Source organism: Lonchura striata, chromosome 1 (assembly GCF_050655825.1).
Source record: "Lonchura striata isolate lonStrDom1 chromosome 1, ASM5065582v1, whole genome shotgun sequence".
In the NCBI taxonomy this organism is placed as follows: Eukaryota; Metazoa; Chordata; class Aves; order Passeriformes; family Estrildidae; genus Lonchura; species Lonchura striata.
Window position 1 is genome coordinate 78,933,661 of NC_140703.1, and position 129,646 is coordinate 79,063,306.

At 40.0% G+C, this 129,646-nt stretch overlaps 1 protein-coding gene across 15 annotated transcripts; it reads left to right on the plus strand.

Annotated features, from left to right (window-relative positions):
* Positions 1-7,672: 7,672 nt before the first annotated feature.
* On the plus strand, positions 7,673-113,772 carry MBNL2 (muscleblind like splicing regulator 2). Of its 15 annotated transcripts, XM_021530293.3 has the most exons (10): positions 7,673-7,829; positions 45,119-45,961; positions 80,100-80,264; positions 83,225-83,425; positions 84,557-84,820; positions 90,385-90,438; positions 91,125-91,278; positions 94,478-94,513; positions 95,899-95,993; positions 110,812-113,772. In XM_021530293.3, exons 2-10 carry the CDS (start codon positions 45,788-45,790, stop codon positions 110,824-110,826), a joined length of 1,158 nt encoding a protein of 385 aa, XP_021385968.1. In that variant the 5' UTR covers positions 7,673-7,829; positions 45,119-45,787; the 3' UTR covers positions 110,827-113,772. The 15 variants fall into 15 exon arrangements, with proteins under 15 accessions (XP_021385968.1, XP_021385966.1, XP_021385970.1 ...); XM_021530291.3 differs by lacking the exon at positions 95,899-95,993; XM_021530295.3 differs by lacking the exon at positions 94,478-94,513.
* The last annotated feature ends 15,874 nt before the right edge of the window (positions 113,773-129,646 follow it).

Below are 129,646 nucleotides of genomic sequence, written 5' to 3' on the forward strand. Positions count from 1 at the left end.
CTATGCTTGTCAATGTATTGCATGTAGAAGGAAATTAATTATTTAAACTCTATTCATTTGCAGAAGTACTGTATAGGTAAAAAAATCCGACATAACTCCTGTGATGTTGTGCCAGTAGCTCTAGGGATCTGTTATGTATTCATTGAGTATATCCCTATAAGAGTCATTTGCAAATTTTAAAAAATTGCTATAGTTTATAAGGCACTGGATATCTGGATTCATTCTCAGGTTCAAATGATAAACTATAAAAATATTAGCGTATTTTTCCTGGATAATTTTAAAATCAAAGTTCTTAAACAGCTATCATTCTTAAACATTTAATAGGAGAAATGCTGAAAAATGTATACTAAATTGCAGAATAAATCTCTATTCCAGAAAAAAAACCCTCCAAACCGACCAAAAAAAAAAAAAATAAACCCAAAAAACCCCAGAAAACAAACATATTCTTAAATTAATCTCTATTCAGCAAACCATTTAAACATACCAAGGCTCCACTGGAACTTCATGACATACTTAAGTGGTCTGAGAAACAGCGATAAACTTAAACAAATCCTTAAAGTTAAGTGCTTTGTTGAAACAGAATTCAGTGTTGCAACTCCCAGCCTGTAAATTATTAAATACATGTAGGTAAAACTGTGAAGTATGAACTTTAGCAACCTTTCTAATGGGTCTAAGAAAACTTTTCTGGCAAGGACTAACAATATTTAAAAATATGTGAGCAGTTATTTTAAAGAGTTAAATGGTTTGGTTACATTTAGGTACAAAAATTATATTTTAAAAAAGGCATGTGGTGAAATAGATACACAATGAAGTGTTATATAAAAATAAAAGAATATTAATTTAAAAATACAACTTCTTCAGCAGAGAACTTGCAGCACTAACTTCTGCCATTTTATACAATGTTATGTCCATAGGACTATGTCTGATTTCTTGATGCCCTGAATTTAACTGAATATGGCCTGGGTGTAAGTCCTATTTTAATGCACACTTGGTTGGATTATTGCTGTTGTCTCTACCGGCCTTAAAAAGCTATAGGGTAAAGAACACCTGAAATATGTTTTCCTATGTATGAGTTGTCAAAACATTTGGATCTTAGCAAATGACAATATGTTTTGTGTTGAAGCTTATGATCTACATATAAAGCGTCCAGGTGGAAAATAAATACAATTGGTTAATTCTAACCAGGGAATGTTTGCTCGATAGTTTGCATGGGAAAAACAAAAAAACAAAGCAAAACAAAACAACAACAACAAAATCACCAAAAAACCCCAAAGTTATAAACTTCAAGGAGAAGGATTCTTTTCTTTTTAAATCTTCTTAATCCAGTATCCTTCCTCCCAAAGGGAATGAGTCATTATAAGACCTTCTCTTGATAAAGTATTTTTAATTGTCACTCTAAAAATTATGTTGTTGTTTATGTATTTCTCATTAGAATCTGATTACACTCCATTTGCCTAAACAGGCAATAGTAGCAACCAATATTCATCTGTGAAACTCTAAAAGAGCTAATTACCCAAAGCTTAGACTAATTGTCAGCATAAAGGACAAGAGAACAGGGCTTTGAAGTAGAAAGCACTACAAGAAACTGCCAGTCGTTCAAAGATAGCCACTTGGATATGTAGATTGACAAGATTTCATTAGCATGTAAAGCTTTTACTGGGCAGAAAGCCACGCTGGTCAAAAAAATAAATGAGGAAATGAAAAAATAGAAAATCAATTTGTAAAGACTCAGGTGGGGAAACAAAGTAATTAATGACAAGGATTAAAAGTAGCAAGAAAATAAAATGTTACTTGCTGGAGTAGTAGCAGGAAACTGAATTAAATGCACTAAAAGGGCACTTTACATAAATATTCGGAGGAAAAGAAAGGAAGGATCTTACCTCAAGTACACATGAAATAAGATAGGTAAACAGTACAACAGATTTCTGGTATTTGGAACAAAGGGATTAGGTATCCATGTGAGAGAGAGGGAGAAAAAATTCACCTGCAGGAAAGCTAGCAGGCCAAGTGCTGCTGAAATCAAACTTCAAGAACCTGTCTTCAGCTGCTAAAAAGATATTTTCCTAGGTCATGGGTAATTCTAGAAGAATATTATCAAAGTTGCATCAGTTTTGAAAAGTTTTAAAGGACTTGTTGAATAACAAAGTGTTATTCTTAACCATAGCAAAGAGATTGCTAATTTTGGATCTTATTAGCAAAAATTAGAGGTCAAAATACAATTAAGATCTGTCAACACAGCATCCAAGAAAGTAGTTACTATAGTTCTTCTGCTAGGGAGTTTGTGTCTTTGTTTCCTCTTTTGTTTTGAAAACTGTGGTTCCAAGTGCTACAGACAACTATGTTCATATAACAGTCATTGATTCCTTCAAAGCTTCCCAGTCAATACAGCAATAACACTTTGATTTAAAAGAACTTCCATTATACAAAATTAACATTACACAGATTAAAAACTGACTTGCTGTTTGATCTCCAGATGTTATTGTTAATGAAAAGACATAAACAAAAGAAGCTATTGTAATGATTTTTTTTCCCCAGAAACTTGTTTTTGTACTTAATACTTTTATCAATGATCTAGACAACATAAAATATTATGGCAAAGTTTGCAGATGGTAGTAAATACTGCAGAGCACGTACTGCTTTTGCCAGTGAGTCTGAATCATCTCATTGAGAGCCACAATCCAACAAAAAATGTCAAATTAAAAAGGCCAAATACAATGAATTACAGACAGCATCTGGCAACATTAGCTGTATGTATAGAGTAGGAAACTTGGGATCAGAAAGCTCCACGATGTTATGTATATAGAAGTAAACTTCACAGGGCAAGATTCCAGCTCAGCACTGGCAGTCTGCTTTGGTCTGTAGTTTAATGACTACCTACCACAGAGTATCATTGCATGACACACCTTCAAACAATACTGACCATGTTCTAAGGCCAGGAAATAACTGTGCACACTAGGGAGACAAAATGTGGCCACCTTTAAGGGGCGTAGAAGGAAGTTTAGCCATGTTCCTGCAACACAAAGTGTCACTTGACCACAGAGTCAAGTTAGAAGAGTCAGGGTCAGAGAAGAGTCATGTGTAGGTAGTATGGAGATGTGCCTCTGCAGTCTGCATGAGGACATGAGCACTGTATTGCCCTGAGCATGTTCATTTCATTTACTGCTCTTCATTAAGACAATGAATGTATTAAAATCTTGTATGTCTGGGCTTCAGCTGGTTGGCTGTCACAATATGGAAAGACTTTCTGCTGGACAATAGCCCAATTGTACTTTGTGAGTAGAGGGTTACTCTGACATACTAGAAATTAGCTGAAATATTGGTGGGAAGCACTCCTTTTCTGTAATCATATGGAGAATCTTTTTTTTCAGATACTTGTCTTCTACAGCTTTTTCACACAGTGAATGAAGTGGCAAAGAATTCAATGAATCTATAAATGGAAATAATTTGCTCCCAAGTCAGGGGTAGTCTGTCTTCCTTTGAAGAACAGGGCAATGGTTTTCTCTTAGGATCATCTGGCAGTATGGCACCACTACAGATTAAAGAAGAAGCCAGCCCCTACCAGGCCTTTGGTCAACTTTAGCCTCTCCATTACTTTGAGCATAGCGTTCAAAGTTCTGTCTGCTGTGGGATAAGACAAATTCTGCTGTGATTGCTGAAGATGAGAACAATGTCATTGGGCTGGCTCTTTGTGGCTGTGCCTTGAGAAAATGTAATAGCACATGGCACGTAGTATATCTGTAATCTATTGCTTCAATATGGCCTTGAGTCCTGAAATAATGAAAGACTGCAAAACTTCCTAATAAATGTATCGTGAATGTATCTGAAGTGTTATTTCCCAAGAGCGTCCTGAACAGATGGGGCAGATGCTGCAATTGTCATAGGAACAAATTTAACATTGCATACATTAAAAGAAGACATTGCAAAACTTGTGCAGAAGCAGCAGCTTGCATATTTTGTTTCCTTGGATGATGGCATTGCACAAACTTTGGGTGAATTGTTTATGGTAATCTTCTTCTCCAGCATTTAATAATAAAATATTTGTATAATTAACTTGCATAAGTTCATGTTTTCTCCTTACTATAAAAAAAATATAGGGAAAATAATGAGTTATGGCCCTAGCTATTAGCTCTAATGGCCTCTGTATGTATATATATTGGTGCCCACACAGAGGAAAACTTGATATTCAGCTGAATTTTTCTATGTTTTAAAAAAAATGACATAGGCTTGAACTGGCTTGATGGCCTTTGAAACAGGAAATTAATCTTAACTTGTGGAGACAGGCATAATGTCAGTGAAACCATGCCAATTTTCCCTTCCTGCAGTACATGAATATATAGATAGAAAAAGAGGGTAATTTGTAAAGTTTCTCTTTACTAGTAACCTTGAAAATAAAGGGGAAACGAGAATTCATACCTGAATTTAGGATTTTGCCATGGTCTGAAACAGACTACTGGATTTTCCTGGTAGCCATTTTTATATAAAAGCAGATAAAAACACAGATTATGCTGGTATAGGCTCAAGTTATTTCACTCCATACACCCTTCCTGTGTAGGAAATTCCCAAACCGATTTTAGGCTAGAGACAAAGGCGCTGCACGGCACAGAGACTGCATATGCCAGGTTTCTAGTGACACATAAATCGAACGAATCCCTGAAATCCCAGTGTTTGAAATTCACGTGTGGAGACACATGAGGGCACCACTGGTCGGGGGATGGCTGCTGGTGGCAAGTGGACGTGTGCTGGCCCCTTCTGTGGGCTAGCTCGTAGGACTCCCCTGGATGCCATGGCTAGTGGGCAGCTTCGGGACAAGCCCCTGAGGTAACCCTGGTGCAGCAGGGAAGGCGAGAATGGAGCCTAGAAACACGGATCTTATGTTCTGTTAAAAGATTTGACAGCTAAACTGATAATTTTCAGCAAAATTCAGCATAATTTCTGAATATAATTTTAGAATTTTATAAAATACTTTTAGTTCTATTCAAACATCTTGTTTAAATGGTAAAAGCCCCTTTAGTCCTTGTGGTACATTTGTAGTAAAAATGAATAATACAAATAAGACCAAAACTCCCTGCAAATATTAAAGAGTTAATGGTATTTAACTTAGTATTGTCTTCTCATCAGTTTTCTAGGCTGCACCTTTCCAAGTAGGATAACACTGACTAAGCCTCATTAAGCTGATTGAGAAATAATCTTTTATAGAAAAATGCAAAATTAATGATCCATGCTGCAGGATCAATAAGCCACTTCAGAATGTACATTGATAAACTATTGCTACTAAAAAATATTCTAAATTTGGTATGCAAAATTAACAAGATGGAGATAAGTGCTGGCTAGGCACTTAGGAAGGCATGAAATTCACACAGGGAAGAGCTGGTGAAGAAAGGGTGCTCTTGGCACTGACCCACTACTCAATGAGTCAGCATGAAATTGCCATTGCAACAAAAACAAATCACATTGAGGGATTTATTGGCAAAAATTCTATATGTAAGTCACCATTAATTATTCTACTTTCTTCATTACTTCTGAGGCGTGGTTAGTCTACAGTGTCCTGTTGTGGATGATTCATTGAAATGACTGGAAGAGAGCAACAAGAATGATACGAATTTGAGAAAATGTGGCAATTCAAATAAAAAAGTAATGTCTGAAGGGCAAATAAAACTCATTATAGCTTTAGATGTATATGTGAAAGATTGTCAGAAATAGGATAATCGGTCATCCTCCACAGTCAAAAGAGGAAGACAAAATTTAATCAGGTTAATTTGCAGAAAGAGGGACTTGCTCAAAGCCAGTCGATTGGCACATGAAGTTTCCTGAAGAGAATACACACCTCATGGGTGGTATTTAAAAGCTGGGTAAAAACTCGTGTTTGATTTGGTCTGAAATATATTTAATTCTACTTCTGGGCATAGATGCTTAATAGAAGGCCTCAGGAGAGTCTGCATTTTATGGTATCAGCTGTGCTCTCATTGATGGAACTTCCTGTTGAGGCTTTTTGCATATTTAACAACTTCTTTAGTTCTGCTTTCTCTCATTTAATGAAGATTAAAAACAATGTGCCAGGGAAAAAAAAAAAAGCTACAATCTCATTTATTTTCTTTCACAAAATTGCCATTCACCAAGATCAAAATCATACAAAAGGAGGTAAGGAATAGAGATGTTACTGTTGCTGCTTCTGGTCACCTAGGGGCTACCAAAATCAGCACTGGATTATGCTGGAGCAGCAGCAGAGTTTTATATTTTATTTTCCGCCCTTTTCAAAGCCATTGTATCCTCCTACAAATTGGGGGAGGGTGCTTACTGCACCTGGTGGCATCCTCAGCTAGGCTCTAGCTTGGCTTTGTGTTTACTCCATTTATTCTATTTCCCTTTCGAAGTAGAACAATATTGCCATAATTTTTTTCATTGGGTATATTCAAACACATTTAACCATGGGGTCGCCTTGAACAGACTGGTTAGAACTGGTTTCCAATTAGCTTTAAAATAATAGTTTGTCACTCTGCTCATTAGTTAAATTAAAAAAAAAAAAAAGGTTTTTCTTTTTGTCGCTTTTTTCAGCCTCCTAACACCAAAAGGATGTGGCTAAGTTGAAAGGGTTACTTTTCTTCTCAAAATATAACACATTTTTTAGTAGCAGTTCAGTTACTGATCCTTGTGAAAGACCTCAGGGACAGTCTAAAGGAATTTAGTTGAAATTGAAGTGCGGCTGCTTTCTGATTTATTTCCTGCTCCACCACCCTCACACTGGGATGCTGCAGCGGTTAAGATCCATCGAGAATGGGGCAGCTGTGGCCTCACCCCTGGATGTTTCCTGGCTTTCTGGAGACCCTGCTGAGGCACCTGAGCTGCCTGGGAATGAATTGTGGGGCTTGCCAGACGAGCTGCAGCCCGCTGCCAGCAGGCAGAGCAGGGGTTCGCTGGGATCGTGGGGGCCGGGGGTCGCTGGGGATGCCCGGCCGGAGCGGGCAGCGCTCCGACAGCTCCGCTGCACCGCACCTTTAGCTTCACCTGGCACAGGAGCACAAGCACAGTTTGATGGGCTGGAGGCAAACCGGGAATCACCGCAGCTGCCCGTCTTTTTGGATAGGGAATATTCCATGTTTGTTAGGGGAAGGTGCCAGCCCTCATTCCAGGGACAGCGAGCTCTGGGAGAACGGGGGCAGAGGGGTACCGGGGGCCTGCGCTGGCTGTTGCGGGCGAGGGGAAGAGAGCCCATTTTGCCTGTGAACAACACTTCACAGGAACAGAAACTGCTCACGAATTCGGGTCAAAATGCGGGAAGAATAACCCCTGGGAGCCAAGCCACGCGTTTGTTTCCTGCAGAAAATCGTCCACGGTAACCGGTGACACGCCGTAGCTCCAGCAGTCAAAAGGAAGCCGAACAACACGACGCAAACCCAGGGTTTTGGCGGCTCTGCAGCACAGCCCGCCCGCCGCTGCTCCCGTTGTTTTGCGGAGGAAACGCTCCGGGCCGTCCCGGGCTCCAGGCGAAGCACCGCGGGCCGGCCCGCACCCCGCCGGAGCCCCGGCCCGCACCCCGCCGGAGCCCCGGCCCGTACCCCGCCGGAGCCCCGGCCCCCACGCCGCCGCCGCCGCCGCCCCCTCCCCGGCCCCGGCGGCGGCCGGACGGCGCGGGCCGCGGCGGGCGGGCCCGGCCCCGGGGCGGTGCGAGCGGCGCTCGGCCCCGGCAGGGAGGGGCCGGACCGCCCCTACGCGAGGAGCCGCCGCCGTCGCGGTCGCGGCGGGAGAGGTGACAAGCCGCCGCTGCGCGGAGCCGCCTCCGCCCGGCTGAGAAGCGGGTGTACCCCGCTCCGCGCTCCGCGCTCCGCTCCGAGGTAAGGCAGCCGCCCGCGCCGCCGCCGGCTCTCCCCGCCGCCGCCAGCCCGCCCCCGCTCCGGGCGGCTGCGGGGCCACGGCGCGGGGACAGCCCGCGTCCTCTCGCCGCGGGGCCGGGCCGCGCGGGGACGCGGCGGGACTTCGGCTTGCCCGGCGCCCCGGGGAGGAGTCGCGGCAGCGGTGCCGCCGGCCCCGGGAGAGCCTGGCGGCCGCGGCGGCCCGCGGCGCCTCCCTGCGCGGGGAGCCGCCGTCCCGCCGCACCGGGACCCGCGGTCCCGCCGCTGCCGCCGCCAAGGGCGCGGGAAGGCGCCCCGAGCCCGCGGCGGTTCGGGTGCCGCTGCCCCCGCCGCTCGCCTCCCCTCCGCTTCCCTGGGGAAGCCGCCGCGGCGTGGGACGGGGCGAGAGGCGGCGGGCGCTGCTGCCGGGCCGCCGCGTCTGGTTCAGCGGTGATTTATGGTTTTGTTAACTCAGCATTTGGCACGGCGTGCGAGCGGGGAGAGCGGCGAGCGGGAGTCATAACTTTGTGTTACTTCTGGAAGGGGAAGGGAAAGGGCCCCGTGGGGCCGTGGCCGCCCCAGCAGCTTCCTCCGAGTCCTCCCTCCCCGCTCCATGCCCGCCCGCTTCATCCCTGCGCCCGGGGCTCGCTGCAGCCAGCGGGGAATAGCGCTGGGTAGGTTCGCGGGGGGGACACGACACGGGACTATCACCCGTGAAGGTGAGTGTGACAGAGGGGGGAAAACTGTCAAAAATTTAATGTTTTTCTTACTCCTGGTTTTGTTGGGAAACCCTATATATTTATTCTTTGTAGTACATGTGTATTGGTCTCCATACGCACAGAATATGCACACGTATTTTTTTGAACTATGCGAATATTGCCTATAGGCTTCTGTTTCCAGATGTTTTGTTTTCTGTTTCTTTTGGGCATATTTACATTTCTGCTGGGAGGGAAACAGACAGCAGTAATGTGCCTGAATATGTATTTGAGCAGTAGCAAGGAATAACTTGTGTGCCTTTAATTCAGCTGCAGAAGATATCCATGTGGGATTAATATACTTAAGTGATCGTGTCACACTGACGTATCTTGTTCAGACTTGTAGATTTTTAAAGCAGTGTGGACTTGTAGGTAGTAGCGGAAGTATAATTAATTTTAAACATGTGACTTGGCCTAGTGCTTATGATTTTAATGTGGTATTCGTACCTTGGTAAATATGCATCGATTTAACCATCTGTCCTCTATTTTCCCTTCGTGTGTGCGCGTACCACAATGTGCGAGTGAAAAAGGTACCTGTGGTAAGCTTTAGGGCCAAATACATATTTCAATTCTTCTGGGAAATGCTCTAAAGTTACTCTCAAGGACTAGAGGAAAGCGTCTTTCATACAGTTTCTGAGTGTATTTAAAGTTAAAAAAAACTTGTTCCGGCATCAATTATGTCAGTTTGTAGCTTGTATTTGGCACTGATACTATTTGCATTTGTCGAGTACAGTTGATACTGCTGCTGGAAGGGATGTATTTTTTCCCACTGTGGACAAGGCTCTTTTGTGCAGTGTCAACCTCATGCTTTTAGAGGATGCATGAGCCCCTGGGTAGAGCCAGCCTTGCGTTTTTTCTCTCCAGTGATAAGGTGGTGGTGAGGTGCCAGGTCCAATGTGGCTCACTGGAGATCTGAGCAACAGAACTTCTGCCACAGGCTGGAGCTCCCAGTTGGGGCACTTGCCAGTCTTCAGCGCTTGCCACAGTTGCAGGCATATGCTATGGCTTGTCTGCATGTCAGTGAAAATTGGAATAGCAGTGGGCCACCCTGATGATTTGTACGGTGTGGGGGTCCATCTGTCCGTCTGTGCAAGGTAATCTGCAGGAGGGTGCCCGTTTTCCTGCAGCTGAAGAGATGGGCTGTTTTGTTGTGGTATCCCTGCCGTCACCACAGGAGTGGTACCTATCTGCATTGTGTAGGTGGGTGGATGATATAACGTGGGTCACTTCCACGTATCTTCTCCTCTGAAACTTAATTCCTCTATTATTTATGGCCCTCTCTCTGAAGAAATGGCTTGGGTTTAGTCAACAGCAACCCTGCCAAGATCTCTAATCTTTGGAATTGGTATGTTTGGGATTGTGATGCTGAAATCTTCATCTGAGCATCATTTTCTTAAATTTGGCTTTTATAGAATAACAGTTGTCATAAGACGATTAAAAATAAAGTCTACTTGCTGCTAACACTTGGTGGGTGAAATTTTCATCTCTTGTACTCCAGATGCTCTGCAGTTTCTCTTCTGGTTGCAGTCTCTAGAATTATACTGTGCAGTACTAAATACTTTTTCTCCTAACCTAGGGACTCTTCAACTGTGGTAATACAGACCATAGCAAAAGTAGTACAGGAATCCTGCCACCAGTGGCATGTGACTGCCGTTTGGGGAACCTTCTTAGTTTTGCTTTTCCTTGGGTTAAAAGCTTGGTTACAAGACACTGGAGAAAGTTCTGTTAACTTTTTGTCCTGATTTATGGCAGGGAAAAAGAAAAAGTGTATTAAATTGGTATTTCCATTGCTGCCTGATGGTGTTAGATTTTTTGCATCCTCTGGGTAGCTCTTGGAATCTCAGCAACACTATATGATTATTTCACTCCTTATGCTGCCAAGTAGAATTATATAGCCTAATTTATTTAGATTTGGCATGTTCTCACTGAAAGTCATGCCATGCTAGGTGAATGAACAGTTTTCTTGTTTATATTACATTTACTCCCCACTCCCCTTTTAATAGGCCCTCACAGATCTTACTATAGTTCTACTTGAACATTTCTGATTTTTTTTGGATCTGGCAATAAAAATAGAAGTAAAGAACTATGAATCACATTAAACTTGTTATCAAAGAAGGTATTTTCATGCTGTCAGTTACCAGGGCAGAAATCTCACTTTTCATGGCTCCAGCCAGTCCTACAATCACATTTACTGCTCTTCTATAATTTTTTTTTTCTGACAGTTTATTGTTAGCTCTCTGTGGCTGAAGTACTCAGGACAGATGTGAACACACTGCCTTCATCTTTGAAGAATTACAAAGTCACTTAATTGGCTTCCAGATCACACTGTATCTTTCTTCATAGCCTTCTATCATAATTCAGACACTTCCATTCTACTTATTATTCCTTTCCAGATGTCTTTTAACAGTCGAATCTTTGCTGGATCACTTTTCCCCTGATGAATTATTATTTATTTTCTCAGAGGCACCTAAGAAATAAAATGACTGATGGATTATTCTTTTCCCCTCCCATTACCTTTCTTCAATATTCTCCCACGTTCATTTGCAAGTAGAGCTACTTAGAAAGTGTTCATTAAAATGTCAGTGAAATGAAAGTCAAGGCAGAGTATTAATAAAAAATGCTTTTCAGTTTCAAGTCACTCATTTCTCATGAATAAACCTCCAAAAACAAAAACAATCTCCTTCTTTTCTACTGCTGATACTTTATTTCCCTGTGCATTTTGCTGTCTTGATCATTGTGGCTGGATTATTTGTGGTACCTGCATTTGGCACAACTGATTGGCTTTGGGCTTAGAGAAACACAGTATCAAAATACTCAACTAGCTTTGGAATAAAAATATATGGCTCAGTCAACTATAGGTATGAAGAAATAGTAGACCTCCTCAAAAATCTGAAAGTGCTGAAGAACTCAGCATTTTATCTTGCCTTGCAGCTGCATACCACCATGTTGTGCTCACGTTGGGTCACTGATGGCAGTGATGACTGTCAGGGGCTGTTCCTCTGCAGAGCCCAAGGTAGCCCTGCTGCTGCCCAGTACCGGGGCCTCAGGGAGCTGTAAGATAGTGGGTAGGTGTTTGAGCACTGTGAGGATGCAGCCTGGAAGATGAGAGGATGATGGTATCACGCTGTGTTCCTAGGGAAAGGCATAACACGTTCTGGAGTAATCGGATTTCCTAGATGGGAATGCTTCATGAGCGGCCCATGGGGTCGCAGATGACTCTTTGCCTAGATAGAGCTGAGACAGCCATGCTGTTATTGAGTAGTGTTTCAGTATGAAAGTATAATGTCAGTGTAAAGTCCAGAAATACTTCTGACCTATGACCAGCTGGGATCATGTATCTTAAAGCAACAAACCTAGGGTCTGTCTGTTGCTGCAAACCCTTGACCGGGCTTTCCTCTGATCTCCACTGAATTCCGGGTTTAGGTTTAACTTCAGCTATTCCTCCTTGCTTGGATGGTGCTGCAGTTGTTTGTGCTGAATGTTAAATAGGTCTGTTGTGTTTTCACATTGGCAGAATTTGAGACTGTTGCTGGCTAATTCACCTGGTGGTTTGACACTGATGTTAAAACGTAGTATATAGGAAATTGAGCTTTGTAGGTCTCTACAGGGGAAGGAAGAGGTGATGTGGAAGCACCTTTTTATTGCTGCCTTTTCTCCATTGCTGCTAGTTTATCCAGGAGGGATGCAAACTATATTTCTGTGGGCCCTTTTGAGGTATCCCCCCTAGTGAGAGACAAATATTTCATGCCTCATGGTATCAAAAAGGAGGTCTGTGAGGTTGAGTTTATATCATGCCATGCCTCCTGTGAAAAGAGGTAGCTTGAAGTATGGGAAGATCCATGTCCTTGCTGTAGTTTGATGTCCCTGGTCTGTACCATTAGGCTTACTGAAGTGAGCCAATAATCGGTCTTGTTGCTTATCTTTTCCAGGAATGGGAGATTTGGCACTAACCAGTGGTTGCTCAGGACAGTATGTCCACAATGAACTCATTTCCTCAGCAGTGGTAGGACTGTTACATTTTCAAGGAGGAAGAAGACTTCCAAGTATTTTGTTAATGATTTCAGACTGGAAGTAGCATGGTTGAATTCACAGGTCTCAGAGGAAAAAGAGACACCCTGTTTCAAGATTAGATGATGTGGTTGGCTTGAGCTGTGTAAACTGTGTTGGTGGATATGGGCGAGGCATGATTTTTTTTTCCTGAAAAGGCTTTCCAAGTGTGCACAAGGTTTTCATGAAGGGGAGTATTTCCCTGCTGTGCTGTTTGTCTGTGTGGATGTCATAGGCCTTGATTATGGAAAGCCTTAGCATAGGCTTTGATGCATTAGTTATTTCAGCATTTATTGGCCATTTCTTCATTTGAGATTTTCTATCCTTTGCCTGTGGTGAGATACTGATAGATAACATCAAAGAGTTTTTTGGGTATACTACTGGAGCAGTGTTTGTCAGGAGTTGACTGTGGCTTTGGTCATTGCTCATGTATGGGTCCCTGAGCCCTCAGATCCTTGCCCTGATGGTGTTGATGAGATCTGTGAGATTTTGGAGTTTCTCAGTCCTTATTCTGCTTAGGCTTTCTCTGGCTTCTGGGAAGCTGGCCATGCTTTCACTTCCTTGAATGAGGCAATGCTCTTTCCATAACTGCAGTAGTGTTGCTATATCCATAATGCTCAACTTCTCTGTCAAGTGTTAGGTCAAAAATATGATCAGCTTTGCAGGTTGGTCCAGGTGTGATCTGTAAAAGTGCCAAGAGGATTATGTGGAACTGGCTTTTCTTAAAAAACACAAGGTGCTAAGGATTGGGGATTTTATCATGGTCAACCTTGTGTCAAAATATCTGCTGAAAGTCTCGAGCTTTGTAATTCTGGGACGTTCTGCTACCTTCCATTGCAAGATATTAATGTTGACCTTCCTAAAGCTGTTTCTTGATGGTAATCTATGAGTGAATAAATTTTAGCTTTGGCTTTTAAGGTTAATGAAATCTAATAAAGATGCTTTAATATAAGCACCTTGGATTTCGTATTTGCAGAACAGGTGAACAAAGTGCTTCTTGGTGTCTGCTTGTCTTGGATGCTGTATTGTGAGGAGCGGGGAAAAAAGACATGGGATTTATATCTCATTTAGAGAGAGCTTTGGGTGATGCAATGTATATCATGTATTTCACTCTCAGGGTTGTGTATTGCCTGTTGGCAGTTAGAGGTAGGTCTTACATTACTCAAGTCATTCACTTAATTTCATAATGCTTTGTGCTTTTTGCTTCCTGTTCATAGTGGAGTGTATTTCTTCTGCTACTTGTAGCTACCAGAAAGTATCTGATTTCTCTGGTTCTTTCCCTCTAATTCCTTGGAAAACCTAGTCCAGTTTATACCATGGCAGATGAAGTGTGCCATGTCATTTGGATTGCTGGATCCCAAAAGAGAGGTGTGTGATTTGTCTTGGAGGGACAAGCTGTTGAAATCTGGGAATGCTTAGACCTGGATGTGCCTCCTATGGGAGCCGTGGTGAGTGTGGACAGGAAGGATGAGGGCAGGGTAATGTTAAGATTAAGGCACATTCCATCAGATGATGGTGTTGGTGGTTTCAGACAGTAATTTTTTATTTTAAAATAACCTGTCCTTGCTGTTGTGAGTCAGAGGAAGGGGGAAGAAAAATCTGTCCACTTCCTGAGCTGTAAAGGGGCCACTTGACTAATGGTGTGGCAATAACTGGAGGCCAGAGCTGGGTGGATCTCAATACTCCTCCCTCACAAAGCAGCAGAAGAGTTTGGTCATCTGAACTCTGGTGATGGCCCTGGGGCTGCCAGGAGGATTACTACAGCACTGTTCTTGCTTTCTGGAAAGCTTACACCATTCTTCTTCACAAATTTCAAAGGCGTCTGAAGTATTTTTTCTTACGTGGTACAAGTAGTTCCTAAACCTCTAGAGCTGGTCCCCACTGCTGCTGAGTCTCGATGGAGTCTGCTCCTGGAAACAAACTGGGATGGGGGAAAATGTCATTAGTGCAGAACTGTGTAGAAAGCATTTAGGATTGAGATAATGAATTTTCTAAACAGGAGGAATAATTGAAACTGCTGTAGTTCCACTTTACTTACTCCAGCAAGATTTTGTCAGCAGGTTCTTATTTTTTTGTTGATTTCCGATTTGATTTCTAATGGACTGAAAAAGGGACCAGAATGAATGGATATCCATAAAGGTTAGATTTTTTTGATTTGACCTCCCCCCCCCCTTTTTTTTTTTTTAAATAGCTGCTAATACTTTTGAAGTTACATTGTCTCAAAAAGAAATCTTTGGAGATGACCACAACTGGAAACACCTGGACACAATTTGGGGGTTTTTAAAGGGCCCATAAAGAACTCCTATAGAAAATTAGCACTGGTAACTTAATTTTTTATTGTTAGGTAGCTTGATTTTAGATACCTTTGTAAAATAGAAGTACATTAAATATGCAAAATATCTGAGAGTACTGAAATAGAAAGAACTGAAATTCTGTGGACATTTCTGTACAGGATGCAGAGTGTTTAACATATCCCTTCTGTCAGCAGTACAAAGAGAAATCAAAAGAAGCAAATGCAAAACATCTGAGTAGTAGTTACTTGTATATGCAGCCAGTAGTAGAGGGAAGAGAAAAGCAGAAGTCTTTCTAGTTCATCCAGCATTAATTAAGCACATGGTCGTAGCTTTTGTCAAGGCAGTACTTCTAGCTCAGATGAAGTTCCATTGCCATGTCTCATTCCAGTGAAAAGTTACTTTTATGAGTAGGGGTCTAGGTTGGGGGAGCTGGGCATATTTGCTTGGATGAAAAAGGTCCAGTAGCTGTTACAGCTATTGGAGCATGATTATGAAAATAGTAGGACCAAACTGTACTTAGTAGTGCCAGGTGACACCAAGGGAGAGTGACAACCAATTGTTTCTTTAGAGAGTCAGATTGGATGTTGGAAAAATCTTGTTACTAGGAGAGCAGTGCAGCACACCAGCAGGTCGTCCAGAGGAGCAAGTAGATGTCAGGAGTCATCAAGGCAAAGCCATGCCGACCCAGTCTGCTCTTGATGATAGTTTTCTTTTGAGGCAGAAGCTGGACTAGGTAAGAAAGCCCCTTCAGTTTCTTACAATCAAAGTTTCTAGGAGAATGCCCCCCCCACCTTTCTTCTCAAATGAAGAATTTTTTAGACAGCTTTGGACTGAGGCGACCAGCTACTGTGGGATGCTTGGTGGTAGATTCAGTGTACTATACTTAGATTAGTATTGTTCATCTAAGTATTTATGACCTGAGGACCAGCAAAATATTTTTGTCAACAGGTTTCTTTTGTTCTTACCTGTCCCTGAAGGAAGGGACAGACAGAACTCTTTGATGGTTAATACAATCCTGCCCAAACAGGCAAACCTCTCCTTCTGGGTCTGCTGAAGATAGCTTTGGGGGATGTGGTGGCATTACAGTTGTGAAAAGGGCAGGTGGTCTGCAGTGAAATTTAGCTTAAAATCTTAAGTTTATAAGACTACACACCCCACAGCAAAACACCTGTGCAATATTCATCTTACACTTTTTCCCTGCATTCCCCTTTCCTTAGTAGGACTACCTTTAAGTAAGCCAAAGGTAGCAGACGGGATATCTTCTAATCTTATTGTGGCTCTACTATTATGTCTTAATGGTTGTATTTTATCCTCATTAGAACTGATATGAGGGGGAACAGCCAAATGAATGGTTTTGTCAATTTATAACACTTTTTTTTTGAGAGAGAGAGAGTTGGAGAAAAATACAGAATAGGTGAAGTAGCTGCTAGAAAGCTGGATGCTATCCCTTTATAAACTTTTCCCTATGAAAAAAATTCCCATTCCATCTTTGGGTCTCTGGTGAATGAAGTCCTGTATACGTTTTGATTTTTGAGGCTTTTTTTTCTGTAATTTGCTTCACTTTTCTGGTGGTGGGATTAAATATTGACATGTGCTACTTGAAACATACTGTTTTCAGAGGTCATGCTGTTGGATGCCATTTTATCCCACACAGTGCTTCTGCTAGAGGACCTTGTTTCTTGCCTTGCATTACTCATACTTGCTTGCTTATTTTTTTCTATGTGAAAACAATTCTTGTTTCTCTTTGTGTTAACAACTACTTATTTTTTGGTTTCTGTTACATGACATTTGGGAAAACTGAACATTCATGTTCATGTATATAGTATTTTGTGGCAGAGCAATTAGGCAAAGATCCACATGTAATGTTTAAAAGCATTATACAACAAAGTGTTCCTGACACTTCACAGTAATCAGAAAACAAGCTGAAACAAAGCAACCTCTTTTGAGGTGCAAATGGAAATTTGGTGCAAAACTCATGACTGAATGCATCTAAGTCTCATGTTTAAAGAAAAGCTTGCCTAAGTGAACACAAACTCATAGACTTCACAAAACAGAGCTGCCTGTTAACCAAAAGACTAGTTGCAGTTGCTTGCCAACAGTTCACTTGGCATAGCTTTCTCCTACCTGTCATCCATACTTCACAGAAAGAAATAAAACCCTGCACTTACATACTCCAGGCCCTCTCTTCTTGCCAAAGTAATGCTTTTTTAATTATATGGAGTCCTCTGCTCTTACATGTGTGGGTTATTAATTGCTGTAAAAGGGTGAGGGATTGAAAGCTGCTCTTACTGATTTAAAACAAAACAAAACAAAAATTATCCAATTGGCTTTCATTTTCTGTGAAGTTTCCTGGATCCTATTTTCTCTGCTTACAGTGGAGATTGCTTGCTGGTTTTGCTGCATGCCCCTGAGCATCTATCCTACAGACTCAGTCTGTTAAGAGGCAGCTTGTAGGGAAATGGGAGGCAGCATCACCTCTTAAATTAGGTTGTTTTACACCTGTATTGCAGTAGTGTACAAAAACAATAGCATAATTTTAATGAATTAGAAAGGGCAAGTTGAATTATTTTTCTGCTAATTGAAGATGGGAAAATTCAAAATGTAGCTTAGTTTCAGTGGCATTTTTTTCTCTTTGGGTTTATAATGGATTAATAAAATAGAGCTTTTGATTGAAAGGATAATTAGAGAGTTCTCATTACATCACTCATTGAAAGATGTATTATTTGGAGCCATTGCTTGAATTTTATGCAGGATTTCAAATACATTTGAGGCTGATAACTGAATCTTAATAGATTTTAGAAATAATGGTCTTGCATGCAGAAAACTTACCTGGAATACATGTCTCCTATAGTTACGTGAAGTACTAATTTTAGTAATTTACGAGCTTTTTGGAGGACAACTCTTGCTTCTTTATCTTCCCAATATGTTGGAAATCCCCAAGATAAGTGGCAGAAGTTTAGTATATGCATCCTTCACTACATTCCTTGAAACACAAGAGGGTTTTCCTATGCCTATGTGACTTTGTGGCTGTGGTTAGTACTTTTTATGAAAAGGTGATTTATCAAATGGTTTCCTCCTGTTGTGGGTTTGAATAGGAACTACTCCAAATTTGAGGCCAGAACAATGGGTATGGAGGAAATTAGTCATGGAGGGGTCTGAGGAGGAAGGAGCAAGTTTTTATCACTGATGGAAGAACTTCCCAGTACATGGGGGTCTCACTAAAGATGATTTATGAATCAGTGGGTAGTGCTGGATTACGCTTTAGCATTGTTTCCAATTGAGTATTAAAAACCTAAATGTACAACACCCACTTTCTTCTTAATTTGACACATTTGGGAAGTTTTCTTCCTAACCACATAGATTTGCAATACATTTTTATGAAGGCTTAAGCATTTGGTATTTATTTCGGCTGAAGTCGAAGGCTCAGGAGGCTTCCATCAGGTAAGTCCCTGGCCGTGGCGTGTATTTTACAAACTAGGGGGACATGAAGTCAGATCGCAGAGAGAGATTTCCCCTGCATTTATGATATATGTTTCTGGCTTAAATAGTGCTTGTACTTTTACACTGTGATTCCTTGTGATTCATAAAACATATTCTTGATAGAGTTCAGCAGCTGATGATAAAGGGTTTTTGCTTTGTATATAACCATTTTACATTCTGCTGGATGATTTGGGAAGATCTGTTCTGATAGGAATATTTCTGAGGAAATGGTTGCATTTTTGGATGGGTACAAGTATCTAAATATATGGCATCTAAAATGGCACTAGACAATTTTATATCTGGGACATGTGTGTGGGACTGGCAAATATAAGACATACCAGTAACCCAGTGCTTCCAGCAATGGCTACTAAAGGCCAACAGAAATTCCCTAGGGCATCTAGAAGAAACTATATATCTGGGTTTGGATGATTAAAATTGCAATTTTAATGTTTTAATACTTCTGTAATTTGGTATTTCAGATGAAAATGGCTTTTTATTCAGCTGTCATGAAGAAAAACAGTATCACTTTCCTGAAAAAACTTTTGCATAAGTCAGTGTTCTAAGAGTAAGGCAATGTAGGTGGTTTGCCAATTTATTTTACTGAGCTTATTATTTTGCCAGTTTATAGTATCCGCCTTATAGAGTCAGCAACATAATAGTTCTTTTACCAACCTTCCCTCTCCCCATATATGTCCCCCTCCAAAACGAAAAAGAAAATCAAGAGGAGAATCCCAGTTCAACTCTTCTTAGGTTAATTTGGTGTCCATCAGTTGTTCAGAGGAGGAAAGCACGAGTGAGTGCAAAGATTCAGACAGAGGGAAAAAAAAAAAAAAAGCCTGGAACATGTTCAGCATAGCTTAGAGAACAAGCTTATGTAGCTTATATAGCAACATAGCTGGAACATGCTTATGGCAAGCTGAGGATTTACACCAAAGCTGTAACTGTACATTGTCAAAATACATGTGTCCTTTAGCTCTATGCTAATGTCTTCAGTTATTTGAACTGAATGTGAAAATCTAAAGTGCTGTCCAGTGTATGTAACTGAAATATCTAAATATTTATGTTCATAATAAGGCTTCTTCTGTAGTAAGATTTCATCTCCTACATGTTTAATGAAGGACATGATAAAAGAAGCCTAAGGATGACCATCTCAGGTAACCAATACAGAAACACAGATGCTTTTAGGATATGATGGAATCTCTTAAAATAGCTACTTTGGGATAGGATGAATCACAGCCCACAAATGCCTATTTCTCTTCAGTGACTATAAAGAGAGAGGGGGAGTAGAGTGACTCAGTGAAATGTGGTTGTTTATATTTGGTCAAATGTATTTCAAGCTAAGTGCATAAGGCTACAATCCTGAGGCAGCTCAGCTCTCCATGGCACCTGGTGTATGTGTCTCAAACATTCAGCTACAAAAGCCTGGTTGGAGTGAACTGCAGTTCTTTGGCTGATGCCTTCATCACCCTTCCCAACTGGAACCACCCTCTAAAGGAATTGTGCACGTGTACTTAGTTTTCATCCTGATGGGAAATTGGTGTCATCTTAAAATAAAGTCAGGATGCAGACTGGATGTGTGCCTGAACCCATGTGTTTGGATCTCACAATTTAGACATGGCTTAAACTCCTTGTGCAAGCAGCGGAAGGAGAGAGAGCATTTGGAAAGCCTCCAGGAGCCACCTTAATTTTGGTAAGATTGATTCCTGACATGTAACTTGAACATGTTCTTGCTTCTGTGGAGTGTTTCCATTTTATATTTCTCTCAGCATATATATGATATGAAAATAGAATAGTCTGTTTTCCTTTCTGTGCACAATCTCCAGTTTTACTGGGTTAGGGAGATGTTGGGATGTCTGGGAGGTAGGAAGTTAAAACAGTTGAAAAGCCAGACTTAAATGTTATTGTGATGAGCCTGTTTTTAAAACAAAGATTAGACCTGTCCTTTCAGAACCTGTTCCCAGTTAGTAACTTGGAATTTTTATATTGCTCTTTACATTTTTAGCTTAATAACGATTTCCACCATCCCTTTACCCCAGTATGGAGATTGAGGTATTTTACAAAAGCTGGCATCAGTGATATTATGCATGAGTGTCTAGTTTTAAAATCTTGGCAGCTGCTTTGACTTTTCTTTATGTTGTCATTCAGACCATAGCTACCAAAGCTGAATTTTGCTCATAGTAACAGTTGTGGGAAGTTACTAAGGGAAGAGTCTATTACTGACACAGGAAATAGTTTTGCAGTCCTTTTTGTCATTGCCAAACTTGCCAAAATGTCATTGTTGCCATAGGTCATCTAGGCACAGCTCAAAATCATCAATCTGCTGCAACTGAATATCACATAAATTGCTTGGTGACTTCGGTGCTAGTGTTACATATGTTCCACTCCTCTTGCAAAACTCCCTTTAAATTGAAAGTTTTGTTGTTTCTGGAATTAGACCTAATTGCTGTGATTCAAGAGTAAGGAAGAAAAAATAACTGTGTGGGTTTCTGCATTTTTCATTTCTCCTCCTCTTTATTTCTTCCAAAATAGTTCACTTTTCTCCAAAAGTTGTATCAAGACCATTCAGAAAATTGTGTGTAATAGTCACTGATAGAAGCATTTTTTCCCTTGATTCATTAATTACAGAAGCATATCAGGCAGAGCAGATGGCATTTTTTGAGTTGGAAATTTACCTTTGTTGTTCTTTGTTGAGTTTGACATGTGAATTTCTCAGTTTCTCTAAGATGATACTGTTTTGCAATTAAATATATAATATGGTTGTATAAATCAGACTGAAAATTGAAATTCTGGCCTTTTTCTTGTAACTGATGTGAAAAATGAATGGGTACATGGGCACATCTCCATTTGAGAACTATTCACTCCTCAATGTACAGAACAATTATTTAATTTTTTATTTTTTTTTTTTTTGCAGTCCATGAAGTCATGCCTTACAATGGTACTACTCAGGTGCTATTTTTGAAAAAGAGCATGTATTTTCTCTTGAGTTTTTTGGTGGGTCTTAGCTAAAGTATTCACAAATGGGATGTGATATATTTTCAGCACACCTCATTTGAGTTGAGGGTCTTCTGATCCTTTGTCATGGGAGAATCTATAATATAATAACCCACACGAGGGAGGATCTGGGTGAGTGTTTGGCTGCTAGTTTTGTGTTTGTGGTTCAGTAGTCCTAGGAGTGCTGTCTGGAAGCACCCCAGCCCTGTTTGCCTGCAGTTAAAGCTCTGCGGTGGCTGAAGACCAGCTTGTGCACTGTGAAGCAGTGGCACTTGGAATTGGGTCGTGCAGGCAGTGCTGAGCCCGCGCCTTTTCAGGGCTTCTGTTAGTGACTTGCCTTGGGTTTGTGGCGGGGAAGGGTTGAGGGAACTTGCAAGCTGGAGCGAGCTAATGGGCCGCAGAACCTCTGGGTGGGTGCTGCGGTATGAGCGCCCATGGGTGCGTGGAGAGGGCGGCCGGCTCCCGCTGACTGCTGCTGCCTGTGCTGATTACTGCCCTTGTCTGGCAGGGGCACCATGTTCCTCTGTCTGTAACCTGCTCGACTAGACCAGCCAGACTCTGGCTCTTGCATCTATTCCTCCCTTTCCCTCTCCTCACTGTCTCCCTCTTCTGCCCAGCCTCTCGGTGTGTTTTGGCCCACCTGACCTTTCTGGCAGTCCCCTCTGCAGTGCGCTCTGAAGGGCTTGTCTCATGCAGGTCCCTGGGTCATGAGAGCAGCAGGCAAGGTTGTCTTCCTGCTGTCAGCTCCAATGTCTGGTCTCTGGCAGATGGGAGCAGCAGTTACAGGGGAAATCCTGCTAATCTCCTGTAACTTGAGCCCATTACATGCTCAGTCGCACTGTGGGGCTGGTGCCTTTCCAGCCACGTATGGATGGATGGCTGAAGGAATCAGACGCTTACTGCTGAACACTTTCTGAGATATGCACTGTAGGCATCAGAAACAAAAATTAAAAAGATGCTGTGAGTCAGCTGAATATTAGCAGGCTTTAAAGCTTTGTCAAATAGGAAAATATTTTAATGTGCATAGCAAAACATATAAAAAACCTTGATATATTAAAAAACCACCCTTAAAAACAACATCAAAAAAACAAGGGATCAGCACTTTGCCAAATTTCAAGGCTGCCCAAACCATGGGCAGAGGAGGCAGAGTTCCCCAGTGAGTTACAAGGATGGCTGAGCAATATGTTTTTGTCTAGGTTATCTCAGAAATAGGCAAACTGTGTTTTGGCAGAAAGGTCTATAAATCCTACAGCAGATGTCCAGCATGGAAAATTTTTAACAAGGGCAGCTCAAGTTTGGCAGAGTCAAAAGAATGTGGAAAATCCTGATGAGATGTGCCAAGCCATCTTAATAATGGGTGGAGTTACCACCCTTGTCCTCAGGGTCTCTTGAACCCACCAGGATCAACAATTTGGGTTTTTTAAGGAGGGTTGTTATGGTGGTGTTCTTTTTTTTTTTTTTTTTTTTTTTATATAGGGCAGAATATAGAAGAATGGAGGGGGTGATTGAACAGAAAGTAAGGGCTGGCTGGCAGGAGCCTTCTTGGCAGGAACACTTTTCAGCCATGCCTGGAATGGGAGGGTTTTCACAAATTGTGTGGGACATGGTGGAGCCCAAAGGAGAGTTGCTGCTTGCTGGATAGAGGAATAATGGATTTTTGGGAAGCTGTGTTTATAATATGCAAAATAGTCCACAGGAAACAATGGGGCCTTGGGACAGAGCTGCCAGTGAATGAGAGCTTTGTTTTCCTCTTGTCTATTCATATTTCTAAACTTTTAATGGCATTTTAAACACATTTTACACATTTTTTGTGTAGTGGCTTGAATTGCCTAAACTGCTGCCTAAAGTACTGTTGCACTGCAATCTTTATCCCTTTTTGGATAAAAATTGGCTTTCAGCTTAAGCTCCTTTTTGTATTTTTCTTAATTGCAGCTCTTGTTTAACAATCCTTGGCTGCTTTGTTTTTATGTTTTAAAACTTTAGAAAATTTTATAGCAAAACTAGTTGACAGCAGACCTTGTGTACCAAGCATGTCATGCTGCCCACAGCTTGACTTGAAAATGGTATTGCAGTCCTTTGCCAGAACAGTGACACAAATGAACATCAGTTGCAAGCTAATTGCATGGAGTTTAGATGCTGCTGATGGGATTGGTCTGCCATGGATATGCATTAAAACACCATCATGTAGATTGTGTTTTCATTGAGAAGCATCCCATACCTGCAGTCCCTAACAACTGGTCTGAAATAATCAAAAAGATGTTATGGTTGTATTGCTGTTAAATGCAGACACTGCACATAAGATTATGCAGCATTAAAATGAGAATATTACTGCCTGAATTGGAGTGTGTTTTGGCTGCATGTTAAATTAAGACAGATGGTTTGATTCATTATGGTTCATGTCTCACCTTTACAAACAAAACAGCACCACTGCAGTTTTGCAGTTTCAGAAATGTTGTTTGTGCATGCATTTACGATTAGCAAAAGCTTTGAAAATCCTTGTGCAAGAAATGCTGAAGCTGCTGTTGCAGTAGAGGGAGAGGGAGTTGTTTGTATTTGCTGTGTATGTTATTTCATGGAGCTATCTCTTTGCCTCACCAGTAAAACTCCTTTCCTGTGCGAGGGAAATTCCTGGTTCATTGGTATGGATGCATTGTTTTTACACATTAGAAGTGCTGTGTTGCCGTGCCAATCATCCTGTTAGGATCAGTTTAAGAGCAGTAGGGCTGACGAAGCTGGGTGTGATTGGCTGCCATATGCTGGGAGGGCTCTGTGAGAAGGAAGGGCTGCAGTCTTTCAGCAGCGGAGTTTAGGCTGTGTCTGCTTCATCATCTGAGAAAAATCCCCAGAAAAGTCACAAGGCTTTCTGAGAAAAAAAAAAAAATCCAAAACATTACCGGCTGCTCATCGTTTCATGTGAGAATTAGTTACCATGATGCGATGGGGAAGATGTGGCTGTTTGTTTATATCAGATGTTCCTGTTCACGTTGGGAAGGTGTCGAATAGACAGGGCTAAACAAGGTAGGAGGATCGTTGTCTTTTATCGAATGTTTCAAGAGTTTGCTGCAGTATACTGCATACTGTATGTGTTGCTTGGGGGAGTCGGGGAAACACTGTTTCTCCCGTGATTGGATTCTATTTGGGTGGAATAGGTGGATTTTATGGTAACTTGTTTTCAAAGGGTATTGATTTCCAGTGTAAATAGCTCTCTTCAGAAATAGAACATGAGTATACACATATTAAAACAAGTAAAAAAAGAAATAGGTCAGTGTGCTTCAGAAGTGCTGCTACCTTAATTGGATTTTTAGCTGGGCTGTTGTCTGGAAGTGCAGCCTAGCTTTAAGAAGGAGAAGGAGTCAACCTGGAAATCTGTGAAGTTTATAGCAGCTATATTTGAAGATTTAGGTGAATTAGACTGGCTGATCTAAATAATTCCCTATCGGAAGTTTTAACTAAAGCCAAGACTGCCTGTTTTAGATTTGTAGAGGTATACAACAAGATTACAGTATTTTACCCTGTTATGAAAGTATGGGGGTTTTTTTGACTGTGCTGTGATTCCTTTGCTCTTCAATGAAAGCCAGGGGAATTTTTCATATTGTAGTTTGGCTTATTGTAGTTTCTTGTAGAAAATTGCCCTTTCCAGGTCTTTGTCTAGGCAGCAAAACAGAACCTGTACATGAAAGCAAGGTTAATAATATGTGCTGCAATTATCTGATCTTTATACATTTTTAATGAGAGAACACACAGCTAGCAGAATAATTTAATGAGCAGGCTGGCTTTTAGAGCAATGATTTCACTGTGCTAAGGCACATCAACTTTCTTCTAGAGGAGGAGCCTCAGTAAAAAATGGAGAAGATTTATGTTAAATGCTTTAGAGAGAGCAGAAATCTGTAAAATTCTGGAAGAACAGAGTAGTTTTTAGTTGTTATTATTATTTATTAGATAGGAAGCAAACTTTACCATCACGTTGCAGGAGGACTCTGAGAACATTTCCTCATCCTGTTATATGCTGAAGCCTTTTCAAGTTTCTCACACTGCCATATGCATTGATGGTGCTCAGTACCTTTCAGGATGTCACCCAGTTAGTGACCTAAATTAGCATGCTGACTTCAGTTGTGTTATAGCAGCATCATTTATATGTACAGTATATCATATAGTTGGGTTTTAATTTTTTTTTCCCCTAAGATTACCCAGTAGTGAGACAAGAAAATGTTGTGGGCTTATTTATTTTGTAATAGCTGTGTACATTGCATACTTGTGCTCAGCTAGAATGTTGATAGAAAAAATAAGTGTATGTACTGAGGAAGACTAAAGATCAATTTCTTAAAGAGAAATTGAGTAGAAGGACCTTTTGCTGCCTAAAAAGAACTTTCAGCTATGTAATTTTGGGGAGAAAGTTTCAAGATTTCCTTTATCCTAGGAATGAGTTACATGAGTTTTAACAGTGTTGTGACAAGTAGGCCCTTCTAGACCAACCGTCCATGGAACAACTGTGCATTGCCCCTCCCATTTTTTGGGAAGTACAGGACATGTACTCAGAACTCCTGATGTCACCTCCCAACTCCTCACTGCTGACTCTGCTCAGGGGTGGTTGACACAACTTCCCTGCTCCCTGGCCAAGTACTTGCTGGGGACCTGGGGCTAGCAAGTACTTGGGGCCCTGTGGCTGGGTTGTTTACACACACTCAGTTTATGAACCAGTTATTTTTGGATGCTAGTCTTCTAAGTCAAAGCAACCTTCTGTCTTCTGAGGATTTCAGGATCTTCTTACAAATGAAACACGTGTCAGGATGGAGAACATTATTATTACAAATCCATAGGGTATGGATATATATGTTTAACTCTCTATCTCTATTGATACTTAAATGTGTTGTTCGTATGCAAACTGTGTTAAGCTGATAATTAGAGGCAAGTAAAATAATCTTTTTCAAGCTATAAAATATGAGTCAAATATTTAGTTTTTGCAAATAAAACTGTTTTCGTGCACAGCTTTAAGAGAAAACTTTTCGGTCTCCTGTTTTGAGACAATCTCTTACTTTCAGATAATTTCAGTGTCTGGTTTCTCTACCTTGTAGATCACAATAGTTAGAGTTATCTTGTTATGCCTGACTACCAAAGTGAAAATTTGCAATCATCACTTAGTCAAGTAGTTTGTATCAAACTACTGACAGATAATCACATGACAAAAGGATTTAAAAAATTATTTCCTGATCAAGGTGTGTATACATACTACTGCTTTATATGGTTAGGTAAATGAACCTTCAGCTTAGAGATTAGAGGTGGTACTAAATATTCTGCTTTTACATTTATTTGGTATTAAAAATATTTCAGCTCAGATTCCAGCGTGTATTTAATTTAGTAGTGTCTTTTCTGCTTAATTGCTCTGTGTATTTCATCAGAGTTATTAGTGTGATAACCTTCCAATGTGTAGTCTGTCTGTTTTCAAGGAATAATTACTTTGTTTAGAATTACTCTATTTTCCTAAGATAAAATTTCCCAATGAGTTAGAGGTCCTGAAGTGTAGTGCTTGACAATAGAGCATTTATTAAGGCAAATCAATTTCTTAATTTGTAAGTGTGCATTTTACAGAAATGTGAGATAGTTATGTGCTACCATTTTTATTTTTTTTTTCTGAGCAAGAAAAATGGCTCTTAATATTGCATGGGATTTCCAGCACTCAGGTATCACATCAACTGTGAATGAATTTTCTTCTCTGTTCCTCAGAAATATGTCAGAAATAATCTGCACTGTGTTTACTCATAAAAGCTCTGTAAAAAGTTGAGTTTTTGTAATCCTGAGAGATGAGAAATAGTGTTCAATTGAAATTACTTATTAATTATTTTGCATACAGTTTTAACACATTGCTAATATTCAAATTTCACATGATAGCTATTAGTGAAACTGTGCTTCCTATTGTTACTAGAAATTTCTGACTTTGAGAATTGTTTTTTCTCTTCCAGGGAAGAAACACTTTTTTTAAAGTCAAATTATTTTTTCCCTTTTTTTATGAATGTGATTGTTGCAAAATTTTAGCGAAAGATAACTAAATCACTTTTAAAATTTTATTAGTATATATGGTCTTTTTAAAACCTTTGATTGTGAAGCTAATTTGATGTGTTTAGTACAATGTATTATGGTTAACTAATGTGCACCAGTGCTATGTAACTAGTCTGTAAACAGGCTGAAATTATAGCCTGAGGAAAATAAAACTCATTTTAAGAGTATGTCAGTGCTGAAAACTAGTTCAAATAATAGTCGTATTAACTGTTTGACTAATTAAACTAATCTCCTTATACATTATTAGCAAATGCAGTGACAGTTGTTGGTTATTGATATATACAGTCTTCTTTTTAAAAAGTCATCTTTTTAAAAAGTCTTCTTTTAAAACCAAACTTTTGGGCTCTTTTTGGAGTAGAGGGTGCATGAGAAGAAAGAAGTTATGTATCCCCTTTCTAGAACCTGCCAACTTCTTAATCGCCACAATTTTTTATTATTCTTTTGTAACCGGGCCGTTAAAACACCGAGCTCTCTCTCTGATAATGCTGGCGATGTCAAGTTCTTAGTGCAGTATTTCAGGCACGCTAAAAAAGGAAAAGTCTGGGGCTGTGAAGATGAAGAGCATACCTAACGGGGGATTATATGCAAAATCCTTATAACTAACACAAAGAAATACTAATTATGCAGGGGACTCTTTGTGCTACTGATGATTACTAAAGCTGTTGAGAACTGCCAGTGTGCAGTTTGCTGCTTCTGCAGAACACTTGTAGGATTCCTGGAGTCGTAAGTCTGGTGAAAGACCTGGTGGGCTTGTGATACTTTAAACTTTGCCAGCTAGAAGATCTCAGCTGTAAATAAATTGATAAGCACAGAGGTTTGCACTATTTTTATTATTTATTTTCTTTTTTTCCTTTTTTTTCTCCCTTCTTTTTCATGCCTAGATATATTTCCACAAGTACTTACACACATACATTATATATACACACTCATAAAAATATAATTTTTCATCTTCATTATTTTTGTACTGCAAAAACAATAACTGATAAAGACAGTGGGAGGGAATAAGTGATACAGTTATTGTATAAATAAGTCGATCAAGGAATAGGAAGAGATGATTCATATCAGAGTCTATTAATTTTTTCTATTTTAGCTCAATAATTTTTTTCATTAGTTTGAATGGATGATAAACATTTTGGGAAGCGTTTTGGGAAGATCTTGGTATCATACATTGCTGAACTCATAAATAGAGACAAGGTCAGTCTGGATGTTGATGAGCTTTAAAATCTTCTCTCCTGTAGGGAATACTGCACCTCTGACAGTAGGCAGAATTAGAGAGTACCAGTAAGGAAAAATGCAGGAAGGTTTACCTGTGGTTGTTTTATGGAAGAGAAAGCTAGGATTTGATTAGAAATGCCTTTTTCTTTTTATTTTTTTCATGGTAATTCTGAAGGTAGCTTTTCTGAAGGTATGGTTTTTTCTGTATGATTGCTTTCAAGTGGCCTGGCAAATAATTTTTTGATTTTTTAACCCTCTAGTGTTCACTCCTGTCTAGACCGAATACTTTTTAACTTGAGTTTCTGAGGAATTTTGTCTTGCTGTTTTGGGATTTTTTTTCCCCCTACTGCTTTGTTATATATACTTCAGGTATGTTAAATGGCTCAGTCCCCTAGCCCCTAGTTTTCTGAATCTGTCATGATTTATGTACTTTATAGGTGTCATAGGCAGTGTTTTGAACTTAGTCTAAAACTAACCTACAATTTCCAAGTGACAAGTTTTCCATTTTTTTCCATTGTTAGAAGGATGGTGTTTCAATGCTGGGTTTCAGCATGTCAGGTTTGTGCCTTCACTGTCTGCTTTAGCAGCTCTCTGCGGCACACTCCTGCTAATGTCAAGGTGGGTAAAGTGGCTGCCTTGTAGGACTGGCAAAGCCCTATTTTAGTCCATTTAAATATTTTTCAGGTATTTCCTTCTACTTTTCAGACTATCTGCAGTGCTGTTATCAGCAGCTTGTATGGATATTTGAAGCCTAGAGCTGCCTTGGTTTGTCCGCAGACCCCTCTGGCTGTGCCCCTGGCAGGACAGACAAGCTCACTGCTGGCAGGGGCATGCCTCTGCACCCAGTTAATGATTCAGGACTTCAGCACTGCCTCACTCTTGTTTATTTAAAAGGCTGTGATAACATGTGGGATTTCTCTGATGGCTGTGTTCACCTGTGGCACAGCCTCTCTCTGCCAAGAGGAGACCAATGCCAGCTTTCTCACCTTCATCTCCTCACCCTGTAGCCAAAAAGTGGTGTGTCCTGGGGCACCTCCTCCAGCTGCATGAGGCTTTTGCAGAGGAGGACGCCGGTGTGTGGGCTGCTGCTGCTGGGGATTGCAGTGCTGCAGTCCTTATTGGCATGCTGAACATGCTCTGGCAGCACGGCGCGCCGCTGTCCTGGAGTCTAGTGCTTGTCTTTAAAAACTTTTTTGCTTTGTGTGTATTTTTTTTTTTTTACGATTCCCTTGTGTATTTTAGTTCCCCGCTGCTAATGCTGGGAAACACTTTGGGGATGGATTACTTTATTGCCATAATTTTAAGGGAGTTGGGGTGGCGGCTAAAAACTCTAAGGTATTCTCTGTCACATTGGAGATGGCATGAAAGGTTTTGAAAGTGGCCCCACTGATGTGTTTATAAAGCCAGTGCACTTTCCACTTTTCCCCCCCTCCTTTTTTTAAATACCTCATTTAATGCTCAGGACTGTGCAGCAAGGCCACTTTCAAAGGCTTTAGTATCCACAGTAGCAGTTCTTTGAAGTGGAAACGCCAGCGGGGAGCAAGCCTTCAGCTTAATCCTTGGTGTAAAAGGTCCTAAGTGGTCAGAAGCCACAACATTGCTCTGGCGGGAGGAGCTGGAGAGTGCTACCTGCAACTGAATCTGTGTCCTGGACCTCATCCGTGGAGCTAGAACTGGTTGGACACTTCTGTAGGGCAGGAGTGATGCAGTCCCTCTCATCTCTCTGCTTTTTCACTCTGATTCTGTCCCAGCTTCTTTCCTTGGTTTCTTGAGGAGGAGGAATCAACTGAATGGCAAGAGAGTAAGGCCTGAGAGCAAATGTATTTGTGTCTGTCCAGTTAGGTTGGTGGCTTCATGGTGGCCCCGGGTGCTTGTCTCTGCTTTGACACAAGGAGGGTGAAGGAGATAGTGCTTTTTGGTCACCAGTGACTCATTTAAGTGCTCACAGCTAGGTGGGATGAGTCTGTCATCTCTGTCATCTGAAACAGGAGATTAAAATGATGAGTTTCTTGAGTGGGGCTTGAGGATCAGTATGTCCCTATGGATTTGTAGCCAGTCTTGGTTGCAGAACTAGGCTGCTTGTAAGGAGCTGCCTTCCAAAAATGAAGAAGGCAGAAGATGGCAGTGCCTTGACTGGTGTGTGGCATGAACTATCGGGGGTGAGAAGCTTTTTGAGGAGGGATTTCCTTCTCAAACATAGTAGCCTTTGTTGATTCTGATTATTTAAATAATCTGATTTTTAATTGAAAAGTTATTTTTAACTTGTTGGTATTTTTGACCTTCAACACATCATCTGCCATTTAACTTCACCCTTGTGCTGTTTGCTGTGTGCAAAACCAGCTGTCTTTTCCATGGCTTCCCCACTGGTAAATGACTGAACACTCCTTGCCTCCTAGTCAAAATCTGGTGATCCTCATCATCATATTCTTTCTGTTGTCAAAAGCCTCACTGTTGCCTCTTTGTACATGTAAGCCTTTCTGCAGTGCTGATGGTGCTGCTACTGTTCTCTCATGCTTTTATCATTCCAGAATTACATGCTCCATGTCTATACACACTAGTGTAATTATTTTTTGTTTTCCTTTGATAGTGGCAAATGTTCTACTTGTTTTATACTCCATCAGCTGCTGAATATTTTGCAGATGTTGTCATCAAATTGCTTCTAATGTCCACATGATCTTTCCTCTGTAGCAGTGTCTTGTTGGAACCTAGTGTTGTGTGTTTGCTATTCATTATTCATCTGATTTTCCCCTCATCTGCCTTATTGTGCCTATCTTTATGTTAAAATTGATGTCATTTTATCACCTAGTGAACTTATTATCATGAGATCCTTTTGTAACTCTTCAGAGTTAGTTTCAGGTATGACTTCGCAAAAATTTTATGTTAACTGAAAACTGTCTTACTGGTTATGGCTATTGTTGCAAAGTAGAGAAGGAAACCCTTGGCAAACCTAATTATGGAAATGACAGTATATTATTAGAAGTAAAATATGATACTTAATCTTGTGAGTTTGTTGTGAACTTCTACTCTGACTTTAGTCTTCGTACTGTCTGCAAATGCTTAGCACTTTCAGCTGCTCTTTTAAATTAAATTTCTTTAACATCCATAAGGCCTAAATCACCACAATAAATGGGTTCCACAGAAAGCATCAAGTTACAAGGATGAGATGATTAGTTTGCTTTCATTTTACTTATTTTGGAGCTTTTAGAATTTGTATTTCCTAGATCTTCCCTACCATTGTCAGAATTGTACTTCTTAATGAAAACTGACAGTTGCTCGTAAACATACTTGTAGGTGATAAGGTTTTAAGAAATGCACTCAATGTTTTCAGCTTTCCAGTGAAATGAGCAAGATAGCTGTGCTGCAGTAGCATTCTCTTCTTAAACTTGAAGATTCTTGTAATAGGAATCAATAGAAGGTGGGGATAGTTTGAGGTTTTTTGTTGTTGTTTATTTTCTTAAAGAGAAATGCAATTAAAACAGACTTAGTAGTAATATTCTGCTTTGGTGAAGATAACCACCTGCATCTCACCCATCTGGGTCTCCAGTCACCAAAACTTCAGCATACTTTTCACTTAGGAGAAATGTAAATGTGATGATGGTAGTCTTTGAAGTGCTTCACTGGATGGTAAAAAATACTTCCCTGAAACAGGACATTAAATTTCGTGGACAAGTTTCTACTTTTCTGATTTCAATTCTTTTTGTTTTTTGTTTTTTTTCCTTAATTTGTGTGGCTATTTTCACTCCAGTTTTGCTGTTAGGAAATTTAGGGTATATCATGCAGGTTTATTCTTTAATTGCTTTTCTAATGGAATTTGTTCATTTGGTAAAAAAATATGAGGCCTTAAATTGTGGATTTCCATTCAACTTTACAGAACCATAATAATTAAATTGACCACTCCCCCAATATGTAAATTTAGTGAACTTTTGTTGTAAGAAAGCATAGAGCTAGAATACCCCTGCATCTTTGTTGTCCCTCTCTTTTCTGTCTTTTTAGAGTATAATTTTGGTGGGGGTTGGGGTTTTTTTGGTGTTTTTTTTTTTTTTTTTTTTTTTTTAGTGGGGGTTAGTGGGTTTGGGGGAATTTGGTTTGGCTTGGTTTTTTTTTAACTTTTTTTTTGTTGTTTCTGGATTGTTTTTGCTTTTGGGTTTTTTGGGGGCTTTTGGTTGGTTGTTTTGGGCTTTTTTTTGTTGGGAGTTTTTTGTATTTTCAGGAATTTTTTTTGATTTTGTATAGTGGACAGTCCTGTTCAGTTGCTATGAAGTGGTACTATGCTTTCTATTCTTTCAGGTGATAGGCAGAAGGATAAATGTGGAGAAGAGTCATTCAAGTAGGTTCTCAGGATTTCTAGAACCTATGCATTGTTATAAAGTGGTTATCTCTGTGAAAGCCAAATATTGCTAGTGCAAACTTTGCGTCCCATAAAGTTGTAGAGGATTACTAGAGGGTATAACTTTGACCTAGAGTGAGGTTGTTCTTTTTTTTTTGTTTGTGGGTTTTTTGGGTTATTTTTGTTGTTGTTTTTGTTTTGTTTTTGTTTGGATTTTATTTTCTGGTCTGGTTTGATTTTATGTTTCATCCTGGAAATGATGTATGAAATGGAAGGAATTCTTACCAGGTGTCCAGGACCACAGTGTGTACAGGCTGAAGGTTAGAAGTTAAAAAATCTCTTATTTATAACCTAAGCAAATATTGCACTAAAATGAGGCACATTCAAAACACATTTAAGTAATTTTTGAAATCTGGTTTCTGAAATAGAAATGTATGTAAGCATAACAGCAGCAGTCCACTTCTTATGTTTATGTAAGTTTTTTAATCTCTGAGTGGTGTTGATGTTATTTATTTGAACAAATCAAATTTATTTTTTCTTTTTTGCTGTTTATTCACTTTGTAACACAGAAAGTTTGACATTGTCTTGCAAAAATAGTGTTGTATATCAAGTTAATATTTGTGCATGGTTAAAGGAAGCTCTTAAATTATGGTTTAACACAGAAGTTTTATGCAAGGCAATACATATTGTAGAGTGCAAAACAAAGTGTGTCTTTAAATAACCTTTTGCCACTAGGCTTGAACTACAACAAATGAACTAATCTTCTGAAAGGACTTACTTTAACCAGTTGAAATTTTCCACTGCAATGTGAGCAGAAAACTTTCTCTTGCCAAAAGCCAGTTGCTTGTGCTCAGTCGTTCAGAAGCATCTCCATGGCTTTGGAAGTGCTGGTGAATGCCAGGCTGTGCTTACCTGTTCTGCCATTGCCAGCAGGAGAGAGAAATCTCTGCAGGTAAGCAGAGATAGTAGAAAAAGGTCTGGAAGAGAGGGCTCTGTCAAATCATTTATAGGAAATCTGTTCAGTTTTCACTGCAAAACATTGCAATTCATTAGGTCAAAGCATGAAAGAGCGTGATTTTTCAATGTTTTAAAGACTTTGTTTTTCCTACTGCTCTTGTCACAATAAATAGCTGAGTTAAAATAGAGGCTTTAATTTGAATATTGAGAAAATTTTGGATTTAAGATGAGGATGTGCCTGGTTCTAAGACATAGACTAACACTGCCTAAACTGTCAGTATGGCTGCTTAAATCCATTCCCTTTTCATCTTTTAAACTAAGAGAAATGAAAACAAAGACTCTACATATTGAAGCTGCTTTTCAAAGATACTGGCTGGAGTTTTTTGTTGTGGTTTGTGATATTTTTCCCTTACAGAAACCTGAATGTACTTTATGTCCTCTTACTATTACAGACAAATGAACTATACACATGGTTGAAAAATGAGTATGAACTCGTCCAATGTCCTTACTCTAGGCTGTTAAAATTTCTGAGTTTATTTCTGTGTAGCTTTTCTGTGTTTAAGTTACTTTATCTCCTCTTAGTTATGAATTAAAAAAAAAAAATAAAAATTGCTCTCTAAAATGAAACTGAGTTGAAAAGTAACTTTCTTCAAGTGGCAACGGGTGGTGAGCTTTTTGGACTGAGGGAGACATGTTACACAAATCAAAACAACAGATCGATATGACCCATTTTTGTTGGGTCAGTGCTTCTTAATTGGTGCTCAAGCAAAAAGGAAGGTCAGTAGCAGTACTGCACACCCAAAATTCCTCATCCTGGAGCTCAGGGGAAAAAAAAATATTTACTTGGTAGGCAATGTCTGCAGATGTTTATTATGCACTCCTTCCAGTTGTAGCCCTATTATTTGCCTCAGGACTAAATAGAAGTATTCAAGGCTTCCAGGAATACTGACATTCACCAGAAGATGCAAGTCACATGAGAAAAGCTGTTCTTTTCTTTTCTGCCACCAGTTGCAAAAAACAGTTCTAGGGGAAAAGCATTCTCTTTCTGAACCTGTAATAGCTATTTGACAGCTGAAGCATGGTTCACTAAATGCAAATTTATTTTATTTCAGAAAGAATGAGCTTGCATTATATATTGTCAAATACAACACAGGTAGACTTTGAAGTTTTATATATTGGTCTTGTTTAGGGTTTTTTGTTGTTTGTTTTTTCTTGTGGACAAATGCATGAATTTTGAAAATGAAGTTGCTTACTGGCATCTTCACATGGAACATGATTAAATATTTTCTTTATTTACCTTGGAGGACCAAAGATAATCAGGCAGGAAGCCATCTCTGTTTACAACATAAAAAGGCAACATGCCTGCAGAAGAGACCAATAGAGACCAACCTGCTAAATACTACCTTTTTTTCTTCAAGGCCATGCTAAATCCCCCATTTCTGTTTTTTCTTAACTGGGAAAGGTCTTTGAAAAAATGACTTTTAATGGGAGATTTCAGCTGCTGTCTGAATGTTAGTATAAAAACACTATTTAAAAATATTTTTTAAATAATATTTGAAGATTTTTAATTTAAGTATCTACTATTCTATAGGTGACTTTAAAGTTAGGTTGCTCTTCTGTCTTTAACTGCTGTAATATATGAAGTATTCTGGCATAGGCACCTAATCAGGCTTTGCAGACTTTGTCCTGTGAGATGTTTAAGCAGTAAAGCACTGGAATATGTTCTGCTTCATGAGGATTTCTTTAGTTTTGGAAGTAAATAAAACTGGTGTTGTGTGTTATGTGCACTCTACTAATGGAGTGAAAGGGGAATTGAATCCTTGTGATAAAATGGACTCTGGTCAAGGCTTGCTTGGGCAACCCTCTTGACACTACTGAGGTTTTTCTTTTCCCTGCCACAAGCACTTTGCCATTGTGATAAGTTGCTTCTTCCAAAATATGTTTGAGATGCTTGTGAAATGCTTTGGGTCTGGTAGAATGCTAGAATGGCTTGCTTAGGCTCCTTTAGGCATGCTCTCAGGTTTTCTTCCTTCTCTATTGGGTTGCTAAGAAATATCCCTGCTTCTGGGAGTGTTCTGGCGTGCAGAGGAAGGGGTCTTTGCGTTTCTTCCTCTTGTGGTAGGTTTTAAAAGTTTTTCTTCAAGCTCCACTTTTCCTAGAGCTTTTAGTTTAACACATTCAGGAGTATGGGTGGAAAAACACAGACTCTCTTGAAGGGTTTTGTCATCAGTCATCTTAGTCTCCAGTTCCAAGTGTGGTTTTCAAATTTTCGTGAATCTCCAAAGTCCTGAAGTGTTTCTTTCCATACCCATGCTCCTGTTCTAAGATTCTATGCTTTAGTCAACAATTGTGAGAGCCAGACAGGCTTACTCTTGGTATCCCACTTTTCATGCACATTATAAAGGACATTTCTGGCAGAGCAGCATTTGAAAAAGGGATTGAGGAAATCCGTGGAAGAAAAATTCAGCAAGACCTATTAAATACAAAGACATCAGTTACAGGCTGTTGGGAGAAAATTCATGGAAATTAATCATGCCCTGCTTGCCCTGGTTCTGCACTCTTCTGAAAACATCTAGTGTAAGTGATAGTTGCAGGCTGAATTTTGGGCAAGATGGACTCTTTGGCTCATCTGCTAAGGTCATGCTTTTGTGTGTTGTTATCCTGTACTCGGGTAAAAGGTGGAGAAAATGGCACAGGAATGCAGGTATTTTTTCTCAGAACAGTGATGCAGCTTGAATTTAGTGTAGCAAATCTGTTCAGCAGAATAGGTTTAGCACTTAAGAGGCAGTTGTAGTTAATAGCATTATTAGGTAGTGTTCTTGCTGCCCTCACCTTAGGAGCTTGGTTTGGATGTGCCATGCAACTTCCCAGAGCTGGGTAATTTGCTGGAGTATATTATTAATAATGCTGTTGGCCATCTTAAAACGTGCAGCTTGTGAATTCAACATGGCATTAATTTACATACAGTCCTTGGTTTATGCAGACTTATCTTTGTCTTTCAATGCAAAGGGATGCTGTTTGTCACATAAATAAATACCTTAGCAAGAGTTCTGCCTTCTTGGCTTAGAGCAAAACTGGACTAGAGAAAATAGAAAATTTACAAGAGGCTGAGCTCTTTCAGATTGTGCTCCTGTGTAACAGCATGTTATCGGTCCTTTGGCAGGTGAGAACAGTCATTTGATCACACGTTCCCTCCATGCCAGTCTGTAAAAATTTCACAGTACATAAGCACACTTTTCTATAAATATTTTACAGTCCTAAAAAAACGTAAATGCAATGCATGTCTGCAGCTGGGTGTGAGTGGAAGCTCCTAATGCACTGGGGTACCCTATCCTGGGGAATTGGGTTTGATTAATAGTTATTACATGCTGCGCTCTGCCACAAGCAAAACATTTGTGTCCACAAGAGGCCAAGTGGTAACGTCATTGCTGCTGGGGATGATTAACTCTGCTTGCCGAGGCACAGAAACAGAAATTGCTTTTGCCCTCTTGTCAAGGTGGGAACAAAATTTTGTGTATGAAATTCATACACACAGGATAAAAATCAGATTCATTTGTACTTAGAAAGAGTTTAAGTTAATAACTGTGAGAAGGTACAAACCAAGAGAGGAGGAGCAGAATGAAACCAAAAGTAGTTTGCTAGAAGAAGAAAACTATTTTCTTCAATTGCATTTTAACTGAAGCATAATAAGCATTAGTTTTTCCAGCATGACTTTGAAGCACTTTGGTTTTAGAAAATACTCTTGTGGGCTGTAGTCATCCACTGACCTAAAGTTCAGCAGAAATATTTCACGGTCCATTAGCAACATAGTACAGTGGGTTGCTGAAAAGGTCCCAGGCCGTGTAGGTTGTTTCACAGTCTGTGGTGCACCTTCCTCCTCACCTACTTCCCCGGGGACAAAGGACATTAGTGTTATTATATGGTAAAGCCAGCTTCAAAGGGAAGCGGCAGGTTTTAACAAGAAGCTCATTGCCATGCTGTAAATAGTGGAGGACGTACTAAAAAGCCTGAACCCGGCACAGTAGTGATCTTGACAAGGAAAATACGGCTCATTTAGCAAAACTGATTTGAAGGTCATGCTCAGTTTAAATAAAGCAGACTGGTGTTTTCTAGTCTGTTCCTGGCCTGGACTTCAGTCAGCTTAACTAAAATAGTTAGGATTGTCTCTGTGTAAAGTGTTCATCTGAATTACAGTTCACAAGTATTCATCGCTGATTGTATAACAGGCAGAGAGATGTTGCAATAGTTGATCTCCAAGTCAAGCAAATAAAATAAATAATGTCTTTTTTCTACATCCTGACACTTCTGACTTGAGCTGCTTCATGTTGAGTTAATACAAGACCCAGGGTTAGAATTTTAGTATTTTTGGCTACCAGCTACCCGATCAAACAAGTGGGCTGCTTCCCTGATATGGCAGTTCTGTCTTTTTCCTCATTTGAGCAATACTGGTTTCTTCAGTGTCACATGGGAACACATCTCAAAGTGGAAAAAAAACCCTGAAAGTGATTAAAGAAACGTTTTAAAGTTTTGTTTGAAATTTATAGAAGAACTTATGCATGCTCTACTGTACTTGAATAGCTCTTCTTAAAATTGTTATGGTGACAGAAAGATTTCCCATTCATATTTGCCATCAAAGAGTGGATGATGTTTCATGGAAACCTGTCCTATTTTCTCTTGTTTCTTGAATTTAGGGATTACTGTTATTTGTCACTCCACAGTAGTTGGGAGGAGGGCCAAAAGCTTGATTCTGGTTTTAATGCTGTCTTTTTATGTAACTATGCAGACACTAAAACTGTACTATGCATTGTCCAGTCTTAGTAGATATCTAGTATAAGGCTACATATAAAAAATATGAATATTAGAAATTGGTTTAAATAGAAGAACACAAAGCTGGCATAGTACTCCCTGATGAATGATACCTCTATACTGATGCATCGCTTCTGGTCCTGTTTTCCTAGTTTGGAATGCTGATGAGATGAGAAAACCTATCCACCATGTTCTTTCTTTAAGATGTAGTTTATTCAAGTGTGATTAACAAGCATGCTGACTGTCATCTTATTTGCCTGTAAAATTATTTTTTATTTAATTCATGTTGGCAACTTTTGATGTAGGATCCTCTTTGTATTGGCTAGTGGGGAATAGGCTTAAATTAGCTTGTGGTGCCTGAGAGGCAGCCTTGCTTTCCAGGGACAGGGAGCATGTCCTGTGGGATACAGCACTGTAGCTAGAGGTGCTTGCAAAGAGGAGCCAGACCTGCTGCAGATGGGGTGCCCTGTGCTACCTGCTCTGCTCCCTGCTCCATCAGGAGTGGGAGCTGAGCAGGTGGCCATGTCTCTGTTGAGTTGGCACATGTGAGGCAGAGGGCATTATGCTGCTGTGTCAGTCTGCACCTGATGAGGCAGATCAGCATGGATTCATCTTGGGATTAAGCTGCAGTCTTGCTTTCCTCAGCAGGGAGTTTGGGGCAGCTTAAGGGAGAACTTCACAGGGGAGTCAAGGAAATGGCAAGTAGCTGGCATATAAAGCAAGAGTAGAGTGAGCTTATGGGGTTGTGGCTGTCCTTTAGTGGGCAGCTTATCTTCTGCTTGGAGGCCTTGAATGCTATTTAAAGCACAAACAATGAGGGAAAGAGGACATTTAAGAGTGTATATGAGGTTTAGTTGAAAAATGGAAGCAAAGTTCCACCATCTTTTGGACTAAAGCACCTGCCAGTGTCTTGTAAACATATGTATGTGTCTTGAATGATTTGAAAGTGGAGCCCACTATGCAGCTGCAAACAAGAGGTATGACTTAGTGGGATATGAATGCCTTTTCCTGGAATAAGGGTGAGGGTTTAGTAGTTGTCAGTCTTCAAATATCTGTATTTCCATTGTGAACGTTCAGGATATGTAACTTGATCTGGTTACAGAAGCATTCCTATGTGTTAAACTTATACAAGGAATCTTTCCACTGGTTTTGTCTGTAAACATAATGAAATCAAAGGAAGTTTCCTTTACAAATAGGTCAACTGCTGAAGAAGCAGCATCTTTTTGAAGGACCACAGTTCTTGTTAGTAGTCTGAAGATGCATCTGTGGAGTGGGGCACATTTGGGGCACATTGGTTAATCTGTGTTTTCAGATATCCTGAGGCATCTGGAGATGGTTGTGTTTTGTCCCACATCATCTGACCCAGGTAAAATCTCTGATTCAAAACTAGTAAGTCCGGGCTGAAAAAGTGGCTAAATTATTTTTTTCTTAGAGATCACTTTATTTCCAGAACAAGAAGGAGCATCCTGAGAATCTGAGTTAAAGTAGTATGTGGTCAAGACACTGCTGGTTCATGAACTTGTATTGTGGAATGTGAAGCTAGTGATGCTTATGGTTAACCCTGTCTAAGGGTAGAGAGCCTGTTTTTTGCTGCTTCCAGCTTCCATCCAGACCTTAAAATTTTGACATGAAGTTCTTTGGGCCTGGTGTCTCCTGCAGGATCATTGTTACTGTTTCTTTGTTAAAAAGTTTCTGAAATTTAAGGCTATGAACATGATTTTCTGGGAGAAAGCACCATGAGCTTTTGTTTATGTGTAAATGGGTAAAAGTTGTAGAAGCAATCTGTTTTGGGCCAAAGGCTTAAAATTGTGCAGTATTGTTTCCCTGAGGTTAGAGAGTTGATCTTGGTGTTCCTGAAAAAGATCTTACATTTGGCTAAGAAAACAGTTTGTCTCTGAAGAGTGGCAGTATATGTATGCTGGGTTTGAATAAGTTCTCAATACGTTGTGTTGGCACTGGAGTATCCAGAAGGTCAGTTGTGGTGGCTGTGGATAGGTACTGAAGGTGAGTTTTCTCCCACCTGAGTTCATGTATTTAAATGAATTGGGGCAGCAGTCTGTAAATCAACATTTCTCCCTGCTAGTGACCTAGAGAAGGCTCAACTTGCTTTCCTCTCACAGCATAGTGTGTTTTTGGGGAGTGTTTTCATTTTTTTGTTTGTTTGTTTCCTTGTTTGTAAAACAGAGCATTGTTTACAAATTATCAAACTTGTATAATAATACAAATTATCAAACTTGTACTTGGCTAAGTATATTTAATACATCTGTCTGGGGAAGAAAAGCTTATATATTTCAAACTGTGCAGTCCCCTTTAAGTCCCCTTTAACAACTGAGGGTTTTCTAACTTTTTAATTCTTGAGTTTCTGGTATATTTATTGAAGAAATATATGGAGCATATTGATAAATTTTGACAGTAGGAGCAACAAATTGAGCCCCAGTGTTGACATCCCTTACTGAAGATTTTAATGTAATGAATAAAACATAGTGTTTAAACCTCAAAAAGTGTAAAACTGTTTTAACACATTTTGAGTGGACTTAGTAGTTCCTCTAGATATCTGTGGTGAGACCATGTAGAAGACTGTGCTCCTTTACTGGATGTCATCACGTGCAGAGATGACTTTTGAAGATGAGGTCTTTGCTCATTCCTACATGTATCTACTGAAGCATGTTCAGGAAGTCTCAGCTTCACCATTAGACAGCTACTGCATAACCCATTGCCACATAATCTGGTTGATAAGTAAAACTACTGTACCAAAGCACCTCATATTTTACAGCTCCTATTTTCCGTCTGAAAGGTCCAACTGGTTCGTAATAGGGCAGGGCCTTGTATTCACTTGCCATTCCCAAAGATGAGGCTGTCTGCCCCATATTTCTTTGAGAACTTTTTCTGTGGGCTTCTAATGTCTGTGTGCTTTGTCTTGTTTAATAATGAAAAGAATTTTTTTTCTTAATCATGACAAAGGCCTTCTACTCGTATGCCTTGCTAGTTTTCTGCAAAAGGAAAGTGATTATCCTAAAAGGGATCCAAAGCTAAATAGCCTTTACAAATACATGTCCATGAATTTCATTTCACATAACCTACAAAAACCTGCATTTTTAAGTGTGCATTCTTTATCAATTCCATTGATTCAACTGTGTGAGAGACTGAAAATAAACAATAATAGTTGTAAAAAGGCAAAAAATTTGTTCTTATGTTGAGTACTTCATTCACCTTCAGAAAGTCAGTAAGAATATTTTGCAGCTCAGTTGTTTGTAAGTTTTAATAGTTTGTTTAGCTACAGTGTGGAGTGTTGTCTTGAGCTGGGATCATTATCATTAATGATGTAATAACAAAACAACTAAACAAAACCATCAAGCAAACAAAGTATTCTGAGGTACCATTGGTTTTGGCAGGATAGCTAACTTTGGCTGGTATGCTGGGACACAATTAGAAATAGTGTGAAGAAGAGCAGAGTTTTCATTTCCCATAGCCACTGGTTTTCTCCAGATGGGTGGGTTTTGCAACACACAAGGTCAGGGTAAGCTATGATGTTAATAATGGCGTGTGACCTGGCAGGCATTTTATTGAGGATTATTGTTGTTACTGTTGTTATATTTTCCTATTTAAATTCCATTTATTTCCCTTATTTACTTCCCTGTTTACTCAAACTGCTGGATTTTTTCCCTGCAACCACAGTCTCCTCTGCTTTCTTCCTAGAATTTCCTCCTAGAATGTACCTCTCTCTTCCACTGTTCACAACCTTTCTCCATCTATCTTCCATTTACTATGAAGTCTCTCCCTTTCTTTCTGTTTCACAATCAGCCATTTCCTTTTCCTACCTTCCCCTCCCCTTTTTTCCTTCTCTTGAGGACTTTCCTCATATGTTGAATTCCACTTATCTTGACTTCTCCAAGAAAGAGTAATTTTATTCTCTGCTTTGTCTTTTCTCTCCCTTCTCCTCATTTTGCATCCCTCCTATTCAGGTTTTCAAGGTGGCATCTCTTCCTTCATCCTCCTGGTGCAGGTGATGGGCAGAGGAGGTATGACAGCTGCCTAGCATGTGGTTATGAACACATAGGTCATTTAAGTGGTAGGGATTAAGCACTCCAAATTATTCTATCTTCACCATGTTTGAATTTGCCTCTTGCTGAAAGCATGACCTCCTTCAGAAAGGACTCAGTTCCATTCTGTCTCCCAAGTGTTTACCAGTAGAAACTCCTGAGGCATTTGATGACTCTTGAGAAATCACGTGGCATTGTTATGTTTGACAAGATACGGATTTTTCAGACAAACTTTTCATGCTTCCTTTCCTTTAGAAAATCTTCATGCAGTGTGAGGGTAAGAAACAGGGTGATACTGTGTTTCACTCTTCTACCCTCCAACTCAAATGCTTTTTGGTATGAGTTCTTGCTGTAGTCTCACAAATCTTCTTGTGATTCTGCTGTGTGCTTCTTTTTGAAAACCATGGCTGCTGCCATTTCTATCCTGTGTGCTGTTTGCTTTGCTGCCACGTGCTGTGTCTGGTTTTATTCAGTCTTAACACCTACTACTTGAGAAACAGCTTTGTCAATTTTATGGTGTGCAGCCCTGCAGAGTATTACTACTTGTGACTTTCAGCAGTATGCGGTATAACATTTACCCTTTTCCCAAAATTTCCGTATGTCTCGTACATCTATTACTGAAAACCGTTACTGACATTTCTGAATTGGAATGTGTGGCTCTAGGGAGAGTATTTCCTCTTTTACATTTAGCCAGCTAAATCATCAGCCCAACAAGCTATCAGCTCAACAAGCCCTTGTAGAGAGGCTCTTCTTGTCTCTCCTCCTCTTTCCTTTTCATCAGTTATGAGTATTTTCTCACCTCTTTCTATGCTTTTAGCTTAATCTTATTTTTCATTGATGCTGTCAGTCAAAATTGATGGAATATTTAATTTGAGGAGTTTGTAATTTATGTACTGTACTATAATTGCATATAATTATTTAAAAATGTAATTATTCTCTTGCACCCTGTTGTTCTTTATGACCAAGTAAGGCTAAGTGTCATCCAGACCTATCTTATTGTGCATTGCACTTGAAACTGAATTTTTGAGCAATTAGCATTGCCTTGCCTTTATTCATGCTAGCAGTAGGAATTTTTGGTGTTAGTATTGGTCACATAGTAAAACCTCTTCTGGTAGCATTGCTACGAAGTAATGAAGGCATAAAAACCCTTTTGATGTGAAGACCTAGGAGTCAGAACTGGGATCTGATCCTGAAACTGGGTGTGATTAATTCTTACTTAACTAAAAATACTGACTTCAATTACGACCAGTGAGTCCAAGCACAGAATGGTAATTGTTCTGACACGGAAAAGCTGACAGTGTTTTTAGAACTATTTTTATTGATGTATTTTAAAATCTCACTTATTCCAGTCCTTCCCCTTTTCTTTTTTCCTGCACAAAAATAATCCGTCAACTGTTTCTGGCTGGTATTTGTAAAGTAAAAGTTGTGTTCCTTTGAAGCTGAAACATCATGTCCATGGTTTCACTATCTATGTATAAAATATAGTTAGTGGCTAAAATTTTTATTCATATCTAACCCTTTGATTTTCAGATCTGTTTTTCTGTAAAGTATCGTAGGAATTTTATAATCCTCAAACAGTTTAAGTACCATATTGGAATCCGATGTTTTGATGGTGAAGGATGTATTTGCAGAGGTACACAAAGGATAATTAAATAAAAGAATATTTAGATAAAGACTGCTTTATATTAGAAAAGACTCATTGGAGCATGGTGACTTGCTGGTTGAGCCCTTTCATGAAGCCCTTATGGAACAGCCTCTGGGTTAATGGGAAAGCTTAACTATATTGTCTGCATTTTATATTTATATAAAACCAGAAGGTTTCATTTCCTCTAATTTTGGAATGCCATTTTTTAGTTTCTTTTTTCTTGAGGAATAGAGGGAGACGTAAAAAATCTGAGCAGAGTACTACCATTCTTGTTTCCAAGGAAGAACAAGTAATGAGTAACAATTTACAATGTAGTAACACAGTCTAAAGGGCCAAATGATAAATTAATGGAAACGGGTTCTTGTATACAGTTTTGGAGACTAAGCACATTTGATTGAATTGTTTCACAACTAGTGTGCCTAATTATTGTGTCTGCCACATTCATCTATTTAAATAATTCCCAACTTTTGGATTGCTGCCTGGAGTATTACTGCAGTACGTGTTTCAACTGGTTATTCCCCTATCACGTGTAACTTCACAAAGGAGGATGATTTTTATTTTCTTTTTTTAAGAGTGAACTTTGGCTGTATGTTTATAATATCTGATAAAAAGGGACTGTAGGTTTCATAATGTTGATTTGAATGAGTTGCATGTGAACTAATGCTGTATTTGTTTTGTCAGGTCAGTGACTTAAAAAGTGCCTTTGCCAAGTCACTTTTATGAGCGAGGACTGCTACGCCTGTGTTCTCAAAATCCAGTCTTTGCCAGCCAGACATTGCCTTCACCTTACACCTGGCAGAAGATACCTCAGCTGTCTCCATTTGCCAATTAGTTGATGGGAAACTGAAAGCAGAAAAAAGATTATTATTATTATTCCTGGGACATGAACAAATGACTGCATTGCTTTTCTTGTGTGATCAATACTGGCAAGCAAGCATCAGAGGACTGCTATTCTATCAAGGAGTGCCATTGCATTGATGGACCTTGGCTTAAAACCAGTGCATCCGTGATTACAATCAACAAACCCACGTGTTTTACAGACAGAAATGCAACTGAGCATGTGTTTTCCCAGCCAAAAGTCTACAAGCGGGACTTAATGATTGATGAGTGACTGCTTGCTGATAAACTTTCTCTGCTTGTTCTTCTTTGTGTGTGTTGGACGTTGTTAATCGTCCCCCACTGCTTGTTTTTTTTAACTTTCTTTTCCATTAGAATTGAAGTTTTTTTTTTTTCTGACTTCCTTCTCCCTCCCCCTGCCCCCCGCCCCCCTTCCTTTGTCATTAGTTTTGGAAATTTCTTCAGCATAATTCACCTGACAGCAACTTACAAGTTCAAAATCAGCTCCTCATCATGGCTTTGAATGTTGCTCCCGTAAGAGACACAAAATGGCTGACATTAGAAGTGTGCAGGCAGTTTCAGAGGGGAACTTGTTCACGCTCTGATGAAGAATGCAAATTTGCACACCCCCCTAAAAGTTGCCAGGTTGAAAATGGAAGAGTTATTGCCTGCTTTGATTCCTTAAAGGTAAGAAAAAGAAGCTGCATGTGTAGTGAAAATGCTACTACATCATAGTGAAAGTAAAATGGGAAATGATGTATGATTCGTTCTTGGTAAGATGTATATTGAAACAAATGTTGTTTATCATAATGTTTGTTTACTGAAGCTTTTAAGATTTCTTTCTAAGATTTTTTTTTCTTTCAAATGTCACTATGTTGTTTACAAAAATTGCATGTGACTGTGGGATACAGAATTGGTTGCAGCTGGTAGGACAATTGTATTCTCCTGAGTACATTTTATGAATTATAATTGTTTCCTGGTAAATGAAAATACACAGTGGCACAATACTATGCCATTCCCAGAGTCCTAAAGAAACAAATCATATGGAAAGAGTGCAGATTTTTTTCATTTACATCAACATAAGTGAGAAAAGTCTATCCATAAGTTCAGATTTGACACAAGGGTTGTTTACTCTTGGTATCCGGGACTCAGGTAAATTAATAGTATTGGTAATTACATGTATGAATAGTGCAGATAGGAACATAAGTTTAGGAGGAGCAAAGGGATTATTTTCTTTGGAGGATTTTTAGCAATTATATTGTTAGGGCATTAGCTTCTGACTTCCTAATGACATCAGGCATGCTTTAGAAAACTATTTTAAAAAGTTCTGTGAAAACAGTTCATGTACTGCATAAAAGAAGATTAATGACCTCCTGGGATTTGAGGAGTACACAGTGTTTTCCATGATGATATATTTGTGTTCTCATGTCAACAGAAGGAAAAAGCTTGTTTCATATAAATAATTGAAGGATAGAATTGAGAATTTCAGATTTCATTTTGGAAGTTTTACTTATGGTTTTATCTTCTGGGCATGGGAGAATGTCTGGGCTTGTTAATTTAGCTCTGAGGATCAAAATTTCAGCTACCAACAACTTTTTTACTGTGAAAATATCGATCTGAAAGATAAGAAAAGTCAGGGTGGTTTATTTCCATTTTAACTTTTTTTTAATGCAATGCAAGATACTGTGTTAGGCGTCTAGCTTTTGTTTTTTCTCCTTTTTAGTTTTCTTTTGAATATTTAGAAGACAGTATCTCAGGGGAAATGTTTATGAGGTGGTTATATTTTGTATATCTATGCTGTAAGCCAGAAGAGCACCTTTGGAGTCATGGCAGTATGTCATAGAGGGCTATTAATGACCTTAATCCATGGATTACTGCACGATAAACTGTAACAGCTTCTTTGGAGATGTTCTTCTATATTGGTTATCTGCCAGTGGGATTTTTCTTTTTTAAGAAGCAGACTAATGTCTGCAGCAATTGGGCGATACTCTGATTTTACAAAAAAAAAGCAGGTCAGTGGAAGGGAGTTTTTATGTACTATTTTTATGTGTTGTAAAGTCTTGGGTCCATGGCTGGGAGGCTGGAGATAAGCAGCAGGACTTGGTTGGCCCTGGGCTGGCAGGACAGTGGCTCTGCAGTGAAGGAGGTGCTGCTGCTGCATCATCCTGGCCAAAGCAGTGATGCACCTGTCCTTGGTCCCTGAGGACAGCATCACTCTCCCTGGTAGTACTGGGCAGTCACAGTGGAGTTGCCAGCTATTCAAGCTGGAGACTTTTGTTCAGGGGTGGTTATTGTCTGCAAAGAAAAACTGGAGTCACAAACTAAGCTAATAATACCATGAAGAGAAATCCTGAGAGATCACAGTGGATAATTTACTGACAACCAGCATCATTGCTCAGTGGAGAGAAATCCAAAACCCTGTAAAAAAATGTAGTTAAAGCAAGTAGCTGTGTTTTCACCTAGTGTGGGAGGACATCTTTCCTGAAGGGTCAGCCCATTCCAGCCCAGCTCTGGTGGCTGAAGTGGTACTGCTCCGTCCCACTGCCCATCATCACCCTCTTTCATGCAGAAGAGAGCATGACCTGTGCCTTCCATTTTGCATCTTCTAGTTGAGTCTAATGGGTTAAATTGCTGGGAAAGATGGGATTATAGCAGGAATTTAGATTGTGGCCTGAAGCAGCAGAGGTGGAGGCACAGGTTTCTTCCCACCAGCTCTGCTACGGGTTGAGGGAAATTTAACAGTGGGATGACAGTGTGTTCAACTGCAGCTCCTTGGCTCTGAGCATGAGTTGGAGTTGTGCATTTCCATCTGTTACCTGATCCTGATGTGCACAGGAAACTGTTTGGAACCATTGCGGGCGCACAGCTCTGGGCTGTGCTGCCTGGTGCCCTCACAGTCATTATCTCAGTTACTCAGAAGAGTGCTTGTAAATTGACATTCCCACAGCAAGAATGTGTGTGCTTGGTTAGGTCAGTTTGCTTATATTGCTGGCTGAGGGACTTTAGGTTAGTCACATAAAACTATTTAATATGTAGCTTTTGGAAGTACTGGTGCTAATCATAGTTTCAGAATAAGGCTTTGGCACTCAACAAGTGGGATGACTTTTCATGTAAATGAACGAGAGGAATAGTCTAGAATTATAGATAAAATCAGAATTTAATTTAAGAAAAACAAGACCTATTTTCCTTGCTGAACATTGAACCACAGCTTAATGCAGGCAATTATTTAGCATTTATTTACATAGCATCTAAAGCTCTGGAGACTTAGTCTTTTAACTGTCTTGGTTTGGTATACCTGCTGTAAAAATAAATTATGCTGAGTCTCTGGATAAACATCTTTCTACCCAGAAAAGACAATTTTCTTTTTTTTTAGTCTGTGCTGGAGTTATGTTACATTTACGTGATGCCTGGTAGTTACAACTGCTCCCTTAGAAGTCAGTCAAACACAAGATACAGGATTCTGAGGCAGACTTTCTTTACACACTGATTGATCAAAAGAGTCCCTGTTCTGGATAGGAACATATGCTCCCCTGCATGCCATCTTCTTTCCAGATTTCCAGGGCAGACAAGGGAGCATGCTATCAGTATCTGCCAGCTGGATCAGACTGCCAGAGCCCCACTAGGAAGCTGCAGGAGAGAGTCCAGTGGAAGGTCACAAAGATGATGAAGAGACTGAAGTATCCCTCTCATAATGAAAGTCTCAGAGAACTGGGACTGTTCAGCCTGGAGAAGGCTCAGGGGAATCCCATCCATGTATATAAATACCTGCAGGGAGGGTGCAAAGAGGACAGAGCCAGGCTCTGCTCAGGGATGTTTAGTGACAGGGCTGGAGGCAATGAGCACAACATGAAACACAAGAGTTACCTCTCAACATCAAGGAACACTTTTTCACTGTAAGCACTGGCACAGGTTGCCCAGAGAGGTTGGGAATCTCCATTCTTGGAGATCCTCAAAAACTGTGAAAGATACAGTCCTTGGGCAGTTCTCCCTAGGTGACCCTGCTTGAGCAGGGGGTTAGACCAGATGAACATCCAGAAGACCTTTTCAACCTCAACTGTGGGACCAGAAGCACCTTCACACAGACTTTCTCATAGTTTTAGGATTTTCCTCAGCTACCAAAAGCTGGCTTTGGGACCAAAGGATGTAATCCCAGCCAGGGACACTTGCCTCTATGTCATACCATGTCCTCCTTTGTGTTCCCACTGCTGTCTTTGTGATTGTGCAATGTACCAGGTTGGAAACAGAAGTTGTTGCTGTAGTTGCTGCAGAAGAGAAAAAGGCTATGTGGCACCAGCAGAGCACTGGATCCCTTCTGCCAGTGACAGTGCTGTGGGCTTAGGCTGGCCTTCTGGAGTAACATAATTGCATCATTATCCAAATTTTCCTGTATTAAAGAAGTATATTTGTAATTCCGGTGGTACCAAGTAAAAGGTCAACAAAATTTAATGGACCTTGTTTACTTTTAACTGGGAAGGCATTTTTGGCTTCCAATACCTATCCTTGCAATACTTGACTTTAAACCCTGCGAAAGTTGCAACAGCAACCCATTGGACTGATGACAGCTTTGAGGAGCCAAAATGCTCACTGTGGAAGACTGTCTGGGCTCTGAATATCCTTCGTCTATGAGATGCTCCAGGCTAGACAGAAATAGCTAAAGACTAATGAGTCTGGGTCAGATTCAGGCCAGAAACCTGCTGGTTTCAAGCCAGGTTCTGCTGTATGGGCTTCTGAGAGGCAGCTCAGCATTTGTTTCTCCCTCTTTGCTGAAGGACAGAGTCTGCTCTGTCCTGAGCAGGACATTTGTGGGGTTTTAGGAGAATGCATCACCCCTGTGCACCCCATGGATGGTGGATGTAGCAGTTGGACAGATGTGTGCCTGTTAAGTGGCCACAATGGTGCTGCCAGCAATGAGGCTCCAGCCAGCAGAAGCCCCACATGACTGGATCGCCAGTGTGGCCACTCAAACACACCCAAAACTGTACTTGGCAAGTGACCTTGGTGAGCTTAATTGTGAGGATGAAAGTGTCTCCAGGCTAGTCTGGTTCACTGTGCTGGAGGTGAATGAAGGGGACCTTTCCTGGCAGGGCCCTGAGCCCTGATGGTGGGTGGGAAGATAAAGAGTGGTGAGGAAGTGCTGCCAGAGCCTCGTCGGCTGCCGTAACCATCATGAAACTTTTTTGGAGCCCTTACAGGCTCCCCTTTGGATGCCTTTGGAGGGTCTGTGAAGTGAAGTGACCTGTCTAACATAAAAGTTTGAATTTCAGAAACTACTTCATTTATTATTTTATACTTCTCCCTGGGTTAAAGTAGCTTGATTTAAAATTTAATAACGTAGATATATAACACTTAATATATCATATTTCAATCCCTCCAAGTTGGACACTATAAGCAAGTCTGTTTTCAAGGCTTTCTTGCCCTGTTAGTAGTAAAGAACAAAATACTTTCAAAGGAATGCCAATATATAATCTAATGTGTAAGGACAAGGGCATGCAACACTTTGCTGTATTTGAATTGGAATAATTAAAAAACCACATTAAAATGAATGATGATATTTAGGAGTGGGAAAAAGGGAGAGTTTGGCAGATAAGAAAATACAATCATGTGCGTTTTGCTTAGAGTTAACTCTTACGTTTGCAGGCAAATCTGAATTTTCAGTCCTGGTGTCATTTCTTGACTCAGATCTATACCCTTTCTTGCAGGTCAGCTACTAGAAGGATATGTTGTCTAAGTTAATACAGATAACAGGTGGTATCTTGAAGATACTGTTGTTGCAACTTTTGTGGTGGTAACAAGGAAGCAAAAGCTTCTCTAGGGCTCCAGATAGCTTTTCCAGTTTTTCATTAGTGCCTAAACACTTCAAACTCTTCTATTTACTGAGCCAGCAGACTACTGTGAACTGGTCATCTGCATTTTCATTAAAGCCTTTTAAGAATATGTCTATCTGGTCTCATTTGGCATCACAGAATAAAAAAGTAACTGAACGCTGTGCACAGACGTGTGCTAACTTTGCTTAAGTTAAAAGGTTACTGGAAAAAAGAAAAGAAATTTTAGGGACATCCACTATGTTGAAAGATCTGGAACTGAAAATAATCTTCTTAATATGGCCTCAGCTTTATTCAGGAAAAAAGGCAGGGGAAAGGCTTTATAAAGTGAGCAGGGTGTTTTTACGAGAATGAGCTCAGAGTTGGGAGGCAATAAGTAGTCATTTGTCTTCCTGTAATTCTTTTGTGGGTCTCTAAATGTTTTACAAATGTCAGGCACCCAGGATCATTTCACAATTTGAAATAAGTAGTACCTGCTCACATTTGGCAGGTGAACCATTCTGAACAGACTATAGACAATCATGGAAAGAGGATTTTAGCTAGGTTTGTCTATAGCAGAAAGCATTTAAATGAGTGTTTATAGTGTCCTAGCTGGCTGAAATTTTGTCCATCACTTGGTTATATGGTGTGACAGAGTTCAAAGACAAGGTGAGTTCAAGGACTTTGCCCACAGCGGGTGGGAAAGAATGACTGAAATGGGCAAAGTAATTTCTCTTGGGCAACAGACTGGCTTATACCTCCTGGGCCTGTGAATTTTGCCTACTTTGCTTCACAGTGACCCAGTTTCAGCAGGATGTTAGGGAATAAGCTGCTCTTTTGAGTAGTTGTGGGCTCTGGGGATGTGGAACTTGCAGGGTGTAACTTTTCAGATGGAGGATACAGAATCCAGGTCTCATTCTTCCTGCAGAACAACTTTGGTACATACTTCCTTTTTCACCCACCTCTGTTTTTTCTTGTAAAATGTTCAATAATCTCTGCATAGTCTGAGAACACTACCTGGCAGAAGTTTTCATGTGTTTGAGTTACTGCAAAGTGTGGGCTTGAAGAGAAAGTGCCAATCAAGGCCAGTTTTAGATAAGTATTAACTCTGTAGAATTAATTCTGATTGAATTAACTCTGTAAGCTCCCTCTGTGTTCAGAATATCAATGGCCACCCTGGGGCCGATCAAAGCCCCATTTAGCCCAGTGACCAAGTATTGGGTAGTGGATGTCTTTGGAAGTGATGTGTAAACATACAGTGGCTTCCTGGAGTGCTGTGCTGGCTCCCAGGGATGTGCTTCCCAGGGACACCGAGAGCCAGACATGGTGTGCTTGTACCTAATAACTCTCAGTCACCATCTTTCCGCTGATTTGTCCTGCTCTTTAACCATGCTCACATTCAGCATGTACAGCAACCACCTCCACAACTTCATTACGTAGAGCATGGAAACCAACTTTTGTTGTTCTTTTCAAATCTTCCCATCTCCTGGGTGTTGTGCTGGAAAACAGAAGAGATTCTCCTCTGAATTGTCCTAAGGATGAAACTGGGTGAGTTTTTTCCACTGACTTCATTCTGGAAGGGGCATGTTTCTCCCTGGTGAGTTCAAAGGAAGCCATATGAGAGAAGGTTTTTAATCTGCTTTGAGAAAATGCTGTTCTCAGGATGGGTACAATTCTCAAAGGCCCTGCTTTCTTCAGGTTATGGCAATTTTTGCACTCTGAATAAAGTGCTGCATGGAATTATGCCATTCTATTTCCTGAGACTATATTTAATCTTATACCCAATCCATGCAACTGTGAGCAGCTGCTAAAAAGAGGTGGTTACATCCGGGCCTATCACAGCTAGCTCCCCATTTTTATCTCTGTTCAGGTGGTCATGCAGCCATGCAACTTGATTCGATTCAAAGGAAAGGGAAGAACTGCGTTAAATAAAAGTGGAAACTACAAATTTGGGCAGCACCATCTTGCATAAATTGAGGTAAAAGAGGTTTAAAAATGGATAAGCTTTTTTTGAAGACCTTTCCTTTATCTCTGAGCTTAGAGACTTGTAGTATTCCTTGTTTATTTTATCACCTGTCGTTGTTTGTCTTTTGATAAAAACTCTTGTGTTCCCCTGTAGTCCTCAGCAGGCACAAGTTCCTTTAATACTTCCTTTTTCCTTTTTGTCTCCCTCATATCTATTAATGCAGCTGTCTCCATGACACCTCTTCTGACTTCTAAGGGTTAAAAGGAAGGTAAAACTATAAACCAAGTAGCTCAACTGCTGGGCTGATGCCCTCAAAAATTCATGAGTTTGACTTAAATCAGTAAAGGGAGAAACTGCAATAAACCCTTAGCTGTTGTATTACATGGTGTTTAGCTTTTAAATTTTTTTTTAGATCTTACTTTTAAAAAAGGCTGTTGATCACTGCAGAGGGCACCATGTTCCTTGCTAGGGTTTGTCTCTCTGCTGAGAGGAACATTTCTGATTTATCTCAGAAGAAAGTGTGGAGGCACAACTCATCCCAACCACCTGTGGTGCTTAACCTGCAGGAGCCCCGGTGAACTGCCAGGGCTAAGCCAAGGGCTGGCCTCTGTGGTAGAGGGCCACTAGCCATCAAGTCAGCCCAGAGGAGCTAGTCTTAACCTGCTGCCCATATCTCTGCCTTCAGACCGAGGCTGTGAAGAGCAGAGAAGTTGAACTAGTTCATTACATAGTTAATTACATAGCCTGCTACAAAAGTTGTGTGTCTCCTTCAAGGCCCTGTTTTGTTTCCTCATTTGTCTTTCTCAGCAGCAGCACCAAGAACACAAAGCTGTCCTGGTTGTCACTGCTATCACCTGCCACCACCTGACCTGCCAGATTTTAAAACTGTGCACCTTGCTATAACTTAAGTTCCATTTTCAAAGGACAATGCCGTTGGGTACGGAGTTACCCAGGCCTTCTTTCCTTCTGCAGTCACGGGCAGCCCCTCTTCCCAGTGATGAGGTTCAGTGGCAAAGCCTCCCTGTGGACAGAGCAGGTTCTTGTCACCAGCAGATGTGTCACAACAGCCTGTTGTCCTCTAGCCTGTTAGGGCCACTGATGAGAGCAAGGGGGTGTTACCAGTGCAGTTTCCAGATGTGAACAAGGGGGTGTTACCAGTGCAGTTTCCAGATGTGAACAAGGGGGGTTACCAGTGCAGTTTCCAGATGTGAACAAGGGGGTGTTACCAGTGCAGTTTCCATGGCTTGTTTTAGTGTGTTAGAGCTGCCTGAGCAGCTCACCTGGCCTGGAGATGAGGATAAGCACAAGAAGCACAAATGGTTGAAAGCAAAAGCAGTTAAAGAACAGTCACTGAGGGAGGTAGTACAAATCTGTCATCTTCAGCTTACTGAACTGTGTTGTCCTGAAGGACCAAAGGAGTATGTAGTAGTTCCTGGGCAGTGGTCTTGCTGGGTTGAGCTAACTCTTACAGTTTCCTGCTTCCAGAAGAGACTTGCAAAGAGCATTTCCAGATACTGTGCCATACCCCTTCACATCAGATGCAGCTGACTCAGTTATCAGTCTAAATCTTATTAGGTGAAGAAGAGCAGCAAGGCAGATTAGTTATGGCCACAGGAAACCTTGTATGAAAGGGCATGGTGTTTGCCAGATGTTCTTCAGATTTTCAGGCACTCTGGGGTGCTTCATATACCCATCAATTCACTTTGTTGCTTCACAGATCTGTGCTGCTGCACAGATCCATGCTCCCCTAAGCCTTATAATAACCAGTTTGTGGGTGTAGTGAAGGCAAAATTCAATCAGAGTCTCTGACTCATCCCATCACTAGGATTTTGAACACAAGAGCAATTGCTCACTGCCCACTCCTCCCCCACACTCCCTATTAACTCAGGTCACTCACTGTTCCCACAGGCTTGCTCTCTCCAGGTCTTCCCACCTACTCCTTTATTTTTCTGGCAGGTGGTTCCTCTTTCATTCCAGGTGTTTTTTTTTTACCTTGGCCTTGTATACGTAGCTTTTGCTCAGCTCGGGTGTCAGCTGTTCTTCCCAAGCTGTTATACTTTGCATCATAAAATACAAAAGACAAGGTTGTGCTTGTCTGATGGAAAAGCCTACCAGAAACAAGACCTGTATTCCTATTGGTCCAGTTCATCCCCAGCATTGGAAAGATATTTTAAATCTAAAAATCAACACAACAAGAATTGGGGAGTTTATTTGCAAGTCTGCTTGACAACTGTGCCCTCTCCCAACTCGTTACCTCCTCATATGAGGATTGGCACCTTTTTTTTGAGGAGATGAACTTCATTGGAAACCTGTTGTAATAAAAGGAAAACTGTTGTGGTTTTGGAGATCTTGGAACATAACTGAAAGCCTGCTGTGAAGTATAAATTCCACAACTGAAATGCAAAAGGCAATTAGAATGTTCCCTTTTCTGTGATCCTGATGTTTGTCTTGTGGCCGTGGGCATGGTGTGCCACCCAGTATTAGACTCCTGCAAGGTCTTGACCGCAATAAAAAAGAAATTAATAATGGTGAAAATAAACTGTCATCTCATCTGCTTTGTTAATGAGTTGTGTTACAGGGTGATGTGAGCAATGCCTCAAGAGTAAGAAAGCCCTAATTCTTGAAAAGATCAAATCATCAAGCAGTAAAGACAAATAACTAGAGAATCAGTGGAGTACTGCATTTGAAAAACATGAGGGGTGTAGCAGCTGTGGTGCAAACCCTGGTGTATACTTGCTGGCTCAGGGGCCCAAGAGAGGTGTCCTGCTCCCTGTGGGCTGCTGTCACCCTTCAAGCTCACACACTGCTCCACAGCACGGCACTGATGCCATGCTCCTGACTGACAGGTGACCTGCTGCAGTCACTGCACTGTGGATTTTCCCATTCTCGTGAGGTAGTATAAGTTCTCAGCCCTTGCTTCCTCGCAGGACTTCTTGGCTTGAGTGAGAGGAAATCTATAGTGGTGCAGTGTCATGGCAGCTGCAGGGATGGCCTGGCCTAGCAGCCTGCCAGGTGTGCTGCTCCACCTCACCTCCATGTCCAATAGGCCAGGCAACTTTTAGACTTTGTAAAAACCCAGTTTATTTACTCTAGTTTGAAATTCAGTTTGGGCCCTGAACATTCCACAGTGAAGCTGTGCCTCTGACTGAATGGGTTTGTTTACCATCTTGGATGTTGTCAGGAGAGGAGCTTACCCAGTTCAGGTTGGTGGCACCTGTACAGATACACAGTGGCCATAAGAACTGCCTGGCTGTGATTCAAAGCCTGCTGAGACCTTCTCTGTTGGTTCACAGTGAGCCATGAAATAAAATCCAGTACATCAGACATCAGTCTAAGCCCCACTGGCTGTTATCAAACAGGCCCCTAGCCTTCAGCTGAGTAAAACACATAACAAAAGCCAACTTTTTAAGCTAGATGTAATATGTGAAGGTCAGGAGATGTATTGTGATTGTTTATTTCAATAAACAATAAACCTTGGGGTTTATTTCAAGAATCATTTGCTAGATTAGGCCATCACTTTAAAATTAATATATATTTAGTTGTTGGGGATAAGATGTGAGTCTTTGGTCTTGATTGAGTTGCCCTTTCAGAGGCATCTGATTCTATATGAGATGCCCTGGATATTCTTCATGGCTTTTCAGTGGTTTGTCAGAGAAAAGTGTTGCTTTTGTTGGCACCATTCAACAGTCCAGGATATGCCAGGGTGCTCCAAGTGGTCCTGCTGACTTCTCTGTGGTAACAGAGTGAAGCCCTTCTTAAGAGGCAGTGTTACCTCTTTTACTAACTGGAAAATCTGGTGTGAACTGCTTTGAGTAAAAAGGTGGACAGTGCTTTTGCCATAGTGATGACCTGGCTAAGAAAAAAACTGGGATATAGACCAGACTCAAAAAAAACTGTCTTCTGTAGCAGAAGAATACCCTTGTGGAGACCAGAAAGGGGATGAACTAATGGGTAATTTAGAGTTCACCCTTAGTAACATGAACAGCTAATGTAAATTCATTAGTTTGAAAGAGTTGTGACCCATGTGACTGGGCTCATTTTTTGCTACCTATGAGGAAGGTAAATCTATGAGAAAGAAAATCTCTCTAGGCACAGGAATGTTATGGCAGTGGCTCAGCCTGTTAAAAATGAAAAAGATGGACAATCTTCTGCAAATTTAAATTAAATACCAACCATTATGACTGCCATATGAAAAATTTAAAGCTAGAAACTAAGCAGAACATACATTTCAAAAACATGAAATTTACAACAAGGAAGTCTTGTTCCTCTAAAGTATAATACTCTCTTACTTCATTTGCAGATGTGAACATATGAACATCTGTCAAATGCTATCAAATATGCATGTAGTTTGTTGATTTCAGATACAAAAGAGAAGAATATTTCCTTTTTCAACAGTATCTTAATGGTAATTTTCCTAAACTAGTGGATAATAATGGGTGTCATGAAAATGCAGGCTATTCTCCACATGTATTTTGCCTCACATTGTGCTTCAAAGCACTGGTCATACCATATGTGTCAGCATCACTAAAAATGCAGGCATGGGATTTGCATGTGCAGAGTTGGAGGTATGTGGATATTGCTGTGGAGATACTGTGAGCATCTTATCATGTGAGTAAATTAGTGTTAGTATGAAGGAATATGAGGGTGATTGTGTGTTTCATGCTGAATATGTTGATGCTGTTGAAATTCCAACCTGCCACAGTTCTTGGTTTAAATCAATATAAATATTAATTTGCTGCAAAACTCTCATTCCTTCAGTGAGAGCTGTGTTAACTGATTAGTATGCATGAACCAGTTTGTGTTTGAAGTGCAGCAAATTTCTATGAGTCTCCTTCTTTAATTGAACCTTCTGGCTATAATTGGTTTTAGCCTGGATTCTAGAGGAAATGAGGCTTACAGAGTCAGTCTGCTTCTCTTTCTCTCCTCTTCTGCTAACTTGTAAACCCACTGGCCAGTTTCAGCCAAATTTGACAGATCATAGTCTCAACAATAGTAAGGTTCCTGCAAGTTTTTTAGAAACAGGTAGCCTAATACTAGAGTGGAGTAAGAGAGAGAGAGACCCATAAGCCCTCCCACATGGAAGAGGTTCTTAGAGCACTCAGGCAAGAAGAGCTCCTTGAAATTCAGTTAACCACAAAGAAGCCAGGGTTTGGAATTTGCAATCAAATGTGTAAAGCCCCACCTTCATTCGAGCTGATGTTTGCAGCACAGCCCATTTAATGATAGTAATGGTGTTGGGCAGACATGCAGCAAAGGACTGCCTACAGCCATTCCCCCTTACCTTTAGCCTTGGCTTACTTCTTGAGCCTAGTCTTCATGATATTTTCCATATTCAGTCTTTTCAAATAGCAAATTTATCTTGCTGAGTTGTTGGTACTTCCTATGACTCCTATTTCTTCAGGGAGAAGGAAATTTCCACTAGGAATGCAGATTTAGGTCTTAAGGGTGTGCAAGGCAGTGAAAGGCTGCTGTATGATAGGTGGTGAAGGTGACACTCCTTACTAAAGCTGGCTGTTGTATAGACAGCACAACAGAAATTCTGCAGGCAGTAAGGGAAAGCAGGAGAGGATGTAACACTCTAGAGTCTGTGGGGAGTGCTCATCTGGAAAAAGGAGGTTTGTAGTTACCATCCCTGCTGCTAGGTTTCTTCAGGCATTTTTTCTTTAGACAGCCACTTGAATTAAAAAAAAAAAAAAAAGGAATGTCTGGGAAATAAAGGTGACTGTGTTTTATGTAAGAACCATATGCTGTTTTGTCCTAAGCTCATAGTGTCTCATTTTGGTTTTGGGGCATCAGCCTTCTAGGGTTGTTCCTGTATCCTGCAGGAGTAAGCTGGTCGTCTGCATCACTCAGGGCTGGCCTAAGAGATGGTTACTCTTACTTTCTTCACCCAGCTTTGACATTGTTGCAGTATGGTTAAGTCCTTCACTGTTGGACCTGTAGACGGTGTTTTAAATGAGTTCTATTCCATTTATCCAGCTTTCTCTAAAGTACCAACAGTACTATAAGCAGATTTTCCCTTATCAGATACTTCAGTATGCCAGCTGTTACAATATATGTAATGTGTTTAACGAGCAAGGGAGTTTATTATTAGGTAATTAAATAAGGCTGTTTTTCTAATTAGTTATTTGTTTTTCAGTCCTGGATGTTGCAAAAAGATCCACTGTGATTTGTGTCATCTGTATCTCAGTGTGCTTTGATTTGCTATAAAGCAGCTGTGCATCTCAGCAATGCACGTGAGAATCGGGGTGTGAAAGTAGCCAGCAAGTTTTTAATGTGACATGAGAAATGTTATCACTGGCTAATTAAGTAGCAACTGAAGGTTAATTAATTCATAATATATTTGTATACATAGCCAAATTCTATCTAGTGAGTCAACTTATTAATACAGATGTGGAAATACCAAATGAAAAAGTAGTGTAATAAGTTAATAAATGTGTAGCATCTTTAGATGCCATAAAGAAATGATTGCAAATTGATTTTTGGTTCAGTTCAATGGAAGTTAATTAACTGCTTATACCTAACAGGTTCTGTTGTTTCCAGCGTCCTTGTGATCTCAAGCGGATTTATGGCTTGAAATGGGGTGCGATTCGAGCAGCCCAAAGGAAGAGAGGTTGACACTGGTGAGGGAGCAGGGCCTAGCAGTAGACTCTGATGCTCTCCATCTCTGTGCATACCAGCAGAAGGCCACAGAGAGGACAGCACAGTTTGGAAAACCGTGTTGGTTTTTCAGTGAAATTCCACAGAATACTGCAGACACAGAGAAAGCGGAAAGCTGCAGACAGATGTGCTGCTGTTGCATGTGTTCTCTCTAATTCATTGTTTTCTGACATGATAAAAAACCCAGCAGGTACAGAGAACGGAATACCGGGGTTGTTATGAGGATGTTTAGATGGTAATGCATGTTCTCAGGTTTGGCTGTTTCATTCAGACTGGCTTGGAGAGCAGCGTTATCATATGGAAAAAAAATACTGTGCAACTGTAGACAAAGAAAATGAAAAAAAAAAGCCCTCAAGTGATCTGAACGGAAGGCTGAAACTTTCTGATATGGTATCTGCAGGATTGTTATTAAAATTTAGTTAATTTTTTTTTTTTAGTTTGCATTTTTTATATAAACACTGTGTCTAATTAAAACCCTATTTTAAATAGATAACCATAATTTATCAGTATAAATACAGCAACTTTAGCATGTTTTCCCTTCCCCAAAGAATGTGGAGAGGATGTGCTTAAATTTTACATAATTACAGTTTCCTAAAGGTGATACTTTTTTCTGTTCTCTGTTTAAGGCTCCATTTGTCTGATGATGCAGCATAAACCTCTTAAAAATCTGTGTATCATTTACTGTATTTATAAATCTTAGTTATAATTGGCAATGACTGGCTTTCTCTCATATTAATCTTAAAATTTGTGAGTAGTAAATCAGAAGATACCCATCTTATATTTCAACACACCTCCTTAGCAAAACACCTGAATCTGCCTATTTTGAGCTGAAATAGTCAGTCTTGAGTATACAAGTCATAATAAGCACTTGCGTCATAGATAACCTTGGATATTGGAAGATGTACTTTTAAGCGATGGTTTTTGACATGATATTCTCTTTTATTTGAAGTAAATTGTTTAGCAGCTCTGCCCCTTTGTTTTCCCCTTTGTGAAAGGGATGCAGCTGGGGTTTTTTGGATTTTTTTTTTTACTTACCCCCTATTTTTCTTTCAGAAGTAGGAGAAATTACTAAGCTATTCAAGGTTAGTAAGGAGAGACAATACTTTCTATTACACCTGCTAACATAGCTGGGGAGAAAACAGACCAACTTTTGTATTTACAAGGCTTTCTTTGGGTAATATTTATAGATCATCTTGGAAACACAGAGCATGCATGTCAGTACTCACTTGTTAAAAAAATGAGAGAATTTTTAAATATCTGGAAAAAGCTGCATCTCTGACACAACTTATTGTGTACCTAGGAGTCCATGCAATCATAGCCCACATACATACATATAGATATACATATGAAATATTTAGTACATGCCTCTCCTCAGCCTGTGTTTAACTCAGTTAAAAAACCCCACCACACTCTGTTTCTCTGTTTGTAAGACAAGCTTTCCTTTTCTTGAGTCATCTCGGTGGCCCTCGCCCATGCCTGCTTCAGATCTAACCCAGCTGATTTGGACACTGGTGACCAGAGGCATGTGTGGCACTCCAAGCAGAGTCGCCACAGGAGAGGAAGAAGCCTTGCTGCCCTTTCCCCAGCAGTCATCATTTGATACATCCCTGGGGCTGTGATTGCCTTTTCCACTGTGTTTTTTCCATGGTGTGTCACACCTGTGTCTCCACCATCAGGCAGTAGCCGATCAAAGCATCCATCATGTTCTTGTCTGCTATGGCCAGCTCCCTCTCCAGGTTATAGCTGCACACCTTCCAGTCTGTGTCTGCACTTATGGGTGGGGCTCATGTCACATCCTGAAATGCTCTGTTCTTTCATGCTGATTCTTGCTCTCTGAATTTCAAGTTTATCATCTTCTGTCATACCCTGATGCTTCTGTCTTCCTGTTCCCAAATAAGCAAGAGTCATCACCACATTTCATTAGCTTAACTGGAGCTTCTGAAAAACACAGATCTAAAAACCACCTGGTGTCCTGGAGATACGAAGTTTAAGAGTATAATCAAAGTAGTTGGTTGATGCATTTGTGACTTCATAGCCCTTTCAGCCTGTGTCCCCATGGATGACTTCTGCAACTGGTCCCATATTCAACTAAGCCAACTGTAAACCTCCAGTTGATTTCATGGGGCACTTCACTGTCCCCACACTTTGTGTACTTTTTAAAGTGCAGCCTGGTTTGCCTGTTTCATGCCTCAATGGTTCTTGTCTCACCCAGGGAATTAAGTGGAGCAGGCTTTCCCTCTGACTGAGGTATTTTTGAAGCTGTATTTATAAATCCATTAATTTTAATTGTTTGGGAGCTCTCATCTGGGATTTCATGATGTGAATCCCTACCAGTAGGCTTCCATGAGGGCCCTTTCACAAGAGAAAAGCCATTGACACTGACAGTCAAGGGTTCTTCAAAATTAGCTGGCCAGTGATGTGCATCAGTATGTACTTACACTCTTTTTTTGAATAGCAAGTAAGTTGCTGGGTTTTTTTCTTGCTCCTGAGGGCTTCTTTAAAAATCAAAAAGAAGAAAGAAGGAAGTCAGTAAGATTTATCTTCCTCACAATTCTCTTTTTATTTTGAAAGGAGTGTTTCATGCTTTTGAAAAGAGTGTGTGTGTTGGACTCCTTGTTTTCTTTAGCTTTTTTACCCTCTTCTGTCAAAATTCCATCTCTGTTTTCCATCAAGGATATGTGAAAAATATTTTCAATATATATCATTAAATAGTTTCCTTGTTCTTATACTACTCCCTAGGCATCTGCTGCTGACTGCTTTTGGAAACAGGATACTGAGCTAGTTGGACCTTGGTCTAACACAGTACAGCTGTTTTATTTTCTTAAATATTGAAGCATTTGTAAAAAAAAAATTCTATTTATTTATTTGTATGCAGCTGCTGTGGCTCTTGAGAAGCAGAGTCTGCGGTTTGCTCTTAAGAATATGAAGACAAATTCAGAGGTGCACAACAGCTCATCTAAGTAATTACAAAAGTGTTCCTAATTGTAACCTTCTGTCAAGTGCAGAGGCAACGAGCATGTGTTGTAACAAAGTGAATGACTCACAAAAAATCTAGATGTTTGAGAAGAGCTGGAGACCACAACAGCAGATAAACAGGGCATCTACCCCAGCCTGCACTCCTCAGGGAAATACAGGATGCCAGAGGGGAACAAAATCTGTCCCAGTCTTTGTAGCTGTTGTTGCCACTGCTCAGAAAGGGGAATAGGAGAAAACTGGGTGAGAGGAGGTGTCCAAATTTCATATTACCATATCAAAAGTGTCGGTGGTAAATATTAAATAGTCAGCTTAGCAAAACTGACCCACAGCTAGAACTGTTTGCACTTCTTTTTGAAACTTCTGTTTTAACATTAATTTTGATCCTTAAATGTAATAAGAAGTTAGTGGTTATGTTGTTGTTTGGTTGGGTTTTTTTAAGAAGCAGATAGATATGTGAACTCAGTTGCCTTATGATATTTATTTTTTTGTTATTCCAAATTTATGTACCACTGAACTCATCAACACATTTGTGGTATGATGCAGTGAACCCAAATATGACTCCTGTTAATGACACTGGGCTAAGGAAAATGATCATACAATGACATCTTGAGAGACAAATCTAAAAGGATTCCTGGGCATTAATTTTACCTGCTTATTTGACCATATGTAAATATAAGAGTTTTATTAGGATTAAGATTTGCGTTCCCAGAATTTTCAAACAATTTCTACATTTGGACACCAAAGTAAGACTTCTACTTTACTTCCAGTGTACTTTTACCCATTTTATCATCATTAACTGATTTTGTAATGAAGTACATTATTATCTGATTTAATTATTTTCAAGAAGGTAAGTGTATTTTACTAACTGAAGTTTCATTGCATGATGTATTCACCTTCTACCTTTATGTTCTTTTTTATATTTCTAAAAGGAGCTAGAACTTTTGCAAAACTTCATCCTTTCTTTATGTTATAAATTGTCAGAGCATTTACAGATACTGGGCTTTGTTGACTTGTTGCTCAGGAGTTAGTTGAAGTTGGCTGAATAGCTGTCCTAAATACTTCTTGGCTGTAGTACTTGGAATAGCAATTTTCACTTCTCCGGTGATGGTGCAGTAGCCAACAGGCAATATATTTTTATCTGACTCCACTGTCCTTGAAGCACTTTAATTTTAAGGAACTCCGACGTGTATTTTTATTTTAGGTTTAAACAAAAAGAAAACCTAAACTTCTGGATTATGAATTTATTTTTTCCTTACTATACAGCAGCTAAAGAGATGTAGGAATATCAGTGTTAGTCCCTGATCTGTTAATGAACATGATCAAAAGAAAAGACTGGATGCAGTTTGTTTTATATATAAATTACCTTTCCAGATGGAAGACGATGTTTATCTGAAGTCCATTAAATAGGCCCTTACGTAGCTAATTATTTGAATACACAAGTCCAGGCTGGCTCACCTCATGTTTTGTGGGAACTGCCAGTGCTCAGGTAAGGGGGCTGGGTTGGGTTGGATAGGGTTTCTGGCTTTTCAGCAGAACACTGGTTTGTAGTTAGCACCAGCAATCCCACATCTCTCAGCATGGCTACTTAGGGCCATCCTGGATAATCCTGCTGTCTTGTGGGAAGAGGCAGTGGGAGCTGTGGACGTTGAATATTTGTGTGCTGGGACTTCACCAGCTTACTGCCTGGATCCATGAGTCATGATGCCTGCTTGGGCCATGCACGGGCACAGAGAAATGTTGCAAAGTCAGTCTCTCGCTTCCAGACTGGCAAATCTCAATTGCCTGTACTCTTCTACAGCCTTAGAGGCTTTGTGTGGGTTTTAAGGTTGTTGGAGAGCAGTGGCAACCATCATGTGTCCATCATAGCAGGGTTGTCATCATCGTATTAGCGGCAGTCAGAGATCTGAAAAATGCGTCATCATAAATCTAGGGTCTAGTGTGTATGGGTGACTTTGTTTTTAAAAACACACATAAAAGGTAGATTTAAAGTGTTAGAATCACAGTTTTGAGATCTTTATGGGTCATCATCTCTTGTGTCTGCAAGAAGTAGATGATAAATTGGCAGACAGCTGTTTGATGATATATAAATTGTCGTCTAGTACTCAAATAGCTTAACAATTTCTGACTGTGATCAGATGTGTCTGAAATTGTTCAGCTTTACTCCAAGAGGGCTGCAGTTCCTCATAAATTCTAGTACTCCATGAGTAGTTAACCAAGTCTGTGTAAGGCTTTGCATTTCCAAAGAGCCATGTTTAATGGCCTAGCAATTGGCCTTTATGTTGGTTTTTTTAAATTAAATGCTGAGAAAAGTTCTTTGTATCAAACTTGCTGGTGCTTTTGCATTGTTTCCCTGCAGTCTCCAAACTGGTAATTCCACTTGTTAAACTGGGTTGACTTTTGCAATCTTCTTTGTTGTGGGATTCTCCCTTGCTTTCCCCAGTACATTCCAGAAATTGTTTGCTTGCAGGCAACTCTATTTATAAGCTTGTTTCTTTTCTTTTTGATGTTTGAAAAGGTTTTTCATAGCTCTTACCTTTTTTTTTTTGGTTTCTATGATATGTTAATCACATGCTCTTTAACTAGTTAAAACTGAACATTTCATTTGTTAAATATAGCCAGCCAAGGGTGTCCTTCAGGCATGCATCTCCATTCTTTACTGCATCTCTTTCATTGTTCTCAGGAATAGCATGGGAAAATGAATAAAGCATGGTCTACAGTATGGTGGGTGGCTGTAGATTTGATGAACCTTCTACTGAGGCCTTCACACCTTTAAAATTCACTATGTTTCTTCTTATAGCGCAGTTGACATTTAAAGCTGATTTGGTATTTTCTATTCAGTAAAACTAAGACTGAAACAACCATTGATGAGAAGAATTCAGATGCATACTTGCTGATGAAACACTGGGTTTTCAGTGTGGGATGGTAAAGTAAAATAAATTAAAATCCTGTTGATAAGTACTGAAGGAGACAATTTCCTTTTAAAAAATGTTAGCAGCACTTCTGTAATCTTCATGTTAGTTTTAAATTAATTAAAAGACTCTTCCCCCATTGGCGGTTTATTCCTTTGTTGTGAAGTTGTCAAGGAAGACTGAGATTATTTACTATGTTCCACCTTCCTTTTGTAGAAAGGCAAGATACTTGTAATCAGTCTTTCTTTAAAGATATCTAAACATCTAAAACCAAATGAAACTCTACAATTGTAAAGCTAATAAAGATGTGCTTGGGGTTCCTTCATGTTTAACTCATTTCCAAAGCAATCTCTGTGTCAGAAGACATATTTTTAGAGAAGCAGAGGTACTCTTATAAAGCTGTTTGTATGTGATTGGTCTCCTATATATATAATCCATGGATTTTGTAACGTTTGGCTTGCCTACCAATGAAGGGAAATGACTGCAGTCTTTCCAACCTTCTCCATCTTTTACCTGTGTGCTTGCAATCTATTCAACAGTGCCTCAGGTCAGAGCTTTGTCCCCATAGGAAGATGCTCCATCTGTTTCACAGGTCTTCTAAAGGATCCCTAATGAGTTCCCATACTGTGTTTTTTGATGCCCTGCTACTTTCCCTACAGAGCAGCCTATGTGCCCCCAAGACTGGCCTGAAGATGTGAATACACATTTGATAACTTCCTTTGCCTTTTATTGTTTTATTTATTTGCTTAGTATAGCATAAGAATTTAATAGTTTTAAGACTAATATTTCATAAGCTGCCCTGTGAATGAGTGGTGAGAGATAAATGATAGCTTATATCAGGAACTGTATCTTTCGGGCATGATTTTAGATTGCACTTGACAAAGAAGACCTAATTGTAGTCTTTGTCTTGCTAACATGCCAGAATAGCTTTTATTGCTACCTACGCCAACTTTCATGCAGTCACTGTTGATAGAGTCCCTGTCTCTGCTCATCAGGAATTAGGCTACTACAGCCTGGTTTAAATGGTTATAATGTTTTTGGGTTTTTTTTTAATAGGTTACTATTAAATAGAAGAGGCCTCTAAACTCCCTCCCACCCTTTCTCCATCCAGACACTGAATCCCCAGTGATTAAACAAGGGAGTTGTCTAAACCCTGTCTAGTTGCTGGTTTGTGATCTCATATTTTGACTATTTCTTCTGATGAATGGTACACATCCATCACAATTTTTCTTTGCTGAAAAGCAGCAGGATGGGAAAAAAACCCACTGAATTGGCCATTTAAATACTTCTTTTCCAGACTGTCTGCAATTACAAAGGCTTTTTGAAAAATCTGAATCAAGATGGTTTCAATTATGAGTAACATTTTTAACCATACTACATTCTAACCTGTATGTCCTTTAGGTTGAATCTGACATGCCACAATTATTGTAATCACTTTATGATGTGCACATCAGACAAATAGAAAATAGAAACAAATACTGAAGGGTTTCTGGCTGTGAAAGAGCCACTCTTGTGGAAAGCGTGAGATCATTATACATTTTTTCTTCCATAAAACTTTGGTTTGTAGAGTTTAATGTATTCTTCAACCTTGTGACATTTATAAAGCATATTTAAACCGAAGTCCTCTAAAGTAGCTGTGATGAATGAGTCTCCTGGGAGCAATGAAAATATGGCTCAGCCACTCTGCCAGGCCAGGTGATGAGCTGAGTACCTTCTCAAAGTCTGAGTGCAGACTTTGAGGTCTTGGTGGTTATGGTTGTTTCCTTCCTGCTCCAGAGAGAAAAGTTCTCAGCACTTCTGGTCTCTTTCCTGCTTGGGAGCAGAGAGGGAGAGGGTGGTATAATCTTCAGAGTTTCTCACTTGGTTGTTGTTGTCACTTTGGCATAAATAGCAATGATAGAAGCCTTGGCTGTGCTGTTGGCTCCTGACCGCATCCTGCCTCTTCCCTCCTAACGCCCAAACAAAAGGAAACATTTGACAAAAAGAGGTCTGATGGGAATCTCTGTCTTGTGACTCCTGCTCAGATAAGATGCAGGCAGTGAAAACACTTTACCCACAAAGGAAAGTCATAAATTATGTTGTACTTCGGTTCCTGTTTGCAGAACAGTATTTCAGACCCTCAGTTTCTCCTGAGAGACAGATGACCATGGTGCCAAACCTATTAAGGCTTCCAGGAGACAGAACAATTAAAAGTTGTCAGTTGGTCACTGTTGCAGCAGAGCCTGCTTGTCTCCTGTAGAAACTTTAGGGGGAAGGAAGAACAAGTAAATAAATGTGGTTCCTTTCACCAATTGACTTTGCATGTGTCATACTGCATGTTGTGATAGCCTGCTAATACTTGATGAATTTATTTTCCCTGCTAAGATTTAAAGGTGGGAAGGTATCATCTTCAAAATGCTGAAGAAAACAAATTAAAGCAGTTCTTGCTCAAGTCAAATGGGTCAATTCAAGTAATGACTTTTTTTCTTTCTGTGTAAATCATTGGGGCTTTGCTGTGGTGCTGCAAAGTTTTGGTACACTAGTACATGATTCCTTTCAATGCAATTTCAAGTAGAACAAAGCGTTTGCCTTGAAATGATGTTGATGTGCTTATAGCATTATATTATCCAAAATGCTGTTTGGTAACTATTTATTCTGTCAAAGGAGTACATCAGCTTTGGACATACAACTGCTTGTATTAAAGTATTTCTGGATGAATTTTTAACATGAATGTTTTACTTACTGCCATTGTGCTTAAGTACTTTTATTGCTCCATAAATGCTTGGGGTTGCTGTGATCATTAGCCTTTGGTAGGGCATGTTGATAAGGCACACGAGTGTTTTATTACCAACAGTGTGCCATCATCACCACCTAGACTTAATCTTCCCCACCACTTTCCAAATAATATCCTCCTTTTCTGTGGTTTCTGAGTCTCTCAAAATGCAATTTTCTGGGCTGAAACATTTCAATTACTGACTCAGAGTGTTTATTTAAAGTTTTGGTGAAACACTTCAACCATCTTTGAAAAACAGTTGAGATGTAAATACCTTGGCTTTCCTTCCACTTTTTTTAAACTGGCTCAAACTTGATTTCTCATTGTTTATAGCTGAACCTTGAGATCCAGCACCAGAACTGTTGCTCTGATACCAGTAATTAGCCTTCTGTTATTTTTGTGAAATTTCACCCAAATTTGGTCACTTTGTAAGTGTGAAACCTCATGCACACCTAGCAGAGGCAAGCAGGTTCCACATACACTCAGCTGTTTTCAGACCAGTGACACAGCTCTGTGTGCTGTCAGGTGCTGGTGCCAGGAGCAGGGAAGAGGTGAGGCTGAGGGTGAGGAGATGGAGAGAGAGAGAAAGAGAGAGGGCGGAACAAGATGGGGGCTTTGGCCAGGTGAACTGGGCCAAGAGTTGAGAAAAAAGTATTGGGGATGTGCTGTCCAGGCAACATTAGCACATGCTGTCTTCCAGCCCTGGATTTCCCTGTGCCTCAGTGTGAGATGGCGCATGGAAAGTGAGGTCTCCGCCCAAAGGGTGCTGGTGCAGCAAGAGAGGCAGGCAGTGGCAGAGTTGGCAGGAAATGGACTCTTGGTCAGGTGTTTACCTCTTCCTCTGGAAACCAGTGAGTGGGTCCCTGAAGCTGACATCATAGCTGCTAGCCATGAGGTGGGTGGATTCCCAAATCCCAAGGGCAGTAGGTGTCTAGTGAGGCATTTGCACGTGCCATGTGGATGCAACGTCAAAGTGAAAGGAGGACAGACACCTGCAGCCAAAAACTGCAGGCACTTCTCAAGTCTTTAACTGTATTAGGTCTAAGTTTATTCTGCATAGAGTGGGAGTAATGCTGCCTTAGTATTACAAGAAGACCGAGAAATCCATTAATCATTTTAACAGAGCCATTCCTAATGTGATCCTGTAGAGCCAGCCCTATGCATAGGCCCAAAAGGGAATGAGTAGCTTGCATTCAAGCCAGGAGATAAATGAACACGTGTTGGAGTATTGACTGTCAGGGTTAAAAGAAATACCATTTGACTGCTTATTTGCTATATGGAAAAGGCTGTGAAAAATGACTACAGATGTAGTCATGTAATTGAGGTTGATATCACTGCTTTTACTGATGAAGACAGGTACCACGGAGATTGTCACGGTATTCCAATGTCATTGCAATATAATAAATGCTAGGGAGTCTGGTGTGTGTGTTCCTCCCAAACTCACAGATATATGCCTTGGGAAACCTAGAGGCATTATTTTAATTTGAAATTAACCTAGAATTTTATCTAGTCAGTACTGAATCTGTCTTAAGCAAGAGAATAATTATCTGCTCCTTCAACACAGTATTGAGAAGGTATAAGCACTCTTGAGACCACAATCCTATATTCTAGTACTGGAATGAATATAGTATTCAGGGAAAGTAATAAGACATCCTAATGTGTCTTATCTTTTCTCATAACTGTGATTTAGCTGCCTAATTCAGTAAGCTACCATTTCAGATAAATGTTAACTGCATTATATTTCTGGCTATTTTTGCTAGATCTTCTGGAAGCTTCCTAATACCTGGTAGAAGGGGATAGATAGCCTTTCAGAAAAAAGAAAAGGGGGTGGAGGAGGGGTTTAGCTTACTGAAATGCCAGGGCTTTGTTCTTTCTTCTTGCTTGAGTTTATGGACCTTTTACCATTGATCTTTCTTGACCTTTTTTTTAACCTGATTTAGTTTGTTGATTCTATGGATATTTCTCACTGCTAACTCTTTTGTCCTGCTGCTTCAGAGCCGGGGTCTCACTGCCCCTCTTGCTAGTAGTGCTGTTTTCCCCATTCCCCGAGGAGGGAAATTCAAGATGTGTCAGACTGCAAGAAAAGATGGAAGCTTAAATGTTTCACTGATGTAAAGAAACCAATTCCCAGAAGAGGAGGAGCATGAATTTGGTATAGAAAAGGTGAGGAAAGGTGCCCTATTTCCCCTTTGCTTTTCAGGTCAGGTATACTTGATCTCCCTGTAGGCAGCCCCACAGAGATATGCTGTCATTTAATCTCAATGATTTGTTTGCTGCTTCTCAGCAGTTATAAAAAATAAGGAGGATTTCATGTGTGGTTCTTCCTTGAAAATGCATACATATTCATTTTTAGGTGTTTGTTCCTTTAATTTCTGTTTGTTTGCAGGAACTTTCCAATCAGTTGAGAGCTGGTGTCAGACTCCAGCCCTTGCTGGCTGATCCTAGGAGCAAGGCCGATGATTTATTAATAACGCAGCTGAGGTGCCAGTGCTGCCACTGAGAGTGGGTAAACACTCCTCCTCTGCAGAGGGACAAGACTCTGTACTTTTCACCTCTGCAGTTATGTAAGGTGTCCTTGGCCATCTGTGTATTTAACTTGGCCCTTGCTTTTTCCATATGTTTACAAGATGATTGGCTATGAAAGTGTGCAGTCCCCAACAGAGAAGAGTCCCAGGAAGTCCCAGCTCGACTGGGAGTACCAGTAAATAAATGGGTGCAGGGTGGCCTGGCTGGAGTGAAAGCACATTCCCAAGGAGCAGCACAGGGACACGCCAATGACATGTCAGGTCACCTGGTAGCAGTTCAGGGCTGCTGGGCATCCTGCTTTGGAGCTGGGGGCTGTGCCGTGCTGGTGTCCAAAGCATTCACTTGCTTCTGGTGTACGTTAAGTCTGCCCTTCTCTGTAGTATACCAAAGGATCCCTTAGTATGTCAGGGACTTGCTACTTCATACTGATGACCTTTTCCATATGGTGATACTATTCCGAATAATGGGCCTTTTCCAAGTCACATTTAATTCACTGCAACTCTCAAATGAAGCACCTTCTCAAGACTCCCTTGGCCAGGTGAATTGCTATAAAAAGCCAATGTAGTCATTTTTATAGCACTCCACTCCCATTTTCTTTCTGATCTAGTCAACCAGGCTCCTCACTGCCCAGGCATATCTTCTGCCCCTTTTTGATGCCGCTTAACTGATTTTATAGCTTTTCCTGAGGTGCGTTAAGATTCCCGGCATGTTGCTGAGAGAACCATTGCCAGCACACCAGCCCATTGCCTGGTCCTTGCTGGGCTGTTCATCCTTTGGGCTTATGGGCATCCCATCGCCAAAGACTTCTCCCCATTGATCACTATTCCTTTTCTAACCTGGATATGGTGGCAGATATGTGCTATGGACACTGGAGGGTGAAGTCTGTGCACTGAGCCACAATGCCTTTCCTTTACAAGAGAGAAATAAGGTGTCTCAGGGCTTGACTGTCAGTTCTGCCGTTACCCTTGCCTATCTTATCACTGCAAAGTGGTGTTTACAAAGCAAGGGAATTTAATCTCAGTCCTGTTCATATAAGCAAGCATTAAAGTCAGCATATGTCTGCTTGAAGGTTTTTATGAGAATTGGAAGGGAGGTGGGGAAAGGGGTATGTCAGGAAGAGTTGCTGTACCGTACCCATCTTCTTGTTCGGTGTTCTGCTGCTCTGCTACACCACTGTTGCCTTTTCTCTTGCCATCTGCCCTGCAGCCAAACAACTTACTTCTCTTTCCTATTATTAATTCTGAAATGGCTACTTTTGTCTGCTTTTAAGATATTGAGAAAATTTGAAGAAAAATTGCCTCTTATCAAGCTCTTATCTTCTTTTACTGTTCAGTCAAGTTAAATTTAATGGTGTAGTATGTTGTTTAGGAGCAAAAATCTGTGTCACCTTGACTTACTGTGTGGTTCAGCCTGCAATTTGCACATCTCTCCTCTGTCTTCCACAAAAACACTCAATCGAGATGAGCAGGTGTGTTAAAGCTACCCAGCTATCAGTTAACTATGTGTAATGCTCTATTCTGAGACTCTGTAACAGTTTTAGACATTATTTTTCTATAATGCAGGAATCAGTGAATATGTTGACTTCTCTGGCTGGGCAGAGGTGGAGGGCTTAAATCATTGCTCTGCTTTTGAAACCCATCTTGAGTCCCATGGCTGCAGCCAGTCCTCCCACGGGGGAGCTGTTTTGGAGACCTGCACAAGGCAGCTTCGTGCCATGTGAAGACTCTCATCACCCATGTAAATAGAAATCAGACAACTGAGGGGAGTTTTATCTAAATAAGGTTATGTTTCCCTCCACTTTCTTTATGTTTATTCTGTTGCGTTTTTCCCTTAAACTACCTGTTTGCTGCTTCTCATTCCATGGAAGTTGTCTGTCTGAATTACAGTGAAGATTTATTGCAAGGATTGTCCACAGTTGCTTGTGATGTACTATTGATCAATGCTGGTAGCCAAACTTGATGCTAAGATAAAAATAACTAGTTGATTTTGAGTAAAGGGGGTGGAATGGGAAACAAAAAACAAAAAGAGCTACATAATTGGGGAAGAAATAATCTCTATTGCCCTATTATTCTCATATTATTTTCAAGGCAGTAAACACAGAAATAAAATAAATTGATATTAAACTGTTGTCTCTTTGTCTGAGTTTTCTTCTTATTTGTTAGAATAATCTTGAGGATGTTTGTCAAACAGCTTAGAATTTCATTAAGTTTTTTTGGCGTCTGCTATATCTGCCTGACTTCTTTGTCTTCTGAGCAATTTAATATTGAGTACACTTCCCTTGATATTGCAAGGCAAATTATTAAACCATTCTCTATAGCTATGCTCAACATTTGTTTGAAAGAGTATCTTGAGAGACTCAGAGCTCTTTGTGCATTGCAAATGTGCTCTGCAGTAGAACATTTTGTCTTTTTCCATTTAAATAAATATCTCCTATTAAGTCTTTAGTGGTAAGACTCTTACATCATTTAGACATTCCATCTTTTTGTAAGGCTTCCATTTTTGTTCAATATTTTTCTATTTTTTCTGTCAGTTACAGGCAGTTCTTGTTCTCTACTTTTATGAATAAAATGATCATTTTTACCAGCTTTTAGTTTCTTACAAAAAATTGAAGTCATTAAGAGAGTAGCTAATGGGTTTTCTTAGCTTGTTGGAAACTGAATCAGACTGAAATCACCTGAGAACTTTTTTCCTTCTTTTTTTTCTACCTTAAAGTAGGAAAGTGAATTTGCCTTTTACTTTTTCTTGAAACGGAAGTGTGTAGGTGCATATAAATATGTATGCACACTCACTAACTTTGGTGGGTGGACTTGCAAGGTGGCTTTATAAATACAGAACTAAGTTCTCAGCAATGTTTTAAAGTTGTTTTTAAGATGTTTTTGTTGGTAGCTCTTGTCTATTTTTTTCTAGGAAAACAAATCCATGAGCTGAACCATTTCAAGTATAATGTAAGAGATGCTTGTGTTGTTTTGAAATACATTTTTTCCTTTAGATCTTTGTGTTTATAAGATGTATGGCAAATTGCAAAGTCTGAGGTATTTGAACTTGCCCTCAAAAGCTTAATATTTCTATTAGTAATACAGTTTGGTCCTTTTGAATTATTTTTCAATTTCACAAATAGTTCAAGTGTGCTCCATTTTCAAGATAAGGGATCTTATTCTGATCTCCATTTATTTCTATGAAATTATATAAAATACTGCTTAGGCTAAAAAAACCTTGTGTTTTCATAAGCATATATGTTTGCAAGGCAATGTACTCTAGATGTGAAATTATGCAAAATGAAAAAAAAATGAAACTTTTTTAGTATGCCTTAAGGAAGAAATAAAATGTTACATTACATTTTTTTAAATCTCTGACTAGTCATTCCTAAGGCGTAACTAAATTGCCTAAGTCCTTGGACATATGCATAACTCTATGAGCATGTGTAGTCCTACCGATTGTATGAGGTGCTGCATATTTGCAGCAAGTGCAAAGGGAATACTTTAATGGAGCTGTGGTGTCTGGTTTTTTACTTCCTGAGAGAATTTAGGAGGCAGATTGACCTGCATAGGAAAATTGAATTCATGGATTGTGATGTTAGATGGAAATGCTTTTTAATTCAGTCCAAACTAGAGTCGGAGGGTTTTCCATGGCTGTTGAAAGTGCTTTTGAACTCTCATGTACTAAAATATGTAGGGAAATGCATGCATTCAAATCCTGTAGAACAAGAGGAATCATCCCTCTCTGTTTATGAATACACAGTGTTTTATTTAGTGTTTAGGGTTTTTTTTTCCTTTTTGATATTTCTGCATTTGAAAAAGTATCTTCTGAACTGGATGTTTTGGGCTGGTAGAGCTAGTGTGGCTGTCTATGCATAGGAGCAGAAGCTTAAGTATCTCAAAATACCTGCCCTCCTATTGACTGGGTCTATTTTTAGCCTCGGGGAGCACAGGATTATCACAATTTAAAAGTTCCTGGTTTATGTAATACTGAAATTTTTTATTGTTTGGGTGAGGCCACACATGTTCCCAAACAGAATTTACTGAGAGGCTGCTGAGGGGGAATCCCAAATGAGAAAAAACAGTTTTTGCTGTTGATAGAAACTCTTCCAAAAATGTATTTATGCCTTAGGTACCACCCCAGCTGCTGACGCTGCTGTCTTTGTGGCTATTTTTGCCATGTGCTGCCACCACCCTGGACAGTGTCCTGTGCTAGCTCCCACTCTGCTGGGGTTTTAACAGTGTGTAATATCTTCAGTAGGCAATGTTTAGCTAAGCAGCGTGCCCACAGCTGCAAAGGCTTTATTGTTTTAAAACGTGTTCTGATCTTTACAGGCATGTGCAAGGCATGCAGAAAATTGCGAAAGTTCTTTTTGAGTGGGAGGAATAGTTGTGGCATTAGTTGATTATTACTTTTTTAAAATTTGGGTATCTCTTTTCTAACTCCAGCAAATGTTTGGATCTCATAGTGTCTGTGTGGAAACCAGAAAATCTACTTTTCTCTTGTAGAACGAGTTGCTCAGATGCCTTCTAAAACCATTTGTGTCTTGGAAGTCATATACTTTTTTTCTTTTCTCATTAGACTTGAATTCAGTCTGGAGAGTTCATAAAATTTCATCTGCATTTTAGGTGTAGCTTGTTTTCTTAAGGAAACAGGTTTTGCATAAATGCACTGTCCATATTTTTGCCAGTGTCATCCTCTCACCCTGATAACTTCTGAGCAATGTAGCCAGTTTCAAGCAAAGCTGCTAGAAGCAGACATCTCAAAGGCATATCTCAAAGTTCTTACTGGTTATGCAAAAATCAGTGTCTGGGTAGAGGGCAGATCCAAAGTTTTACCCAATTAAGGAAAAGGCAGGAGCGGGCACTAAGCTGCTCCTGAGCATGGTCTGCCAGCAGTGTGCGCATCTTGGCCAGCTCCTCGGGACGCGCACAGCTCCAGCGAGTTATAATTATCCTCTGAGTTGTTTCCTGGCCTGTAGTTGGGAGAGGAGGGAGGGTGCTCTCGGGGAGAAGGAAGGAGGAAGGTGGGATACAGTAGGAAGCTTGGAGGAGCTGGAAGCACCCTGGGGAGTGAGGTTTGGAAGAAGGGACAGACACTTGCAAGGCAGCATGCCTCCTACTTTCTTCTTCTCATTGGTTAACCTGTTTTTTAACAGTGTAATCTGAGTAGGGGGAGTCATGCTCTGTTATTTCCCATTAATAACATCAATAAATTGCCTGAAATTCTGTACCTGAGCAAACTAATTCTGTAAGCTTTAGTTGATTATTGCCTTAAGAGATAGAAGAAACATTATTTTTGCCTATTTTTTTGTGTTCAAACATCGTACTTTTGTGAAAGATAATTTCAATAAGTAAAAGTCAACTCATTATTCTACATAAGCAATTCCCCAGCTCAAACTAATTATTGTTATTGTTACTATTAGAGCAAGAGTAAAATACTGAAAGAAGTTTCTAATTTATGCAATATTCAAAGATAGAAAATGGATCCTTATGTGGATCCTTGGCATGTGTTAGCATCTAAAGTTATGGAGTGTTACTTCTACATTCACCTAATTTTTCTTATTTTAAATTTAAAATTCTAAGCACATATCTAGCTTTTTAATATACTCTAGTCTGTGGGTTGTCTTGTGGTATTGATCTTCGACAAACTACCTATTGTTCGTAATGGTAAAATCTATTGATTTAAAAAAAACAATGGTGTGACATGGCTTGTTAAGGGATGTGTTTTTGAAATTAAGCTGGTCGGGTAGCAGCTCTCCAGACCATTGCCCATGTAGAAGCGGAGCCTCTCTTTGCTGAGCCCTGGTGTTGGGCACTGAAGTCCTTTGAGCTCCCAGCTCCTTGATGCACCCTTTCCCTCTCTCACTGCTTTACCAGAATAAAACTTGTGAGACAGCCTGACACGAGGCACAACATGTTCTAGTAATTAGCAGTAGAAAAGTAGTTTTTCTGTTAAAACTTTCCATTGCCTGCCTGAAATGGGGTGCTGGACAGCTGTAGAGGACAAAGGCAAAGAAATAAAAGGTCAGAGTTAGGTACCATTCCTCCAGGATAAGGGGAGTTAATAGACTTCTGGGAATGTAATCTGATGTCTGTTCATTGTTCCTATCCATTGCAGATAAGGAGACAGCTCATTGAAAGTGATTTTTTTGCATGAACTCCCATGGGAAGTGCACAACTGCTTATGATGAGCTTGTTGATAACCTTCACTTCATGGGTGACAGGAGTTTCTAGGGACCCAGTTTCAAACCAGCCTGTCTGTGGCCTCAGTTTCAGGAGTCTGACTCCTATCTGGGAGCAGGTTAAAAGCTGTAAGAAGCAATTACATTTCCCTGCCGCCTGCCTTATCCTGCTGAGTTTGTGCCGTCCTGTGCCAGAGGGACTGAGTGTCTGTGGAACAGCTCCTAAACTGCTGTGGTTTTAAAATAAAGCAAGCCTCTCTCCAGAAGCTTGATATTGATGTACCTGAAAGTTAAAGTACCTCATTTTGTCTCTGCATTTGTGATGTGGCCTTCTAGCATAATAGTTTTTTACAAAGTGAACTCATTGATGGTGTCCCAGCCAATACATTGAATATGCCTGCGTGTTGTGTACAGATGCCTGTTACGCTTTTTGGTTGCTATATGCTGTCAAGTGAGTTTGACTTCACAGTTGCCTTTTTAATAAACAAAAAATTTCAGAGTCAGTATTTCATTAGATTGAAATGATACTTCAGGCTTGAATTTTTGTTTGTGCAGTGATTAGTAGTTGGGAAATGGAGCACTTGGGAAAAAAGGAATGAAAAATTCCTCTAGATGTTTTCCTGCTATAATTGTAGGTTCAAAAAGTAAAAAAGCCGGTCTCAGAATTTATTTAATTTTGGTAGTGAGGGTGGATTAATTTAGTCACTATTTTCAGTTCTCATTCCACTGAAGTTTATTTTGAGTCATTTAATTTCAACAAGGCTTGATCTGTTTAGAGGGCTTTCTATAGCAGTGTGGTGGGACCACACAACTCTTTTATAGTAGGTACGTTCATTTTTAACCAGGAGCTCAAAAGCTGGTAAACGATGCACAGACATGAATAACTTCTGAGAGGACAGTACATTTCTGTATGGTTGGATTATTTTGAAAGTTTTCAGAAATAACCAGTCTTTTGTGCACTGTGGGCTGATTTGCAGAGTTTGAAGTGATGGTATACAGTAGCTGAGTGCTTTCAGAGGTAAGACTGGAGGTCTGGCTGAAGGCACTCTTCAGGTTTAAGGTACTTCAGAAGCCACTGTGCATGCGAGTTGCTGTTAGTCCTTGTTTAAGGAAAATTTTTGATTCCATAGGTGAATATTTCCATCAGATTCAGTAGTTTGGTATGATTCTGTTTTTTTAATTTTTTAAATTTGCTGTTGATATACAAAATAGGCTAAGGTAAAATAGCTATCAGTTAAAAATGTCTAAATCAGTTGGCCTCATCAGCCAACAAAAAAACATGTGCTCATTGTCTGTGCTGAATCTGCTCCAGTTTATCATTATGATGGTAAAAGCCACATTGCCCCCAAATGAAAAGGCCAGCTTTCTTTTGTGTCCATCAAATCATTACTATTTCTGGTTCTGCTCATGCCAGCTGACAAAGTAATGTTCCTTTTGTGTAATTCATTAAATCAAGCAGCATTAGTGATTTTCTCAACAGAAGGAAGGACTAATGTCCTGAAAGTGGCTGCAGCTGTAGCAGGAAGCTAAAAATGCACTGAGACCATTGTTCCTGAGTGTTGAGACCATTGCTTGTTCTTAAATTTTTAGCTTTCTTGCATTTTCTGGCTTCTGCTGTTTAGCATACTCCCAGCAGCAGCCAGGGGCAGTTCAGGAAAGGGTTGTTCTCAATAATTTAATAATGTGGAAATAGCTGTTTGCATTCCCATCAGCCTCAACACAGGAGGAGCTTCCTGAACACATTTAACTCACCCCTGATTAGCTAGTTATGACATCCTTGTAGAAAATTAGAGGCCGAATACACAGTGTTTTGGTGTCTAAGTCAAAAGTATAACAATAACATTAGTTTTGGGACCTTTGAAGCCTGTTGAAAGTTTTGTAGCAGCGTGTGTCTGTGCATACACAGAGTCAGTGTATGTCTGTACTGGGTGATATTCCTGCATAGGGATCTGGATGCTTTCTTGACTATAGAAAGATATTCCTGCTTGTCTACAAATAGTAAAGCCCTAATACCAGTGAATGGGAAGCTTAAAAAGCACTTCTTAAAAATCTCTCAATTTGGAAACAACTTACACAAGTTGAGTGTATCCAGTGTGGTTTGACTAATGCTTTAGGCCCTCTAGTCACAGCTCTTAAAACTCTGTGATTGTTTGTGAGCCATATCATCAAGGAGCTTCTGATCTCAGTAGGTCCTGCCCTGCAGCTGCACAACCTCCTGGTGCACCTTACAATTTCCCTTTCTGGGGGAAAATATGTCAGTGCATCCTACGCTGCTCTACCTATGTTTGGGGTCAGCTTGTACATCCCAAGCCACCTCAAGATGACAACCCATCTATATGTTTATAGTCTCTTATTATCTCATAACTGTCTAAAAACTCCTCTTTTCATGTTGATTGGAGCTGTCCTTTTGCTGTGTACCTTCAGATTTAGATCCATGCACTTCTTCTAAATTTAGGCTGTAAAAGAATCACCTTTACTTCTTTTATACTTGAATGGAAATAGTTCAAAGCTGTGCTGATGTAATAAAAACAGGAGGCTGGAAGGCAATGAACTGGAATAAGGATGAATGTATGAGAGAACACAAGCAGAGAGTGGCAACTTTAGATCCTCCCTGCCATGATCACACAATTATTTTTAATATGATGTACTTAACAGCTGCATTTCTCTTAAAGAAGGTTTCAATTTGTTATTCATCATATGATGTCATTTGATAAAAAAACTTTTGTTATGATAACATCAGGTATTCGAGCCATAATGTCATGAGAGGCAGTTCAGCCAGTCTGGACAGATCTGAGATTATTAATTTTACAACACTGATCTGTACTTACCAACGAAATTGCTGATTCACAGCCTTTCTCCTTTTTTTTTCTGTGGCTAATAGCCTTAATGATCAATCAGAGGTGGTGAGCTGAGGCAGAGCTCAAGGCCATCAGCTCCTTTCAGCCCTCTACATAGTTCCCAGGAAACACCCTGTGTTTCATTACTTCTTTCTTAGTTTATGATGTAATATTTTGCTTGAAGGCATTGAACTATCATCAAAAGCAGCCGACTGATTAGTGTGACTTCTTTTTCCAGGGTCGTTGTACAAGGGAGAACTGCAAGTACCTTCATCCACCAACACATTTAAAAACTCAGCTGGAAATCAATGGCCGGAACAACTTAATCCAGCAAAAAACTGCAGCAGCAATGCTCGCCCAGCAAATGCAGTTCATGTTTCCAGGGACACCTCTACAGCCAGTGGTAAGTATATTTATCTGGTGGTCTTAATGGTAAGTAAAGTTGAAGACTCCATTGACCTGCAAAAGTTGTCTAAATAGTATCAATAAAAATAGTCCCTGTCTGTTTACTTAAGGAATGGTTAAGATGCTGGACATATGCTCATTTATATTTGCATATCAAGATTTAATGGAGTGTTGCTGTAGACTTGATGTATTTTTCTTTAATGCCATAATAATTTGCTTTTTTTTCCCCTCTTTTTTTGCCCCCTTAATGCATTTCATGTCATGTTTGTAAGATTTTTACCTATAATCCTTCTGGAGGTGGAAATTTGTGTAATAACAATAATTTGCTAGTAAGTGATTTGAGTAGGAACACAAAGTTTCTCAGGAGTCTATGGGTCTGAATGGCTTTAAAAATTATTTATTCTCAGTACCAGGAACAAACGTTAATGATTATTGTTTTCATAGTCTGTTGAAGTCTGAAGTATGTGAGGTCAAGACAGAGAATTGGTGGTGCACGCACTTCACAAAGTCAGTGTTTTGTCTCGAGGTGATTCACACGGTGCCTGAGATACTTCATATCCAGGAGGTGATAGCGAACTAGAGTCTGGCATGCATGAGTAGCATCTTTGGATATGCACTAAAGTGATCAGTTGCTCTGGGCAGGCCTTGCAGGTGGGCTTCTCAGTGTAGCAGGTTTGGCAAGTAATCCGAGTTAAACTTTCCACACATGGCTGCTAATGATGTTTTTTCAATCTAAATTCCTAGTGTAAGGCATCCCACTAGAGTGGGATTTTTTGTCTAACTTGAGGCATCTGGAGTGTTGGCATCAACTTCTGCAGTGAGTTTCCAAGGTCCATTTTTAGTTTATCAAAAGACATAGGCACTGCTAATTACTATTTGCTTGGCTTGTTCCAGACATCAGCATTTGGATTAGATGATTTAGTTTTCAAAGTGCCTTTGTCTTTGCATGGGCTACCACAGAAGTCAAGGGTAGGTATCTCAGAAGAAGACATATGCATTTGCTTCCAGGAAGCTCACCCCAGATGCCTTTTTCAGTAATGCCTTTTTAGACTCAATACATGTACTGTCAGTTGGGATTGGGCTTTGAGTGTCGGGATTCCCTGAATTTCTGGTACATGTTCATCAGATTGTATCTGATCATTTTGGCCTCTTAATGTGTCTTGATATTTCCTGGGGATTTACTGCTTGAGTTTTTACCAGAAAAAGTTGTGATGAAGTAATAGATTCCACTGCTTAATATTATGAGAAGAATTCAAGTGGCAAAATTATGCTTTTTTTTCTTCTCATCCATTTCATCATTTGAACTTTACAATTTCATTGACGTAATGTCTTCTGTACTGATTGCTGTGATAAAAATGCCAGGTCTGTCTCACATAAATTGCCAGATTAAGATGACTCAGCCTTGACCAAATGGATAAAAAGTGAAAGAAAATTTCATAGAAGTCATTTGATGAGTGGATTTATTTTTAAAATTATATCTGGCACAAAGCTGTTATTTATACTTCACATAACACGTACTGTTTTCAACATAGTCAAACCATTGTTTCATATAAATGTTCATTATTATGCTCTTCAGAATTTAGCTTGTTTGACATATAAACTAGGTTGCTTGATATCAAGCAGATTTGATCACTGATTAGAACATAGCATAATATATTTTTAACTCTTAAGAGCAGTTAGATGGCATTTCTGTATAATTGGTTATCCTGGCTAATCTGTATACTCAGAGCATCTTATTGGTACTAAATCACATCTATTTATAATTTAGTAATTGGTTCCAAAGACAAAAAAATCCCAAGAAAACTAAACACAAACAAAAAAGAAAAAAGCTGCCTTCTAGGTGCTGTGTTTTCTTTTGTGTATTTTCTATGTACTTTGTGTCATGCAGGCCACTTTAGCAAGAAAGACTCTTCTCCTTTGTTAAAGTGTTTTGAAGTCTTAGTGTTGTGCTGTTGTGTTTCTAGCTGCTGGCTTATTTGGAAACCTAATTTCTGACAAAGCTAATCAGAGATGTGTCCTGTTTTTCCTCATTTATAATTATACCTTCACTCTCTGGAGTACTCAGCACTGCAGAACTAAAGCACTTTCCAGGTCTGAGCATGAGCTGACCATGGTGATGTTCTGCCTCCACCCCTTGTGGAGCTAGTGTTAACAAACCCACTATTCTGCTTCATCATGGCTGTTGTAGCATCACACAAATGCTCTTTCTTCTGGTCATGACTTCACTGACTCACTGTAGGAAGGAACAAAACAAGATTTTTAGACCCATATCATTCCCTCAAATCAAAGTTTTTCATATTATGACTTAATATAAGCTTTATTAATCCCTTTCTAAATATTGTGTCCAGCTGAGATTATAATATTTATTCTGCTTGCCATTGGTGACAGCTGAGCACACAAACGTTTGCAGAGTTGAGTTTTTTCAGTGTGTGAGATACAGTAACATAATTGCAGGAGGTGGCAAAATACAGTATGCAAACATACTGGAAGTTACATGCCAAAGAGCTCATTATAAGAACTCTTATTAGAAATATGGCTTTAATATAGTGAATAACGCTTCAGCTATGAAATCTGAATACTTTGAAAAACAGCCTGTTTTACCAAGGAAAACAAGAATTGAGAAAAAGCAATAAAGTCTATGTTATTTCTACATTTAGGTGCGTAAATAAGCCTGCAGTGTAAGCTGGACCTCCGCACAGATTCAGGTTCAAAGTAGGACTTCCTTTGCATCTGCAGACTCTTTTCCAATAATAGAGTTACAAAGGTGGTTCTTCATGTACTGCTGGAATGCGTTACGTGATTAAAAGAAGAGAGGATGTTGTGTATTTTGCCAGCTGTTTAAAGTTTTTCTTTAAGAAAATGAATGAGTGCCAGAAAGAACAGCAAGCAAAGGACAACTAGTAAGATATTGATTAAGTGGCTTTTAATTTCATCTTGGTGTGTGTTTTCCTTTTTCAGCCCACATTTCCGGTGGGTCCCACAATAGGAACGAACACGGCTATTAGCTTTGCTCCTTACCTAACGCCAGTAACACCAGGAGTTGGCTTAGTCCCGACTGAGATCCTACCCACGCCGCCTGTCATTGTTCCTGGAAGTCCACCGGTTTCAGTCCCCAGTTCAACTGCTACCCAGAAACTCCTCAGGACTGATAAACTGGAGGTACTTTAGACACCACTGGGACTAGAAACACTTTCTCTGTTAGGCTGTGTGAGAGATCTTGGAGGGTATAACTGTTGTTTTAGAAGAAAAGCTTACATTTTGTTGCTACAGATAGAAAACTTGTAACCAGGCAGGATTTCTGCAATGCAGCCAGTGGTAATTGAATACTGTTATTTTTAAGGTAGTGTTTTTGCTTATATTTAATACACAGACATCGTGAGTTTTCTTTTTTTGTAAAGTTCATAATCTCAAAAAACTTCAACCCATGCCTGTAAAGGCATCCCTTGATGAAATATCTAACAACCACATTTTTTTATTTCAGTAATAATTTTCCTGATTTTTCTGCACTGATAATAAGGGAATTTTATAGCTTTATGGATTGATATTAGGGGAATGGTGTAGCCCTTCAGCCTGAGCTGCCAATGGGGATGTGGAATATTACCAACCCAGCAGCAGGCTGAAGGGCCAAGCCCCCAGCTATGTGCAGAGCCTCCCAGCTGTTGCTGGATCACTGCGTGGCTGGACTCAGTGGAATCTGTGATCTGAGTACACAGGGAGGCCAAATGACTCCAGCAGAAATGAATGTCCTTTCCCAAAAACCTAAGCACCAGTGTCTAGAGCACATTTCTTCTTAGGAAAGTCAGTGTGTTCATTCTGCCCATTTTTTAAAATTATTTTGTTTGTAGACTCCATAAAAATGCAGTGCATCTGATGTGAATTTTCCCTGGGTTTCAGCAAGAGGAACTCCTTCCCTACCAGTCCACCTGCAAGAATACAAAGTGTAGTCAGAAAGAGACAAAATATTTTGTGATTCCCAGCTAGTTTTGCAGGAGCAGTTACGTAAGTAAGTATCTTTCCCAGCTGCTTTTTAGACAGGAAAAAAGAAAGGCATTTGAGAATGCTTCTGTTATTTAGCCACAGTACTAGAGAGCTACCTGAGGAGCCAAGAACATAAGGATGAAATAGGTGCACTCGCCTCACCCACCAAAAGCTTTATTGAATTGAAGTTGCTGTAAAACTTGAACTAAGGGGGGAAGGGGGCAGGTCTGTCTTTTGGGGACATGGGACACTCCCTGCCCTTTCACGCTGCACCGAGCTGTGCCCCTGCAACGTGTGTTGTTTTGCACGTAGGTGTGCAGGGAGTTCCAGCGGGGGAACTGTGCGCGTGGAGAGACTGATTGCCGCTTTGCGCATCCGGCAGACAGCACAATGATTGACACAAATGACAACACCGTAACCGTGTGTATGGATTACATAAAAGGTCGTTGCATGAGGGAGAAATGCAAGTATTTTCACCCTCCTGCACATTTGCAGGCCAAAATCAAAGCGGCGCAACACCAAGCCAACCAGGCTGCAGTGGCAGCCCAGGCAGCTGCGGCAGCTGCGACTGTGATGGTAAGTGCAGGCATGTATGGCTGCCTTTTTTTTGATGCCTATTTTGCTTCAATTTAATGCTGTTTGCTTATACTTTCTTTTCTCTTTTGCCTCTTTCTTTTTTTTTTTTTTAATTTATCCTTTTTTTATTTTGGTGAAAGATAAGAATTTGTAAAATTATTACTATTGCTTGATGGGAGAAAGCACTTTCCTTTCTTTATGCCCTTGTTTTAATGCTGGTTTTCTATTCAAGACAGTGAAGCAAATGACACTCTATACCACTTCTGTTCTATGCCTTAATTATATGTAAATTTGCCTCTAGTATTTCCAAACAGAAACAAAACTGATAAGCTTCAGTGTTCCCAGGAAAACAGGGACACATATGCTGTTTTAGCTCTTTGATGGCAGATATACATGTGGAAATTTGGAAGAAAAGCAAAGAGAGAGCGTTTGCTTCAGAGATCAGTAGTAGAATAGAAACCTCTACTGAGATCAGCACAGTCCGCCTTCGAAACAAGACAACCAGCCAGCCACCTTGGTCTCACTGTACTGGTAGTGTATTAAAACCAGGACACTCATCTGATGTACCATTAGTGCCTGCCTGAGGATGAGAAAGAACTGCCCTCTGTAGATCTACAACTATCCCCAGTGACTAAAAAGTGTTGCCTGTGTGTTTTTGAACTTTGGTTGATGCATTTAGCGCCTAGAGACTTCTTGCCTCTCACACTATTATGGGGCAGTTACTTGAATTATGAGGTTTTAATGTAGTAAACTGTAATGGGAATCATTAGCAAATAAATATTGTGGTTACAGTCAGAAGAAAAGAGAGTGAGGCTTTTATTTTCAGATACTTTAACCTCTTACTTAAAACTGTTTAGACAAGACAGCCCACCCCTTCACCAGGACTGGATTCCTCTTACAGTTGCTACCAGGAAAGTTGATGAATTTGCAGTGATATTGATAAAGTTAAATAAATTGAACATGCAGGATCTGACTTGAGAGACAAAACTGCTGGCAGCAAATCAAAGAATCATTGTCCTCATTGCTGGCAGTGGACGAATAATTAAGCAGATGTGGTTTGTGGACTTGTGGGCAGTGCATACAATAGTTATAGACAGTACAGTTATTCTCTGGTTTAAAGGCCTACAAGAAACACAATACAGTACAGTACATAACTACCCCAAGCTATTGTATTTAACAAATTAGAATAAGACCAGACTTTTTTGAGGGACAAAGGGTAAGTTATGCAAGAAAGTAAACCATTATACAGAAGAATATTTCTTAAGTTTCAATATTCTTTACCCAATAGTATCACAGCCTTTGTTTCAAATTGGATGATTTTTAGTTAAAGTTTCCTGTGCTTGCAGAAATTGAATACCATCTGGAAATTAAAGCAGAGAAGATTGGGGTTTTATTCTGATTTAGCTTCTGTTGTGCAATATTTATTGTTCATTTAGAGATTTTAATATTTCTAGGCACTAAACTAAATAAGAAAGGCAAAAGATGAGGGCATTAATTTTTTTTGCACTTCAGCAATGGTTGCAGATACATATCCTGTGGTTTTAAATAAGGCTTAATTAGAGTTGCATTAGCCTCAAAGCAAGATGAAGCATCTTTGGAAACACAGAATTGAAATGTTATCAGTTTAATGTCACAGGAGAAGGCAACAGGGACCTGTAATTCAGGGTAACATTTTGCAGATAAATATGTACAAAATATTCCAGCCCATTTCCCCTGCTTAAGCAGGGGAGCTAGAAGAGATTGACAGGATGTGCCTGTTTGGTTTACTAATGTCTCTAAGGATGGAAACTCCATAACTTGAAAACCTGCTCCATACTTCCAGTTAAAAAAAAAAAAAAGCTTTCTTTTTTTTTAATCTTACATTTAAATGTAATTCCTTTTATTTAAATTTGTTTCCATTGCTTCTTCTCCTGTCCCTTGGCACCACTGGCTTCATCTTTACCCTGAAATCAAATATTTGTATACACTGATGGATTCCCCTGTATCTTCTTGAGGCTGAATCCAATCCCTTGATCATTTTTCAGGTCCTTTATGGAAGTGTTTAGTACACCTGTGTACTGGGATGCCCAGACCTGGACAGAGTGCTCCATATGTGGCTTCACAGGGCTGAGTAGAGGGGAAGAATCACCTCCCTCTACCTGTTGGTGATACTCTTCCCAGTGTAGCCCAGCATGCCATTAGCTGCCTGTGCTTATGAGGGCGCATTGCTGGCTTGGTGTCCACCAGGATCTTGAGGGTCTTTTCTGCCAAGCCTTTGTGGCCCCCAGCATGTACTGCTGCCTCGTTCCTCCCCAGGTGCAGGTCTTGATATTTGTTTTTGCTGGACTTTGTGAAGTTTCTCTGTGCCCATTTCTCTAGACTTTCTATGTCCTCTGAGCAGTAGCATGTCTATCTTGTATATCAACCATTCCTCCAAGTTTCACACCACTGGTGACTGGCCTCCAGCTGGGCTCTGTGTTGCTGGTCACATCCCTTTGAGTCTGGCATGTGAGACAATTGTCAGTCCACCTCCCTGTTTCCCATTTAGCCCAGGATAAATAACTCTGTCTGTGAGGATGAAATAGTGTTGAAATCCTTTCTGAAATCAAGAGAAACAACATCCATTGCTCTCCCTTCACCACCTTACCAGCCTCATCATAGAAGGATGTCAGGCTGGTTAAGCACAATTTCCCTGTCATAAATCTATGCTGACTACTTCCCATCACTGTCTTGGCTTTCATGTGTTTGCAGATAGTTTTCAGGAGGATTTGCTCAATTGCTTTCCCAGGGACTGAGGTGAGGCTGACCAACCTGCCAGTCCTCAGACCTCCCTTCCTGCCCTTTTTGAAGATAGGAGTGTAATTTACTTTCTTGCAGTCTTTGGGAATTTCCCTCAGTCACAGGCACCTTTCAAAGATAAGTAAGAGTAACCTTGCAGTGACATTGGCCACCTCCTTCAGCACCCAGGGTGCATTCTGTTAGTTCCTATGGGTGCATACAGCTTGTTTAAATGTTCCCTAACCTGATCATCCTCCCCCAGAGGAAAGTCTTTTTCACTTCAGACTTCCCTACTGGTCTCCCACTGGCCTGAAGGCCAGTCCTGCCAGTAAAAACTGAGGTGGAAAGGATTTTCTGAACCTTCAGCCTTCTCCATGTTCTGTGTCACCAGGTTGCCTGCCCCATTCAGCAGTGGAAACACATTTTCTCTAGTCTTCCTTTTGTTGCTGAGAAGCCCTTCTGATTGTCTTTCACATCCCTTGCCAGATTCAACTCCAGGTGATCTTTGACTCTCCTAACATATCCCTGCATGTTCACGCTGTATCCCTGTTCCTCCTGAGCAATCTGTCCCTGCTCCCACCTCTTGTGGGCTTTCCTTCTTTCATTTGAGTTTAGTCAGGAGCTTCTTGCACATTCATGGAGGCCACTGCTGTGTGGATCTTGTTTTATTCCAGGAGACATTAAAGCATACCGATGTGCCATATGGCAGGCAAATACTATGCCTTGGATGTTTGATCATTTGATTTTTTAATATTATCTTTATTTCCTTTTTGTATCCTCTTTCTCTCCATCCTGTAGCTATTGATTCATTGGTTGTTAGTTATGCAGATCAAATGTTGAGAAGGAGATAATCTGATGGAACAGAAAGAGGTAAAGAAGCTTTTACTATCAGGATGAAATAAAAGAGAATATTAATATAGAAGAGCAAAATGAGCAGTTTGAAAGCCTGAAAAGGAGACTACATAGAAGCAAATTTGATGAGTATGTTTAGAGCAAGTCAAATCTTCAGGTTAGGAAGACTAAGACTGAACTTTCTGGGGACTATGAGGGGAAAGCCAGAAGAAAGCTTCAAAGTAGGGAGGTGTTATTAAGAAGAGCATGGAGAAAAACTGGAGAAAGGCAATTATAAACAGAGACGTTAACAAGTTAGATTAGATAAGATCTGTATTTGGATAATAAAGGTAATTAACTGAAACACTTTACTCTTAGTGATGTTGATTTGAACTTATGGACTTCATGGCAGAATGCTGAATTCAGTTGTGCTGCATCACCTCTGTGTAGACTTCCCTCTGTGGTGGAGGCAGAGCAGCTCTGAGGCTGTGCCCCAGGCAGTGGAGCGATGTCCTTGGCAGTGGTACCTGCACAGTGTCCTGCTTGGACAGAAGTCTGTCCAGATCCCCACTTCAGACTAGGTGTTTCTTGTTGTGTCTGGGTCTTGGGCCCAGAGAGATGAGCAGATCCTGTAGATCAGGTATGCAATCCAGAAAGGTGCTAAAGAAGAGACAAGGAGGGTGTTGAGAAGACTCATGCTACAGAGACAGGTACAAGGAGTAAGTAAAATGAGGATTGTCATGCAGAATACCCTGTTGGCACCTGATCAACTTATGAACACAAGGTGTTTGCAGGCATTTGAAGCCTTGTTGTCTTCCTCCACTTCAACTTTTATTCCCTATTTCCACATACTGATTTCAAACATCATCTGCATATTCTAAAAAGAGCTAAATATCAGCCTGTGTTTAAAAAACAAAAGTAAACATTTCAATTTCCAAGCAAATTTTTCTTTCCTTTCTAAAGGTTTGTAAGAATTACTTACCCTATAAAACTTGAAAGTAATATTTTATATGAGAATTTTTTTTACAGAATGCAGTCATATCAGCCATAAGTTTGAATTTACTATGAAAGAATACATAAATGTATATGCCTGTGTACTATGCCTAAATACTTTCTTTTGACAAATTAATAATGCTGGGCTAGTATCATAACTCACATGTTAATGTTGGCTTATGAACTGGGAGCCCAATTTTACTCCCTGTGCCTGAAGGTTATAGTAAAATTTAGAAAGTATGTTTTCAGTTCTGAAAGACTTTTTTCCTTCTCAATGTAATGTGGTAAGTTACAAGATTAAAAAATCTAGAAAAATGCCCCAGCTGTAGAAGAAAAGAAAAGGAATTAATGATAAGTTAGTGTAACTGGACATACTACTGTGTTTTGTATTGGCAAAGGAGAACTTCATTTTGACCATTGAATGATTCACTTCTCTAAATTAAAAGACACTCACCTTGTAAGCACTGATATTAATAGCATTTGTAATGCTTTACAACTTTCACTAGTGATTTGTATTTGAAAATGTAACCACCAAAATCAATTTTCCCACTTCAAAATGTGACCGAACTGACTTATCAGAAATTCCAATAGGTGTATCCTTAAAACTTTCTGCATCTCTGTGAAGTGTTTATATGATGCTTAATAGTGTCTGCAAGCTGCTGTTTTACTCAACTTTCCTGAATTTCAAACATCTATATTTTACTCTCTTATTATGCTTTTAACTAAGGTATAGTAGATGCATTTTTGCTTCGGTACTAATTCAAGATGTAATATTCATTTCTTTAGAAGACATTTTTGTTGTTGTGCATGCCTAGTGTTTTGTATGTTGTATATTGCATTCAGAATATTTTTTTCCTTCTCACCTATCCACAAATGCAATGCCGTTCCCATGACGCACCTCTGCTTGCTGTTTACCTGTATGTTAATTCGCTTGACTCCCATTGGCCCACTGCCATCATGTGCTCGCTGCCTGTTATTAAAAGACTCAGTCGACTGCCAAAGCAATGAAGCGACCTCTCGAAGCAACTGTAGACCTGGTACTTTGACCTTTCACCTTTTGCTTTGCATGTAGCTTTTTTTTTTATTTTATTTGGTTTTATTATAATTTTTTTTTTTTCCTTCAGAGAAGCAACTAATGAAATTTGTATCGCTTTACTTTTCAAACATCAACCGGAAATTATTTCACATACTCATTAATTTACCGGAAGCTCTATTTATCCATCTCATTCTCATATGTAATAGACCGCAGACGATTTAGTTTGGTTCCTAACACAGTTTCATCTTTTTTAAATCTCTCATGAAAAGTCAAATTGAGATAAAACTGCTTTTGTAATTGAAAATGCGTAACGTAATCCATTAATCTGTATAATAATAGGAAACGATATTTAAATTTAAAAATAAAAGAAAATACTTGGCAATGAAACACAAGTGGTTTTTTCTCCCTGTAATATTTGAAAACCTACTTAAAGGCAATGCTATTTTCGTTGCTTTAAAGCAAACGTTTCTTTTCAGTAGTTGTGCTGCTACAGTTCTAGGTTAATAGTACCATGCTTTTGCTACCAATAACAAAATTTCACTCATTTTACATTGCTGTGCTTTGAGTTAATATGCATGGCGAGGCATCTTTAGCTGCTTTTAAAAATACTAAGTTTTTGTATTTATGTATATGCTACGGACAAGGTCTTAAAAATTGAGCCATTTTAACTAACTTTCTTATTTACAGGCCTTTCCTCCTGGTGTTCTTCACCCTTTACCAAAGAGACAAGCACTTGAAAAAAGCAATGGTGCCAGTGCCGTTTTCAATCCCAGTGTCTTGCACTATCAACAGGCTCTTGCCAATGCTCAGTTGCAGCAACATGCAGCGTTTATCCCAACAGGTATGTTGTATCCACATTGAACCAGTTTAGTGTCCCTGAGGTAGCCTGTGTGTCAGGCAGTTGCACTTAACAGAAGGTTTTATTGTGCTCCCTTCCCCACTTGAGGTGAAGCCTGCACAGATGATTGCACATTGTTTTAATTCCTCTTTCAAAGGACAAGAATTCAAGCAGAAACTTCAATATGCCGTTAAGCTGCTGTTTTGCACATTCATAGCCTTGCTTATCATTCTCCAGAGTTTGCCCCTTTTTGCCTGCTGTAAATTGGCTGGATTTTGACTCGTATCTGTTTCCACTAACAAAAATGCTGGGGAAAGCATCATGCTTCAGAGATGCCACAGCATCCTCCTGCTCCCTCAGCTGCTGTTTTGCAGCTGTGGGGATTTCCCCAGCCCCACACGAGCACCCTGAGAAAGGGAACACCAGCCATAAACTTCCAGTCAATACCTGCGTGGAAGCACTGGCAAAACACATCGCTCCCCGCAGCTGCACTTAAGGGTTTTCAGGCATCAGATGCATTTTCGTGGTTTTGGAGCACCACCAGAACTTTTCCTAGCATTTGTGGCTCATAGCTGGGGTTATAATTCTTCATAGGGATGATCTGAAGATGAGTGAATGTAATTTACATTTCAGTGCTCAGAGCTCTGTGAAAATCAGAGTGTTCAGAGATGGCTTGACTTGCCCCCTGGCTGGTAGCAGGGTGAGAGAAGGGATGTGCTGGGTGCTCGTGCAAGCAGTAACAACACAACCCTCTAAATTGTGTCAGTCACCCCCACTCCAACTTCCCAATGGAGAATTCCCCTCCTAAGGAATTCTGTGATTTCATTTGTAATTGACAAATTATGTATTTTAGTGTCAGGGTGTTCTTGAACTTCAGAATAGTTTAAAACTACATGTTTGCAAATGTGCTTGACATTTCAGCAATGTTATTTTAGTTTATAGAAATAATGCCAGTTAAACAAGGAATGAAAGGCAACACACAGCGATTTCCCAATCTATCAGCATTCCCATATGTTTTTAAAGATAAAAAACAAACACAGATGGCTTTGACTTCATGGAATTTTTCTATAAGGCCTCAGTAACAACCTTGGAGCCTGCCCCCGTATTTGTAATAGTAAGTAATAGCATAGCCTTATTTTTAGCACATTGGTGCACCAGAATAGGTGTGGCGGAAAACACACTGACATTTATGGGAGTGTTTGAAAAAAAATAAATAACTGCTGAGACCGCCTATTTGGACATGAATGGAAGACTGCCCTGTGCTTACAGAACATATAGAAATTTCCACAAATTTATTTCACATTGAAACTATGAGAATTTGTAGCATGATAGGTATTTTTCCTTCTTAAGCACTCCCTTTCAGGGCTTATTGCTCTTATTTGCAATTGACAAGGACTTCAAATTAACTATGGAAAATACAGTAGTTTAGACCTTTTTCAGTGAGAAAGTATTTGGCTACTTTCCAGGCTTTTGGAAAGCTCATGCTTCCTTAAGTAACTCACTTTTTGTATTTTTTATTGTCAATCCCTCTTTCCAGCTAATTGCTGTAATTCTAGTTTTAACTGAAAAATTTCTGGTTGTAGGAAGGGTGGATCTTGGAACCAAACCTTAAGGGCCAGGTTGTTGTCAAATCCCAACACAAGTGCATGAAAAGAAGGAGAAACACAGGTATAAAATACCAGATGGAGCCCAAGTCCCAGAGTAGAAAACCTTTCTTAAAGTAATGAACCTCCTGCTCTTTTCAAACACCATCAGCTCCAAGGAAGGATATTAAAGAGAGGAGTTGGGGTATGGGAGTAGTTCAGGAAAGGAGAACACCCTCTATGAGAATGGTTGTCATGAGCTTTCCATTAAAGATGATACATCTGATATTCCCACATTTCCTGGGTAGGTTGGATTTGGTGGGTGTAAGGACTGTCATGCAACCCACATCTGAGGAGCAATGCATGACATTATCTGTTGGATTTTAAATGATTGTGTGGTATTTTCTAAACTGGTAAAATTTTCAAATGTGTTCCTTGTGTGTGTGTGTGCGTGTGTGTTAAATTTTAAGACAAGTTTTGCTGCTGGAATATATATAAAACTTAATTGTTTTATATAACTTCTCTGCTTTATTAACCACTGGCTCCCCTAATAAAAAGTGTGGGGCTTGACTTAGCATGGCTTACCTCCAAAGTTCTGCACTTTGTTTTACATCAGTTTGATTGCTTTGTCACCTTCTCCTTATTGTTCAGTGAATGTTCTTAAAAACAGCAGATCTTTTCTCTCTTCCCATTGCTGTTTGTTAGTGTTTCTATAGCCTCTAGAGGAGGAACTTTGTGTATTCTCTGGGGACTGTTCTTGAGTAAGGTCATTCATAGTCACATAAGTCCTGCAATGGTCCCATGGGGCTGCAGTAGTAATTCAGCAGGAATACAGGAAGCATATTTGACTCTGTGTCAAATATGCACGTACCTTGCACTAGTCTCCTTACCTGCTTGCCTTCACCAGCTTGCTGTATGCACTGTACTGGAAATAGGCTGATCTCTTTCTTTCATTTTGCCTTTCCAGAAAGGTTAAAGGTGGGCTAGGCACCAAAGGTAAACTGCACAGCAGGTGAGCAGTCATCCCACAGCATCTCTGGGGTGTGCTGGGAGCCTTCTGCTGGAATGTCTCACACTTTAAGGTGTTTAGCTTGGGACTTGTCAAAGTACTTTGTGTTAAGAATGGCTACGTTAACATCAAATAGAAATTTGGCAAAGCCCCTGCAGTAGAATATTGTCTTAATTCCACTTTCTGTTTCTGCCACATGTCAAAAAACTTTTGAATGTTGATCTGTGCAACATTGAGCTGTCTGAATTATGCAATCAGTTCTAAAAGTCCCAAATACTGTTGTTTTTAACCACAAATGTTTTTATTAAAAAAAACTTTGTTGCTGCAAAAGCACTAAGTGAAAGGATAACATTAATAAGTAAAAAAGTTTATGAAGTATCTTGAATATATACAGAAACATGCCAAAACCCACACAGTATATACAGGAGTTTAGTAAGAACACAATCACCTCTTTGTGTTTAAGCAAAACTGTGAATGACCTTACAGTTTCATTTAACTAACTTACTTCTCTGTGGTTATGCTTGAATCTCACTTTGAATGTTAACTCTAAACAGCTAACCTGTTTCTTCCCTTTATCCACTTTTTTCACCTATCATTGCATGACATGCAGGGTCAGTTTTGTGCATGACACCCGCTACCAGTATTGGTAGGTTCCAAATTTCTTTATTGATCTCTTTTTTTATACTGTATATGATGTATATTCACTTGCTTCAAAAATTCTAGGCAAGATTTAGCCACTGACTAGAACTAAAGGTTCGCTTGTCCTTCTGGTTGATTTTGCAGAGTGTTTAGATTTGTAGATGAAAGCTGCAGTTTAGACATGGTATCACCTGCTATAAAAACTACACTGCAAAAGCATAATACCATGAATTCCAGTCTGCTTTTCAGTTTTCAAAGTTATTTTATATTGCCTAGTACTATAAAATCATAAAATACTGGAAAAAAACAGCGAATTTCATCAGTGTTTTAAAGTTTCATAGTGGTGTGCCTATTTCTCCTTTGCTGTGTGTTAGAAAGTTTTATCAGCGTTTCCCAGAAATGCCTACTTTGATCCACAGAGGTTCTGTTGAAACTCGTGATCTGAATCTCACTCCTTTTTTAAAGGAGCTTGAAGTTAACATTTTGGGCATGCAAAGTGGATAGTCCAATGCAACAGCCTCTGAGACAGAAAAGTATTCTTCTATTGCCCTGTCCAGTGATTTTATTTCTGGGTTTTGGGCCTACTCACATAAACAGTTAAAATATCAAGCCTTTAAACATCAAATTAATAATTCCTCCATAAAGATGCTGACTAAAATTCATTCTTAAAATGAGCAAAAGCAGTGTCTTTCACAAAATCGATCTTGCTTTTTTAGGTCAAACAAAGTAGTATATATCAGGATAATTATTATCATCCCTCTCCTGATTTTTCCCTCAAGCAGATGGTAATTTAACTCTGATAAAGTCAAATAGCTATGCAGTACTAGTAGGAAAAAACGCATTAATTGGATTATAAAGAAAGACAGCGAGTACCTATCTTACTTCAAAATGAACATACATGAAAATCATTAATTTTTAATTGAATTTAAAAATTAAGATGAACATTTAACAATTTTCTTCCCAGTACACACCACTGGAGTTTTTTTAGTAGGATTTTATTTTGAAGTGCATTATAGCTGTACTGGGGGAAAACAAATTGCATATGTAACAATCCGCAGGTAATGGGCTATTTTGGTAAAGGCCTCGTTTGCACAACTAATCTTCATCTTAGAGACAGCACTTGCATTTTCAGTGGTTCTTACTCTTTTTTTCTGGGAATCGCCGATTGTGTTGACAACCTTCCTTTAATTGTACTTGTAATAAGCTATTTTCCCTTTTTTTTTATTTCTCCGCCACGCTTTCTCGCTTTGCACTGTGATTGCATGCCATCTGCCGGTTTAACCCATGACGATGGCTTGCCGCTCTTGATATTCACCATGCCAAAAATACCACTTCTCTTACCATAATGCTGCACCCTCCTGTTCATTGCTTCCATGGTTCCCCTCCTGAAAGTACCCATGATGCACAACGCTACGGCCGCCACTGTCTCTGCAGCAACAACTCCTGCAACAAGTGTTCCCTTCGCCGCAACAGCCACAGCAAATCAGGTTTGCTCCTTTTAAAGCTTTCTTTCACAAGATCCTGAACTCTAAATGAGTGCTGAGATTTTTATTTTATTTTTTTTAACAAAAAAAATTCTCACAGAGAATTTTTTTTTTATTTCTGTGTTTACCCCATCAAATTTTACTTTTATTTTTAAGTCGTTTATAGCAAGTGTTTGTGGGACAGGTTGCACTTATTTAGAGTTAACATTTGTTGCAAATAATGATGTAGCTGTGTTTTGTGTTGCGATGTTTGTACCTAATTATTGTGTAATTAACCCAGCTGGAGTTAGAATCACCACAGCACTCGACTACTTACAAAAGTCTATTATTAACTCCTAAGTTAAAAGGAAGATCCTTGCAGGTTTAAACATTTGGGTGTGTTAATGTAGCCTTCTCCATGAGGTGTGGAAGTGACTAATTTGTAAGCATGGAAGCTGTCAAAAAATCACAAGCAGGACAAGGCAGCTGGAAAAAAATTGAATGTTTTCTGTAAATACGAGTGGTTGAAACAGCAGTCAAGATATTTATGGCTATGCCCGCTTTATATTTGAAAGTGTATCTTTAACCTTGGGAATTATATTTCCCTAAGAAGGCACATTGATAGAAAGCATCCTGAGGGTTATTATCTGAATAGGCTAGGAAGGATGATACTTTCTCCTCCTCTTCTGCAGTTTACATTAAGCAGTTTTCATTTTGGCTGGGTTTCCCCTCCTCCTGCAGGACCTAATTCCCAGGGAAGACATATAAATTGCAGCCTGGGGTGTGTAGCTCTGAATCCTCTGTTGGGATGGTTCCCACCCTGATGTGCCGAGAGATGAGTCTGCACAGCAGTTGGGTCACTCTGGCTTTTCTCTTGCTCTGGGACCATGCTCAGACACTTCCACCTGAGATGTGTTCCCTTCAAGTGCTGAGAGGTCAGATGGAAAAGCAAACAAGCAGATTTGCTCACCAGAAGAAACCAAAGGGCTATGTCACCATCATCTTTCCTTGTGTTGCTCCTGGACAGATGGACAAGCTGTTGCAGACCCAGGAGAAATGCTGTCCTATTGGTTCCTTCCCTTCCACTTGCCAAGGACTTAGAAAGAAATCTGCAAAAATGTTTTGCTTAATAATGTTATACTAACAGGTTTATTTTTTTTACTGGCATTCCCAAAACTATTGAGGTATCCCGTGGAAAAATAGAAGTTGCTTCAAGAGTTTATTTTTAATAATTTAGGAAAAATATACTACCTCTGAAATACATCCTACTTTCTTAAAGAAATACAAACCAGTCCATTTTCTTCGTTTTTTTTTAAGGTTCATTTGCCAACATGATGATGTTTTTGCTTCTAGCATTTTCATCAAAAGAGGGTTATTGTTGTTTTGTGCTTACTTTTCTGAGAGCTAGCTTGTAAAAAACACCTGGGTCAAGAATGAAAGTGCAGCAGGCCAATGGTGTGTTACACAGTCCTTCCCAGAAGTGTCTACAGCAGAAAAATGTTTGCTGGTATCCATTGTAGTTTTGTGATCTCAAAGTGGCAACAGAGGGCTTTGAAGATGCTAAGGGATTAAGAGAAAAATGGGATAGTTTGGGGAGAGGTTGAGCCAGGGACCCTCTCCAGCACAGAAATGTAGCTGGGGCAGGTCCACCACCTCCAATCCTGAGTGCTAGAGGGGCTGACTGTGGCTGAAGGTAGAATAAATACATGGATGCCTACAAAAGGACCAGTAAGCAGTATTTTTTTTTTTTTATTAAAGTTAATGGGAACCCTTTCATGCAAGTAACTAGTGCCACTGAGAAGACAAAGGAGTACCTTAATGCTCTTCCTCATCTATCAGGAAGGAAGGCAGAGCCCCTTCTTTCCCAGTGCAGATTTTGTTTGCATTGGAGGATTATAGCATTTTAAATTTAACAGGGATTGTAGAAGGTTTCTGTATTTATCTAGTTGCACATATGTATGTGTGTGTGTGTACATACAATTCCATGCTGAAATTAATGGATGGTTTAACAGGAGGATGGGTTTCACTTGTTTAACTTCAGCCATTTGTAAGTTTGGCATCTAGATCGTCTGCTTTTCTGGAGGTCTGTGTTAGGGTAGGGTAAATTGCCCTGGAGGGTCTTTCCTCTGTCCCTTGCCTGTAAATTGAATATAGGTGTGCTTTAGCAAAGCTCTGCACCACTGCACATGTAGATGAGTCCCACCTCAGGAGCTTGTTTGCTTCTGTAGCATGTGCCATCACAGTCTTCTTTTTCCTCACTCCTGTCTTTGTTTTAGTCATTGTAAGTTTTTAAAAGTCACTGTTAAAAAACATGTACTTCAAAGTAGGGAAAGCAGTAGTAGTTCATTGTTCTTTATAAGAGACAAAACTCTTAAGTTTTCTGTTTATTTACTACATCCTAAAATTTGAGACAAAGCTACAATGCTAGGAAAGCCGTATGGTAACTCTATGGCTCAAATTCTCAGTATTTCTTTAACCCAAGAAACATAACAGGAGCAGGTTATTAACTTGGTAATTAGCATGACTTTGTTCATGGCCATAGCATTCTTTGTGTCCTCTTGTATGGGTTTAAACTCTCCTGAGTATTTCAGAAAAGGACTGTTTTATTCTCAACCAGATAAAATTGCCTTTTCTAGTCTGTGCCACACTGCTTTACATACCTGCGAGGTACAGTTTCCTCTTTCCAGTGTCTCTACCACAGTTTTTTTTTTACAACCTCCAGCCTTCAGCTTGTCCCATTTTAGCTCCCACAGCTTCTCCTCACTATTGTGGGCATGAAAAGAAAGTTTTAGCAGGGCTTAATAATTTATTTTAATATCATTTGGTTTAGTATTCTGACCTGGGGAAAGATTGCGGGTCTTCCTGGGATTGAGTGTGATGATCCTAGTGTCTTTGAAGCACAAGTGGAAGGGAAAAGTCAACATCCCAAAAGTTATGGAATCTCAGTTGATGCCTAATAAAATATAACTCTGTTGGGTCCAGTAAATTATTTAGTATGTGCTGTCAATTTCTCTTTTGAAAAAAAAAAAGTCACTATGTCTCATGTCTTCTGTATATCCTTTCTTTCAGAAAATAACATGAGTAAGAGTTCAAAATACACCTGCATTGGACATGCTGTCAGTCCTGCTTGGCCAGCAGCTCTGGGCATTGTGTGTTCAATGTATGGCACAAGGCACATGGAAAGATTGTGTAGAATTAAAGGCTGTACTGTGTACATCTGTGCAGGGTGACACCAGTTAAGAACATACGGAAAATCTGGCATCCCTTGCTTTTCCTGACTTACAAAGTTTAGGGTTTTAAAATAATTTTCTCGCAGTGTACTTCAGAAGGGAAGAGAATCGCTTTGATGCAATGCAATGTAAACAGGATGCAGCAAATTGCCCCACTTACTGTAGCTGCCAGGCTGTGATGAGAGGGAATAGAGGGGAAGAGATTTCAGCTTTCTAGTGAAAGGTAGCTGGAAAGGTACACGTGCAGGAGCATGACTGATCAGAGGTAAAAGGCCCTTCCCCTTTTCTGCTCTTCTCAATTGCTCCAGCCATTCCTGCCGGGATAGGGCTTGAAGCCTCAGCTGCTTAACCCCACTTCAGCAGCAGATGCTTGAAGAACTTTCAGTTCAGTTGTTTGAAGATGCTAACAGTGTTTTCTTGGAGCAAAGTTTGAAGCTGTGTGAAATGATGGTGAGAAGCAGTGTTAGGACATGAATACCTAGGGTTTGGTCCTAGCTCCCTCTAGTGCATGCATATGGACAGAGGTACATAGGATGTCCTGCTTAAAATACTAATACAGTCTTTGTATGTAAGTATGTACTTCAGAGATCTTTAACAAAGCCTTTGTTACTCCTTCAGCTAGTGGACTAGCAATACTCAAGCAAACAAGGAAACTGTTACCTGCTGAGCTTCACTGATGGGTAGAATCACATAATCACTTAGGTTGGAAAAAACCTCTAAGATCATTGAGTCCAATTGTTAACCCAGGACTGCCAAGTTCACCACTAAACCATGCCCCAGAGTGCAGCAGCTATACATCTTTTAAATGCCTTGGGATGGTGACTGCTTTGGGCACTCTTTCAGTGCTTGACAACCCTTTCCATGAAGAAATGTTTCCTAATATCCAATCTAATTTCTATCATCCTATCACTTGTTACTTGGGAGAAGAGACCAATCCCCACCTTGGTGCCCTCCTTTTAGGTGGTTGTAGAGGGAAAGAGCAATATTTACTGACTGTTTTCTTAGGCTAGGAATGTACAGTGCTGCAGATTCAGGATGATATAAAAATCATAGATCTTAAGGAAAATTCTTTTGGAAGTATTTTTTCTCTTCTTGTTTTCTCTATGCTTTATGAGCAAATACAGGATTATAAACTTGAGAAAGATTAGACAGAGATAAGGATGTTCTTGTTAATGGAAATGCAGAAAAATGTGACTTCCTCCACCCTTCACACCAAAGGTAATTTAACAAAGGATGGTTTATCCTGACATTATTTAAGAGAGATGCTATTTGGACTTCTGGGGCTGAAGTTCAGTTTTCAATAATGGCAAGCACCTCCTTGTGGGGGCTTTAAATTTCTAAATTAGAAAGCCTCAGTACTGTTCCATATGTGTATATATATATATATATATTGGTGAGTCCTGCAAGGATTAGAAGGTTAGAACTCAGCCCAAAATTAAGACACTCTAGTGTTGGTGTCTAAGTATGGGTATCTACATGCAAGATATAAGTTTAAGTACCCATTGTGGACTGTGAAGTTTATCAGCCCAGTCAGATGAAATCCAGAGTGTAGCCTGGCTTGTCCTTCAAAAGTCTCTCAGGGCTTGGCTTGGTTGCCTAAACATGTGTCTGGTGATGTTTGAGATTGTCTTAAGATAACTTGGATGTCTACATTACCCAAGGCATTTTCACAAGCTTGGCAGATGCAATACAGGACCTATAGACAAATTTGCCTACCTACTTCTGAACTGGCAGCTGGATGACAGGCAAGAGACATTAGCCCTTAGCCCAGGTGCTGCTAAAACCCTGGTGAGCACATGACCCAAGCCTGCAGCTGATGACCACATGAAGGGATCTCCAGGCTTTATTGGCTTACTTGGCTAGGTTGTGTCACCTCAGTGAGTATGGCAGGGGGTTAAGACACCAGCATTTCTGTGTCCTAATCTGTGTTCTCAGGTTCAGTGAGTGTTTCCATAGCTCCTGGTTATTAGAGGACATATATGAAATTCCAAACAATTCCAACGAATGTGAATCTTGTTCACATCACATCAGCTCAGAATAGTTTGTGTCTATTTTTTTTTTTTTTACTAATGAAAATGGGCAGAGGCTGATAGTATAAAAATAGAGAGAATGCTGCTTAAAGATGTTACTTGGTGACATTATTCTACAGGTTATATGACCTCTTACCAAGAAGGAAATAGTAAAGAACATATCCAAAAAAAACCCAAAAGAAATACTTTGGGCCTGTATCTAAAAAGAAATATAAGATCAATAGGCTGTCTTATGCTAAGGCTTGTGATTATCTGGCACAGCTGCTTTAAATTAGGCATCAGCATTTGCACGGAATTAGGTGGCAATTATGCAGATATTAATTATGAAATCATTCAGTAGCCTTCAGTTCTGTCAAAATCTGTTAGAATACAATGAAGCAAAATTAAAAATAGTTATGTTTGAGTGTCGCAAACAAAAGGACAATTAAAATATTTGCCCAAGAATTCAAAAACTAGTTAACATAGTGTAAAATACAAACATGCCAAGCTTTTGGGATTTGGGACACCATGTGGTGGCTTAGTCAGGAGGGAAGCAGAGCCAGGACGTGCAGCAACAGAGCATCTCCTTGCCAAGGCGCCCACAAAGGCAGCACCTCTCCCAAGGTGGCGTGGTTCATTCTTCTCAGACCAGAACATCATGGGGCACTGACTCGAGGTGATGTCTCCTTCTGCACAAAGCAGACATGGCAGTCGCTCCCTCGTGCAAATGTTCCTTGGTGTCCCCCAGCAGGGCTCCCCCTCCATTGCTCTGTAGCTCCAGGAGGCCATCCAGCCCAGCGAGAGCTGCCCATAGCGCTGCTGACAAGGCTTTTACTGTCTCACATTCCCTTTCTTCTTCATGGAAACCTGCTGTACTTGTAAACAGGGAGAAAAGTAGCAATATGCTGAGAAAATGAATTGGAAAAATCTGGTAAATAGTAGGAAATGGACTTGTTGTTGTTGTTGTTTAAAAGCAAGCTTTTGAGAAAGAAGGTGGGAAGCGGAAACAAATGTTGTTTACATCCTTAGTGCCAGCATAAAAGAACATTACAAATAAGAGCCTATGCAAAATTCATAGAAAACCTTTACCTGCTGTTTCTGGGGGAATGAGGGAACAGGTAGGAAAGCACTTCTTCTAGGAATAATGAGTATCTAAATAATTTTAGTTTCGTTTTGTTTTTTTCCTGACTGAAAGTTTTGATCTAAAAATTCCATAAAGTTCCAAGTTAAATGCTCCTATAGAAAACTCTGTTCCAACAACAGAAAGAATAATTTGAATCTGACTTGGAAAAGTCCAGAAAATGAGACAGAGGACCAGGTTCCATCCTCAGACAAATTATCAGAGGGAATACTTGCAGGGAGCCAGCTCAGAGCAGAACAGTGTTGGGCATCTAGTGAGCCCACCTAAGGACTGACCATCTTGCTTTGTACCTGCACCAGGCTAGAAAAACAAATCTAAGTGGCCCTTGATCATGAAGAATCATTTCTCTAGAGTAGGTATTTAAACAGCAATAGCTTATCACAGTAGGAAGGGCAAACTTAAATTGCTTGCTGCTTCTTTCATGCTAGACACACAAGAATCACAAGACTCATCTCACTCAAGTTATTTTGTCTGACACAGGTTAGTAGCTGGGACTCACAGACTCAAGAAGTGAGAGTTACCAATATTAAAGCCCACAGCAAATTTGAACAGTGTCAAGAAAACATTGTTTGAATTGCCTTGAAACAACTGATGGTACAAAATAAGTGGCAAAGCTATTTTCTAAAGCACCAGAGAAGCAGAACTAAAAGATTACCCTGCAAAATATAATGGAACTATTTTAGTTTAATGCAAACTTTACCAAGTCTTTGTTTTTAATATTTTTTTGACCTCTTAATATAGCAAGTTGTTTCTTTGTAGATGATAAAAAGTTCCAGCAGGCTGGTGTGTGGAACTTTAGATTGCATGTTCATATACAAGAAGCCAGTGGGGAAGAAATGGAAAAATCTCTGTTCTGTTTTTTTTTTTTTTTTTTTATAAATTCTCCCATCATACCCTTCTCCCCTGTACAGGATTAAAACCTGACTTCCTCTGGTATCCTGCTAGATGGCAGTGTCGCACAGCGTCAGCAGTATGCAAAGGCTTCATTCTTTTATATAACAATATAACAAAAATCAAAACAGATTTTCCCTCCCTGTTATAGAGTGTAAAGAAAAAGTGTTGATATTTGCTATGATAACTTCTTTTTATGTTCTTGCTTTCAATTATTCAACAACTGATACTTCGACAAGTGAAGTAAAAGTCTTTGGGGGCATATATTAAACGTAGAAAATGATTTCTGAGGTCCACTAATTTTGTAGGCATTTGGGAGAAAATGAGTTTGTTTCATGGTTTATACACACAGCTCCATGTGAGTCCAGGTTTTTCCATCATAAAATTTTAACAAAGAGCACTGTGGAACTCCAGATGTACTTCTCTGGGATCCTGTCCTTTAAAATAATTGCATCTGGACATCTCTAGGTGCTCCAAGTACTTTCCCTTTAATTAAAAAAAGATCATATTTTTATCTTGGTGTATGATTTATTGCCTACTAGAAATGCCAGTCTTTGGCTTTGAGTGTGCAGGAGGCTGCACTGGAAACATCTGTATATTTATTTTTGTTGATTGTATCTGTTGTGACTTTCAGCTGGACGCAAAAATTTGCTAACTTGCCTGACTTCATTTTTGATGCAATATTACCTGCCATGGCACACAGAGAAACAGTATGCGTGTCTGTTTATGTGAGAGTAATCAGATAAGAAGAAAATTAGGGAAGTGGAAAGTAGTCAAAAGTCAGGAAGGTAAGATTTATGTGTATTGTGAGTTTTATAAAACTGACTCAAGTCTTAGGAGTAACCTTGATGAACATACATTTTATACTTTTCTGTGTTCAAGTTTAGTTCTGGATGTTGTCTCTTGCTTTGAAGGGAGTCTGAACTGGAGTGCCAGGTTTTGGGAGAGGAGGGGTTTCAGAGTGGTGATAACTGCTGAGGAGTCTGCAGATGTGCCAGCCGTGCTCTGTTTGCAGTGGTGCCTTCGCCCAAAAAGGATGCTGTATCTGTAGTGGCAGCCTCATGTTGCATGATGTGGGCATGCTTGGTGTCTAAAAGGAAAATGCAAAGCAAGTTTTGTTAAAAAAAAAGGCTAAGTGAGGATGTCAGGGTGGAGAAGTAACACCACTGCAAAAGAAATATGGGCACTTCCATGGATAATGCACAACTTGGGCTTGGCTTTCATTCATTTGTGCTATCAGTTTCTCTGTGAAAGCCTATTCTGGTAGTTTCTAAAATTTAAGAAGAGGAGGAAAACAATCTAAAAGTAGGAAGTGAAAAATACAGATTATTGCAGTAGCTCAGACCTGCTGGGAGGTAAAATTGAGTGGCTATCTAAAACAGTCACTGAATGGGTGCTCCTAAAATACTGCAGCAGTGGTTTTCTCAGCAGTGTCTGCTGCCTCTGCAATAAATTAAAAATAGATTTTGGTAGAATATATTAGAGTATGTTATGATGAATTTTTAGCACTGCATTATTTATTACTTTAAAGAAGAATAAATAAAGCCAGATTGCTTTCATTTTTAAACCAACTAATCCTCTGTTTCTCCAGAGTGAGTAAATCCTTATTAAGTTGAACTTAAATATTGTACATTATTACTTGAGTAAACACCTATTGAAGCTCATAAGTAAGGAGTTGCCAGCACAAGTAGCTTTGGTCTCTTCTTTCAGGACCTTGTGACAATTCGATGAGAAAAATTATGCTGCTGAATCCCTGAACCTTTTGGGATCCCATAATTGTCTGGAACTTTTTTTTTAGATAATCATGAAGAGCTGGATTCAGACAAAGTCTTTGTCAGCTTTATGACACTCTGATGGCCAACAGCTTGTGCCTGATGAAATGAAAATGTGTGAGCAGATGTGTCCACTTCAGTGTGGACATCTGACCCTCAGCCATTTCCAGAGGCATATTTTCAACATATGGGACAGGCAGCACTGGGCACACTCAGATTTGGGGAAGAAAAGAGAGGATGGCGCAGGGCACCAGAATTACCATGTGAGGGAATGGGCTATGAGGAAGCCAAGGAAATAGGACCTCCAGCCCTCAGGAAACACCTGATGCCCCCGTGTTAGACCCTGTATGGGCAGGCAGCCATCTGTGGCCCAGACATCTCACTCACTGTGAAATGATCAGAGATCATCTTATTGATGAGGAAAGTAGACAAATATATTTGGGTTGCACTGGATTAATGGAAAAGCAATAAGAGAAAATCCTCCTTCAGTCTTGGATTGAAGAGAGGGCCATGGTTAGTGAATAAAACAAAGCACATGTCCATTAAATGATAATACGCTGGAAATGAGAATGAGGTTTCAGGGGAGAAGGAGTAGCAAAGGAAAAAGTCCAAGCTGCATTTAATGCAAGCAAGAGTTGGAGCTGGCTCTGCTGTCAGTGGTCAGGACAGGGGCAAAACCTATCCTGTGGGACCATTAGTGGAAGCCCTGGTGTGATCAAGTGGAATGTTTGGGATGGTGCTCTATGGACGTGCTGCTGCAGAGTTTGTGGGGAAAAGGAGGTGAAAAAGTCCATTTGTAAGGCTATGTAAAATTAAATAAGAACAGATGTAACTGATACAATAGAGATTACTTTCAGTAAATGTCTGAACATTTACTCATCTTTTTCCACTACTAATTAAACAAAAAAAAAAGAAAAAAAGTTGTTTATTTTGAAGAAAAGGAACAAGGCACATACAACAAGAGAACATTCTAAGAGAAGATGAAAAATAAAGACATGGAGGCATTTCCCAAAGGCATGGGGAAATATAAATAGTCTTGGCTTCCTTGTCATAAGGGAAGAAATACTTGGTGTTACTTTTATTTTTAGAAAGAGGGAGAAGTTATGAGACAGCCTGATATGAGCTGGCTGTCTGAAAATATCTGTCATTTTTAATGTATACCCCAGATATATCTGACCAGTCTGCTCCTCGTGTGAAAAACATGCAAACAGAAAATGTCACTGTGGAAGGGTTCATCTATCCTGATGCAGGTGTTTGGAAGTTAAATAACTTGGTGCAAACTGTTCACCACAGACTCTTTCATTTGGTGGAGGGCAAAAAAGCATCATGAGTTGATAATCTGTCTCATGCTAAAATAAGTTGCCTGAGGTAGCCTAGGAAGATGTAAAATGGGTGACCGGCTGAGGCATTAGTGTCTGAAATGCTCTGAGATAAATCCTGTTTACAAGAAACTCCTATTACTACATTGCTTTCAAAATGGAAGGCTGAGCAGACCAGAATGTTTGCTATGTCTGAGTTAATTTTTGGAGAGGTAAGTGCTTTGTAATGTAGAGATCAAATAGAATCTTCACATCTTCTTAAAATATATTAGGGCTTATAAAGCACACTGTATTTTGGAGTAATAATTTCAAAACTTCAGAAAAAGAAACATGTCAGTGGTAGATGCAAAGTCATGTTTTCCAGCTGATCCACTGTGACAGGTCTTTAGTTGAACAAGAGTTCATGTATACTGAATTTGTGCAGAATGGTAAATTTTCTGATATTTATCATTGTATAATAAATCTAGAAATGGAAAATGAATTTAAGTCAAAGACTATAAAGAAGCTTTGTTAATTGTAGCTTCAAAACAGAAAATCCCAAGCCAGTGTTCTTGTAATTCCTAGAACCTAGTCATGATTCTCTATAATTTGGTCAATTCCATGAACTGTATCAAGTAAAGCAGTAACCTGGGTGTCAGAAAAGAGTTCACAAAAATGTAATTTCTACTTTGATTTAAAAAACTTTCAATTTTACTTTTTAAGTCTTGAGACAATGACTGATCACAGCCTCCTTTGCCAGGTCTGAGGAGCTCGCAAATCGATCTATCTGCACTGGTAGCTGGTGAGAAGCTGAAACCATTGGCAGTGACATCTCTCTTGGTGGTCATTCCCCTGGATGACACTTCAGAACTGTATCACCTTTATAAGCAACCCTGAATTTTGGGATGTTCTGTGTTGCATAAGGGGCTTAATGACCACTATGATAACTCAGAAGTCCTGAAGTTAAAGGTCTAAAAGAGGCATGCTCTGATAGGGAAGAAAGGCTTGACATTTAGGAGCTGAAAATGTCACCTCTAAAGAGCTGGAAAATTTGAGGAGTGAATTTAGAAAGTGGTTTGCAGAAATTTAGGTTCACTCATTGTGTTAGTAGTTTCAGTGAGGTCTGTTAACTATCACTGGCACAGTGTGAATGATTTTAATCTAAAGGGTAGACAGCTTTCTGCCACTTCAGACAGGTACCAAGCAAGAAGATGATGGAGAGGGTACCTTTGTCTTTGATTACCACAAAAAAAAAAAAAGCCCTTAAATCTTCTGTGAGCTGCTACTCAAGACTCTTAAGTGCCAGGCCATTCTGCTTATGCTGGAAATAGTCTTCTTATTAGATGTTTTACTGCAACAGCAGAAGGTGTGTTTTCTGGCATGTCTGTATCCACATCTGTAGATCTTAACTATTCAGAGCATGAGAAAATGCATTTCCATGCTTGACTTGTCTTTATATGATCTTGTTTTTCAGGGTTTTTTCTTATATATACTATGGTAAAAGTGTCATGGCATTACATCCTGTTGCTGTGAAGTAGAATGTTATAATAGTATCAGAGTAAATATGACAAGACATATATATGTGCATCTGAGATGTAATTCTTCAGAGAGTAGTGAACATGAAGGTAGCTGGACCTATTTACAAGTAACAAAGGAGTGCAGACTCTGTCAAAGTGTTTGCAGGGATTGCAGTACAGCTTCTCCTTTTTCAGCATGCAAGTGATGGAGTAATAAGCAGTGATGCCTTCCATCACAGTTTATTACTTCATTTGTAGATTAAACAGGAGAAGTTCACAGTGTGTTTTCCATGTAAAATAGTTTAGAATTATATGTTTCTCTGTCAGACACAGCGAAAAAAAAACAGTGGCAGAAGCTGATGCCTGTGTATGTAGCTGTGTCAGAGTTGTGATATCTTTTGAGAAATAAGGTGTGAACATGTAATTAAAGACTATGGGAGACATTTTACACTTTGTGGCTAAGGTTAAAAAAAAAATGTAGCTCCTCAGTTCTGTGACTGCACTGGAGAAGCTTGTTCTGAAGGAGAGACTTAGGGTTTTTTCCTAGGAGGACTCCTACATGTACTAGGAATAGCCGGGTGCAACATGCCCTAGTTAGGGCCCTTGTACAAGGGGCAGCACATCGAGGATGATGCAGTGGGAGCAAGCCAGCTCCACAGCCACTGGCAGCAGGAGAGGCATGGCAGTGAGAGCTCCAGCTGCTCTGGCACCTGCAACCCATAAACAGGACATGCTTGTGCAGAAAGGGAAAGTGTTCACATTGTCTTTGCTGTTTTCCTGAGTTTTGATGGGAGAGAAGTCGGGAATAGGGACTCAGCAGTGAAGTTCTTACCTTGGGCTTTGCCACTCACCAGGGCAGGGAAGAGAAGGAGTCTCTGCTCTTTCACATTGTCCAGGACCCCTCTGTCCTGCCTGGCATACAGCAGGATGAGTGGCACTTGGTCCTACCATTTTCCTGAGAAACAGCCTGAGATTAGTCCCTCTGACTTCTCTGTCACGCATTTTGGGGAAACTGTGAACACCAGTCTTGTGGGACCGTTTGACCAAAGTAATCTTGGCACAAGGGGCAGTTACCTCTCTCCCTGTACTTGAGAAAAAAAAGCTATAGAAAATGCAAGTTTATCCCCTCAAAAGTTGGCAGATGATGTAGTCAGCTACAGTGCCTGAAATTCTGGGATTTTACTAAGTAAAAAACTTATTGAGCAAGTTTCAGGTTATGTCCCATGAAGTGAGACCTTAGGATCCTTTAAATACACTTGTGTGATTATAGCTAACCCAGTGTAGCTATAGCTGCTTTATTAATTACACTGACATGTTGGGTTGTAACATGCTAAAAATACCAGTGCTGAAAATCTTGGTCATTTCTTATTTTCAGCATGGCTGTGTTCTTTATATGTATTGTCAAATCACTGTGCTGGAGCTGGACCAGGGTTATCACAGACAGGGCTTTATTATTTGAGCAAAGGTATTTCTTTGTTATTTCAAAAGGAAACAGAAGATAGGCGATAAGCTAACAAACTCACAATGGGTGGAAGTTCATTAAAAATGTATGTCCTTGTTGTGTGCATGATGTATTTAGATGTTAAGTCCTTTGGAGCAGCAGGTGTTTGTACAGTGTCATTACAACAGGGCCTCACGTGTCACCAGATTTCCAGAGCTGATGGCAATCAAGGATAGCTTTTTGGCTTGCTGGCAAGGTCCTTGGGTTCAGGGAGATGGTGCTTGTGTACAGAGAGCGAGGCAGGGCAGCTTTGAGGAGCAGTGGGGTGATGAGCAGGGGACTGGGATGAGTGCCTGCCACGCAGAGCCAAGCATGTTTCTTTTTGATGGTGTGTATGTCAGAGGTAGTATGTTGCTTAAGTTTCTTTCCAAACACCATTTCCCCCCCTCCTTTTAATACATATATTGCATTAAGTAGTGGTCTAGTTTCATAATACACAAGTAGGTCCAAGTGCTGTCATGACTGCCTTGCATACCACCTGCAAATACAGCCTAAAAATATGCCAATTGAAAGAGGAAGAGCAGGCAATACACTCCTAATTCCTTGACTTGTGCTTGAGTTTGGAGCACAGGATAGCAATGGCATGATGAAATACCACACCTCTGCCTTTTGGTATCACTTTTACTGACAGCCATTTCAGGCAGGTGATGGAAATCTGAACCATTTTCCAATACTGTGAGAAGGTGGAGTTGGTTGCTTAGCACACTGTGCATTTAACCTTTACAATATTGGAAGCACAAGTAAAATACACCTGTAAAATGATTATTTCACCCTCCATTTGAGACACCATGAAGGTGAAGCAGCAAGGTTAGTGACTAGTTAGGTACACAGAGGTACCACTGTGGTGATCCCCCTAGAATCCTTGCCATAAGGAAGTGTGAGAAAACCTCTCAAGTTCACTGATCTGCAGTTAAATTTTTTAGGGATTAAGCAGTTGCTGAAAGTGCATTGAAAAGACACATTTGCTTCATAAAAACACCCAGCCCAGTACATCTTTTTGCTTGTTAGTGGCAAGGAGCCCTACCTCCACTGTTTCCCCTGATCATTCCTGACTTTCTGGGAGCACAGTGGGAGCTGGAGAGTCGCCCCAAGCGCAGATGCACTTTTTTGAGCTCCTCCAGGAGCTGCAGGACTTCCATCTCCACTGATAGGCAGGGCACTGAGGGTGCACACCCTGCCTCTGGCCAGGCCCTGGATTCAGCACTGCCCTCCAGTATTTTGACACGTAAAGTGCTCCCTCTGCGTGTTCTCATGCACATGAGGACTTGTGTGCAGGGGAAGACAAGCAGGTGTGTGAGACACAAACGCCTCCCAGGCAGCCTGAGGACATGGGACGCTGTCCCACACGGGATGCTGTCCCACACAGGATGATGTCCTGTGTGAGCTGTGCCTGAGCTCAGCTGGGCCAGCGCCGGCCGCCTGGGCTCACTGCTCTCCCCATGTCACCTAAAAGCACGATCACGCTCTCCCTTTCTCTCAACAGATAATCCTGAAATAGCCGGCAGGAGCGGAACAGAGTGTCACGAAGCCTCCCTGCGGACGGCCAAGCACGGCTACTGTACATACTACCCTGTCTCCTCCTCTCTAGAGTTGCCACAAACTGCATGCTAAGTCAAGAATTTGTTCTTATGGACAAATCAAAAACTCAAAAAAGCTAGTGCTGCTATGTCATATATGAATATTAAATATGGTATGCTTACTATACTCCAACCTAAAATAGTTAACTACCTGATACCAGCTGTGATGTTTCAAGACATAAAGAATAACATTTAGTTTTAAAGATTTTCTAAGCATAGTTTAATTATTGCAAATATTGTCGTTTCTCCATAACTACACCTAACAAAAATGGTCCAGATCAGTTAGTCTCGAGAGATTCCATGTTTATGAATCTTTCGAGCTCAGCAATAATTGAGTTGCATTGACTAAAAACTTTTCCCAGTTGCAGGTTTAATTTCCACCCAAACTATGATTTGGGGTTTTCTTCTCAGTTAAGAAAAACTCTTGGTTTTGCTCCCTTGGTGAGTTGATTCCAAGACAGAGGAAGTGAAACGCAGCCCGGTGTCCTGCACATCATCCTGCAAATCTGATGTTTTTAGCCAGAAGTCCAAAGTAAAGCACAAAGTCTTTAGATGCACATGGTTGGTGTTTGACTTGTATGGAGAAGTTGCATTTGAATCATAGCAGAATAGCGGAAGAAATTTTAAAAATTTTGCACAGTATGAACTTCATACCCCTTTCAATCCCCAAAAGAACAAAATCTTGAGAATATTATTTTACGAGTATATTTATAATGTTTTTAAAATAGACTTTGCAGAAGTGCCTAAATTTTGTCACATCAGACTTGATGAAAATGAGCCTGATGCCAACAGTCAAATCTCATCAGACGTGAATAATCTTTGAAACTCATAGTCAGGTTACCAAAAAGATCCAAGCTGTTAAGAAGTAATTTCTAGAAGTGTAAAGTTAAACAAACAAACAAACAAAAAAAACACAAAAAACAAGACCAAACTAACAGAAGAAAAGGCAAAAAAAAAAAGGCTGTAGATGAAGAGATTGTATGATACTCTAATTTAATTAAAATTCAGTTGAGTCACTGAAACTTCATAGGTGACTTTAATCTAGGCTATTAACTGAACACTAAGAATGTAGAATGAGATTCAGTTTAATAAATCATTACTGTATTTGCATTTTTTTAATTGGATTATAGGATTGTAACCAGATTAGAGTGGAGAAAATAGTTCTTTTAATTGTTTTCATTTACAAACATATTTTATGTCACAAAAGTATGAAGATATCTTTAATACAATTATATACATGTTATATATACATACATACATATATATGGATGAAGCAGATTTTAATGTTGTTTACTTTTTTAAATACTTTGTTGATTTACAAGGTAATTATATATGTATACTTAAAAATTCATTTGTTTGATTTGAGATTTGTTTCAAGCACTATTGTACCAAATATTTCATATTTCACATTTTATATGTTGCACATGTATCACATAAATGACATAGTTTTTAAATTATTGTTTAAAAAAACAAGACAGCTGTTATAAGTGGATATTATGTATAATTGTTTGCAGCATAAGTTTTCTATGTGAACATAACTAGTGATTGCAGTATTTTAACTTAACCTCTTCAGATTGATTGTAAACTATTTTAAACTTTGGCAGCACTGCCAGTTCTGAACGACTGAAGGCACTAACCATATTATTATTTGTCTAGGAAATTATTTTCCAGGCTAAATCTTGTTTGTCCGATGTCTAATTACTATCTATTTATATATAAAGCTGGAGATTTGATCATCCAAAAAAAAAAAATAATCACAATTTGGTTGTAAAATTAACATAGTGCTTGTAACGTTGCGTTAGTTTAATTTGTGAGAAAATAACGTATCTTAACTTGTTACTTTAGCAGTTAAGGTATCACCATTATATACTATTAAAACACTAATATTTGTAGACTTTCTCAGTCATTATAACTAGGTAGTTGACACTGCAACTTGCCTATATCTGTCAAAGTTGTTTTTATTTTTTTATAATAGTTAATTTAGGCATTTGGGTAGTTTATTGTATAATACTAAATGGTAAATTATCCATGTTTAAATATTTTATGTAGATAACTCTTCAAGACATCATTTTGTGTGAACTTTTTATGTTCCAAAATTACTTTTATTCTATGTTTTTTACAATTAATCCAATATTCCTATTTTTTGCCCATGGATGACGACGCTTCAGATACATCAGGTCTTTCATCCAGATAAACTGACAGACAAAAAAAGAAAATGTATTTTTAATAAGAGATCCACTTTCCGACTTTATGACTTTGTAATATTCCTGAAAACTGTACAAGTACAAACCTATGCTAACAGTAAGGAGGCAATTACAGATATGTGCAAATATGTGTACAACAGATTCTGCATTTTATTTATTTATAAAGTAATTTTATAGACTGTTTCAAAATTTGGGAAGATCTAAAACTATTTTTCTGTATAAATATTATTTGCCAAAACTTTGTTTATATTTTAAAAAAAAAGTCTAATGAAAATGATTAAATTTTAAATGCTTTGTTTAATTAAAAAGAAATACAACAAGAAATATAACCCCCTAAAAGAACCATGAGATGGGCCAACACGGAGACAGTAAATACTGTAGCTGGGACATGGTTTCAAGTGACTTGAGATGTCTCTGCTTATTTTCTTCAAAGGATACAGCACCTCACCAAAATACCTTTTTGTTTGCCTCTCTCATCCAGCATAATTGACAACACGTACAATGAGTATTTCGGTAACAGTTAAATGAAACCCCTCCATTCACTCCTTTACCACATATATAATTACTAGTGGTCTGTTAAATAGCCATTCTATTTCTGTTGTGACGTTAAATTCATTCACCCAATGTACAACCACTGAAATAAAAAGAAGCATTTTAAAATGAGAGTGGAGTCGGGGCGATCCTTTCTTGTAGCATGCTCTGGGAAGAGGGGCCTGGGGTAACAAAAAATATGAATCTTTAGAAGGTATGTATTTTTTTTTTTTCCTTAATTGCTTGTTCAGGTAACACATCCTTGAGTGCAGTCCCCAGATGCCGGACATGCGGATGCTGTGTGAGGAAGCCCATGCCCTTCTGCACCACACAGCTCCAACAGCCAGCCCGACCCTTTGCCTCCCACCCGTGCATGCCGGGGTGCAGGCAGGCACTGGTTATCCCAGGGGTATGGCTCACAATTGCCTGACCATTATGGTGAATTTTTGGTGGCGCATCCTTTGCATCTTCTTTTCTTTCCTACATCTTGAAGAGTGTTGCACCAACAAATAATCCCTGTTATCTGCTAGTTCCTCTGGAGAGAGCAGTATCACAGAGGGGTTGTGTGCCCACAGGCAGAGATTGCATGGCAAGCTAGTGACAGAGGAGGGATTACATTAAACACTCTGGCTGGCAGCTCCATGGTTACTTCACATTGCATTCTCTGATTTTTTTTTTTTTAAATGCTTTTAAAGAAAGGAAATACAATTCCTGCAGAATCAAGAAGAGTTTGTGTCATAGTGTTGTCTACACTTCATCAGCACAGGGCTGGTTTGAAAGGAGCCCAAAGTCACAAGTGATGTCAAAAACCACCGGGTCAACCAGTCCATTTGGATGTATCACAGTCATACTGAGCCAGAAGCCTGCTGAGAATGGGTAGGTGGGATAGAGAGGAGAAATAGGATGACTTGCAGGGACAGGGAATAACAGAAGCATTAGAGGGCTGCAAGGGCATTGTAGAGCAGAAGCAGCAAATGATTAAAATTCAACTCCTAATGACTTGGGAGCGGGAAGCCTGTCTGTTGACACTTTGTTATGTTAAACCCCACCCTGGACAGTTGTCAGGTGCCAAGAAGGGTCAGGGCATGTCACTTTTCTTGTCTAAAAGCTGCTTTGTTTCTTGTCAACTTTGACACTTTCTCAGCATTGAAGTGCTCATGGAAGCCAAAGCAAGCCCAGTGTCTGTATATATCCATGTGCAGAGCATACCCCCTTCAGATAACATCGGAGTTTCCAAAATGGAGCAAGTTACTTCTAGAGAAGAGCCTTTAGAAACCTTTGGTTTTCCCCCCCCATGCTTGGCCAAGCACCTCCCATGGCCCCACGTGGGGTAGCCATAGCCATAAGACTTGCTCTCTATGTTTTTCTTGGTTGTCAGTTCAAAAGTCTGAAGTAATCTGAGCACTGGGGTGTTTTTGCAGTCCACTGGAATTAAAAGCATGAAACAAAAGGGGATGTACTGTTTGAGTGATCAGAGACTACTGGGATAGTTTTGCATGTTTGTATACAGCAAAAAGGAAGCCCAAACCGGTTGAACCTTGTTCATGCTGCACTTTGGGAGTGACTCTTGAGCAAGTGTCTAAAACAGCAACTGGGTTTTCTTTCCAAAAGAGTTTAACTCCAGAAGAGAGTCCAGGAACAACCCAATATTTCTATACTGTGGGTGAAGATAGATAAAAGGACTTGTGAGCAAGACTGTACAATAGTGCAGGCATTGCATCTCCCGCTACTGACATTTACTGCATGAATTCATGAGATCAAAAAAAAAATACCTTGCCTGGAATTGCTGAAGACCTTCCTTGGCATCTGAGCATACAGTCATCTGAGCATACCATGCTCTTTGTGCCTCCAATCAGTTCTCTAAGCAAGCCTTTTGTCCAGTAGCCTACCTTTTTAATGTCATATAATTGACAGTTCTGGAGGCTTTTTTACACAGGTCAAGATGATGCTTATTGCTGGAGTGGGTGTGTGTGAGAGTAAAATCACCTCAGCTGTTGCATTATTGCTGGTATACAATCTATTACCTGCATAAAGGTATGGAATAGATAATTTGATTATCTGTGAATGGATAAATTATGGAAATGCATACTAAAGTGTTATTCTTCTAATTCTGTAATTATAGAAACCATAGAAATAGTAGAAAATAAATTACATGTTTAATGACATGAAAATACCTTCTGCTGTAATGGGGAAAAAATGCAATACTAAGAAATGTGAAAGGAAGTTACTGGTGTGAGCTGCTTATTTAATGCTGGGTTGCAGTTGCATTATTTCCATCAAGGCTTCTTGCAGTGTGAGGAAGACACTTGGCTTTATGATTTAGGAAAATCACTACAGCAAAGACGCCCTGCTCCTCTCATCTTCAAAGGGCTGGATTTGGATACTACTTGTAAGGAAAACAAATTCTGGTGACTGACTTCCTTAGTCTTAATTGTCACAAAACAGTCAAGGTGTGGCCTGTGTGGTTCCTCAGAGGGCCACCAGACCAAAGAGATGCCGGGATGTGGAGGTGGCAAGGGTGACCACAGTGGTGTGAGGTTCACCTTGTAGGAACAGTCCCCAGGTGAAGTGAAGTGCTTTTACCTCCTTGGGTTATGGTTGTAGCCACTGCACTGAATGTCAGTGGAGCACAGCCAGCGATGCTGAAGTTGGTAGCTCATAGCACAGCTCGGGACTGCAAGTGGGCAAGTTTTTCACACTTGGAAAACTGCTAGAGTGGGATCCAGCTTTCTCTCTGTAGCTGCAAAGCTTCAAATGGGACACTGCAGAGTACCCCCTTGGCCTAAAGCTGCTGCTGTGGAGGAGCACAGGTCTGGGTGAGTGTGTTAACTTAAGTCTGCCAGCCCCATGCAGATGTCTCAGATACTCTACAACACCTTAGATGAGTTTACTCAATGAATCCCACCTGTTTTCACAAAGGACAAGGGTTTTGATGGCTTTTAAATCACACATCATGCACATGAAATCACAAGATCATGAGATTGACTGAAACGGTTTGATAGTTAAAAACCCTCATCTTCTCTGTAGGTATTCGGAGGATGTTCAGCTTGCATATTTATGCTTTTTCTCTCCTATGGTACCTAGAAATTTTTTTCATGTCACCTAACATGTTCCTGTGCTCACAAATGTAAAGCTAGAGCAGTTCACAAAATTCTTGAGAAACTCATGAAAATTTACAACAGAAATTCAAGCAGTTTTTATGGCTTACCATGTTGTAGGGAAGTCACAAAATATGGTAACCCTTTATTATGCGATATGATTTCTTCAGGCTTAACTTCCACATGGACTTTATTTAATTATGCCAATGAGGGTGTGATGTTATTAGTACAACATAGGCTGAGTGCAGTTGCAATGGGATGGACTGTCCCTGTATGCAAATAAATTGTTCTGTTTAACATGTGAAATGACTGTACCCTACTTTATCCAAATTAGTTATGTTGCTTTAATTTCTCCAAGTCTTGATAACAAGCTGTCCTTGGACAGGCGCTGGTAGAGCCTACACGTTCATTTCTAGGTTTAAGATAAATGATGATGAAAGGTAAGAGTCCCATTTTGTGTCCTTCCTCAAGCCAGATGGGCTCAAAATAAAAGTTATATAAGCAAGTACAAGTGAAAGAGAACTCAATAGGAAAAAGTGGTCAGCCTTAAGCAACTTCATGGTGGACTTCCTAACTACAGAGTGGGATAGAAAGTGTGTTCCCTTTCTATTACCTTAAAAGTGGCTACTTTATACCCATTCCAGAGGAAGTAAATGAGATTTAACTCTTCTAATAGAAAATCAATGCACTCCTCCATGAGAGTGAACTTCGCAGGAACAGTCACTGGAGGAAGTCTCTGGGCTGATGGTATTGCCCATTCTTCCTGTTATCTCAAAATTCATGGTAAGTGCTTCTGGGCAGCAGTAGATGCATGCTGGCAACTCCTGCTGTGGCAAGGGACTTCTTATTTTATTTCCTTTTAATTAGATCATGGGAGAGGCTGGACTTCTTCAAGTCCAGTTTTGTCTGGAGTTGTAGGTACATACGGGAACTATTGTTTGGTGTTTTTCTCACAAACTTGTTAGATTGATTACTCTGGTGCCCCCGAGGGTATGTACCTGTTGGAGTCAGTCCAGGGAGGGCCATGAAGATGATCAGAGGGCTAGGGCACCTCTCCTGAAGGTAGGCTGAAAGAGTTGGGGTGATAACTTGGAGAAGAGAAGGCTCCAGGGATACCTTAGAGCACCTTCCAGTACCTAAGGGAGGCCCATAAGAAAGATGGCAACAGACTTCTTAAGTACAACCTGTTGTGATAGGACAAGGGATAATGGTTTTAAACTAAAAGAGGGTAGATTTAGATTAGATATAAGACAGAATTCTGTTTTTTACAGTGAGGGTGATGAAAAACTCAAACAAGTTGCCCAGAGAAGTTGTGGATGCCCTGTCCCTGGCAACATTCAAGGCCAGGTTGGATGGCACTCTGAGCAACTTGGCTGAGTTGATAAAAAGCTGCCCATGGTAGGGGGTTGGCCTATATGACATTGAAAGGTCCCTCTATGACTCTATACAGAGAGCCTATAAAGCAAATGAAACCAAATTAAATCCAATTGTCAGCCAGCTCGCCACTCTTACTTGCAGCCACTCTATTTGCCAGTTGTAGCACAGTATGAATCGCCTGAAGACTGGCAATATTTTCTTCTTTCTTTTCTGTGTGCAGGTAGAACAGAAACATGCTTTTACCACACAAAATTCAGGCCTTTTGCATTCAGCCCCAAGGTTCTTGTATATGTAAATGGAGAGTGACTGAGGCTTTGCCAGAGGGTTAACAACATTGAACTTCTAGGCAGAATTGCTTCTTCTGAAGCCTTTCCAGCCCTGCTGTCTACAGAGGTGGCTAGTGTGACCCCTCCTCCATCAAGCTGGGGCACACAGCAGGGTTCTGTGCATTCTCAATCCCGCCTCCAGCTCCTTCTTGCTCTGGCTTTCACCCAAGCTTGTCTTCTAAGCTTATATGTACCATTGGAACCCCCATGCCACCTACTGGCTTCCGTGCCTTTATTTTTGTCTGAGGGTGGAACCATCTTGTTCCCCTTTTCTTCCTTTGCCTCTAGAGATGATGTAGGCTTTTACAGCATCATGTGGTCGGGGAGCATGCTGTGGCCCTTGCACCACCACAGGACTGTAATGGGTGCAATGAACTGATTCATCTTGCCCCCGCAGACTGAGCACACTGCCTGAAAGATGAGATGATTTAAGTGATGTGTTCTACAGTAATCAAACACCTTTCCCCACCACTACACATGCACATTAATGTGAATCCTTTACTGTTTAGAGAAGCTTCAGGGGGAAATATCCATTTGCTAGTTAAGGAGAAGCATTAGACAATCCTGTCTTAATTCATGCACAGAGGCTTTTATTGTCACCCACTTGATTCTTCTGGCCTTCCTTAGGAGATCCATGGATCCAAATTAAGGGCCATGCTGTTCTTGACCATACAGAAAAGTTCCTTGCAAGGTTATGGAAGCCTCTGTGAGTCAGTTCCTGTGGAACTGACCAAATGAACTTCATAACTAAGGAAAGAAACCACAACAGTCTGAGTATTTACAGCATCATTTAATAATGGATTTGTTTTGCATGGAAGGTAAGGTGGTGTAAGCCTTCCTAGAGAGGATTTGACTTCCATGTAGGCAATGTCTCGTGGGCTCTGTCCAACATTCTGTGGACAGGAAGAAGACAAATGAAGCAGGCTGACTGCAAATGAGTCTCCACCTCAGCAGCAGAAGCAACTCTGATTACTATTATTTGGCCAGAGAAATCTTTCAGTCTTTCCCAGTGAAAGCTGTCCACAGCAAAGGGTTTGATGAGAGCTCCTTGGGTATGATGGAACCCCATGGAAAACAGAAGGTGCAAAGCAGCGAGGGGACATCACGTGGTGAGAAGCCAGTTGGTGGAAGCCAACATCACGTGGTGAGAAGCCAGTTGGTGGAAGCCAAGTGCAGCATAATTATTCTCTTATTTGCTTTTCACCTCCATCTATGTTAGATGTTCACTCTAGAAGGCATTCCACCTTCCATCTTGATGGAAAGGACTTCCTTTTAGACCTGGCATTTGGGAGTTTTACATCCTTTCTTATTTGTTTCCTCTCCCTTTGTTTTAATTTTAGCCATTATGCAGATGACCCAATGCAATATGAGATCAGCCTTTGGGCTTTGGTGAATGCAGCAGATTACTCCTGAAGGGGAATGTATCAGAGGAACTGCTTTCAAATCCAAGTTTCCTGTGCAATATAATTATTCCTATTTAAATAAAGGACTTCAGCACTTCTACTCAGCAGCACCTCTCTATATAAAGTGAGGGTTGTTCCCTCTTGACACAGCTTTTTCTGCTCTTCTTAGAAAATGACTGTATTAAAACCAAACATTAGTCCATCAAAGTGCCTAAAATCAATGACCATTTTATATTCAATGGAATCCTTACTTTCTAAAAAATATCACAATGAAACTGCTCTATTTTCCTTCCCCTTATTGTTACTATTATTACCTCATGAATGCTCCAGAGAGAAACAGCTGCATCTCCTTTAGTTTTCAACTTCTAAGACTTAGCTGGATGTGGCTTCATGCTCTAGGAGCCAATAGACTCAAGCCAATTTGCAATAAAACTACTAAAGAAAATTGCCCTGATAAGATGTGGCATTTGTAAAATTTGGATTTAGTTTGCTCAGCAATGTTAACATTTCCCAAGGTGAGTTTTGTCTAGAAATGCATGCTGTGGCATCATGGTGTCAGAAGTTCCCATTCACAGGGGCTGATACCCACTGAAACATGCAGAGTTTATGGTGGGATCCCTCAGAAGCAAGACCTGCAGCAGCTGGACTTCACTGAGATTAAACATTTAGTACTGGATTTGGACGCACAGCTGAAAGGAACAACTTGGGCTGAATTACTTGAGTAGGGTATTAGGAGAAGCTAGTGTGTGGATTTATGGACACTGCCTGTGCTCTGCAGGAGCTGTGGGAAGCTGCTCAGCAGTGAAAAGTACCCTGTCTCACAGAAATGGAAGTACCTCGTCTTTTTAAAAAATGTTTTTCTTTCAGGATCCCAAAATGTGTGTCTGTCTGTGGCAATCACTATAGGGATAATTAGATTGGCTGTCAACAAGCCACAGAAGGTCTTTTCAGGTCCCTGGTGCTTTGTCCAGCAGACTACTAGATTTACCACAGGAGCATCCTACAGCCTTCTGGTAGAGCTGAAGGCAATGGGAAGGCCCAAAGGAGAGGATTCAGCGGCACAGCCTGGGGAATGTGTCTTAATTCTGTCAACACATCCTGTGTCAGAATCCAAACAGCTATCCTCACCAGCTATCCTGTTCCTGCACATGAAAAGTGGTATCCTTGTAAATAAATAAAAAAACCCCGCAGTCCCCTAACCGATGGCATCAGAAGTAGCAGGACCACTCTGAGAAGTTAGTAACTATGAAGAAGGAAGGTCTGTGGCCTCTACAGTAAGTCCTGTTGGCTTCTCCTTGTTGGGATTTCTTCTGCTAAACCTCTGCTGTATGCCACCACTGGCATCCCTGGTAGCCATCCCCTTGTGCCTTCTGTCAAAACATGGAGGAACTGGAGCACATGCAAAGACAGAAATGTAAAAATGTCTTTTTCTATCACACTTGGAAAACATCCCTGTGGAGGACCTGAGGGAGCAGGTGAGTTTTACAAGGCCCATTCAGCCAGCTAGGTTACAAGGGAGTCTCCTCAGCTGCAGCCCCTTAAGGAGCCTGAGACTATTTTTAAATCAGTAAAATTAGGAAGTCTGGGGGTTTGGGAGGCTGATTAGCTCTACAGGGCACCCACAGATCTCAGAGGCAGCTGAGGTGAGACAAAGCTTGCCTGCAATACACCAGCCAGTTTCTGCCCTTGAGCATCCCTTGGCTACTTGATGGTCTCTGCTCAGCCAAGGGGCTGCAAAAGTTCCTTCCCCTTCAGAAGAGAGACCTGGCTGGATTTGTGTGCCTTAGGCCCTCAACCCACAGCCATCCCATTAATTTAATGCTGGTGACACAGGCTCACATGCAACTTTTCTCTCAGCTTCATCCCAGCCTCCCAGCAACTGCTCCTCAGCCTTTCCTGGTGTCTCTCCGCACACCTTTACCCACATGGGCCTTGGCTCACTGCATCTTTCCCATGCTAGAAAAAGCCCAAGACTCTTTTAGAGCATGTTATATCTGTTTAGAGGCAAACTTTGCATTTGTTTTGATGAAATGAAAATAGCTGGAGGTTTATGATGATAGCAGCCTGCAGCTATGCCTGCCAGTGCAGTAAACCTGCTGCAGGGAAGAATGGCTCTGCACTCTGCTACTCCTGCCAGAAGCATCCCTGGCACCTCCCAGACTGCTGCATTTTTCCTCTGGATAAAGCTTGAATTGGCAAAAAGTGCCAGTTTTTAATCCCTGCCGTTTCTATCTCAGGGGAAAAAGAAAACAATTTTAAGAGCCTGCTCTTCAGGCATTTACATTCATAAAAATTTAGCCTGTCCAGTGTCCATCCACCCACCCCTGCAGAGGGGCACATTGTACAGGTAGAGCTGGTGGGGACCATTTAATTGTCCAAAACCATTTAATTTGTTTTGTCCTGACATAAAGAAAGCATCTGTGTGGGCACAAGGGCAGAACTGCAGCACTGCAAAAGCATTTCTCCACCTCCTCCTGTGTGACTCCACAGGCAAGTGAGGGGCTTGGAGGAACAAAGCTTTCTTGTCATGTCAGATGTTCCTGGGAAGGGTTTGTCCCTTACTTAGAACTGCCACTGCCTCTTTTGTCAACCAAAAACAAAGTGCATTTTTAGCGTCACAGTAAGGAGACAGCTTCTCTCCATCAATTTCCATCTGCAAGATGAAAATGGGAACAGCCTGGTAGAGGTTTTGCTGGAGAGAGGTGCAGAGCTGCTGAAGGCTCCCTTATCCCTGGCTCTGCTTCACACAGTGTTGCTTAAATCAAGGAATAAAAGGTAAGCATGCAGCCAGGACTGTACCAAAGGTGTTACTTATTTTGACCCTGGCAGGCTGAAGGCTCTGGTATTTACACAGTGGTCCCACAAATCCCAGAGGCCATCTTGGGTCACATCAGCTAACATAGCTTTAAGATATTGGAGTTTATGCCAATTTATAGTAGCTGAGACACTAGCTGAAGCTTTTAAAGTCCATGGAAAACACTGCAGCAAAGAATTATTTTTTTTAATCTCCTTTATGTCTTCTTAACTACATACACACACACAAGTATTTAGACAACATATGCAAATTGAAGTATCATTTTTTAAAACACTCCACCAGTTTTTCCAGCACTCTCTTAATAATTTTAAAACTTTGCTAATAGAAGTATTTTATAAAGCTAGTCCTTAACTAGACAGGTGGTGGCTAATTTGTATGGTTTAAGAGAACATTACAGGGCAACAGCGGCCACTGGTTTTGCTGTTCATGTCTCCCTCCGCATAAAGAAAGCCATCATGTTACCTGGTAAAAATACATTTTCCCTAAAATCAGCATGATGCATGCCAGCATCTTCACCTAAATGATGATTTTTTCCCAGAGGAGGCATGACCAGGCACTAACCACCTTAAGAAGATTGTCATGGAGTAGTTCTAGCATTTTCATCAGTCATCTAAAATGCTCAGTATGTTCATCCCAAACCTACAAGGAAATATTCTTGGAATCTGTCTCAGAAATGCTATCTTGATAAAGTTCATCTCTGCACAGTGGGACCAGATCTATATGAAAGTCCCAAAACAATTCTGGAAAAAACCTAACATTAAGGATTTGTTGGTGTCTTTTGGGGTGCTTCCAAATTATTTTGCAAGCATCTACCTGTAATTGTATCAGCTCTCACTGAAGGCCCAAGAGAAAATGCCAAGAAGGGCTGGAGCTAATTCTTTGCATTATTTTCCTCAAGCAAATGAGCTGCAGGTCTTAAAGTAGGATACGCAGATCTGCTTGCATAGGCCTCCCACTGTAACACACCTCTGAAAGAAAGGCTGCCTGAAAACAGTAGTCACAGTGTTGCATTCACGTACAGCACTGAAGACCTAAATAAGAGTATGAGAGATTTGTACACCTCACAAACTCATTTTAGTTTTATCTTGCATGAGTCTTTTCTTTAGCCTCAGAATGATTTTATCATCAATTTATGATGTTGGGTTGTCTTAAAGCATCAGCCACTGGCATCAAAAACATGAGATTCCTGTTCTGTTAAAAAAAATCCAAACAATCTATCCCAAAGCAGCAAAAAGAAGTAACAATAACTGAAAACCAAAAGGCAAACCCAAGAGTCAGTGTTGCGAGACAATTTTTTTCAGGCCCTTAATGTTTATCTCTGAAGGCCAGCAGTTAGTAGCTCCTATGTTGATAAAAATCATATATAAACCACATGATCCTGAAACATTTAGTTAAAACTTCCCGTTCCACTAATTAGAGGTTGGGCTCCACAAGCTCATACAAGTAGAAACTCCAGACCTCCATGCAGAAAGAGACAATTATTGTACAGGTGAGAGCTGCCTCCCCACCCTTGTGTCACTCCTGAATTAGCTCCTATCTGTGCATTCACTGAGGGATGGGGGGAGGCAGGGAGTCCATGGCTGAGCTGGGACACTTGTCCACCTCCCTGTGTACACAGACAGGGTCAGCACTTGCTGGCAAACTGGCAGCTGGGTCTTTTCCAGGGTCTGTCACATCCCCCAGGCAGAGACCAGCCCCCTTTAAACCTATCTCTCTGTGTCTGCCCTTAAAACCTGCCTCTCCCTTCCCAGGCCTTTCCCACTGTGACTGTGATGCTTGGCACAGCAACCAACTCCACCAGGACAGATGATGTAAATCCAAACATTCAGAAGAAACCATCCCTTTGGATATACACCAAAATGACCTATTCAGTTTTAGTTCATGAACTAAATTGAATTTATCTAAGTTATGACTGGATTATGTGAAATCAAGATTAAATGCTTCCCCTTTTTCTGTGAAAAGCATATTGGAAATCTTATTTTAATGTACAGTATAACTCAGAGCAATTAAGACATCCTACAATTTCAGTTCTGAATATTTTGCAAAAAATAACCACATAAAAATCAAATATTATTGTAACTGCAATATTTACTGATGCCGACAAATCTAATGTTCCCTGATGCTTATACAATGATTATTACAAAGAAGGACTTATTTTAAGTCTGATTCAGAAAAAAAAAAAGGCTGACTTATGACAGATATTGCAAAACTTTTGTATCTTAATAAAAACCGACTATCATAGTCTTAACTTTTTCTTAAGTTTGATGATTGAATTTATTTATTTTTAAACATCATAAGGAGAAAGAATGACAGTCAAATAGAATAATAAATTACCTGGTTTTGGTTTATTTTGCTGTATTTTTTATATCTTGAAACCGACTTCCGCTGTTTTTACATCTGAACAACAGCTATTCAATTTAACTTTATTAGTGATGAGTATTTCTTACAAAACTTAAAATATGCACTGGAAGTTTTAATTAAAATTAATTGCACCATCAAGGTTTCTCATTTGCTTTATAGGAAGCAAGGAAAACTTTGCTGTGAAATGCCATAATACGTCAGCAGAAGTCCACCAAAATCACTGAAAACAGTAAAAATCAGGTCACAAGCTAATTAATACTATTTTCACTTTGATTTCCTGGCACTCTGGGGAATGGTTTATCAAATTTTCACTATTAATAAAAAGAGGGGCCAGGAGCAACTACTCTTTTTTAATTTAACCACCATCTTCAGTTAAACACAATGACCTTAACACATGACAGGGATGACCAACTGACTGCATAAAATAGTTAAAATATCATCATTCCTACCCCTCAACAAGTGATCCCCTTCCTTTAGCAGTTAACTTGCAGTGTTAGGAAAGATAAATAACAAGAAAGCTGTGGGGATCTGTGGACCTATCGAATTTTGAAATAAACCCATGGGACTGAAACTACCTTAATGCTCCTTTCTGGTTAGAAAATTAAATTATAACTGAGACAAGACTTTGGTATGTCTATTCCTATTGTTTCCACCTCTTTCAAACTGTAAAAAAACAGAAGAAACCAAATCCTGGGGACTGGATCACACAATTGAAAGTGGCAGGTACAGCAATTTAATGAGTATCTATTGGTGGAGCCACAGTAATTGTGTTCACACTGGTTGTCCTCTCTAGTTGTAAGGTAAAACATATTAATTGAATCTTGTTCTGCTGGAATGTAATCTCATTTGTTTTCCCTCACAACACAAAACAGTCTGTTGCGAATCAATAGGTGGGGGGTTAAACTGTTTTAAGTTGAGGATGTTAACTCAACACTGTGAAAGTTAACAGTTAACTCTGTTCTTCTTTCATGGCTGAGCCCCTGGCAGCTAAGAATTATAAAACAATTTGTATTGATAGTCTGGGTCACTTTCTACAAATTCAGTGAGCTGAAATAGCCCAGCACGGGTGTCAGAGGGAGAAAGGCAATGTGGGGCTGGGCAGAGCTGGGGAGCTAAGAGAGCCAGCTTCCAGAGTCTGCTTTCACCCCCATGGATCACAGGAAGTACAAGAGACCACTTCAGAGTTTGGTACTCTGACTCTAAATGTGCTTAAGCGAAGGCTATAAGCAATTAAAACTGAGCAGAAAAGAGCTTCCCAAAGAACATTTCCGATCAGCTGGTTTAAAATCTCCCCACTCAGCATGTTTGGCTGCTGGGAATCCAAGTGCTAAAGTCTCAGTTTTGCCAAGAATTTCCTAGAGCTTACCACAGCTTTGTGAATTGTCTTCCCCAAAACCAGGTACCAGAACTAAAGCATAGCAATACTGATGACCATCACACTTGCTACACTGGACAGATCAGCCTAATTTACCAGCTTAGGGTACTGAGCCCAGGATGGCACATGGGAATGAATCCCTGTGCATAAGGATCTGGTAGCCCCAGCCAATGCAGACATGTAATGATGACTGTAATTCATCACTGCAGATTTTGACTCTGCCTTACAGGGACGTCTGTGGAGAGCTGCTATCTCATCTCGGTACAGAGCACCCTTGACTTCAGTGAGGCTAGACACAGAGAAAAAGTCATCTCACTCAGAGCTCACACAAGGCTTCACCACTACAAACTAAAGCACGCCCACCATATCTTCCAAAACAAGGGCTTAGATTTGCTTAAGAACAAAACAGAAAAACCCAAGCAGAGAAGTTAATGAAACCTGGCTTCTGTAACATGCTCTTCCAGTGTGGTAAATTAAATCCCAAATCCTAGTCCCACCAGCAGGCTGGAGATGGTGCTGGCTGTCACTAATGGGCTCTTGGGTGATCCGAGCTGCCACTCGACTGCTGCCAGACATAACGGAGGAGGTCCAGCCTCCTTCACCTTGACAAGTACACTCAAATAGTTCCTGCTCCCACCTAGAAAGCATGAACAAAGGTGTCAAACATTTATAATTTTGCACTTGGTAAAAGAATGGGTCAACTTTACTGATGGTGTGAAAGGGAAATTACCAGTGTGATCACCTGGTTAGGTGCTAAAATGCTAAGGACAGGGTAAGCCAAGTCAGCCACCTTTCACTGCAGCTAGCTGCATCCTCAACTGGCTAACAACTTTATACACAGTACTAACAAGGCAATTTATCTAGCAAGAAATATTAAAGACTAAACAAAATCTTAATCCTTAACACTTCCTAAATACTGCAATGGCACACAGGAAAAATCCATGTGATGATGGAACTGCACTGACAGCCTGAATGTAAACACATGATGGTAAGCAAAGCCAGGAAATCATGTTCTTCTACTAATAAGCACTTAAAAGAACACTTGACCATGGAAAACAAATGTACACCAGAACAGTTTGTAGCACACACAGCTTTATCTCACACATTTTCTTGTGCTTCAGGGTCAGAAGACCATCATCAGCTCTCAGAGGGAGGGAAGTACAGATTCTCCCATATTTCATGCTGTACATCTCGTGACTGATACTGTTAGTAGTGAAGAATTGGCAAATCCTGACTTTTTAATAGAACTAGATACTAGAGACCGTTTTCCTCTTTTAAACACATGCTCTAATGCATAGTCAGAGGCTACAATAGCTAGCAAAAAAATTACAAACCAGTGCATTGGTTGCTTCACAAGATAAAAATTCAATATTTACTGAGAAACTCCAGGCTACCATAAAAAAGTACAGTAAGCTGGAGGCCACTGAAGCTTGAAGTAAGACAGCTTGATACAAGACATAGAAAGACTTGAGAAGTGAGCAATAAAACTGAAGTTTCTAAATCCTAGGAAGCCAGCAAAGCCCAGCTGTACAGCACAGGGGGACTGGATGAATCTCGAGTGTCCTGTGAGAAGCTAAAAAGGAAGTCACGCTGGGCTGAGATATTTGCCTGGCAAGCGTTGCCCAATTCAATCTTTTATGGCAGGAAGTTTCTCTTTCCCTGCAACTTACTACCTTATTTTTTTTCTCCAGTTCTTCAGTAAAGAATAACAAATATAAGCAATATGCAATAAAAAAAGACTGGCAGTACCTAAATGACCCCATGTTCTCCACCTCACTATAAACAACCCCACATAAGTGATACTGTATTTTTTTTAGGGTTGAGCCTCCAACACTTATTAGGTGAATTTTCAGTGTTGTTGTTTTGTCAGATGAATTACAATCAAAAACAAAGTTCAGAAAAACTGGTCAATGACAAGATGTTCAGCCTCAAAGCAGCTATTTCAAGATCCTTGGGAAGCGTCACTCATTCACAGCATCCAGCACTTTCTCCAGTTGACCATCCCACATTTTCTTACATCCTCCATACGCTATATACACCATCCCTCTGTATTTCCGGTTTCTACATTTCTTAGGTCCCTGCATATATTATTAAGAAAAATAATATTTTGCTGCCTATCAAATCTAAGAGACTGGTGTAAATCTCCTTAGTGGGAGCATTCCTGTTACCTCTTTCTGAACTGTGGCCTTCCCACCCTCCCCATCATGAACCAGCAGTTGACAGCTTTTTTTTCTGCTGAACATCAGGAGGTTGCTCTGGTCTCAGGATGAGTCAGGGAGGCCCAAAACTCCTCCCTCCAACACTGATCACTTAAATCTGTTTTGTATAATTACATATAATCTTCCTATTCTGATGCACAACAAATTTTAAAGCCTGTTAGATTAAGTCAATTTTCACTGTTCTTCATGGAAGACAAAATCCTCACTGCACTGAGACAGGGCTTAGTTTTCTATCTAGGTTATAATCAGTTTAGATCTGTGCTTTTCCATCAGCGTTGCTCATTAGGTTAAATGCCTACTCGGTTGAGCTTGACTCCACCCTGCCTTACTGGTTACTCATAACTCTCCCCTGCATTTGCTTTTCCTAGGTTAATCAAACAAACATTCCCAGTGCACTCTCGTAGATAAGCTTTGCTTTCATCTCCAGTAACCCTCCCGGAAGTATTTCTGTACAAACTCTTCTTTCCTGGACATGATTTATCAGAACTGGATACAGTAATGTCTCCCCAGTCACCCAGAAGCTTGGCTGTATGTACACCACTGTCACACTCAGTTTTTTCACAACCACATTAAATTGGTAGCCTGCTTTCATTGTTGACTAATAAATCCAGGTACTTTCCCATTACTCTGCTGGAGAGTTCCTGGAAATACACTACAAATAGTTATTAATCTGTATACCTGTTACAGTTAATTAATCTCTTACTGTTAATTAATTAAAGTTATTTAATCTCTACAATAGTTATTAATCTGTACAGTATCTTGTATTTTGTGATATTACACATTCTTGTAGGCTCATTTCTAATACTTGAAGGTCTCAAGTCACCAACAGAAATTAGGTCATTCGTTGAAACTATTACTCAGCTCTGACCAGGCTCTGCAATATTTACAAATGAATTCTGACAGTCTTATAAAAACCTGTCTACCTCTTTCATACTGATATATTTAAATCACTCAAATACGTATGGTTTCCGGTTTACTTTGGCAGCTCTGGACATCGGAACTGCAAGAAGCTGGCAGATAATCTTCCTTCTC

Excerpts from the sequence above, each read along its gene's own strand:
- MBNL2 (XM_021530291.3), top strand. The coding sequence starts at position 45,788 with ATGGCTTTGAATGTTGCTCCCGTAAGAGACACAAAATGGCTGACATTA. Across the intron at positions 80,265-83,224 it reads GGACACCTCTACAGCCAGTG|CCCACATTTCCGGTGGGTCC; the intron begins GTAAGTATATTT and ends TTCCTTTTTCAG. Across the intron at positions 91,279-94,477 it reads TGCAGCGTTTATCCCAACAG|GGTCAGTTTTGTGCATGACA; the intron begins GTATGTTGTATC and ends CATGACATGCAG.